We start from the raw sequence: 144179 nt of genomic DNA, 5'->3' as shown, positions 1-144179 counted from the left end.
GTCCTTTTCATTTTTCCAGCTAAAATTTCATTCAGCTTTCTAGGATATACAAGGTGAAAAAATAGTTAACACTTGGGTCTTCCCTGGTGGTCCAGTGGTTAAGACTCTGCATTCTCTATGCAGGGGGCACAGGCACCAAGATTCTGCATGCTTCATAGCACAGCCAAAAAATAAACAGTTAACACCTGATTTTCCCAAACATTACTTCCTACAGCCAGAAAACCACTTGCTGAGCAACATTATTTAAAAAAGGTAAACAATCTACTCAACATTAATTTCTATTTCACTGGTCTTATTTTCTTTCATTAGAAAATTTCCAGCAAAACATGGATCACAGCCATGAATTAGGTCTGTACATTCCAAACAAGTTCCCTGGTTTTTACCTCCTTAGGGATAAAGTAGAAGAGGATGATACTAAGATCCCAGAAAACTCATGCTAGGTCAGTGACAAAATGTTTTTTTTGAAATCATTAAATCCTATTGAATAAAGTATCAAAGGTAACTCAGTGGGGAAATGATGGTCTTTTAAACAAACAGTTCTAGAACCATTGAATGTCCATATATACAAAAAAGAGAACTTACACACACACTTTACAATTTCACAAAGATTTACTAAAACTAGATCATAGACCTAAATATGAAATGCAAAACTATAATACTTCTAATAGAAAACAAAAGAGTTTTAAAGATAAAATACCAACAGCACAATCAATGAAAGAAAAACTGATAGTTAGGCTTCATTAAAATTAAAAACAACTTTTGCTCTAATAAAAAATTAAGCCACAGACTAGAAGAAAATATTTATAAGACACATATTTAATAAAGGACTTGTATCCAAAATAGACATATTAAAAATAAGAAAACCCAGTTAAGAAAAGGAAAATGATGTAAACAGACACTTTACCAAAGAAAATATACAGATTGCAAATGAGCATATGAAAAGATGCCCAAGATCATATATTATTATGGAACTTCAAAGTAATCAACAATGATATTCCATTAAACATTTATTGGTATGTCTGAATTTTAAAAAACCTGACAGTAAGAATTTCTGATAAGGATGTGGAGTAACAGAATCTCTCATCCATTGCTGGTGGGAATACAAAACAGAACAACTACTAGGAAAACAGTTTTGCAGGTTCCCACAAAGCTTATCATAGTTGACCACATAATCTAGCAATTTTGTTCCTAGGTATTTACTAAACTGATTTGAAAACAGATACCTACACAATTATCTGCATGTGAATATTTAGAGCACTTTTATTCATAATTGCAAATATTGAAAGCAACCAAGAAGTCCTTTAATAAGTGAATAGATATACAAGCTGTGGTATATCCATGCAATGGAATATTACCCAACAATACAAAGAAATGACCCATCAGGCAAGGAAAACAGGTGAAATGAAGTGAAAATGTTAGTCACTAAGTTGTGTCTGATTCTTTGCGACCCTATAGACTGTTGCCCACCAGTCTTCTCTGTCCATGGAATCCCTCAGGCAATAATAGTGGAGTGGGTTGCCATGGCCTTCTCCAGGGGATCTTCCTGACCCAGGGATCAAACCAGCATCTTCTGTACTGGCAGGCAGATTCTTTACCACTGAGCATCCTGGGAAGCCCGAGGAAGACAAGGATGGATTTCAAAGGCATTTGCTAACTCAGAGATGATTGTCTGAAAAGCTACTTATTTTATTATTCCAATTATATGACATTTAAGAAAAGGCAAAAATATTGAGGCAGAAAAAGATCAGTGATTGACAGGGAGTTCAGAGAGGGTAGATATGTTGAGCCAGTGAAGCACAGGAGACATTATCATGGAAAATTAGGTAAAGAGGATATAGGATTTGTCTGTATTATTTCTTAGTGCTGCACATGAACCTAAAATTATCTCAAAATAAAAAGTTTAATTAAAAACAAACCAGATGCAACCAAGTCAATAATATATTTCACTTAAAATATTATTTCAACATGTAATGAATATAAAATAGTAATAAGATGTTTTGCATTTTTTGGTACAAGCCTTCAAAGTCTGGTGTATATTCACATGGATGCTGTTAGTCACTCAATCATGTCTGACTTTGTGATCCGCAAGGACTATAGCCCACCAGGCTCTTCTGCCCATGGGATTCTCCAGGCAAGAATACTGGAACAGGTTTTCATTTCCTTCTCCAGGGGATCTTCCTGCCCTAGGGATTGAACCCACATCTCCTGCCTTGCAGGCAGATTCTTTACCACTGTGCCACTTGAGAAGCCCTTTTATATGGCTGGGGCTTCCCTCATAGCTCAGTTGGTAAAGAAGCCACCTGCAATGCAGGAGACCCCAGTTCGATTCCTAGGATGGGAAGATCCACTGGAGAAGGGACAGGCTACCCACTCCAGCATTCTTGGGCTCCCCTTGTGGCTCAGCTGGTAAAGAATCTGCCTGCAATGTGGGAGACTTGGGTTCGATCCCTGGGTTGAGAAGATCCCCTGGAGAAGGGAAAGCCTACCCACTCCAGTATTCAAGCCTGGAGAATTCCATGGACTGTATAGTCCATGGGGTGGCAAAGAGTCGGACACAACTGAGCAGCTTTCACTCACTTCACTCTTTATATGGATAGCATATCTCAAATCAGCTGCTCATTTTCCTCAGAATACTTGATTTATGCTTGCTGTCTATTTACATTTCATAAAATCTAAGGTTGAAAAATTAGATTAATATGTTCAAGTAATCCCAAACACACTTAAATATTTGCAACAAATGAAACAGTTACCAAAAAGGCATTTTCTTTTGATATTTCTACCCACATGGCCAAATCTGGCTTATTTCTTTTAGAAAAATTGATTTTTACTTTGAAGCAAAAATGCATGAATTTCAAATTACATATGTCCAAGTAAGTTAAATTCACTAATTCTTGTACCAACTCAATATCATGAATATTGAATTCAAAATGAGTATGTCATAAATTGAAAGTACTTTCAACATATCAATAAATACAAAATGTTCTTCATATTTAAGTTTTTGCAGTCAATGTACAATACATAGTACTGTCAATTACAATTAATACTATCATGTTGATTCAGGATAGGAAAATGTGTAATGTCATTATTATTTATACATATTCTGAAAGTTCATACTTCTGTATAAAGTTGTGTATCTCTCTTAGTGTGTCAGAAGCTTTTACTTTTCTATCTCATTGAGATGCAATGTAGTATTGGTGAGAAAATGCAAATCATAGTATTAAATTTGGCTTTGATTATTGAATATTTGGCAAATATCTCCCCTCTTTTTTAAAGGAAATCTTGACTTGAAGTTAATGGTGGTGCAGATCTTTGCAAAACTCTTTCACAGTTCAACCAATGGGCATTGGCAAAGACCACAGGTCATTAAATTTGTTGTCTTTCATTACTTTTAAGAGTTCCATAAACTGATGATGATTCATAACACTGCAGGAATATAACAAACAACTTCACCACTGTACTTTATATAGAGTTTGCTTCAGAACATTGAGCAAAATAGCTTTAATATGTACCATGCTGGGAATGCAGTAATAAGAGAAACTTCATTCGATAAATTCAGAGGTTCTACCTGACATAGCTGGAATGCCATCTTGTGTGATAAAAATTGTTTTTTGTATCGAGCTGAAATACTTTTTTGAAAGATGTAAAAGATTCAGATATATCCCATGAGTTTGCTTTTGTAGGCTGCAAACTGATACTTCATCATAAATTTGGATTCGCTCTGACACACAATACATCTAAAGTAATAACTGGGCAATGTCTCTTGAGTTACATGGAGTTTACCTCTAAGTTGAGGCTGGTCCCATTAGGTCTTTCAGAGTAGTAGATGGGCTCCAAAACTAGAAGCACAGGGTGAAAAATAAGAGTCATGACACACTGTACTTATTCTGACTGTAAATTTAATCCAAGAGCTCTCTAGTAATTATAGCTCTCTGAAAACAGAGTGCTCTGCATGGATAGATTGTGATGTTTCCCATATCTGAAGTGTTTAATTGCAGTCAGAGTTTTTACTTGGTAGAGATTCTACTTGGTCTTTCTGATTGTTACAGAATTTTTAGCAGCCAACATGAAAGCAGTAACATAACAAAAATGGGTGTCCTCACCCTCGTTCACTTTATCTCAGCACTAGTTAGAAACTGTGGATCTGAGCATCAGGAAAGATTCCTCAAAGCATCCTTTCCCTTGAGGTTGCCAAAAAATATTTAATCCTAAACATCAACCATGATGATTGGGTCTAGACAGAGTACTGTTTCTCATATTGTGAAAAATACTTATCTCTAATTCTTTAACTGTATTCATAACAATTGGAAGTACATTTTAATGCATATTTGCTCAAGCTGCACATCTTTAGTCTTCTACATCCTTACAAAAATATTTGAGGAGAAAAAGAAAAAATATGTTTCATACCACGTTCTATCAACTCACATTACCTAAGATCAGTATACCAAATAGAGGCCACTCTAGGCAGTGAACAGAGTTTTTCTCCAGATACAGGACCATCACCCAAATGATTTTGCTTCTTCTCCAATCCTTGAGTAGTCTGGGACCTAACTACCGATCTCTAACAACAACAAAATCTGCTTTGCTGCAAAACCAGTGAAAACTCTGGAACCTACCTGTATGTGTTCTTACCATGCAGTAACCTCTGATGCTTAGCTATTCTACCAAACTCTTATCTGTGAGAGACAAGTATGTATGTGTGTGTGTGTATATATATATATATATATACACACACACACAAGAATATAGTACACTGCCTGGAAACCAAAAGACACTCACATAATGGAATATATGATCAGTAAAACTATACTTGACTATAGGCAACTCACATTTCAGAACAGGAAATACCTGTCCAGGGCACTGAGATGGAATATTTGTTTCCATGTTACTAATATTTTATCACCTGAAAAGTCAATCCCCTCCAGGCATATCCACAAGCTCGTCAATGTCAAAGATGAATGTAAGAGACAGGGATTCTCTGCATTGCCTTTATTAGTATGCATTAGTGATGTTTTGTGGATAGGTTCATATTTTCAGTGACTCACCAAATATTTGATAGGGATGCTGTTCAATACCTTCAAGTGAGAAAAAGGAATAAAAGACCACATATGACCTTAGTGTCTTTAGGGCATAATGATAGAGAATCTGGCAAATTCTGTGTCCCTTAAGTTCATTATAAAGCAACTATTATCCACAAGCTGTTATATTATGAGCAGTTTAGTAGAATTGATGTCCAAACCCATACCAGCTCTCCTGGTCCAACGACTGCTGTGTGTCTATATGCCATGCTTTTCCTTTTTGAGTTTGTATATTTGCTGAGCATTGGATCTCCCAGGCATACAGAGTCTTCTTCCTGGAGTCCTCTCCTAACCTCTCTCTATTTACCTCAATGTTTCCTCAGTTTAATTTTCACCTCTCTGGAGAGGCTTCCTTGATGGTTTAGGCTTTAAAGCTCAGAAAGTCTACAGCAAATTTTGTGTGTGCCACTTGGGTGGTATTTATCTTGTGCTGCTGCCCAAACCATCTATGTTTCGGCAGACCCAGGACCTAGCACAGAATACCACAAGTTGAAAGTGCAGAGCACAGCTCTGCTGTGTGCTCAGCCCCTCACCATTCCAGGGGGAAGCATTCCATTTATTGGATAAAAGAATTAGGGGGTGGGATATTGTAGCAAGAGAAAACGCTCAGATTTATAATTGTGAATATATGAAATGCTATCTATCCACAGCCTACACCATACCAATATACGTACTACCATCATTCACATTGCTAAAACAAATATAAAAACACAAACAAGAACCTGCACAACATGATACTGGTATTGTATTTTAGAACCTGACTGCAGGCTATTTTTATCTTTAGCCCAAACCAAATGTTGACTTTGCCTTGATTTCACTCCCTTGGCAAGGGCAGAAACAACAGGTAAGAAGTCCCTCTAACCTCCCACAACCCAGTGCTTAACCTACAGATTTACACACAACAATGCTTAGTGAATGTCTGCTAAACCAGTGAGGTATGTGGTATGAGGTATGAGGTATGTGTCCTTGGGGTACACAGATAATCTCCAAGTGGTCCACAGGCATGGCTACATCTAAGGACATCACTTTTCAGATCTTCTACCACCTTATGTACCCTTTCTAAAATTAACCTGCATGAACACACCTCTGATCTAGGTTTATGCTGGTTTCCTTTCACATGTCCACTTCAAAATCTCCCTCCCACTTACAAAATAAAGGCATCCAACTCATAAATCTGGAATCTTACTGTAGTGCTTTCAGTTTTACTGATAGCTCCCAGATGCCAAGCAAGAGAGAAATTTGCAATACTCTCACACTCCCTTTAAACAAAGAATGGAATTGAAATGTGGTATTTGGAGTTATCTTGGAAAGTTCTGAATCTAGATATATTGTAGAATGTGGTAATGAAGAAAAAAATTTCTTAATGAACTCTCTTCATCCATATCCCAAGTGTTTTCAAAGAATTGATTATCAGTAAAGTTTTGTGAGAACAAAAGAAAGAGAACACTTTTAAGAAATATGGAGAGCGATGGTACTTTATTTCAGATAGGTGACAAACTCAAGATAGTGTTTTGTGCCTCACCCATCTTAAAAAGTAAGTAAAGTGTTAGTTTCTCAGTCATGTTTGACTCTTTGTGACCCCATGGACTGTAGCCTGTCAGGGTTCTCTGTCCATGGAATTTTCCAGGCAAGAATACTGGAGTGCATTGCCATTTCTTTCTTCAGGGGGTCTTCCCAACCTAGGATTGAACCCAGGTCTCCTGCATTGTGGGCAGATTCTTTACCTCTGAGCCACCGGGGAAGCCGTACCCATCTCAGATTTAGAATTCAAAAGTAAGATGCAGTCATAGAGAGTATACTAATACTGTTATTTAAACCAGAAAAAAACAGTTAGTCTTTTTATGACAGAGACTGATTAGTTTGACAATGAAGACTACCTTTGATAATTAGTTTATTCGACAAGTTGGTTCCCAAATTTTTAATAGGCTAAATCTATAATCCCACTATTTTGAAAATAAATATATTCAAAGCTCATAACAAGATGAATCATTTTATATCAGACATCTTTTATTTTCAAAAATAAGTTGGAATTAACAATATTTTAATTCTTCAAAGCTTTCCAAATATATATGTAAAGGCACATATAAGTGAGGAATACATTTAACTAGGACCCACTTACAAATTTTCAGAATAGCTATGAGGACATATTGGAGAAGGAAATGGCAACCCACTCCAGTATTCTTGCCTGGAGAATCCCATGGACAGAGGAGCTTGGCAGCCTACAGTCCATAGGGTCGCAAGAGTCAGAAATGACTTAGCAACTAAACAACGACAATGACAAGGAGGACATATGTTCTGTAATGGCAGGGACCTTTATTTTCTTTGGGTGACTGCTTCATTTTAGCCTACAACAATACCTGACACAGAGTAGACACTCAATAAATATTTGCTGATAAATTAATAAAGTTTTTTGTATTCCTCTGTGATTGGTTCTCAGCATGTTGAAGAAAGAGCAGTACATCAAAATTTGGAATCTTTTTAAACTCCACAATTTTCCACTTACAAAGTTGACCCAGTTGAGCCTTTCACATAATTTAGTGCTGTTAGTTTTGTCTTTTTCTTCTGGAATTCACACATAATTTTTTCATTATTTTTTTGCTTTTAAGGGAAGGAAAGTTTGGTGATATACCTAAGCTTTCTTAGAAATCCAAACTTTGGAAAGCTGTCCCATACTTAATGGAAAAATGAAGACAAAGGGATATTCAATGACTTAAACTCACTACTATTTCTAGTCAGAGTATACTGCTCTTGACTGTTATAATAATAAAGTGAACCAATTGGCCTGATAACAATAACATCAAAAAGAATTTTAAAACAGGAATAAATTTAACCAAGATGGTGAAAGAACTGTACACTGAAAACTATATGACACTGATGAAAGAAATTGAAGGCAACACAGATGGAAAGATATAACTATGCTCATGCATTGGATGAATTAATATTGTTAAAATAACTACATTATCCAAGGCAATCTACAGATTCAATACAACCCCTATCAGAATTCCAATGGCATTTTTTCACAGAAATAGAACAATAGTAAAATTTCTATGGAATAACAAAAGACCATACATAGCTAAGGTTATCTTGAGAAAGAACAAAATTGAAGTAATTATTTTTTCTGATTTCCAACTATACTATAAAGCCACAGTAATCAAAACAGTATGGTATTGGCATGAAATCAGGTACATGGATCATGGAACAGAATTGAGATTCAAGAAATAAACTCTTGCATATATGGTCAACTAATGTACACCAAAGAAACCAAGAATATAAAATGAGGAAATGTAGTCTCTTCAATAAATAGTGGTGAGAAAACTAGATAGCCACATTCAAAACAAGAAAAAATAAAACTAGATTCCTATCTTGGAACACATGTACACCCATGGCGGATTCATGTCAATGTATGGCAAAACCAATACAATATTATAAAGTAAAAAAATAAATTAATTAATTTAAAAAAAAGATTTGAACATAGGGCCTGAAATCATAAAACTCCTAAAAGAAAGCTTAGGGGATAAGCCTCTTGACATTAGTCTTGGTGATGTTATTTAGATTTGACACCAAAAACAAAAGCAACAAAAGTAAAAATAAATTAATGGGACTACATCAAATTAAGAGGTTTTGCACAGCAAAGGAAACCATCAACAGAATGAAAAGGCAACCTACAGAATGGGAGAAAATATTTGCAAGTCATGTACGTGAGAAGGGGTTAATGTCTAAAAAAGTAATTTTTTAAAAATCATACCACTCAAAAGAAAAACAAACTATCTGATTGAAAAATGGGCAGAGGGACTGCATAGACATTTTTCCACAAAAAGGTGTACAATTGCCAACAGGTATATGAAAAGGTGCTCAACATCACTAATCATCAGGGAAATGCAAAACAAAACAACGAGACATTTTAACACCTGTTAAAATGGCTGTCATCAAAAAGACAGGAAATAACTAGTGTTGGTAAGGATGTGGAGAAATGGGAGGCCTTGTGTACTGTGTGTGGGAATGTAAATTGGTGCAGTCACTGAAAAACAATGTGGAAGTCCCTAAAAATTTTTAAATAGAGCTACTATATAATCCAACAATTGGACTGCTGGGTCTATATCTAAAGGAATTTAAAACAGGAGCTCAAAAGATACTTCACTCCCATGTTTCTTCAGCACTATTCACAATAGCCAAGATAATGGAAACAGCCTAAATGTCCATGGACAAATCAATGGGTAAATAATATGTGTGTGGGGTGTGTGTGTGTGTGTGTGTGTGTGTACGCACATGCATGTGTGGTTGTATGTTTGTGTATATATACACAACAAAATATTATTCAACCTTGAGAAAGAAGGAAATCTTGCTATTTGTGAGAGCATGGATGGAACTTTAGGGAATTATGCTAAGTGCAATAAGCCAGACAGAAACAGACAAATACCAATAGTATTACCTATACGTGGAACTAAAAAAAAGTCAAACTCTTAGCAACCAAGAGAAGAAAAGTGGTTGCCAGGGGCCAGGCCAAGTAGTGGGAAAAAATGGGAGGTTGATAAAATGTTTAAAACTTTCAACTAAAAGATTAACAGGATCTGAGGCTCTAATGTAAAACATGGTGACTATAATTTGATATAACATTATATTGTATAACTGATATTTACTAAGAGAGTAAGAACTTACAGATTCTCACTAAAAAAGCATAGATACATGAGGTGATGGATGTGTTAATTACTAGAAGGGACATTTGGCCAAAAAGAAACAAATTCAAGCTCCCTATTCTGATATGGGCTTACTTCATATACAGTATTCAAATGTCAAAAAGAATTATATTACATGTAAACTTTTGGTTTAAAGTGAAGTCGCTCAGTTGTGTCCAGCTCTTTGCAACCCCATAGACTGTAGCCTACCAGGGTCCTCCCTCCATGAGATTTTCCAAGCAAGAATACTGGAGTGGGGTTGCCATTTCCTTCTCCAGGAGATCTTCCTGACCCAGGGATTGAACCTGGGTCTCCCACATTGTAGGCAGATGCTTTGCTGTTTGAGCCACCAAGGAAGTCCAGCTGTTTGGTTTAAAAACCAACAGAAAATCTTAAATTACCTTCTCTGATAACCAGGGTGAAATTTATAGAATTTTATAAGTAATAAAGGTTATATGCTTTGTTCATTTTGAAACTAAAGGTTTCTACTCAGATATGAACCTGTTGCTTTATTTTCTTGTTTTGTGAAATTTGTTTTGATTGATTGCTTCTAGAATGAGAGCTACAATAGATGCACTCCATCAAGTTCAAGTCCATGTCTATTTCATGGTCTTTTCCCAAGTTTCAAGGATGGGTTCTGACACAGAGACGAATCTCAAAAACGTATGTGTGTTTGCATATTCTCTACACAGTACAGACCAGAACAGTATAATCATGCAATATGAAGAACAGTGGAAACTTAGTAATTATTATCCTGAAAAATAGAAAATTTGTAGCTGATTGACAGCTATCATCTTGTTATGTGAAAGATATTTGTTTGTATACTTCAACAGCATTCAAACAAATAAATAAAAATATAGGAATTGTAAACCAAAAGAAAGACATTCATAAGAACTCAGGCACATAACTAGAAACATTCAATTTTCTATAACTAGAAAAATTCAAATATCCTTATAAAGGATGCTGTAGGCTGTATTCATTTTTAAGAACAAAATTAGATACAGTTAATTCCTGCTACTGAACTAAAAATCCCATAATCTTATAAATCCAATGATGCTACCACTAACTTGTGTTAAACATTTATTACATGTGTTCACCACTGACAGATACTTTTACCTAGTTTTTTCTTTGGACCTATGTGATAAAACTTGTTATCATCACTGTCTTACATACTAAAAACTAAAGTATTTAAAGTAACTTATCCATGTTACCACAGGTCTCAGGTGGGTGAACTGGGTCTTGAAACATGTGAAGGCTGTCCGTAATTTTAGACTGAGTAAAATAACTCTCACCTCTATCATGTTCTTTTATTGTAACAACCAGCTACTTTCAGTGGCTGGGTCCAGTGAGTTATACTTATCACTTAAGAAGAGTGAATGATCAAATATTCAAAGTCTATGGGCAAGCTATCTAACAGTACAGTTAATTACTGGCATCAAAATGGGATCTTCAACTCAAAATCCCCAACAGCCAGCGGGGATTTTTATAGTTTTTTTTTTTTAAAATAGTTTAAGAAGTATGTGGAATCTAAAATATAACAGAAATGGACTTATCCAAGACAGAAACAGTGTCACAGACATAGAGAACAGACTTCCGATTGCCAAGGAGGAAGGGAGTGGAGGAGGGAAGGACTGGGAATTTGGGGTTAGCAGATGCAAACTAGTATATAGAGGATGGATAAAAAACAAGGTCTTACTGTATAGCACAGAGAACCATATTCAGTATCCTGTTATAAACCATAATGGGAAAGAATATATATATATATATATATATATATATATATATATGAAAGTGAAAGTTACTCAGTCGTGTTTGACTCTTTGCAACCCCATGGACTGTACAGTCCATGGAATTGTCCAGGCTAGAGTACTGGAGTATGGAGTGGGTAGCCTTTCCCTTCTCCAGGGGATCTTCCCAACCCAGGGGTCAAACCCAGGTCTCATATATATATGTATGTGTGTGTGTGTGTGTGTGTGTGTGTGTGTGGTGTATATAATTGAATCACTTTTCAGGAGTGCTGAATTTAACACAACATGTAAATCAACCTCAATAAAAATTTTTAAAAAGTATAAGAAGGGAAAAGAAACTTTCTGAACTTTTCTTTTGTAAATACAATGTATTCAGTAACCCAATGGCAGCTGATGTAGGAGAATTCTTTAGTATTAGCAATTACAATACCCTTGCAGGGTTTAAGCCTTAAAAATCCCTGCCTTCAGCCATGATACATGAACTGAGACAGGAAGAAGGAATAACTAAAAGGCTTTGGAGAGATTTACACTCCCAGCACCTGGTAAACTGTCCCACGGATTCTCAGGCTCAGTGAATTTTACATTATATGAAATTTTAAATCCCCATGCTGAAATTTACAGACATTGTTGTCTTTTGTTTTTGATGGAATTGGGAATAAGTCATCTAAAACTTGTACAATAAATCTTACCCTGCAAACCCTATACAACTTTAGTAAAGCAAATGAGCGAAGCAAAGTGCATTGGAAATTTCCTGTATTTACAGATAGAACAGTCTTTCATCATATTCCAAGAAAACAGTAAACAATCTGGTACCATTGCTTGGGGGCTTTCCTGGTGGCTCAGTGGTAAAGAACTGGCCTGCCAGTGCAGTTCAGTTCAGTTCAGTCGCTCAGTCATGTCCAACTCTTTGCAACCCCATGAACCGCAGCAGGCCAGACCTCCCTGTCCATCACCAACTCCCGGAGTTTACCCAAACTCATGTCCATTGAGTCGGTGATGCCATCCAATCATCTCATCCTCTGTCGTCCCCTTCTCCTGCCTTCAATCTTTCCCAGCATCAGGGTCTTTTCAAATGAGTCAACTCTTCACATCAGGTGGCCAAAGTATTGGGGTTTCAGCTTCAACATCAGTCCCTCCAATGAACACCCAGGACTGATCTCCTTTAGGTTGGATAGGTTGGATCTCCTTGCAGTCCAAGGGACTCTCAAGAGTCTTCTCCAACACCACAGTTCAAAAGCATCAATTCTTCAGCACTCAGCTTTCTTTATAGTCAAACTCTCACATCCACACATGACTACTGGAAAAACCATAGCCTTGACTAGATGGACCTTTGCTGACAAAGTAATGTCTCTGCTTTTTAATATGCTGTCTAGGTTGGTCATAACTTTCCTTCCAAGGAGTAAGCATCATTTAATTTTGTGGCTGCAATCACCATCTGCAGGAGATGTGGGTTCAATCCCTGGATTGGGAAGATCTCCTGCAAAAGGAAATGGCAACCCACTCCAGTATTCTTGCCTGGGAAATCCCATGGACAGAGGAGCCTGGCGGGTTACTATCCTTGGGGCTACAAAAGAGTTGAGCATGACTTCGTGATTAAACAACAACAACCATTTCTTAGGAAATCAAAAACTTCTTTTATCAACTATCTTTTATAATACAGTTATGTCTTGATTGAATAGTATCTTGATCTCGTTTTCTTGAAAATAAAGAGATGGATTACTTAGACAAAGCTGGATGGATTGCCTGGCAAGTTAGAAGTCATCTTAGTATAAAGAAATGCTGACTGAGTCAAAGCTTTGTCTTCCTATCTCTTGGCCATGCAGCTAAGAGAAGACATGTCTTACTTTTCAGGTAATTGTACATCACATCAGCCATCTCTGAGCTCTCCAGTCACATTCTCAAGATTAAGCTCTGTAACTGACAGTCTTTTAAACGTTTATACTCAGCAGCAAGATAATCCTCATGGAAAAGAATGCCCATGAATTTATCTTCCCCAAAACCCTGAAGTCACATTTTTCAACACTTTTTGAAGCCATTTCCCTCAGATGTTGATTGTATTTTTGAATTGTGTTTTGGTACCCAAATAAAAATTTATAAGTACCATAAATTAAATTCATTTAGAATATTTGTCATATTGGGAAAAGAAAGTAAGGCTGTCAGTTGAGATGTTACTTTTTAACCCTTAACATAGCCAAGATTAGATGAATGTGGACTCTGAAGTCATATAGATTAAATTTTCATCCTTGATTACATTAAAATCCATGGGACTATCTTGCATGTTGAGTAGGTCATTTGTGATTTCTAACATCCTACATGGGTCATTTGGAAAATGTTCATAAAGTTATATAGATCCTCGAAATATTGAAATATTTCACTATACAGTATCAAAAATCACATTTCTTAAGATTACTACCAGTCTGATCAGAGAAAAACTTCACGTATTGGGAAGCTGTCAAACTTATAGAAACACAAATTTTCCAAAATTCTGTACTTTAACAGTTTGAAGCTTGATTTTTACTGTTGGGAACAAATGTTGTCAGTTAATTTCCTTGAAGTTATAAGCTCATTAAATCATTTTGATAAAATGCTTGCCAAAGAAGAGAGATGAATGACCATATTTGTCTGTCAGTTACTCTTTCTAGAAACAGTAGGATTTTATAAAAGAAAGCAGCCAGTTTGGCTCTCAACTCAGTCATACAAGTCCTTTCTGTTAAAAGACAACCTTGATGCTTCAGTATGTGGATGAAGCAGTTTATCCAAAAGGTAGGACTTTCGATTCCCACCTTGAGAGACAAGCTAGTGGGGAGCAGTTGCTTCCAGTGAGAGCCCTTGAGGTCAGAAGGCCTCAAAATGGTGGCCAAGGTGGGGAAAAAAGAAAACTTAATGAGCCACCTGATAGAGCTCTATTTAGCACCATCTAATCTATAGCCTCTGCCTTGTGCCAGAGACTTGACCTTTCAAAAACACCAGAAATTGGAACCTGCAGAGAGGTGGACATGAGTAACTTTTTCAACTTCCTTTTTCCCACTATGAGGTTTTACCTTCTTTGTCTATATTACTACTAGGAGATCTTGACATCCTCTGGAAGCTTTGTAATTGGGGGCCAGGGGGCGAGGTGTTAATCGTAATATAAATCCTATATTTCAGTCTACACTCAATCTGTTCAGTCTTTGCGACAATGCCATGTGTCTCCCTCATCAGGCCTTGAAAAAATTCAACTGCAGACATATGTTATAGCATTTGAATGCTAGAATATTGTATTCTCCTTAATAAACCTTTATTACTTCAGACTGTTGCAATGACTATATTGCCCAATTTTTCTTCTCTAATATCAGCCACTGTGAGGGCCTGCTGCAGAGTCCTATTGCCTGTCTGTTTCAAATGTAGCTCTGAACACATCCCTTCCTTGCTCAAAAAGTTTTCTTAACTCAACTTGCTAGAAATCCCCTTGCTTGTCTTCTCTGTCCTATGAAATGAAAGCTCATTCCACAAGGCCAAATACTTGCATTGACTGACACAGCAGTACTTAATCAGTGATAACAATCTGAAAATACCTAAGGTAAAATAACATTTTCTTCCTGAAACCCTCAATGATGATCTAGTGTATAAGTCACATAATTAAAATATTGAAAAGATAATCTATGAAACACACTGTTCTGGCAACTCATAGAGCAATGACCAATGTATATAATGATCCTGCTCTCAGAAGATTTACAGTCTACTTCAGAGATGTTCAATCAAAAGATAAATACACAATATAAGCTTGAGTAGTGATAAGACCTATGAAGAAAAACAAGTGACTGAGGGTTAGAGTGGTGAGTTCATTTCACTGGAGGTGATGAGAAAGGCTTCTCTGAGGAGATAGTATGTGGGCAGGCAACCAAATAACCAAGAAGTGGCCAGCGTTGTAGAAATTCAGACATGTAATTATGGTGATTTAGACTAAGAGTAGAGATAGAGTACATAGATTTAAAATAGTTTATCATTTTCATCAGGACTTCTACAGCACTTTGATTTTATACCGATTTTCATATAATATTTGATATATACACAGCTGGATTGCAAGCTACCTGAAAGCACAGAACATATTTTTTCTCTCTTTGTATTCTCCGTACCAACAAAGGTGACTGGCACAAAGTAGGCATTTGGTACATGTTTACTTGTTGTTGTTGTTCAGTCTCTAAGTCATGTCCGACTCTTTGCGACACTATGGACTGTAGCACACCACACTTTCCTGTCCTTCACTATTTCCCAGAGTTTGCTCAAACTCATGTCCCTTGAGTTTGTGATGCCATCCAACCACCTCATTCTCTGTCGCCCTCTTCTCCTTCCCTCAATTTTTCCCAGCATCAGGGTCTTTTCCAATGAGTTGCCTCTTCGCATCAGGTGGCCAAAGTATTGAGCTTCACATTTACTGACTGAATCTAAATTTCTAAACCTTCTTGCCTGCCTGCATGAATCTGTGACAGCTGCATGACACCTCTTGTACAGACTGAATCTATTCTGAGCCTCTTGCGTTCTCCCCTCAGTGTTCTAGGCAGGCTTACAAGACACCTTTATAATGAATGAGCTGACACAGCCATTCTATTAATCACATACAATTGTCAGTTCCAGATTAACTGTGTGTGGAAAAATTAGATGATCAAATAATGGTTATGTGTAATCGGCTGCTTGAACTCACTAAATAAGGTTTAAGTGGTCAATTGTTCCAGAAACTAGCCCCAAAAGCCAACAGTTGGCTAATTTCATGTGTAATGAACTGTGTCTATTATTTTACCACCTGCAGCTAATTGTCTATAGATAATTATACCTTAAGAATGGAAAACTGCCCTTAGAAGTTGAGCCTAAGTTGGTCTCCAATATACTATATCTAACAGATCTCTTGTTATAAGCGAGATAAAAAAGAATCAGGTCAGAAACAATTTAGAGAAATGAAAACTGTCTCCTCTAGAGCTAGGGTCTTTTTAATGACCTCAGTATTTCTTCAAGTTAATTTGTATATAGGCATATTTGTGTTTATGTAAAGTCTCTGTCTGAAAAGCAGAAGCCACAGGTCATGCTTCAGCATTTCTACCATCACCCCTCACTCATATGATCTGAAGATGTATCCAGATGATTATGGAGAGGACTTCATATTCACAAAATATAGCCATCTTATGTACTGGGCTAGTTCTCATTAAATCACTATTCAAGCTAACCAGCTGAGATTAAATATTTTTATGTCAAAATAGTCTGTTTTTATTAATAGCAGATGTTTGAGGAACAAAGTAAAAAAGGTATGTGGGACTCAAACCTTTGACTTCAGATATTATCTGATAAACAACTTCTAATAAATTAGAGGACACAAACACACACACACAATAGACACATATAAATTCTAAAGTGAAAGTGAAGTCGCTCAGTTGTGTCCAACTCTTTGTGACCCGTGGATTGTGGCCCACCAGGCTCCTCCTTCCATGGGATTTTCCAGGCAAGAATACTAGAGTGGGTTGCCATTTCCTTCTCCAGGAGATCTTCCTGATCCAGGGATCGAACCTGGGTCTCCTGCATTGTAGCCAGACACTTTACTGTCTGAGCCACCAGGGAAGTCCTAAATTCTGAAGTGTTGGTCAAATAACAAACTAACTGATAAATATTCATGAAGAAGTCTATGTTAATTACACACTCCATCATTGACATGTTACTTTTAATGATGTCTCTCTGTCAACCTGAAGTTCAGTACCAAAAGAAGGTCATTTGAAAATGGTTTTCAACATGTTCATCTTGCAAAACAGATGCCTCAATTCACTGATTGTATAATGGAAGGGGAAAAAATCCATAATCCTAAAGTTGTTCAAATTAACATCTTAGAAGATCTTTATAAATAAACACTGCCAATGCAGTTATTGATACTCATTTTTAAACCAATAAAAAAGCTAATCAATTAATTCACACTGTGGTTAAGTGGGGGTAAAATCAACAGATGGTGTGAGAACTCTGATCAAGATGGAGCTCTATCAGTAACGCTACTCATTAACTTTGTTATTTGGGGCAAAGAATTTAACCTCTCTGAGCCACATCTGTGAAGTGAGAACTATATTGACAATTTACCAGAGCATTTGTGATAATTAAGTGAGATAATATTGTATTTTAAACGCTTTATGAAATGTGATACCCTGTGAAAAAAGTGAAAAGGTGAAATATAAAAAACACTAAATATAAATGGAATGAGAAGATGTGTTTGAGTCCTAACACTGTCACTAAATGGACTTGTTCTCTTGATAAATATGAAGACAAATGATTGAAAAACATGAATAAATGGACTGCATCAGACTTATTCATTGAGTCACATGGTACTAGGTATTTTAATAGTCACTACTGGTACAGAGGTGAATCTTTCCCACAGAGAGTTGACACTACGAAGGAAGACTAACAACAACAACAAAAAAACCCAAACAGATGGCTTGTTACGTAGCAATAGATAACTGGGACATTATGGAACCCATTCATGGACATCAAACATGGAATCCAGCTTCACTTGGCATTTTGAAGTTAAGCATATCACTTTATATTAATCAGTCAAGCACCAGGCAATTTTAAAATTACATAATTCTCACACAACAGGTAAGTAAGGGATTCTAAAAGAAAAGGATCTAGAAGTTATTATCAGGCTTCTCTGGGTTAAATTAACAAATATATATGGAATCTTGTAGAGCTGTAAAAAATATTAACACTGCACAACAAAAGGAAAAATAATTAACCAAATCATATCTTGCTGCAGATTTATAAGCCAGTTCAATATGGCTCCTCCACTTACATGTGAAAGTCCTTTCCAAAATAAACCTCAAACAGAGCTTGTTTTAATAATCATTGTATTTCTTTCCTTTTTGATTCATTAATATTCTTTAATATTAGCTCATTTAGGTTATTAAGTAATATACTATTACTTTGCCTACCCACTGACAATCTCCTCTGTTTTAACACTTACCCCTGTTTCTTCAGAATAAGAAAGGAATAATTTTGTGTAAAGTTTAACACATAGTCTTTGAAAATTATAGTTAATTTCAAAAAAAGAGAAGTCCACTTTGTTCTAAAACCCAGATGATTTTTTTCCCAGTTAATTAAAAGCCAAGAGAATAGAATTTGAGTGCATACAAATTGTGGCGGGGGGGAAGTATGGCTGTTATACCTATGAATGGCAAGCTCAGACATTTCATTTCCTCTGATTCTTATAGCATTATTATCAAAATGGAGAGATCAGAAATTCACCTGCTGCTTTAATGGTAATGCCTATATGATAAGGGAATTGATAAAAAGCAGTGAGGATTAATCTGGAAAAAAGATCAAAGACTCCCAAGAAGTATTCAGTATTAACTTGGATCCAACAAACATTAACTGAGAAGAATGGGGCTGGAGAGTCCCAAAGCACTGAAGAAAGAAGGTTTTCTAATTGCACTGGGCAAGGTTTGCAACCTCAGAAGTTAGTTTCTCTCAATTTGCTATCCAAACTTTGAGTTAAAAGTGAAGCAGTGCAATGCATGTGCTTGTTAAGAAACATAACATCAGTCAACTATGAGATGTTTTTCCAACTCCTATATGACCTGAAAACAAGAAAATTAGTCCATCTTTGAATATCATATGCCTCAGGTTTATCATCTCTAGTTTGGAGTAAAGTTGCTCCCACTTATCCTAATCCCAAATGGTAAATAACTGCCCTGTGTTGAAGGACTCTAAGAAAATGTTAGGAAATGTATCTACCTCCAGACTATGCTTGGCAGATAGTCTGCAAACTTGTCCTGATTCTTGATATCTTTTGTTTAAAATTTCTTTTATTGAAGTATAGTTGAAATGAAGCCAGTACAGAGGGAAGCAGAGATAAATAATGGAGAGATTGAGTCCTAATGACAATGCTTGTGCCCCTGGATCAAACCATGCCTGAAGCTAGTGTATCTCCTGGACTTTTCAGTTATGTGAATCAATAAATACCCTTCTTTGTTTAAGTTAAAAAAAAAAGTATAGTTGATTCACAATGTCATGTTAACTTCTACTGTACAGCAAAGTGATTCAGCTATATATGTGTATATAACATTCCTTTTCATATTCCTTTCCATTATGGTGTATCAAAGGATACTGAATATAGTTCACTGTGCTATACAGTAGGATGTTGTTATTTATCTATTCTATATATTGATATAATAATTTGATCAATGCTTGCTCTCTTTAGGGAGTGCTGCCTGCATAGATGACAGAAGCACAGACCAAGTTAGGGTTCCACATTCTTCTATTGCTCCCATCAAACCAGATGACTTTTCTCCTTGGTTTGACCCCAAGTCCCAGGGGCACCCAGAGTCACTGCCTTTTCTCTGCTTCACTGTCTATGAATTGATTTGTGCTTCTATCTTTGAATTTTCTTTTTTTAAATTAATTAATTTTAATTGAAAGATAAATACTTTACAATATTGTGGTGGTTTTTGCCATACATCAACATGAATCAGCCATGGGTATACATGTGTCCCCTGTCCCAAACGCCCCTCCCACCTTGTTCCCCATCCTATCCCTCTGGATTGTCCCAGAGCAACGGCTTTGAGTGCCCTGCTTTAAGCATTCAATGTGCACTGGTCATCTATTTTACATTTGGTAATATACATGTTTCAAAGCTATTCTCTCAAATCATCCCACCCTCCCCTTCTCCCAAGCAGTACAAAAGATTGTTCTTTAAATGTGTATCTCTTTTGCTGCCTTGCATATAGGATCATCATTACAATCTTTCTAAATTCCATATATATGCATTAATATACTGTATTGATGTTTCTCTTTCTGACTTACATCACTGTGTATAATAGGATCCAGTTTCATGCACCTCATTAGAACAGACTCAATTGTGTTCTTCTTTATAGCTGAGTAATATTCCATTGTGTATAAGTACCACAACTTCCTTATCCATTCATCTGCTGATGGACATCTAGGTTGCTTCCATGTCCTAGCTATTGTAAACAGTGCTGCAATGAACATTGTGGTACACGTGTCTCTTTAAAATATGGATTCCTCGGTGTGTATGCCCAGCAGTGGGATTGCTGGGTCATATGGCAGTTCTATTTCCAGTTTTTTAAGGAATCCCCACACTGTTCTCCAAAGTGGCTATACTGGTTTGCATTCCCACCAGCAGTGTAAGACGGTTCCCTTTTCTTCACAGCCTCTTCAGCATTTACTGTTTGTAGACCTTTTTATGGTGGCCATTCTGACCAGTGTGAGATAATACCTCATTGTGGTTTTGACTTGCATTTCTCTAAAATTCAGACTGAAATTGAAGAAAGTAGGGAAAACCACTGGACCATTGAGGAATGACCTAAATTAAATCCCTTATGATCATACAGTGGAAGCGAGAAATAGATTTAAGGGATTAGATCTGACAGACAGAGTGCCTGAAGAACTATGGACAGAGGTTCCTGATATTGTACAGGGGGCAGTGATCAAGATCATCCCCATGAAAAAGAAATGCAAAAAGGCAAAATGGTTGTCTGAGGAGGCCTTACAAATAGATGAGAAAAGAAGAGAAACTAAAGGCAAAGGAGAAAAAGAAAGATATACCCATCTGAATGCAGGGTTCCAAAGAATAGCAAGAAGAGATAAGAAAATCTTCCTCAGTAATCAGTGCAAAGAAATAAAGGAAAACAATAGAATGGGAAAGACCAGAGGTCTCTTCAAGAAAATTAAAGATACCAAGGGAATATTTCATGCAAAGATGGGCTCAATAAAGGACAGAAATGGTATGGACCTAATATAATCAGAAGATATTAAGAAGAGGTGGCAAGAATATACAGAAGAACTATACAAAAAAATCTTCATGACCCAGATAATCACAATGATGTGATCACTCACCTAAGAGCCAGACATCCTGGAATGTGAAGTCAAGTGGGCCGTAGGAAGCACACTACAAACAAAGCTAGTGGAGTTGATGGAATTTCAACTGAGCTATTTCAATTCCTAAATTATGATACTGAACAAGGGCTGCACTCAATACGAAAGCAAATTTGGAAAATTCCGCAGTGGCCACAGGACTGGAAAAGGTCAGTTTTCATTCCAATCTCAAAGAAAGGCAATGCCAAAGAATGCTCAAACCACCGCACAATTGCACTCATCTCACATGTTAGCAAAAAAATGCTAAAAATTCTCCAAGCCAGGCTTCAACAGTACATGAACCATGAACTTCCAGATGTTCAAGCTGGATTTAGAAAAGGCAGAGGAACCAGAGATCAAATTGCCGATATCCATTGTATCATAGAAAAAGCAAGAGAGCTCCAGAAAAACATCTACTTCTGCTTTATTAACTATGCCAAAGCCTTTGACTGTGTGGATCACAACAAACTGTGGAAAATTCTTCAAGAGATGGGAATACCAGGACACCTGACCTGCCTCCTGAGAAATCTGTTTGCAGGTCAGGAAGCAACATTTATAATCAGACATGGAACAATGAATTGGTTCCAAATTGGGAAAGGAGTACATCAAGTCTGTATATTGTCACCCTGTTTATTTAACTTATATGCAGAATACATCATGCGAAATGCTGGCCTGGATGAAGAACAAGCTGGAATCAAGATTGCTGGGAGAAATATCAATAACCTCAGATATGCAGATGACACCACCCTTATGGCAGAAAGTAAGGAGGAACTAAAAGCCTCTTAATGAAAGTGAAAGAGGGGAGTTAAAAATCTGGCTTAAAACTCAACATTCAAAAAACAAAGATTGTGGCATCTGGTCCCATCATTTCATGGAAAATAGATGGGAAACAATGGAAACAGTGACAGACTTTCTTTTTTTGGGCTCCAAAATCACTGCAGATGGTGATTGCAGCCATGAAATTAAAAGACGTTTGCTCCTTGGAAGAAAAGCTATGACCAACCTAGACAGCATATTAAAAAGCAGAGACATTACTTTGTCAACAAAGATCCGTCTAGTCAAATTTATGGTTTTTTCCAGTAGTCATGTATGGATGTGAGAGTTGGATCATAAAGAAATCTGAGCATTGAAGAATAGATGCTTTTGAACTGTGGTGTTGTAGAAGACTCATGAGATTCCCTTGGACTGCAAGGAGGTCAAACCAGTCCATCCTAAAGGAGATCAGTCTTGAATATTCATTGGAAGGACTGATGTTGAAGCTGAAGCTCCAATACTTTGGTCACCTGATTAGAACTGACTCATTGGAACAGACCCTGATGCTGGGAAAGATTGAAGGCAGGAGGAGAGGGGGACAACAGAGGATGACATGGTTGGATGGCATTACCGACTTGATGGACATGAGTTTGAGTAAGCTCCAGGAGTTGGTGATGGACAGGGAAGCCTGGTGTGGTGCAGTCAATGGGATGGCAAACAGTGGAACAGGACTGAGCGACTAACCGAACTGATCTGAATAATGAGTGATGTTGAGCATCTTTTCATGTGTTTATTAGCCATGTGTATGTCTTCTTTGGAGAAATGTCTCTTTATATCTTTGGCCCTTTTTTTTTTATTGGGTTGTTCATTTTTCTGGTATTGAGCTTCATGAGTCCCTTGTATATTTTGGAGATTAATTCTTTGTTAGTTCCTTCATTTGCTATTATTTTCACTCATTCTGAAGGCTGCCTTTTCACCTTGCTTATAGTTTGCTTGTTTTTTCAAAACTTTTAAGTTTAATTTGGTTCCATTGGTTTATTTTTGTTTTTATTTCCATTACTCTGGGGGGTGGGTCATAGAGGATCTTGCTGTGATTTATATCTTTGAATTTTCAATGTGGTGTGAAAACAGAATAGTATTCTCTAACTGTCCAAAAGATATAAACATTAGTCTTTTACTATTCATAAAGTGAGCAATATGCTTCCCCAAACATACTTGACTCTTGTTCACCCCTTTGTTTTGAAAACTGTCTTTGTTTCATATATCAAACATTTATATACACCTGTCATGGGCCAGGCACTATCATGTGTTTTATGAGTATTAACTTACTTAAATTCAATAACGATTCTGAAGAAGTTCTGTTACTACCCTATCCTTCAGCAAGGAAACCGAGGCACAAAGAAGTTAAACACCCTGCTCAAGTTCAATAGCTGATAAACTGGTTTCAGGTTCAATCAGCCTGGATACAGAAACTGTATTTTAACCAACTTGCATCCTAACAATCAAAGAGCCAAATATTCAGCTAGAAACACAGGAGAGGGATGCAAGGGGTGTTTATTGTGCTGGTCTCATGTGGAAGGGATTATGAAGTGATCTTAGATGAAGCATGACTTCCTGAGGTAAATAATAAATATTTTCCTCATCCCTGGAATTATAATTATTTTTTTAATAAATTTATTTATTTTAGTTGGGGGCTAATTACTTTACAATATTGTAATAGTTTTTGCCATACATTGACATGAATCAGCCATGGGTTTACATGTGTTCCCCATCCTGAACCCCCCTCCCACCTCCCTCCCCATCCCATCCCTCTGGGTCATCCCATTGCCCTGGCCCTGAGCATTTGCTTCATGCATTGAACCTGGAATGGTGTTCTGTTTCACATATGATAATATACATGTTTCAATGCTATTCTCCCAGAACGTCCCACCCTCACCTTCTCCCTCAGAGTCCATAAAATTGTTCTATGCATCTGTGTCTCTTATTCTGTCTCGCATATAGGGTTATCGTTACCATCTTTCAAATTCCATATAATATGCATTAGTATACTGTATTGGTGTTTTTATTTCTGGCTTACTTCACTCTGTATAATGGGCTCCAGTTTCATCCATCTCAGTAGAACTGATTCAAATGTATTTTTTTAATGGCTGAATAATATTCCATTGTGTATATGTACCATAGCTTCCTTATCCATTCGTCTGCTGATGGACATCTAGGTTGCTTCCATGTCCTGGCTATTGTAAACAGTGCTGGAATTATAATTATTTTAAGAAAATGTGACATATGTGGGGAGTACAATCTGATTCATAACTTCTAGCCATCTTTCCCCATGTATCAATCACTCATTGGAATTAGTTAAATATAGAGATTATTTCTGCAATTCTTTAATAAGTTCTTGATGTTGACAACAATTCATTTCAGAAAGATATTGCACATTCCATAAGAAAAGCAGTTAGAATTGTAAAACTCCAATTAAAATGGAATATCTTGATTTTTACATAGTCCTCTCTCTGTAAGACAAACGATCTAAGTTTTAGAAAAGCCCCGCAATATTGTCCTCCAACCTCCTCTTAATATTCTTTACGACAAGGAGCTGTCCCTCTAAATCCATTTGGCTGATTTTCACCAGGCTGAAATACCATTCCATATTAATTTTATCACGTGTTTATTTCATCAGATTACACAGCACCTTTTCCAAAATGCGAATGAAGACAAGCAGCTATGATTTGGAAGAACATTAAATACATAAGTATGATTGACTTTTCCTCCTCTTTTTTTGCTCCTGTCTTCATAACGAATGAAAATCCTAAAATCTTGTTTTGGAACAGACTAGCAGAATTTGGAAAGACAGAGTTCATTCTTAGACAACAGCTGGAGAGAAACAATATTGAGATGTGCTGGCTGAAGTATGCTTTGTAAAATGCTAATGAATTTTCTGCAAAAGCAAAACACAACTTTTTATGCCTCAAAATTTTGGTAAAAATACATATTCTCTGTCCTTTTCTGGATATTTACTCTGCATATTGGGCTTCCCAGATAGCTCAGTTGGTAAAGAGTCCACCTGCAATACAGGAGACCCCGGTTCAATTCCTGGATTGGGAAGATCCATTGGAGAAGGGATAGGCTACCCACTCCAGTATTCTTTGGCTTCCCTTGTGGCTCAGCTGGTAAAGAATCTGCCTGCAATGTGGGAGACCTGGGCTCGATCCCTGGGATGGGAAGATTCACTGGAGAAGGGAAAGGCTACCCCACTCCAATATTCTGGCCTGCATAGTCCATGGGTTGCAAAGAGTCGAACACGACTGAGTGACTTTCACTTTCACTCTGCATATTGGCATAGGAAAAATTCTGAGAAACCACATAATGAAGGCAAATCCAATTGTATTCATCCATTATGGGCTTCCGTGCTGGCTCAGATGGTAAAGAAGCTGCCTGCAATGTAGGGAACTGGGGTTGGACCCCTGGCTCAGGAAGTTCCACTGGAGAAGGGAATGGCTACCCACTCCAGTATTCTTGCCTGGAGAATCCCATGGACAGAGGAGCCCGGCGGGCTAGAGTCCATAGGGTCGCAAGGAGTTGGAACACAAGTGAGCCACAATTTTCACTTTCATTATTCCCTAAGAACCAATCTATTGATATTTCTGAACATATAGTATGTCCTAGAAATATCGTTGCATAAAGAGAGACAGGTTTCCTGGAGATGAGAATGGGTATACAAGGCAATGAATATTAAGTCTCATAGAAGCAATACGTGGACTCTGCTACCCAGAAGTACTGTTCTGCACAACCACTGTTCCCTAAGGATGTCTGATACATCTGTGCATTAGAAAGCTAGAGCAGGAGTCCTGGTAACATGTAACCTGGACTTTAGCAAGAATACTGATAGTAAGATTACAAAGGCAGGGCAAATGCAAGTGGCATTGAGTAGATTCTGTAGAAATAACAGATAATCAGCGTGAGACAGGACAGATTTCATCCAGGTTTGAATCTCAATGGAAATGTGCTTCTCAGGAAATATTTCTCTGGTCAAATCATTTTGGGAAGTTTCAAAGTTTGTTTGTTTCTTAGAGATTCATAGTATACATTAGCACTTGCATGAAAGCTCTCTTGTAAAAAAAGCCTGTTTATATTTATTTAAACTTTATTTTCCAACTATATGTGTTCACATCCCTTTTTACTATTTCAGCAAACAATCGAATGGGGGTTAAACCTCAATTGATCCTGTTGTTCAAATAGCATAGAATTATAGCAGCTTAAAACTAGAAGAGACATAATTATCAGCAAGGAAATGATATCTCTTAACTTTCAGGCATTATTGTTTTGGTGGTAGGGGATCAAGACAGCAGCACTTTTCTGCCATAAAGATAGGGCTTGATGAATTTCCACAAATAGCCTGATTCTAAAATAGAATGAGGAAAATAATAAATGAAAAACATGAATTTGATGCAACAATTTATTCTTTTTTTAATTAAATTTTTGTCTCACAGGGCTGAGGATGTGTTTTTCATTTTTACATTCCTATCCATGATGCTTGATAAATATTTATTAAGTGAATAAATGAGGGAGGCCACTTAATACTTGTTTATGTTTCTACTTATGAACGTGAAATCCAAAAGAGCTCAAAAATCTACCCCAGGTCAAGTAGGTAGACTACAATAGACTATAGGTAAAGCAAGATGGCTTCAACAATTAGAAACAGGTATATCCACAGTGTAGCATTTCAATGACTCCAGAATGAGTTGTTCTACCATCAAAAATTATGTGTACAGATACTACAGTTCAGTTCAGTTTGGTCACTCAGTCGTGTCCGACTCTTTGTAACCCCATGGACTGCAGCATGTCAGGCTTCCCTGTCCTTCAGCAACTCCTGGAATGTGCTCAGATTCATGACCATTGAGTCGCTGATGCCATCCAACTATCTCATCCTCTGTCGTACCCTTCTCCTCCTGCCTTCAATCTTTCCCAGCATCAGGGTGTTTTCTAACGAGTCAGTTCTTTGCATCAGGTGGCAAAAGTATTGGAGTTGCAGCTTCAGCATCAATCCGTCCAATGAATATTCAGGACTGATTTCCTTTAGGATTGACTGGTTTGACCTCCTTGCTGTCCAAGGGACTCTCAAGAGTCTTCTCCAACACCACAGTTCAAAAGCATCAATTCTTTGGTGCTCAGCTTTCTTTATAGTCCAACTCTTACATCCATACATGACTACTGGAAAAACCATAGCTTTGACTAGACAGACCTTTGTTAGCAAAGTAATGCCTCTGCTTTTAAATATGCTGTCTATGTTGGTTAGCTTTTCTTCCAAGGAGCAAGCGTATTTTAATTTCATGGCTGCAGTCACCATCTGCAGTGATTTTGGAGCCCCCCAAAATCAAGTCTGTCACTGTTTCCATTGTTTCCACATCTATTTGCCATGAAGTGATGGGACCAGATGCCATGATCTTAGTTTTCTGAATGTTGAGTGTTAAGGCAGCTTTTGCTTTTTCACTCTCCTCTTTCACCTTCATCAAGAGGCTCTTTAGTTCTTCTTCACTTTCTGCCATAAGGGTGGTGTCATCTGCATATCTGAGGCTATTGTTATTTCTCCCGGCAATCTTGATTCCAGCTTGTGCCTCATCCAGCCTGGCATTTTGCAAGATTTATTCTGTGTATAAATTAAATAAGCAAAGTGACAATAGACAGATATTACAAGATACTACTAAAATAAATCAAATACTTACAAACAGTCTATTCCTGATTCAATAAATTGTGGAGTATATCTTACACAGCACTACCAGATTTTGAAGCCAAACTGTCTCAGCAAGAGTTTTCCAACACGTTATAATGGGCAACAGAGCAGAGGGATTAGAATGCAGAGTGTGCGTAACCAACAGAATTACAAAATAAGTGGGTGTAATTTTCCCTAGATAATCACAGCATTGCTGGTGTCTGTATAGTAACCTCTGTTGTGTTTTATTTCCTCTCTGTATAAACTTGAAATATGCCTAAATGTGTGTCAACACTGAAGTGAAAAGTGAAAAAATACACAAAACTTGCATGATATTTCTGATAGAATGTATGGGATATTAGGGATTGAGCAGGTACAACTGAGAAAAAATATATTCTGTACAGTAAGTGATATATCTGATATAAAATTTCTAGGAAGTTATACCACTTCTAACAAGAGTTTTATGACTTACAGTTTTCATTGTATGGTAAACACTATTGTATGGAATCATATATCAGGGTTTTCATCCTGGGCATGTATTCCAGCTCTCTCAAAATCGTTTTGTGTATGCCATCATGGTCTTGCCAATAAATATTTTCTTCAATTACTTCCATACAAATTTGCATCCATTAGAATGGTCCTAGAAACTCATTTGATGAAAATGTAGAGCCTAACTTACTCCCAGAGTTTCTTTATATAAGAAGGTTTTGTTTTCCCCTTTTAATATAAATACAATACACATACCTAAAAGTACTCACATCATAAGTAAGCAGCTCAAATTATTTTCAAAACTGAACAAACGTATGCAATTAACCCCTAGATCAAGAAACAGAGGAGGGCATGGCAACCCAAGCCAGTATTCTTGCCTGGAGAATCCCAGGGAGAGAGGAGCCTGGCAGGCTACAGTCCATAGGGTCACAGAGTCAGACACAATGGAAGCAACTTAGCACACACACACACACACAAGAAAAAGAACATTACCAACATCCCAGAATAATCTATTGTGCTAATTCCCACATACTATTTTCCCCAAGAGTAACCACTCTTCTGATATCTAACGCCATAGAGAAGTTTTGCCAGTTTTCATGTTGATATAAGTGGAATCATAAAGCATATATTATTTTGTGTCTGGCATTCCACTCAACATTATGTCTGTAAGGCATCCATGATTTTGCATGTAGTTCTAGATTGCTAATTCTCATTGTTATATAATATTACAGAACACAGTGGCTTCCAAGGTGGTGCTAATGGTAAACAACCTACCTGCCAGTGCAGGAAACATAACAGGCACAGGTTCGATCCTTGGGTCAGGAAGAAACCATGAAGAAGGCCACAGCAATCCACTCCAGTATTATTGCCTGGAGAATTCCATGGACAGAGGAGCCTGGTGGGCTACAGTCCATAGGGTCGCAAAGAGTCATAACAGCTGAAGCAACTTAGTACACCAAGTATGTAGTATTCCATTATGTGACTACACCACAATTGAACTATCTATTCAGCATTTGATGAACTTTTATGAACAGGGATTTTGTGAAAATATTTCACATATGAAAATATTTCATATTGGGTATATACCTAGGAATGGGGTTCAAGGATAAGAGGTATGCATATGTTCAAATTTCTCATTATAATTCAGTGTTCCTTTAGTTACAAATCAGGCTTCCCTAGTAGCTCAGCTGGTAAAGAATTTGCCTGCAATGCAGGAGACCCTGGTTCAATTCCTGGGTCGGGAAGATTCCCTGGAGAAGGGATAGGCTACACACTCCAGTATTCTTAGGCTTCCCTGGTGGCTCAACTGGTAAAGAATCCACCTACAATGCAGGAGATCTGGTTTGGATCTCTGGGTTTGGAAGATCTCCTGCAGAAGGGAACAGCTACCAACTCCAGAATTCTGGCCTGGAGAATTCCAGGGACTGTATAGTCTGTGGGGTTGCAAAGAGTTGGACATGACTGAGAAACTTTCACTTATTCACATATCAAGTAAACATATATAGGTAGGTCTGCTTCTGAATTCTCTATTCTCTTCCATTTGTCAGTCTGTCTAACTTCCAGATGTTCCAACTGGATTTAGAAAAGGCAGAGGAACCAGAGAACAAATTGGCAACATCCGTTGGATCATCAAAAAAGCAAGAGAGTTGCAGAAAAACATCTACTTCTGCTTTATTGACTACACCAAAGCCTTTCGCCATATGGATCACAACAAACTGTGGAAAATTCTTCAAGATATGGGAAAACCAGACCACCTGATCTGCCTCCTGAGAAATCTATATGCAGGTCAGGAAGCAAAAGTTAGAACTGGACATGGAACAACAGACTGGTTCCAAATAGGAAAAGGAATACGTCAAGGCTGTATATTGTCACCCTGCTTATTTAACTTATATGCTGGACTGGATGAAGCACAAGCTGGAATCAAGATTGTCGAGAGAAATATCAATAACCTCAGATATGCAGATGACACCACCCTTACGGCAGAAAGTGAAGAACTAAAGAGCCTCTTGATGAAAGTGAAAGAGGAGAGAGAAAAATTGGCTTAAAGCTCAACATTCAGAAAACTAAGGTCATGGCATCCTGTCCCATCACTTCATGGCAAATAGATGGGGAAACAATGGAAACAGCGACAGACTTGATTTTGGGGGGCTCCAAAATCACTGCAGATGGTGAGTGCAGCCTTGAAATTAAAAGACACCTGCTCCTTGGAAGAAAAGCTATGACCATCCTAGACAGCACATTAAAAAGGAGAGACATTACTTTGCCAACAAAGTTCCATCTAATCAAAGCTATGGCTTTTCCAGTAGTCATATATGGATGTACATGTGAGAGTTGGATGATAAAGAAAGCTGAGCACTGAGGAATTGATGCTTTTGAACTGTGGTGTTGGAGAAGACTCTTGAGAGTGAGTCCCTTGGATCACAAGGATATCCAACTAGTCCATCCTAAAGGAAATCAGTCCTGAATATTCATTGAAGGACTGGTGCTGAAGCTGAAACTCCAATACTTTGGCCACCTGATGCGAAGAACTGACTCATTTGAAAGACCCTGATGCCAGGAAAGATGGAAGGCAGGAGGAGAAGGGGAAGACAGAGGATGAGATGGTTGGATGGCATCACCAACTCAGTGGACATGAGTTTGAGGAAGCTCTGGGAGTTGGTGATGGACAGGGAAGCCTGGCATTCTGCAGTCCATGGGGTCACAGTCGGACATGACAGAGTGACTGAACTGTACTGTAGCTGCTATGGGATAGCATTGGTGGTTCCTCAGAATTTAAATAGAATATTACTCAGCAACTCTATTTCTCTTTGTATATCTCAAATAATTGAAAACAGTTGTTCAAATAATATTCATACTAGCGCTATTCACAATTGCTTCAAAGTAGAAACAACCCAAATGTTTTTTGGTCCTCCATATCCACAGTTCCAAAATCACAGATTCGACCAACTATGGATAATATACTACTAGAGTATGCATTTATTGGAAAAAATGCATGTATAAATGGACCTGCACTGTTCAAACCTGTTTGTTCAAGGGTCAATTGATATATGTGCTGATACACGCTTCAATATAAATCAACCCTTGACAATACTACGCTAAGTGAAATAAGTCACTCACAAAATGTCACATGTTGCATGATTCTATTTACATGACATGTCCATATAGGTAATATCCATAATAGGTAAATCCCTAGGGACAGCAGATTAGTGGTTGTCTGGGGCTGAGACAGATCGAGGTAGAAGTGTGTATATGGGGGAAGAATAGTGGCTTGATTGCCAACCTAGTAGCTCACAATTTAAACACAGATTTGCAAGAAGAGCCTAAACCAGTGGAGAGTGGTAATATTTTCAAAAGTGTCCAAGAGGAATTTGATTCACTCTGTAGAAGTGGATGAGTGTAGGCTTGAATTAATATTAGAGAATCTTGATAGCATAATTAAAATGGATGTATTTCCATACAGGTGTAATAAAGATTGACTAACTTGAATATTTGGTAGGGAAAAGTACATTAACATGAGTATTCACTCTCTCTCCAAATAAATTTTGCTTTGGCTAGGTCAGCTCTTTCCCTTCCCAATACCATAAGTATGGGCCAGTATTTGCCAAACTGACACATGAGATTTTAGTGATGCAGTATCAAAGAGGGAAAAAAAAGAAAACCAGAAAAGAACCCAGATAATTTATTTAATCAACTTCATTAAGACCCAAAAAGGAGAAGCAAGTATGAACAGTAGTAACTAGCTGGTTATCAGAGAAAGCCTGTGGTTTGGTGAATGAGAAACTATGAAGTAGTTTCCAAGAATGAGAGAGTTGGGATAGAAAGGAAAGATAATTCTGAGAAGTGTTGTTATGGTGCATGGAGTGAATACTTTATAATGTTTTTCAAGGTGATGAAAATCAATGTGGAGTTCTTTAAAAATTTCTTTTAGCAACTATACTGATTCTATAATGCAAATCCCTGCAGAGACTTGGCCACATAGGCAGTAAATTATGCTAAGAATTCTACATTGATTTTCTCTAGTTGATGGAATTTATTTCAGGTGATTCTCTTTTCATATTTCTCACTTATTTAAAAAAATACTTTACAGGGATAATGAATTTTTTAATATTCAGAGCTTTAATTCTTTTAAAGACCAACATTAGTTTTCACTAGTTGAAATAGTAAACAAAATACATAAAAGTGTAAGGCAGGGGGTAGAAAAACTGAAAGTTTGTAAAGAGCAAGAAACTTTTCAAGTTTAATATTTATTTAATACATTGCAAAAATTTTCACACTCACTAAGTTCCTAAGAGTATCTGTTTCATTGCATAGTAGCCCACTGTATATATTATATTTTCAAGTAAATATTTAATACATATTTATTCTATTTTAAATTACTTACATGAAAGTATTTGTGTATATATTCAAAGTTATTTGTGTTACATGAAGAAAACATTAATTAAAAAAAACATATAGGGAATTTTTAAAACATCACAATTTCCTTTCCACCCAGTTCAGTCCGATTTATAATTCTACACTTAAAATGCTATTGTCAACGTTACCAATGACATCCGTATTGCTAAACCTACAAAAATGTCTCTTTTCCTTATACAGTAATCCTTAATAGCATTCTACAAAGTTAAATTATCTTTCTTGGAGTGATTTTCCTCTTCTGGAATTCCCTTAAAAAAATTAATCCACAAGTAGAGTCTTTTTAACCAAATCGCAAATGACTTACACGTGCCCTCATATAGGTGAACAATACATGTATAGATCTTATTTTCATTTCTGTGAATCAGGTCAATTTTTTCTGACTGGCTTTTCTTATTGCTCCTTTTCTATTGTGGTAAAATACACATAAAATAAAATGTACTCTTTTTACACCTAAAGTGTTACAATTCAGTGGCCTTTATAATGGTCTGCAGTCCATCACTAGGTTTATTCTACAGAGCTGGCTTCAGACAAATATGGAGGAAATATGTAGGCAAATAACTGCCCTGGTGCTCTGGTTCTACATGTGACACTATCACACTGGAAAGACAGTAATAGTCACAGGTTCAAACTTGAGCATCAGATTGGCTCTTCAGAGAGTGTAGCTCATAAGAAATATATAAAATTTGTTTATACATGGCTAATAAGCTCCTTTTTGTGGGAAACTGTAACCTCAAGATGCTGAACTATCCCTGCACCTCACCAGAAAAACCTGTGAAAGACTCTGAACTGGACCAAAAGAAGCTTATTCAGGAAAACTAGTCATTATCTAACTCTGATTTTAGGAAGTTTGCCTCTCTCATTGTCTTTTGAGGTACTTACAACTCTGTATATTGTAGGTAACTGATAGAAATGCAAATACAGTCCAAATGAAGTTCAGTTTGCATTACATGAGCACGTGGATAAGTAGGGCCAACTGTACTCCCCCCTTTTATATAAAGGACTTGAGCATCTACACATTTTGGTATCCAGTGGGGTCCTAGAACAAATCCCCAGTGAATATGGAGGGACAACTTTAACTTCTATCTGAAGACTTCTTTCCTTCTGGTGGAAAAACAAATCACTTCTCTCTCTATCCAGTGGATAAAATCAATTTCGCATCTGCTGTACTTGTAAATTCTCTAAGTGTGGTACTCAGATTTCTCCTTTGAATCAGCTGTAACATCTTACTAGATCCTTTGCTAATTAAAGAATTAAATGCAATCTTTGAAAAATTTTATATGTGTGTGAGTCATGGTTTTATCTTTTACTTTTTCAGTATCTTCTACAGTTTTGAAGGTCATTTTTCAGTACTCCCAGTGGATTGTCACTGGAGAAGTATACCTAACTAATAGCTTAAACCCTATCATCTTTTTTCTTGGCTCCCAAATGTGAATCCCAAGTGTCCTTGCTGATTCTTTTTAGTCTTTTTTCCCACCTCTCTGAAGATTTAACATTTTTTTCCTTTTATGAATGATTCTGTTGATGGCAGGAATGACTGGGAATTTGGTTTTATGGTCTATTTTGTGATCTCTGTAAATGAACTGGGCTTCCCTGGTAGCTCAGCTGGTAAAGAATTTGTCTGCAATGCAGAAGATCCCAGTTTGATTCCTGGGTCGGGAAGGTTCCCTGGAGAAGGGATAGGCTACCCACTCCAGTATTCATGGGTTTCCCTGGTGGCTTAGACGGTAAAGAATCTGCCTGCAATGTGGGAGACCTGGGTTCGATCCCTGAGTTGGGAAGATTCCCTGGAGGAGGGCATGGCAACCCACTCCAGTATTCTTACCTGGGGAATCCCCATGGACAGAGGAACCTGGTGGGCTACAGGACACAGGACATGGGGTCGCAGAGTCGGACACAGCTGAGCGACTAAGCACAGCAAAGTAGATGAATTAATGCATTACAAAGTTCTTATCTCTGGTGGGTGAAAGAAACCAAAGAATCTAGCTTGCTGACCTTTGTCTGTATCTATTGAGATAAAATAAATTAAGAATTTCGTACCTACTAGGAAGGAATTGGATTTTTTGGTATCCGGACTGTGAGTTTATTGTGTTTCTAAATCTCTTGTGCTTCTTGATTTCAAGATAAAATTAGAGAATTTAGTAGCAAGTTCCTTCTGTCTTTGTATGATAATTCAGAAAGGCTATTATGTCTCATTTTGTTGAGTGTGCAATGTTTTCTTATCTTCCAGAGAGAACTAAAAAATTAGATTATAAGGACACTTAAATTAAGAGAGATCTGTCCTTGTTGGGTTTATACAGATAAATAAGCACATACAAAATCAAATATACAGTAAATTCCCAGAAAATAGAGAAATTGAACTTCTAATTCATTAAATATGCTAGACTTAAAAATAATTATTCTTATAGAAACTAACTCAGAAACCTTTTACGAAATTCAACTTTACATAATGAAAGTAAATCTTTGGTAAACAAGAGTAGTTTAATAACTTTAAATAAAATATCTATGTCTTTTCTAACTTATCAGCATTAAGTATACTGCAGGCATATATTTTATCCTGCTCTACTCAGATTTGTCTTTGATCAATAAAGTAACATCACTTCTCAATAATTAAGATTATGAAAACTGCAACCTGTGCTCAAAAATATTGAATCATTATTCTGCCAGACTTTATTTCAACAGTAATTATATTTTGTAGAATGTCACTGTGTCAGCTTAAGGATAATTGCCAGGGTGGTTAGGTAACTTAAAAATCTTGGACTATCATTAAATTAAGTAAAAATATGAATAACTGTTGAATACATGTTTCTAAGCAACAAGAATATTAAAATATTATTAAGCATAATTTTAGCTTATATGCTTCTGCCTCATTTTTACATGTTATAGAGTTTTAAAATATGGACCATGTTAACGTGTTGATTTCTGCAACTTAAAAGTCTGTGTAAAAGATGTGTGTGGCTATTCAAAAGAGTGCTGTATGTGCTCATGAACTTTGGTAACTGACTAAAATATTTCCATAATGTAGTTCTCAAGTGTTATCCCCAATTTTCCCTATGAAATAGTATTTTGGTACATGAGTGTTTTTATTTGTGGGTGTCTTCCGTCATGTCTGACTCTTTGTGACCCCATGGACTATAGCCCACCAGGCTCCTCAGTCCGTGGAATTTCCCAGGCAAAAATACTGGAAGGGGTTTCCATCTCCTGCTCTAGGGAGTATCCCGACCCAGGAATCAAACACCCGTCTCTTGAGTCTCCTGCATTGGCAGGCAGATTCTTTACCCTCTGAGCCATCTGGAGTACATGAGTAAAAGAGTACAATTAATATGAATAATTGACACTATATTTTGGAGTAAAGGTTATAGAAGAATACAAATATGTACTTGTATGTATGGGAAATAATCTGAACTTGCCTGAAAAGAAGGTCTGGCCTTTATTCTTGGTATCTGGGAAGTCACCTCTAGGGTCTTGGAAAACATCTTCTTTTGTTTGCCTAGGAGCCTTGTGTCATACTGGATGGTCTAACAGTGTAATTTGACTGGGAGCTAGCCACATCCATATAGTCTTAAGGTGAATGCTGGTCACACCAAAAAGATCAACAATGTGACTTAAAGTGGGGGTCACATGGTATCAGTCTACCTGGATGCTGAGATTAACCACATGGGCAATCAGTTAATCAGTCATGCCTACCTGATGATGCTCCAATAAAATCTCTGCACACCAAAGCTCATGTGAATTCCCCTGGTTGGCAATACTCCATGCATATTATCACAAGTCAACTCCAAGACAGTAATGTGTCCTGACTTCATAGGGAAAGGAAAATGGAAGCTCTGCCCTTGGTAGTTCTCCTGGACTCTGGTCTATGTATTTTCTCCCATGCCTAATTTTATTCTGTACTTTCTCCTTGCAATAAACCATAATGGTAAGTATAACAGTTGTGGTGAGTCCTGTGATTTACATCCAGTGAAATATAAAACTTCAGGCTGATTTGGGGAAGCCTCAAATTTGCAGATGATGTTCAGAAGTGAGGGTAGTTTTCTCTAATTTTGCAGTTGGTCCTAGACATCATTGCGCTTTTCAAAAAAAAGGACATTTTGTCCTATAGCAGATATCCTCGGCCTTTTTTGGGTCTCTGGATCCATCATACTCCTGGAACTTACTGTATATTCCAAAGAGCTTCTTTTCCCATAGATTATAAAAGTACATATTTATTGAATTAGACATCCCAAACTGAGAGTTTTTAAACATGTATTTATTGATTTATGTGAAAATAGGAATGATGAATTTTTCAAATGTTAACATAAATAACATCTGAGAATTACTGCAAAATTAATTTTGACATCATGGACCCCAGAGATAAGTCTTAAATTATCACTTTGTTCCAGGTTATGGAAGAGCATAATGAATGTCAAATCCTGGAAAGAATATTAACCATGGTTTGTATTAACTGTTACTGAAAAGAAGCTATTACAATCTCAGCAAAGTTTACTCAATTTTGATGTCTCTGCTTCTTTGGTTTACTAATTAGTTTTACCTACTGCTTCTATATTTATTTTTAAATGTTTTGTCACTTTGATTAAATAGGCAACTGGGTATTATAATAGGCCCAAAATGGAATCACTTGTGCTAAGGCCCCATGACAGCAAATCAAGACTTAATACCTAACCTAATTGCAGTTACAACCACCCCAAGGAATGTAACCTTTAACCAATCAACCTGGAATTATCTGGTCAGCACTAATGAAATATCCTGTCCTATAGGTTCCTTAGGAGGGTGACCTTGCCTGAAACAATGCATCCTTGCTAATAATTTACTTTTTCTACTTCTTTTACACCTAGCCTTTACTTTTCGACAACTCCATGGAGCAAATTTCTATTTCATGATGGGATGTTGCCTGATTCATGAACCATTTAGTAAAGCCAAATTTACTCAGTTGAATTTTTGCTTAAACACAAGTAATTTCTAAGACACTCATGGTCCTAATCTAGTGTTCAAATCTCCTTTCAACAACTTAATTTTTTTTCTTTCCATTCCTTAGATCCTAAATAGAAAAACAAACAATGTAAGCTTTCAGGGTATCTTTATACAAAAAACTATATTTGAAATTTCACGGAGGGAAAGATTTCTTTTGCCTTATAATCAGAGAGGCTTAGAAATAAGTAGTTTGCTTCATATTGTCACTCTTTCAAGTGTTACATGAGAAGGGCTGTCAAATCACAAGATAAATTCAACCTTCCTTATGTTAAATTTGTATAGGTAAAATAAGATTTATATAAATATTCCAGAAAGTATATGCTTTATAGGAAGTCCCTGGAGATCTGTTAATGCCTTTGCCTTCTATAGTATGTTGCAATTTCATGAGAAACACTGATCAAAAATCTTAGGAAATATTTCTGTCAAGTTTTCCTGTACTATACATCAGAGTGCTGGTATTTTCTCTGATGATATTATATAAGAAATCAGTATTAGGTTACCCCTCATAATTTCAGTGATTATCTAAAATGTTGATTAGTCACAATTTTGCCCCTTTAATTTGAATCTAGCATTTTCAAGGGCAGTAGTTTCCAACTGTAGATACACATCAGACTTAACCATGGAGTTTCATAAAAATGCATACACATAAGCCTTACTTTAGTATTACTGAATTGATTCATATTGATGATTGCCGGAGTCCAGCTCCAGCAGGTCCAGGGGTTCCCTCAGGATGGACAGCGTCGGCGAAACAAATGAGAAGACACAGCGAGTCTCGGTGTTTCCAAGTGTCTCCCCAGTGTCTTCCAACTTTATTATTTTTAAGACAGCTTTTATATTTTTTGTGGTACATAGAAACAAATGTAAAGCATACCAATTCAGCTTAGTGGGCATACCAATTTAGCTTAATGGGCATATGAATTCAGCTAAATGGGCCTATCAATTCAGCTTAATAGGCCAGCAGTTTTGACTCTCATCGAAACCGTTTGCATGTTTTTAGTTACCAAAAGCCTCATTTTGTTTACATCATCTTCTGGCCTGGGGGCCTGCTAACACCTTGTGACTCTCCATTGATAAGGGTTGATCAGTCAGAACACTTTCGTATCAGGCACAGCAGGACAGAATTCATCAACAGGAAGTTTTAAGGTAAAACCTGTTTTTGGTAATTTACTCTATGCCTTGAGCTTAACAGAAAAGAATGTAGTCCCATAAAGTCATAGAAGAGCAAGCTGAAGGTCAGCTCTAAGTAAGAATCATCAGTTAAATATACAATTGTCTTATTATTTGTATTAAAGCCAAACTTTTATAAATTTTTTAACTATTATGCTTTCATTATATAGGCTAAATACGTTAAGAGTAAAAACATAGTGAGTAAATATAGACTAAGTAACAGTTTCATAAAGCAATATTTTTTATATTTCCTAACAAGCCATTTTCCTGCGAAGGGTTTTGTGCCCATAGGGGCTTTCTGTGCGGAGGCTCTCAATGCTGTTTTATTATTAAGGAGCAGTCATGTATACTAGCTCTAAAGGCACAGGCTTATTTATTAAACAAACTAATATGTTAGCAAAAGGAATTTAGATCAGCATACTCTCTATCCCAGATAATTTTATTTAGGGTGCTACCGTTCAGGGACCTTGTTGATTTGAGGTTTCAGAATGATCTATTTTAGAAGGGAATCAGGAAAGGCCTTTTGCCTAAGTCATAGAAAATAAGAAGAGGTTTTTTATAGTAAACATCAGAAAGACAGGTATCTTTACTTTAAGGTGAGCGCTGAGGCAGCCTTCCAAGAATCCCTGAGGCCTGAGAAGCCGTGCTCAATCATTCCTCTTTCCCATGACTCTGTCATGGGTGGGATCTCGTGGGCTGGCTCCCGGCAGATGATATTGGTATAAAACTTATTTGATGTTACATCTTAAGATTTTTTCCCTCTAAATATTAGGCCTGTCCATTTTTATAAAGTATTACTGTTGTAACATTCATATCTGCTTTGAAATTAGGCTTAATCATTTTACTTGGATACAACTTATATCTAATTTTTTTAATGATTTTATTCCATTTGTCTAATATGCCACCAGACAAACAAATTTCCTTGTCAGTTGCATTATTCTTATTGTGAACTTCATAAGAAATATCACACTTGAAAAACTGTCAGTAATACATTAACCACAGCAATTTTAAGTGTGTGCTTTCTACAGATAATTTTTGCTTTGTTTTGATGCTTGTATGAAGGCTCTTCAATAAGCTAGAGGCCAGAGTTTTCATCTTCAACAAAGGACAGTCTCAGTCTTATGAAGAAGGACTGTACCAAATACTTCAAACTATTGACACTTGAAAAAGAAAAAGTCTCAATTTTCAAACTGACATCAGTTAGACAACTGTCATGTTGTACCAGTAGACTGAGTTAGGACACCCTGGACTTTTTTAGCAGAGAATCAGACAGCTTCACAGCAACCCAAGATTCAGAAGAATTAGAATTAATTATGTAGACTGAAGGAAATTTTATTGCAGTTATTTGCTTGAAATATTGTTGATATTATTTTAATGCTTTATATTCTAAATATATAATGCAGCATCTTCTTTATTCTTTTTTTAAATTTATTTATTTTAGTTGGGGGCTAATTACTTTACAATATTGTAGTGGTTTTTGCCATACATTGACATGAATCAGCCATGGGTTTACATGTGTTCCCCATCCTGAACCCCCCTCCCACCTCTCTCCCCATCCCACCCCTCTGGGTCATCCCATTGCCCCAGCCCTGAGCATTTGTCTCATGCATCAAAACTGGAATGGTATTCTTTATTCTTAAAGCTATCTCTAATTAAACAATAATTTCATAAATTTTGCTTTTGTAACCTGAAATTAAATATTTTTAAATGACATCGATTTTCACTTACTTATGGCTCAGATGGTAAAGAATTTGCCTGCAATGCAGGAGACCTGGGTTCGATCCCTAGGTCAGGAAGATCCCCTGGAGAAGGAAATAGCTACCCACTCCAGTGTTCTTGCCTGGAGAATCCCCATGGACAGAGGAGCCTGGCAAGCTACAGTCCATGGGGTGGCAAAGAGTAGGACACAACTGAGTGACATTCACTTTCTTTTTCCAGAATTCAAAAGTTTACCAAATCACCTAACTTTTCATTGCAATATTGATATTTACATTGGCTCAGTAAGAATCTACCTTCCTTGTTATCAGGACATTATTAACAAGTTGATTATACAACCAAGGCACTACCTGAAGGGCCATATAGGAGAGCAATGCTCTTTAATTTACATATGACAAATCACTTTTATTGAAATAGGTTGGCTTTAACTTTGATGTCAATGCTTATAAAACCTTCCTAGGAAAAATGTCTTGCTACCTGAATTTCAGGGTGCCAGACTTAAAGGTTTTAATAAAAGGCTTTCTGTTAGGCCAAGAAGCTTGAGACATGTTGAGGACCCTGAAAAAACAGAAATTCACTCAAATCCATAGGAAGTATACATACAATCTCGTGAAGAGGGTTTTTGAGACTTATCCCCTAGACTTAGAATAGCAAAAGAGAGACTAAGGAACCCCAGAGCCTTTTAAAAATTCAATCTGAGATTAATTATGTAAATATCAAGACAGAAATTAATTTTGTGGCCTTCGTAATTTTTTCAACAAGGTATGGCTCTAGATTTGCAAAGCAAACTCATGGAAGACTGTATGAAATTAACACCATTGCTGCATCTATGTAAATAGGACAAATCTACTGAAACCAGTCTTATTTTGTGACTAAGAACCATTTTCCTATGAGATTATTAAGATTACAGGTGGCACGGTTAAGAAAGATTGTGAAAAACTTTGAAATGGACCAAAAAAATCTGTATATACAATGGAAATCTAAATACTGCCTAAATAGATTATTGGATTCTATGGGTTTTGCCTTTAAGTTTTTTTTTTACGATTCTGTACTTTGAAGACAACTGATAGCCATGTAAATGGCTCCTGTCCATAGACATGCAAATAAATTCTGTCCAGTAGAAGAACAATTGATTTGCCTTTGTGGGGACAAAAATAGACTTAGGTCTGACTATTTCCCAAAAATATACAGCCACTGGACCCTTTTCTCTGTGGACCATGGAAAACATTTTGTAACTGTTAGGTTTAGTTCAACAGGGCAAGCCTCTGCCAGAATCTAACTATTCCAATAGTCTTTTCAGTGGGCCCTCTGTGTGCCTCTTTCATAGCTAATTATAAGGTAAGTTCTGAGGTATGTGAAACAAGAAATTCAAAAAGCTCCCAGATTTTGAGTGTAGTTTAGGCTGCTGTGATTTTTATTGGACTGACTCTTGGAGAGTCATGATTTTTGTCACTGTGTTCCAATACCACCTACATGTGGATACCCAGGGAGCTTGATAAAACATAGAAATTCTCTGAATCTGCATTTACCAAACTATTCAAGGCATTCATACATACATGAAATAGGGATAGAATAATTAATTACTATGGCTTTGATTACAGTTCAGAAAGCTTCAGAGAACTTAGATTTGGGTCAAACATTTAATCATGGGTCATCATGTAATATGATGACCACATTACATCATCAGAGGAGTCGTCTATCTGTAGCTATTTTTTGTCTTTAAAAATATACAGTACAATTAACCATCTAAGTCTTAATTGCAGCTCTATCTTCATTACTTTTCATACTGTAATTTTCTTTTCATACTTGAAGCAATTTTCTTCAAGAAAATTAGAGATACCAAGGGAACATTTCATGCAAAGATGGGCACAATAAAGCATAGAAATGGTATGGACCTAACAGAAGCAGAAGATATTAAGAAGAGGTGGTAAGAATACACAGAAGAACTATACAAAAAAGACCTTCATGCATCGAACCCGGACAGCTCGGGGCTGGTGCACTGGGAAAACCCCGAAGGATGGGATAGGGAGGGAGGTGGGAGGGGGGTTCTGAAAGGGGAAAACATGCACACCCATGGTGGATTCATGTCGATGTATGGCAAAACAAATACAATATTGTAATGTTAAAAAATAGATAAATAAGCTAATTAAAAAAAAAAGACCTTCATGACCCAGATAATCACAATGGTGTAATCACTCACCTAAGCCAGACACACATCCTGGAATGTGAAGTCAAGTGGGCCTTAGGAAGCATCACTATGAACAAAGCTAGTGGAGGTGATGGAATTCCAGTTGAGCTATTTCAAATCCTAAAAGATGATGCTGTGAAAGTGCTGCACTCAATATGCCAGCAAATTTGGAAAACTCAGCAGTGGCCACAGGACTGGAAAAGGTCAGTTTTCATTCCAATCCCAAAGAAAGGCAATGCCAAAGAAAGCTCAAACTACCACACCTTTGCACTCATCTCACACACTAGCAAAGTAATGCCCCAAATTCTCCAAGCCAGGCTTCAACAGTACATGAACCGTACACTTCCAGATGTTCAAACTGGATTTAGAAAAGGTAGAGGAACCAGAGATCAAATTGCCAGCATCCTTTGGATCATCAAAAAAGCAAGAGAATTCCAGAAAAACATCTATTTCTGCTCTAGGACTATGCCAAAGCCTTTGACTATGTGAATCACAACAAACCGTAGAAAATTCTTCAAGAGATGAGAATACCAGATCACCCAACCCGCCTCTTGAGAAACCTGTATGCAGGTCAGGAAGCAACAGTTAGAAATGGACATGGAACAACAGGCTAGTTCCAAATAGGGAAAGGAGTACGTCAAGGCTGTATACTGTCACCCTGCTTATTTAACTTATACGCAGAGTACATCATGAGAAATAACAGGGTGGATGAAGAACAACAAGCTGGAATCAAGATTGCTGGGAGAAATATCAATAACCTCAGATATGCAGATGACACCACCCTTATGGCAGAAAGCAAAGAGGAACTAAAGAGCCTCTTGATGAAGGTTAAAGAGGGGATTGAAAAAGCTGGCTTAAAACTTAACATTCATAAAACTAAGTTCATGGCATCTGGTCCCATCACTTCATGGCAAATAGATGGGGAAACAGTGGAAACAGTGACAGACTTTATTTGGGGGGGCTCCAAAATCACTGCAGATGGGACTGCAGCCATGAAATTAAAAGATGCTTGCTCCTTGGAAGAAAAGTTATGACAAACCTAGAAAGCATATTAAAAAGCAGAGACATTACTTTGCCAACCACAGTCAAACCTATGGTTTTTCCAGTAGTCACGTGTGGATGTGAGAGCTGGACTATAAAGAAAGCTGAGCGCCGAGGAATTGATACTTTTGAACTGTGGTGTTGGAGAAGACTCTTGAGAATCCCTTGGACTTCTAGGAGATCCAACAAGTCCATCCATCCTAAAAGAAATCAGTTCTGAATATTCATTGGAAGGACTGATGCTGAAGCTGAAACTCCAATACTTTGGCCACCAGATGCAAAGAACTGACTCATTAGAAAAGACCCTGATGCTGGAAAAGATTGAAGGTGGGAGGAGAAGGGGACGGACGACAGAGGATGAGATGGTTGGATAGCACCACTGACTCAATGGACATGAGTTTGAATAGGCTCCAGGAGTTGGTGATGGTCAGGGAGGCCTGGCATTCTGCAGTCCATGGGGTGACAAAGAGTCAGACACGACTGAGCGACTGAACTTAACTGAACTTCATTACTTTCATACTGACCATTCTACTCACTTTGCAGATATAGGCATAATTTCTATAGGGGAAAGAGAGCATTGGACTAGAATGTCCAAAAGTGTCTGTGTCACCATCTGGCAATCTTTCCAGTGAAGATATTATTTTGGTAAGGTTTCTCAATGCAACAACACATTCAAATACCCAGACGATGGGAACTGTAACTGAGAATGGTTTTCAGAATGTTAGTATCTTTTTTTGCGGTAGAGTTGTTTACTAAAGACAGTTTATGTTTTTTTGTGGTCAACGTGTGGTCTCATTATAATGAGAGGGTCAAATGTAAATAGGCATGAAAAACAGGTGGGGAGGGGGGACTGTTTCATGTAGGTCCTCTAGAATATATCAATCATGAGGGAAGAAATTCTGTTATTCATATTAATACCAGTCTTTCTGTTTTAAAAGATTAACAATCTAGTTATCTTATGGGGACTGTTACAGTGTTATGTTGGGGTATTCATATTTTAATGAATAGATTATTATCCTATGGGCCAAGTGATGTGTACTATGCTTAGTCTTTCAGTCATGTCTGACTCTTTGCAACCCCCTATACTGTAGCCCACCAGGCTCCTCTGTCCATGGGATTCCCCAGGCAAGAATACTAGAGTGGGTTGCCATTTCCTATTCCAGGGGATCTTCCCGAACCATGGATTGAACCTGTGTCTCTTGTGTCTCCCGCATTGGCAGGTGGATTCTTTACCACTGAACCACCTAGGAAGTGAGGCCAAGTGATACGGCATAATTTATCTGTTAATGTTCACTCGTGCTTCGGATAATTTTTACAAGTATTGAATCACTTCTTTAACTCCTTACCAAGTAAAAATTTAGAGATTCTTTGAATCTCTAGTTAAGGCAGGACATGGTCCATTTTTCCACATTAGTAGCTTGTAGAGAAGCCTACTTCTCTACGTCTCTGGTTATGTAAGCCAAACTGAGCCTAGAACTAGAAATTCTGAATCACTACAGAAAACTGATGCAAATATCCCTTGAAAAGAAGCATCTTACATTTTGCAGAAAACTGTTTTGAAAGGTAGGCACATGGAAGATACTTATTTCACAATTACACACAAATGGAAAGATACTGACCTTCAACCACACATTTGCACAGTGGGAAACACATTTCAGTGACTCTGAAATAAAGGGTCACTTGTCTCCTATAATCTTGTAATAAAAATGCTGTAATCCACAAAAAAAGACAATTCAAACAATTCCAATGGTTAAGCTGTGAGCTAGTCTTGCTTGTCACATTATATGATGTGACAAGATTTTATAAAGCTTAATGGGATGTAAACACTGATATGTCCCCATTTGCAGAAGAGAGACAACTCCATTTATGTTATATCTATTTTCTAACAACAAGGTATAATTGAAATAGAGCAAACACAATTATCTCCTTCCAGCTAGCCAATCAAATGTTTCTCCCACATACAGAACATGAAGAAAGATACTACAAAGAGCAAAGAAGATATAAGAAGTAGATTTCTCTTTCTGATCCTGACAGCATATACAGATCTTTCAACAAATATCTACTAAGTACCTACCATGTGTCAAGCCAGTGAGAAAGTGAAATAGTAAAGGCATAAATTAAAAAAATACAAATTGGGCAAACATCCTACTTTCAATGAGCTCATTATCTGGTATTGGAGACAGAAAAATAGAGAAAAGGAGTAAGACTAGGGGAGCAGAGGATAATAATTAGGCCAGGTAAGGCAACCCAAGGGAGTGAAGTGAAAGTCGCTCAGTCGTGTCCAACTCTCTGCAACCGCATGGACTATACAGTAATACTGGAGTGGGTAGCCTTTCCCTTCTCCAGGGGATCTTCCCAATCAGCCTAGGGATCAAACCCAGGTCTCCCACATTGCAGGCAGATTCTTTAGTGCTGAGAAACAAGGGAAGTCCAAACCAAGGAAGGCTCTGTCAATAAAAGGATCTCAAAATTGTGTATTTAAATGAATAAGAATTCATTACAAAAAGTGAACATAATCAACTTTCCTACACTTTACATTCAAACTGTGCTTTTATATATAAGGTGTTTCTTGTCACGTAGTTTCCCTTATCTAGTCTCAAAATCTCTGCCTGTTACATAGCTTAGTTGTTTTACATTTTCTATAACTATTGACACATTACTTCTTTAGGTGGTTCAGACATTAAAGTGTCTGCCTGCAGTGCGGGAGACCTGGGTGTGATCCCTGGGTCGGGAAGATCCCCTGGAGAAGGAAATGGCAACCCACTCCAGTGCTCTTGCCAGGGAAATTCCATGGACTGAGTAGCCTGATAGGCTACAGTCCATGGGGTCGCAAAGAGTCGGACACAACTGAGCAACTTCACTCCACTTCACTTCATTGACACATTGCTCTTGTCTGACATGTTTTATCCTATTTGTTGCATAGTGCTTTTTTCTTATTTTCATCCCTTATTCATTTGGAATTTATGCTTGTGTCCAATGAGAGAAATAGAAGGAATTATATTATTTTTTCCAAATGACTATCCATTTTCCCAGCATCATTTATTTAAAATCCATTTCTGATTAAATTAAGATACTATCTTCACTATATACTAAATTTCTGTGTGTACTTGCATCTATTTCTGGACTTGCCATTCTATTCCTTTGACCTGTTTGTCCACTCAATTGCTAGTAACACAGTTTTAACTATACAGGCTTCATACTATGTTTTAGTATCTGGTAGTGCTATAACCCCTCATATCCTTTCATTCAGTGTTTTATAGTTGAGTGTGCACATTTATTTTTCACATAAACTTCAATATCAAATTCTGTAGCTTCCTAAAGAAATTTCATAATATTTTCATTAGGATTGTGTTATATTTATTAAGTAATTTAGATAGAACTGACATTATGATGATATTGAGACAGCCTGGTGGCTCATATGGTAAAGAATCTGCCTGCAGTGCGAGAGACCCAGGTTCAGTCCCTGGGTTGGGAAGATCCCCTAGAGAAGGAAATGGCTACCCACTCCAGTATTCTGGCCTGGAGAATTCCATGGACTGTATAGTCCATGGGGTTGCAAAGAGTCAGACATGACTGAGCAACTGTCGCATCACTTCACCTCAACTAAGAATAAGTGATGTGTTTATATTTGTTCAACCTTATTTTTTGTTTCCTTCAAGAATGGCTAATATTATAGCTTTCATTATATATAGTTACAAAATTTCTTATTAAATTTATTTTTAGATATTTTATCTTATTGTTGCTCTCATAAATGGGATTTTCTCTTCCATTATATCTTCTGAAAGGAGAGTGTTAGTCACTCAGTTGTGTCTGACTCTTTGCCACCCCATAGACAGTAGCCCACCAGACTCCTCTGCCCATGGGATTTCCCAGGCAAGAATACTGGAGTGGGTACCTATTCCTTCTCCAGGGGATCTTCTCGACCCAGGGATCAAACCCAGGTCTCCTTCATTGCACGCAGATTCTTTACCAATTCTAGTTGGTTATAATTTGTGAACATAATGGTTATTGCTTTTGCATGTTAATTTTGTATACTACTACCATGCAAAAGTATTTTATACTCTTAATATAGATTTACTAGGATTTTCCAGAAGTACTATTTGCCATCTCATAATAAATATAACTATATTTCTTCTTTTTTTTCCCCTAAGTCTTAGGCTTCTAATTTCTCTTGACTAATTGCACTGGTTAACACTTCCAGAACACGTTAATTACATTATAGTAGATATGGTGGGCATCATTGCCTTATGGGAATCTCTCTAATAGTTCCTTATTAAATATGCATGTGTGTATACAGTTGACACTTGAATAACACAGGTTTGAACTGCTCAGGTCCACTTATTTAGGTACTGTTTTTCAAGAGTAAATACTGTTTATCAAGAGTAAACACAATGCACGGTTGGTTGAATCCACAGATGCTGAACCATGGATATGGAGGAACTGGGGATACAGTGGGCCAACTATAAATTATACCCAGACTTTTGACTGTGCAAAAGGTCGGCACCCTTAGCCCATGTATTATTCAAGGGGCAACTGAGTATATATACTTACAATTTAAGGAAATAAGAACAATACATCCACTTCTAATTTCTCAAAAGCTTCTGAAGAATGGAGACTAATTTTTGTCAAAGATATTTCAGTCCATTATTAGCATGAATATAGACAAATAGATCAATGGAACAGAATAGGGACTCCATATATAGACCCAGACTAAAGCAGGTTTTTGATTGTTGAGATAAGTTCCAATGAAATTAAATGCAAAATAGAAAGCCTTTCAACAGATGGTACTGGAACAATTGGTATCTGAATCATAAAATGAACCACAACCCTTAATTCATAGAATGGCCCTAATTCTTTTTATATGAATCATGTACATAAATATAAAATCTAGAATCTATACAGATTTTGAAGAAAAGAAAAAACAATAAATTTTTAACCTGAGGGAAGTACATTTTGCCTTAAAAAGATATAAAAAGTGACTAGCTGTAAAAGAAAATTGATCAATTGGGTTTCATCAAAATTTAAGAATTCTTCTCCTCAAAAGATATGGTTAAAGTAATAAAGAGTTGAGCCATAGACTGAGAGAAATATTTATCATAGAGTCAATTTTCGTTATGTGTAGTAGTTATGTTCTATAAAGTCATCGTGAGCACTGAATTAGCAAATATTGAGCTATTGCTCCTAGGGGGAATACAAGGTTAGTTTCCTGTGAGCCTCAGCTCAAAACATTTTTGTCAACAGATCAATACATAACAATGTTTTATGTGTGTTTCTCTATAAAGACATCTTATTTAATTTATAGTGTTGATTAATTAACATTGAACTCACAGCCAACAGGACTATAACTCATCCCTGAATGAAGTTTATTTAACACACATATTTTCTCCTTAAGATACATCTCAGAATTATTTCACTTAAGAACACAAAACAGCACCTCAGCACTCCACTTGGGGGCTATTATAAAACAGTGGAATCACCAAGAAAAAGCATGAGAAGGTGAAAACTGTGCCACTAAATAGACTGCAAAAAAAGATGCTTGCTTACAGTATTAGAGCTGAAACAAAAGCAGAGAATCCCCTTCTTTTCCCTCAACTAGGAACGTGGGTGTCAGGCAACTCAAATTTTCTGTCACTTCGTACATCACCGTGAATGACTGAGAAAGTACAACAAGTGTTGATTTTGGAGTTAACAAATAAATTTTAGTGAGGAGAAGAACTCACAAATATGAATCTGTCAATAGTATGGATTGATTGTATGTATCCCTGAATATCTAATGGATGGTTAGACTTTTTAGTAAAATCAAGAGGCATAAGTAATCCATGACTCCAAAAATCAGAGCACTGTTTTCCTTTTTGAGGGATACAGACAAAGCAAGTTTCTGGGATGATGGAAGTGTTTCATATCTTCATTTGGGTGATCTGAGCTTGTGCAGTTTTCAAAATTTATCAAACCACATGTTACATATTAGTGAATAATGTCTCAGCAAAAATAAAGCATTGAAGACAGTTGTTTTCTATCATATCTCTTTCAATCTACATGTATCACTGTACATAAAGTGTCTTGTATTCAATATACAGTTGACTTATTTTTATTAGTCTAAAATTTTCTTTCAAGTGGAGTATTCTTATTTACTTTAATGTGATTCTAGGATAATTATTTTTAAGCCTATCAAGTTATTTTTTTTTAATTTGTCTCACCCGATATTTGTCAGTTGCTTCCTTATATCCTGTCTGCTTTTGGACTAATCTGTTATTTTTTCCATTATTCCATTTTTTTCTCTATTTGCTTTATATTTCCATGATCTTTGTTATTCTTTTATGATTTCCTTAGTGACTAAAATATGTAACAGTGACTTACTACAGTCTGAAAGTGAAAGTCGCTCAGTTGCTCCGACTCTTTGTGACCCCATGGACTCGTCCATGGAATTCTCCAGGCCAGAATAGTGGAGTGGGTAGTCTTTCCCTTCTCCAGGGCATCTTCCCTACCCAGTGATTGAACCCAGGTCTCTCGAATTGCAGGCAGATTCTTTACCAGCTGAGCCACAAGGGAAGCTGCTAACTTAAGCTAATACTCTCTCCACAACAGGAAAGTGCCTACAAACAGTTTATCTTCATTTATTACTTCTTGTTTTTTCTTCCATTTTTGTCCTGTACTTTACTTCTAGATATAACAAGAATCTTTTAAGACACTACTGCCTTAGTTGTTTCGAATGACCAATTTTAATTTATAATTACCTACATGTCTTTCTTTTGCATTCCTCTCAAAAGAAAAATAAAAAGAAAGAGGCATTTCTGGATCCACCCATTCTCAGCCAGTCCCTCATTTCATCTTAACTAGTTCTACTTTTGCACAATATTAAGGATCCTAACAAATATTCCTGTTCTTCCTTTCCTGGCACATTTTCTCACTACCCCTAAGAGCAGCAAAGCATCCCTGAGAGTGAATTTGTGTGTACACCCAGCACTTAGCAAAGACCCTGCCCTGGAGAAATAGGTGTTCAACCCACATTCGTTAAATGACCCTGGCGCCCCAGCTTTGCCTTGTTAAGCCTTTCAATTTCTCACCCCCAAACCCAAAGTTTCATCAGGGCTCTGTCTTTGTGAAGCCCTCTCCAAGGAAGGCTAAAGAGCCTGAGGTTGGAGACAGAGGGAGGATGTGTCATAAGATGGTACAGAAAAACCTGAACACATTTTTTGGTCAACCCAATAGTATATATTAGGGGTAATTAAGATTAAGTGTTTCAGAAAACCCTCAAAGTACAGAAAGAAGGAATGTAGACACTGTGAGGAAGAGAGACACGTTGTCCTCCAGCAAACATGTCTGGAAAGAATAACAAATTATTTCTACCCTCATCATTAAAAACTTAAATTCCTTTCATGGTGTGGCATGAAGCTGTTTTGAGATTAGTAGCAAAACTGTACAAACATATTACTCATGAAAAACCCTGACATGATTAAAGGGAGATCACATCACACATGAATGGGCATAAAGACCTTCCCCTATTTTTCAACACAGGGATGCAACATTGACAATCTACTTCCCAAATACACATATTGCTCAGATGCAGCAGATGGTCTACAATAGTCTGGTACTTGCTGTCTCTGTCTGTCTGTCTGTCTGTCTCTCTCCTTTTCCTCTTTCTCTTTCCCATTGGCATTAGGTTAAGAAGAGTTAAGAGTTAAGAAGTGTCACCATAACATGGGGATAACAGCCTAGGCAATATCTCCTAAATATGGGTTCTATTGTGCCCTCCTATTCTTCAAATATAACTTTAAAATATTTTAAAGAATATTAAAAAAGCAAAAGCTTCCTGGGAGACTAAGCTTAACCCCTAATAAACTGGTGACAAATGTTTAAAGGGTATTTTCAAAATCAATTAATAAGAACATAACAAAGGAATCTTATAAACTTGGAAGCAACTGAGGGAGCTATCCAAAGAGTGGAATAAGTGAGACAGAGAAAGAAAAATACTCTATGATTTCATTATATGTACAATTGCCAAATTCATAGAACCAGAGAATAGAATGATGATTGCCAGGTGCTGGAGGGTGGGGGAAATGAGATGTCAGCCAAAGAGAACAAAGTTTCAGTCATAAGATGAGTAAGTCCTGGGGATCTTCTATATTAATACAATCATGGTGGCTGTAGTCAATAACACAGTATCATATACTTGAAATTTGCCAAGAGAGTAGATCTTAAGTGTTCTCAACACACACACACATGCACATACACACACACAGTCACAAGGTAACTACATGAGGCAATGGATACATTAATTAACTTGATTTTGGTAGTCATTTCACAATTTATATATATTTCAAACCATCATATGGTATAGCTTAAAAAAATCATATTGTCCAACCTAAATATATACAAACTTCATTTGCCAATCATACTTCAGTAAAATTGGGAAAAAATAAGAACAGGTTTCAGTCTCTGAGAGGAAAATCGATGCTGGGCTTCAGCAGTAGAGAAATCTGAGACGGGAGAGTATTTGAGGAGCTCTAAAAGAGAAGCCTGGCCAATGAGAAGTTGATAGGTGGAAAAAGGTTAGGGAATTTTGCAATTTAGGGGTAAATGCCCAGCTGACAAAGGAGGACTGTGTTCTAAAAACAATGTTTTTCCAGTTTTATTCAAGCCTCAACTTGCAAAAGTATAAATTCTTGAAGGACCTAAGTGGAAGTGCCTTCCTAGGAGCCCATAGTTTCCATGTATATTCTCTTAGATTAAAAATAGAATAAAAACTTAGAATAAAAAGTTCCTCGAGGTAGCCCAACCCTGAAGAGTGGGTGCCTCCGATCCAAAAGTGGCATGTGTGCTCACAGCTAGAGCCCCACCCCCAGGCTACCACCATGCCCTGCATGTTGTACATTGCTCTTCACAAAAAAGCACCATTCAAATTGTAGACCACATGAATGACACCTTCTTGTGAAAGGCACTGCACACTGAATGGCTCAATGTGGCAGCCCAATCCAAATATGATCTATCTATTTAATATCCAGTGGAAAAAGTAGGCATCTAGTATGAAAAGATGGGGAATTTTAGCACAGTGATAGAAACTGTAAAAAAGTTAAATGGAAAGGCTTTTATTTAAGTCTTCACAGGTTTCTGCCTTTACATGGCATTGAGATAATAATTATGGGCACATCAAAATTACCCTTTATCTGAAAAAAGTCTGTTGTTTTTCTGTATTTGTAGTATTTCCTTTTAACTCTTTCTTATGGTCTTTGTTTCTATGCTAAAATTATCCATCTGCTCACACAAGATGTCTACTTGTTCTATTATATACTTACATACATCATAGTTATGGTAAAGTCCTGGTCTGATAGTTGGAATGGGGCTTCCCTAGTGGCTCAGGCAGTAAAGAATCCACCTGCAATGCGGGAGACCTGGGTTTGATCCCTGGGTTGGGAAAATCCCCTGGAGAAGGGAATGGCTCCAGACTTCTTCCCCGGAGAATTCCATGGACAGAGGAACCTGGTGGGTTAGTGTTCAGGGGATCACGAAGAATCTGGATGATCTTGGAATCTGGTTTTATTCTTTTCTTTGTCTCTTGATAGGAGCTTTTTTTGGTCTTTCTTATGAGTGTGCCTTTTAAAACTTCCGTCTGATGCTGAACATCATGTGTACAACAGTGGAAAATGAGATAAACCTTTGCACCTGGAAATGAACATACCACTTCTGCTGTCAGGCTTTGCTTCTCTGATGGGGCAGGTGAGTCAGTCTTGTCAGTTATTAACTTGCGACTGGTGTCAATATCTAAGCGATATTGACTTTATCGCTGTGGTAGTTAGCTTACATGCAACACCGGGTTTGAATTCTTCAAGCACTGTTTTGTGTTTAAGGTAATGTCAGGGTTCCAGAGGTTTTTCTCAGTGCTTCTGCTTTAGTCCTTGATCTCAGACACCCATCACACCTAAACCACATAGTGATCTCTCTCCAGGCCTCTACCCCTTTCCCAGGGGTGCTCTTGTTTGCATCATGGATGCTTTCTAGGCCAGTACAATTCCTTCACTTTTGCTTGCACTGGTAAGCCAGTCCCTGTATCCCATTTCTCATGGGAGGGGCTATCTGTCCTTAAAATCAAGCTACTTAGCAGATCTAAGACCTTAGATCCCAAAGGGGTTCAAGAAAAATTGTGAGTTTGGTGTTTATCTGACTCTCTCATGTTGAAATCCACACCATTCACTGTTCTATATACCATGCAGAAGCAGAATTGGATGTATGCTTCTAGTTGTTATTTCTTAGTTTCTCTTTCATTTACTTTGGAGTAATTTTAGATTTATAGAAAAGTTGTATATAACTAAGGTATGGACAGTTCTCATGCACCCATCTCCCAGCTTCCCATAAGCTTTGCATCTTATATAACCATGCTGCTAAGTCGCTTCAGTCATGTCCGACTCTGTGCGACCCCATAGACGGCAGCCCACCAGGCTCTGCTGTCCCTGGGATTCTCTAGGCAAGAACACTGGAGTGGGTTGCCATTTCCTACTCCAATATAACCATGGGACATTAGTAAAAACTCAGAGATAAACAGTAGCACAATAATATCAACAAAACTATAGACATTGCTTGGCATTTTTCCCACTAACTTCCTTTTAAAAAAATAATTTATTTTAATTGGAGGCTAATTACTTTACAATATTGTAGTGGTTTTTACCAAACACTGACATGTATCAGCCATGGGTGTACATGCGTCCCTCATCCTCAACCCCCCTCCCACCTCCCTCCCCATCCCATCCCTCTGGGTCATCCCAGTGCACCGGCCCTGAGCACCCTGTCTCATGCATCGAACCTGGACTGGTGATCTATTTCACATATGTTAATATACATGATTCAACGCTATTCTCTCAAATCATCCCACCCTTGCCTTCTCACACAGAGTCCAAAAGTCTGTTCTTTACATCTGTGTCTCTTTTGCTGTCTCACATATAGGGTTATCATTACCATCTTTCTAAATTCCATATGTATGCTTTAATATACTGTATTGGTGTTTTTCTTTCTGACTTAACTTCACTCTGTATAATAGGCTCCAGTTTCATCCACCTCATTAGAACTGATTCAGATGCATTCGTTTTTAATAGGTGAGTAATATTCCATTGTGTATATGTACCACTGCTTTCTTATCCATTCATCTGCCGATGGACATCTAGGTTGCTTCCATGTCCTGGCTATTGTAAACAGTGCTGCAATGAACATTGGGGTACACGTGTCTCTTTCATTTCTGGTTTCCTCAGTGTGTATGCCCAGCAGTGGGATTGCTGGGTCCTATGGCAGTTCTACTTCCAGTTTTTTAAGGAATCTCCACACTGTTCTCCACAGTGGCTGTACCAGTTTGCATTCCCACCAACAGTGTAAGAGGGTTCCCTTTTCTCCACACCCTCTTCAGCATTTACTGTTTGTAGACTTTTGGATAGCAGCCATTCTGACTGGCGTGAGACGGTACCTCATTGTGGTTTTGATTTGCATTTCTCTAATAATGAGTAACTTCCTTTTCTATTCCTCTGACAAGTAAAATTTCCCAGTCCTTTTTTGTTTTTCATGCCATGTATAGTGTTTAGTAGTACTGGTCAAGCATTTTTTACAGTGTCCCTCAAGCTAAGTTCATCTGATGTTTTCTTTTGAATAGACTGGGATTCTGAGTTTGAGGGAATACCACAGAGATGAAGTACTCTTCACATTGCATCTTATCAGAATGTGTATCCACATATTTAATTACTGGTAGCATTAACTTTAAATTCTTGTTTAAGATAGTATCTGTGTGCCAGATTTCCATAATGTAAAGTCACTACTTTTCACCTTGCCTACACTATTCATTCTGGAAGTGAGTCACTAAGCCCAGCCAACATCAAGTGCAGAGGCATTAAAGTACACCTCTTGGAGAAGGAAGTATCTATATATATTATTTAGAATTCTTTTGTACCTTTTCCCATATGTATTCACTCATTAAATAATTTCATTATATCACTATGGATTCATGAGTATTAATTTTATAATTTATTATTGAAGGTGGGAGGAGTAGGGGATGACAGAGGATGAGATGGTTGGATGGCATCACCGACACAATGGACAAGAGTTTGAGAAGGCTTGACTGAGTGACTCAACTGAACTGACTGATCCAAACTATATAACCAGTTCAGTCGCTCAGTCTTGTCTGACTGTTTGCAACCTCATGGACTGCAGCTCGCCAGGCTTCCCGTCCATCACCAACTCCCAGAGCTTGCTCAAACTCATGTCTATCGATTCAGTAATGACATCCAACCATCTCATCCTCTGTCATCCCCTTCTCCTCCTGCCTTCAATATTGCCCAGCATCAGGTTCTTTTCTAATGAGTCAGCTCTGTGCATCAGGTGGCCAAAGTATTGGTGCTACAGCTTCAGCACCAGTCCTTCCAATGAATGTTCAGGACTGAACACAAAGGAAATCCCAAGACAAGATAGCTTCACTGCTGAATTCTACCAAGTGTTAATACAAGAATAAATACCAGTCCTTCATAAACTTGTCCAAAATATAGAAAAAATGGAATAGTTTCCACTTTGTTCTATGTGAACAGTATTATCCTACTACCAAAGCCAGAAAAATACATTACGGAAATTAAAACTATAGGCCAATATCAACTAGGTGATATTACAGAATATAAAAAACTTCAACAAAAACAATAGCAAACTGAATATAACAATATAGAAAAAGGATTATATACCATACAATTGGGATTTATCCCAAGAAAGCAAAGTTGGTTCAACATACATGAATATATGTAAAACACCATTTTAATAGAAGAAAAAAACTAGTGATCATCCCAATAGGCAGAGAAAAAAAAGTTTAAGAAAATCTAACATAATTTCACAATAAAAGCAATCAACAAACTAAAAACAAAATAGACCTGAGTTTGTAAAAAATACACAGACAATATCACACACAAGATGAAAATTGAAAGCTCTTTCCATATGATCAGGAATAAGACATAACTGTTCCACTTTTATCACTTCTATTCAATATTGTAATGGAAGTTGTAGCCAGTGTAATTAGACAAGAAAAAAGGCATCCAGAGCTAATGGCAAAGCTTAAATGTATAATGCCATATGATGTAGCATTTCCAGTCCTTAGTTTGTAATATAGAGAATTGAAAACATATGTCCACAAAATTGAACCCAAATGTTTATGGCAAAATTATACATAATAGAAAAATTCTGGAAACTACTCTAGTGTCCAACTATTTTATTTATATGGATAAATATAATACAGTACATAAACATAACGGAAGATCATTTTTCCATAAAAAGGAATGATGTACTGACACATATTACAACATAAATCTTGAGTTCATTTTTCAAAGTGAAAGAAGCCAGTCAAAAAAGACCACATATTATATGATTATATTTATATGATATGTATAGAATAAGAAATCTATAGAGACAGAGAATAGATTAGTGCTTTCCAAGGGATAGAGGATTCAGGGAATAAGGAGAGTAGCTGTTAAAATGTATATGGTTTGTTTTGGGCATGATGAAAATGGTATAACTGATCATGATAATAGTTGCAGAGTTCTGTGAATATAATAAAAAAGCAATGGGGTCAAATGAATGAAATCAGAAAGTTTCAGTCCTCCACTTTGGGTCTTCTCTTTCAAGATTGTTTTGGCCATTATAACTCTTTCATTAGCAAATGAATTGTCAGGTTAGCTAGGCAAAATCTGGGGGGAAAAGCAATTCGAATTTTGATAGAGGTGTAGTGAATCTGTACATCAATTTCGGAAGAATGGCTTTTTTACCAGTTGTATTGAGGTATAACTGATATACAAAGAAGAGCACGTTTTTAATGTGTACAATCTGATGAGTTTGGACATTTACAAACAACCATGATATTGTCAACAGTACTTCAACAGTACAAGAACGAAGAACTTCCAGATGTACAGGTGGAATTTGGAAAAGGCAAAGGAACCAGAGATCATATGGCCAATATCCCTAGGATCATAGAAAAAGCCAAGGGAATTAAAAAAAAAAGAATTATTTCTGCTTCATTGACTATGCTAAAGACTTTGACTGTGTGGATCATGAAAAAATGTGGAAAATTCTTAAAGAGATGGGAATACCATACCACCTTAACTGCCTCCTGACAAAACTATATGTAGGTCAAGAAGCAACAATTAGAACTAGACACGGAACAATAGACTGGTTCAAAATTGGGACATGAATAGGTCAAGGCTGTATAGTGTCACCTTGCTTATTTAACATATATGCAGAGTACATCATGAGAAATGCTGGGCTGAATGAAGCACAAGCTAGAATCAAGATTGCCAGGAGAAATATCAATAACCTCAGATATGCAGATGACACCACCCTTATGGCAGAAAGTGAAAAGGAACTAAAGAGCCTCTTGATGAAAGTGAAAGAGGAGAGTGAAAAAGTTGGCTTAAAACTCAACATTCAAAAACCAAAAATCGTTGCATCTGGTCCCATCACTTCATGACAAATAGCTAAGGAAAAAATGGAAACAGTGGCAGATTTGGGGAGGGGGGGCTCTAAAATCACTGTGGACAGTAACTACAGCCAAGAAATTAGAATTAGAAGAAAACCTAGACAAACTTAGACTGTGTATTAAAAAGCAGAGACATCACTTTGCCGGCAAAGGTCCATCTAGTCAAAGCTATGATTTTTCCAGTAGTCATGTATGGACATGAGAGTTGGAGCATAAAAAAGGCTGAGTGCTGAAGAATTGATGCTTTTGAACTGTGGTGTTGGAGAAGACTCTTGAGAGTCCCTTGGACTGCAAGGAGATCAAACCAGTCAATCCTAAAGGAAATCAACCCTGAACATTCATTGGAAGGACTGATGCTGAAGCTCCAGTACTTTGGCCACCTGACCCAAACAGCCAACCTGCTGGAAAAGACCCTGATGCTGGGAAAGATAGAGGACAGGAGGAGAAGGGGAAAACAGAGGATGAGATGATTGGATGGCATCACTGACTCAATGGATGTGAATTTGAGCAAACTCTGGGAGACAGCTTGGGTGAAGGACAGAGAAGCCTGGCATGCCTCACTCAGTCCATGGGGTTGCAAAGTGTCAGACCCGACTTAGCTACTGAAGTGAACTGAATGTATCATTTGGTAAATATGACTATACTGATATCTCCTCTATACACCTGAGTTCCTTTAGATGAAGGACTATATTATATTCTTTTTGATATCCCAACTGTCTAGCAAATACTTACTTGCTAGACAAGTCTAGCATATCAAACATATCAAACATTATGTGTTTGTATCATATACAAACATATAACATATCATGTAACATATCATATATATATATCATATAACATGTTGTATCATATGTTTTATCATATAACATATCAAACATGATATGTTTGTAGAATGAATGTTACTATCAGAGTAATATAATTTGCAATGTAGTTTTTACAGAAGAATTGAAAAAATATGCTAAATTCACCTGAAACCAATAGCATTACTTAAGCAGACAGAATTTTAGTATTTAAAGTGAGCATGGAAAGTTACCTAAATGTAAAGATAGTCTCAAACCATTTCTTAAATACCATTTCAAGAACATTAACTAAAATACCTTTTAACAACCCCTTTGCAACCTTATTAGAAAGGAATATTTCTTCTTGATTCTAGTGAGATATTATCTAGTATCATGATGCATAAAATCAATAATCTTCATAATTTTATTCTTATAATAAAATACTTATTCATAATTATAATTGCTGATATTACTTTTCACTTCAGTTTCTGATCTACTTTGGAATCTTAATTTGTCTCCAAGGAATTCTACTATAGTGACTCGTAAACTTTTTGGAATCAATGTAAGCTTTATGTTGATTATAAATCCCCACCTTTCTGAAATGTATTTTTAAACAAAAAGGTATGCGTATTCTCCAACTCAATTCCAAATTACAGAAATTCAAAGACATAGCTTTGCCAACACAATTTGCTGGTTGCTCTATACTGTGGTTTCTTTAAAATTAAGATGCTTAATCTGTCATTCATTGAATAGAAGCTATTGAGTGCCTAATAGGTGGCCAGCGCAATATTGAAGTTCCCTCCTATTATTATATTATAATATAATTGTCTATTTCTCTCTTCAGTTCTGTCAATATTTACATACAGGTTCTCTCATATTGAGTGTCTATATATTTATAATTGTTATATCAACCTGGGAAATCTTCAATTTAGCCATATTAAGTCTTCCAACCCATGAACACAGTCTATACTTAAATAAGCTTTCTTTAATTTCTTTTAATAATTTTCTATACAGTTTTCAGTATACAAATCTTGCACTGTTTTGTTAAATTCTTCCCAAGTATTTTATTGTTTGTAAAGTTTTGTAATTAGGATTGTTCTCATTTCATTTCAGATTGTTCATTGTCAGCATATAGATACACAATGATTTGTAAATACTGACCTTGATGAATTTGTTAATTACATTGGTTTGTGAATTTTGTAGGATTTTCCACATATAAGTTCATGTTGTTTGTGAATAAGGATGATTCCATTACTTCCTTCTCAGGATGGATGGCTTTTATTTATTTTTCTTCCTGATTACCCTGGTTAGAATGTCCAGTACAATGTTGAAAAGAAATGGTGAGAGCAGACTTTTTAAAAATTCCCAATCCTAAAGGGAAAGCTTTTAACTTTTTACCATTAAGAACGATGGTTTTTCATAGAAGAGTTTTATTGGAGTGAGGATGTTTTCTTCTATTCCTAATTTGTTGATGGCTTTTATCAAGCAGTGTGGTTGGATTTTATCAAACGCCTTTCATACATCTATTGAGATGATCATATGGATTTTTGCTCATTATTGTTAAATTACCTATTTCTCCCTTGAATCCTGTCCTTTTTTGTATTCCGGGCCTCGTTTGTTAGATGCATATGCTTATAAACACTACTCCTGATTAATTTATCATTTACCATTATAGATTATTTCCATTTTCTCTAGAAAATTTTTTCTTTTTATCTCTACTTCATTTGATATCAGTATAGGCTCTCTTAGGTTTGCTATTTGTATTGCATGGATTTTGCCATCTTTCTTTTTTCACCCATACATGCAGAATCTGAGCATAGCACAACCATCTTTGGCTGCTTCTTCTACTGGATCTCCCTGTAAAATTTATGGCCATTCTGTCATTAATTTAGGCCTGTTTCCCATGTAGTATCACTGAGATATTAGCTTTCCCTGACTGTTTAACAGTAAGATCTCTGTTGTTTCAGATAATACCCCCGGGAATAAATGTTCCCATGATCTGCTCACAAATGGTGGGCTCAGTGTCTTTGCCTAGAACTTCTGTGCCACCGAGCTGGATTTATGGGGTGGCAACAGTGTGATGCCAGTACTTACACCCCATCTTACCATCTGGGGTAGAATTTCTGCACCACAGACCTGAGGGTGTGATGGGAATAGCCCCTGGCTAAAATACCACAAACCCCAACTGTCCTTACTATAATTCAGCAGATTTTCTTGAATAAATGTTTCTCATTTTTTTTTGCATCCAGTGTGGTCAATTTCCAGACACTTCAACAGTCATCTTTGATAATCTTGCCCAGTTGTATTTTTACCTTTCGGGGAAGATGAATTGCTAAGGACCTCAAACACAAAAAGTTATCTTGAACTCCTAACCCTCAGTACTTCAGAATGGGACCTTATTTGGAAATGGAGTCATTGCAGACACAATTAGTTAAGATGTGGTCAAGCTGAAATAGGTTGGGTCCCTAATCCAATCCAATGTGACTGATGTCCTTATAACAGTTGAAGAGGCATGGACAGAGATACAGACAAGAAAATGCTGGAGGACTGAAGTTATGCATCTGCCAAGTCAAACAATTCCAAAGATTGCTGGCAAGCCACCAGAAGCTAGGAAGAGGCAAGGAAGGATTTTCCTACAGGTTTCAGAGAGAGCATGCCTCTGCCAACACCTTGATTTCAAACTCTAGAACTATGAAATAATAAATTTCTATTGCTTAAAGCCATGGAGTCTGTGGTAACTTCTGCCTTAGAAAACTAATACATCCTCAATGTGTTCAGGCTGTGAGTGGCCACCAGTGTTTGCCCAAAGGGACTCTATAGCAACCACCCTACATGTGATTACTGTCCTCTCACGGGTTGAAGTTTTTACATATTTATAGGAACTGAGAACCTTTAAGCCTTCTTAAAGTGCTCTTGCTCCTGGAATAAGTATCTTCACATGCCTTACTTTCTTTGCTATTTTTGTTGTTGTCAGTCACTAAGTTGTGTCTGACTCTGTGACCCCAAGGACTGTAGCCCACCAGGCTCCTCAGTTCATGAGATTTCCTAGGCAAGAATACTGGAGTGAGTTGCCATTTCCTTCTCCAGGGGATCTTACTGACCCAGGGATCGAACACGAGTCTCCTCCATTGGCAGGTGGATTCTTTACTGTCTGAGCCACCAGGGAAGCTCACTGTTATATTCGTTTATTAATAAGTGATTTGCATTTCCCAGATCTACTATGTAAGCAGAAAATAAATTCAATTACAGGAACTCTTCCTTTTTCACCCAAAGATCAAGGCCCTCTACCTGAGTTACTTAACTCCTGAGACACAAAATAAGCAGGTAAGACACACAGGATCGCAGAAGCAAAGAACAGAAGAATAATCAGTAGCTTGTGGGATGGAGAGAGTGAAATCTCTTTTCCCTTCTCAGAACCTGGAGTGAAAAAAAGCTGCTTGTTAGGAGTCATCAACAAGACAGAGAATTTTTTGGTGTCTAGAAATGATCTCAGCTCCAGGGTTTTCTAAAGCTTTATTTAGATACATGATTGTTAGTAGAATATTTCTTCATGTTTGCACTCTGTAACAAACATGCTACAAGGTGCCTGTATTTCCTTGACAAAGACAGGAGGGATTTAAAAATATAGAAAATGGGTTCTAGAAGTTCTTGTGATGAGAGAGACAAGAGGATGTGTGTAAATACATACCAGTTACATTTAATACAACATAAAGTAGGATGAGGTTGAGGAAAATGTAATCTGAATGCCCCCTTGTCTTCCAATCTGCATGCATTCATTGTCATCAATTATCCATAAAATTAGCTATCTTCTCCCTCAAATTCAAGAAACACCACATAGTCCCTAATATTTCTGTGTAATATTTCTGACAACCTATAATACATTCATGCTCTCAAGCAAAATTCCCAAGACAAACAGGACTCTGTTTTGTTTCTTCCTAGCCCCAACTCAACATATCTGACTTTCTAATTTCGCAAAGCAATTCTAACAGAAATAATAGAATACAGTAGAGAGATGCCCCATCTAAAGTATATACTATGATGGTGATTGTGGTGGTTTAGTCACTAAGTCATGTCCGACTCTTGCGATCCCATGGACTGTAGCCTGCCAGGCTCTTCTGTCCATGGGGTTCTCCAGACAAGAATACTGGAGTGGGTTGCCATTCCCTTCTCCAGGGGATCTTCCCGACCCAGGAATTAAACCCTGTCTCCTGCATTGAAGGCAGATGATTTACCAACTGAGCTATGAGGGAAGCCCAAAGTATATACTATAGATATGATGAAACTGTGTTTGTGGAGAGCTAGATAGAATTCTCTCCTTCCATGCATATACTACTGGGCTGGATAATTCTGCATTCGGTTTAGTAAGGCTAAATTATTTTGAAGTGTCTGACACAGTAGCCATGTACTCATTTTAAGTTGATACGGAGAAATAATGAACATTCTTTGTCTCAGATGTTCATGTGTACCATTCCCATCACCCTACTAAACATCTACGACTCCCAAAAGACAGGAAAGCACAAAGCTCAGTCTTGGAGCTTAGTCATGGTGAAGGAAATGATAGCTTATGGTGAACGATGTCAGATTAGTAACTTGTGAAAAAGAAGATTTAACTTCAGGCTTGATCACTCAGAGCTTTTGTGTGGCAGAAGTTTTATTATAGTGAAAAGGGACAGAGAAAGCTTCTGACATAGACATCAGAAGGGGATGGAGAGTGCCCCCTCACTAGTCTTAGCAAGGGAGCTATAAACTTTTTCAGTTGGTTATTCAGTTCAGTTCAGTTCAGTCGCTCAGTCGTGTCTGACTCTTTGCAACCCCACGGACTGCAGCACAACAGGCTTCCCTGTCCATTACCAACTCCGGGAGTTTACTCAAACTCATGTCCATTGAGTCCGTGATGCCATCCAACCATCTCATCCTCTGTCATCCCCTTCTCCTGCCTTCAATCTTTCCCAGCATCAGGGTCTTTTCCAATGAGTCAGTTCTTCATATCAGGTGGCCAAAGTATTGGAGTTTCAGCTTCAGCATCAGTCCTCCTAATGAATATTCAGGGCTGATTTCCTTTAGGATGGACTGGTTGGATCTCCTTGCTATCCAAGGGACTCTCAAAAGTCTTCTCCAACACCACAGTTCAAGAGCATCAGTTGGTTATTAGCATCACAGTTCAAGAGCATCAGTTGGTTATTAAAATAAAAGAATGTTTGAAGGTTGTAAAGGTCTTACTAGACCCACTCCCACAATTTACATTTTAAGATAATAGGATTAGAACTAACAATAAAAAGATCTTACCAGATCCACTCCCATAATATACATTTTAAGATGGCAGGATTTGTCAGAAGGTTCTTCAGGAGAAAACTGTCCCCAGGATACATTGCTGTTATATAATCATTGGTACAGAGTTTAAGGAAAAACATACCCTTGAGCAAGATGCATTGTTTTATTCTGTAATTATCAGCCCTGGACTTAGAGAAAAAACTGCTTTATGTGACTAAATCTAAGGAATGTAGAAAAAACAGTTTGTCCTTTCTCCTCCTTGAGAGCCCCAGACCCCCTTCTCCTCCTCAGGGACCTCAGACTTCTTATCAACCTACCTAAGAATTAACTCTCTCAGAATCATGTTTCAGAAAATAAACTACTCTAAATATCTTGATCTTTTCTCTGAATTTCTTGACATTCATGAAAAGTAACCAAAGTTAGATTCTACAGAAATATTTATATATACCAATTTCTCTTTTGTCCACTTCTCTCTTCCTTGAAGTATTTGGGCCCTTGACATGTCTCTCCAAGCTTCTCAAGGGAAAAGAATAACAACTCAGAACTCTTTCCTTCAACTGCCAGCCATAAGTACAATTTCTCCTCCTGTATATTCCCTGTGCCTCGGGAGCTTCAAAGAAGTCTTCTTTGTAGGAACCTAGCAAACAGCAAGAGATTTTAAGACCCCCTACCCTACAAAACCACATGTAGACACATCCAATCACACAATAATCTAAAACAAATGAGCAAAATCTCACAAGCAAAACACAAAGAACCAACCATAAGCCAAACATATAAGTCATAAAAAAACCTCCAGCAACACACAATTCAAAGTCCAGACAAACATTGCTGCTGTTGCTGTTTAGTCGCTAAGCTGTGACTGACTCTTGCAATCTCATGAACTGGAACCTGCCAGGCTTTTCTGTCCATGGGGTTTCCTAGGCAAGAATATGGGAGTGGGCTGTCATATCCCTTTCCGGGGGATCTTCCTGACCCAGGGAACAAGCCTGGGTCTCCCGTAATGGCAGGCAGATTCTTTACCACTGAGCCACTTGGGAAGTCTTCCAAACAAATGGCATAGACACATATCATTATGCAAATTAAAGTTCAACAGAAAACACAGTGAAATACAAAAAAAAAACAAAAAAGGAAATACAAAAAACCATTCAACACAGACCAACAAATACCAACCAGAATAACAATAGGAAAGAGCTTACGAAGTCTAAAAATAAATTAAAATTCGTAAAATCTAAAAGGAGCAAAAGTCAAACAAAGCAAAATCTTACACATGCAACAAATCCAGCTTTCTAGTTCACCCCGAAGATATTGGAAAGTAACATACTAGGACTTAACAGCCTCTCTAATAATGTGAGCCAGTTCTTTATAATAAGTCAATCTCTCTCTCATGGTTGGCAGATATCAGTGTGCATATGTGTGTATATGTGTGTGTGTGTTACTGATATAATGACATCATCAAAGAGAAATAAAAATATTCAAAGGAATTTTGAAGTATCTAAGCCTTGAAGAGAGAGGCAGCATCACTCCACGAGAGGGTTAAAGGAGTTTGGAGGTCAGTAGGGAAGGGCAGGAAGCTATCAAAGCTGTCAAGCTATCAGAAACAAAAAAACCCAAAAACCTTGAATATTGTGGGAAAAACACATAGGTGAAAACTTTTCAGGAGTATCACAGGTAGGAAGCATATTTGAGTTGTACATTGAGGGAAAAAACTAAAACATATGGGAGAAGAAGGATCATGTTTGTACCCCAAATATTGTTCCATGTGTGGTCAGTTATTTGTGGACAAAGAACTAAAATACAGGAAGAACCCACATGGGAGGCTTTTCTCAGAGCCTTTCAAATTCCAAGTCAGGTCTTTGAAGAGGTGATCCATCCCAGTAGAGCTCTATAATTAAATATCCACCCATCATTACTAAGGCCACCTCAAATGTTGTCCATACTACACATTGCTACACTCAGAGAGGCACCATTCAAAACTCAATATAAGTGAATAATGCCTTCCTGAGTAGGGCATTGAGCAAAACGCAGGTGAAGGTGGCAGCCCTGACCTTTATAGCAAAGTGATACAAAACCCTGAAGAACATTTAGGTGACGTTTTTCCTAGGGCCTTCCTTCCCTAGGTTATAGAAGGCTCTGTAAAGGGTCTCAGCAGTTGAACCTGCACTAGGTCAGTGGTTCCAAGATTCCAGAAATGACCAACTTCCCCCTCTCAGGGTCAGCACTGATGTATTTGCTATGCATTACTTCACTCTAAGAAGTACCAATCATATTTCTATTCACATGGATGGTACTTCCTGAAGTGCAGCACTGCACGCACATAGTGAAATGTGGTGACCCTGCCCAAGCTACAAAAACCTTCCCTCACTATGGTACTTTGTCAACATTACAACAATCTCAGCCAGTGAGGAATTGACAGAATACACCCAAAAGACCTGGGGAACAATCACTATGCTTCTCTCTTTTCCCATTCCTTGAGTGTTTCTCTCCTCACCTGCTGTGCATTTAATGGGACAGAATCTACGCCTGAGAGAAAATAAGGCTTCTTCCTTTCCTTTTCCCTCTTTCTCTTGGATATAGAATACTTGCCTACATTAGTCTTCTTACGTTTTCAAACTTTTTTAAGTTTTTTGGTTTTGAAGGGGTTTTTGCTTGTTTTGGTCAGGCCAGAGGGCATGTGGGATCTTAGTTATGCACCCAGAGATTGAACCCACACCCTCTGCATTGGGAGCATGGAGTATTAACCACTGTACCTCCAGGAAGGTACTGAGTCCTGCTTATTTTTAATTTAATGTGGTTGGATCATGCAAAAGTACTTTGTATTTCCCACATATCAGTTGTTCAGTAAAAAGAATCACATAACTCACTCATCATATTTAAATACTACAGACTACATAAATCTCAGTTGGAACAGTGTTGGATAGAATTATCTTCTTCACACCTTGAGTCTTCCTTATATCACCATGTGGGCTTCAGCTTGGCACCCTCTGGTCATGGATGGACGACTATATTAGCAACATTACAAATATGAAAGTCTGAAAATCAATGTGCAGATAGACCAATATGTGCAAATAAAGATGCAGATAATGAAACAAACCAAAAGATAATCCACACAAAACAGTGCAGTGCAAACAACATGAAATTAAAAATACCATGGAAAATTCTAAATAACACATTTAAATAACAGAATGGTAAAAAGAATGCAAAAAATACAACAAATTCAAATACACAAAACACAAGAAACAAACCGAAGTAAGCAAACACACAAATAAAATAGCAACAAAAAATAATGCACAAACTAAATTTTAATGAACGAAATACCATAAACAACAATAAGAATTAATTCATAAATAAAAAAGAAAGAAGAAAAACCCAGCCATAGAGTATATCCTCACACACACAAGTACAAAACTCCCAAAACTTATGCACTAAAAATGACTTTTCTCCTCAGTAAACACAAAGCCTGAGAGCAAACTTCTCAATGGAGTCCCTATGCAACCGAGCACATATTAAGAATGGGGGCCATTCACCTCTAGGAAAATGCTGAGAATACAGGAAAAGGAGGTGTGGACACTGTCAGAAGTAAACAGATGTGGTTATGGGACACTGGTAACAGACAGAGCAGAACAATTTCCCTCCTTTTCACTACAGCTCAAATGTCTTCGTGCCTCTGGGTGAAGCTTTTGGATCTATGGGGATTTACGAACAGGTGACAAAATCCACAAATATTAGTTGCCAAAGCAACACCCTGATTTGACTTAAAGGAGCTTACTTAGGAGGTGATGTGGCATCAGGTTATGAGGATATATCCCATTCCTGGAGAGATAGCGTATAACACTTCCACCTTGGTTCTCAGGTTGTGCTTCAGTCCTATAATAGCCTCAAGAGGGTGGTGCTCACTCACTGTCTTCTGCCCTCTCCTGTGACAGCCCTAGGTTAAGAATGACACCTCAAAATGAGCAAAATAACTGGCATAAAAACAAGTACATACACCTAAGGAACAGAATAGAGAGACATGAAGTAAAACCACATATGTGTGGTCAACTAATCTTTGACGAGGGCACGAAGAACACACAATGTGGAGAGAACAGTCACTTCAATAAATGGCATGGGAAAACTGATAGTCACGTGCAAGAGAATGAATTCAGACCCATATCATAGAGCATTCACAAAAATTAACTTGAAATGGATTAAAAATGTAATTGTAAGACCTGCAAGGCTAAAACTCCTAGGGAAAAAAATAGGGAAAATCTTGATATGGGTCTCAGTCATGATATTTTTGGTTGAAACACCAAAAGCACAGGCAACACAAGTTAAAGTAAACAAGTGGGTCTATATCAAACTAAACGGTTTCTACACAGAAAAGGAAACAGAAAATTGAAAAAGCAACCTATGAAATGGAAGAAAACATTTGCAAACCTCATATCTGATTAGGGGTTAATATTCTATAAGGAACTCATACAATTCCATAGCAAATCTTCCAAATAATCCAATTTAATAACAAGCAAAGGACGTGAATAGACATTTTTCCAAAGAAGACATACAGGTGGCCAATAGGCACATGAAAAGATGCTTGATATCACTAATCCTCATGGAAATGCAAATCTAAATCACAATGAGATATCACTTCACCTATTAAAATGGTTACTATCAAAAGATAAGAAATATATTAGCAAGTATGTGGAGAAAAGGAAACCCTTGTACACTTTTGGTGAGAATGTAAATTGGCAGAGCCATTATGGAAAACAATATGGAGTTTCTTTTAAAAAATTAAAAATAGAACTACCATATGATCCAGGAATTCCACTCCTGGGTATATATCCAAAGAAAATGAAAACACTAATTCAAAAAGATATCTGCACCCTCACAATCATTGTAGCACTATTCTCAATAGCCAGGATAGGGAAACAACCTATGTTATCCCTCTCTTGCTCTTGCTCCTATACACACACACACACACACACACACACACACACACACACACACACACACACACGTCAGACAACCTGCCTGCCAATGCAGGAGATGTAAGAGATCTGGATTCGATCCCTGGGTCAGGAAGATCCCCTGAAGGAGGGAATGGCAACTCACTCCAGTATTCTTGCCTGGAGAATTCCATGGACGGAAGAGCCTGATAGGCTAAGGTCCATGGGGTCGCAAAGAGTCAGACACAACTAAGCGACTTATTCAGTCATAAAAAGGAGCAGATCTTGCCATTTTTGAGAGCATGGATGAACCTGGAGGGCATGATGTCAAGTGAAATAAGGCAGACCAAAAAAGACAAATATTGTATGGTATCACAAAATAATTAAAATGCAAACAGATCTAGTACATGAAAATTTCTGTGTGCCACCTTAACCCCCTACTGATATGGTGACCAGACAACATACAAAGCAATATTTACAGGAAGAGAGAGCATGTAGACTGAAGAAACAGATAGATTCAGCCCCTGAAAGTCTAAAGGGCTTCTGAGTTCAGCAAAGGAAGATTCGAAGGTAAGATAGCATTTGGGTGAAGGAGAGGAACAAGGCTTCTGTGAGGAAATTTGAAAGCTGATCATAGAGTAGTATATTTAGGTTCACTGGAGGTGTATTTAGGTTCTTCAGAAAGAAGGAACTCTTGAGATTATAGAGAGGGCCACATCTCCAGCAGAATTCTTTCCAATTTGGTCAGGTGTTTTTAGAACAATGGGCTACAAATCTCTGAAGAATATGTATGAGGAACTTTTCCTGGGGAACTTCATATTCTGGGTCTGGCTTTTTTTTTTTGGCCACAGTACACATCTTACAGGATCTTAGTTCCCTGACCAGGGATTGAACTGGGTCCACAACAGTGAAAACACTGAATCCTAACCACTGGACCACCAGGGAACTCCCAGGGTCTGCAGTATTTGGGATGTGCTTCTGAGGGTCCTGAGTAACAGCAGCTCAGTGTGAAGGGTGGTACCTTACTCAAGGGAAGGCAGCTCTATGGCTGAAGCTTCAGCCCCCCTTCCAGGACTACCACATGTTTATGTGGTACACTGTATACCATCTCACTGCATATAATGTGGCAGCCCTGCTCAAGGACATCTCATGCAGCTTTCATCCCATCTCTCAGATCTTTACGCCTTTTAACAGACACCAGTATTTGTCCAAAGTGCCTCTGTAACCTCCATATCACTATTCTTCCTCTTCTGTCCTTCTCTGAATGTCCCCTCCACTACGGCATCCTTAATGAGCCTGGTTTCAGGAGCAAGGCAGAATAAATCTGTCTCTCACTTCTTACTTAGGAATAACAATCTGTATCTGCATTATTGTCTTGATTTTCAAATTATTAATGATACTAGTGTTTAGTTCATTAAAAACCACTTTGCCACCTCTCCCAAAGTAACCCTTTAAGAAGAAAGTCAAACACCTCATTCCCCAGACTCCTGCACTGCAAAATTCCTGATGTTTTTTAAGTGTTCTTTACTTAAATTCCAACCCACACATAAGTGAGAGAATAGCAGCAAGAACCTCTTTGGAGAGAAGAGTGGGGATTCAGGTGCCAGGATGGTGAGATCAGAAAGCCCACTTCTTCCTCAAGAGGATATTGGAGGGGAAAAAAAAGCCCCTATAAACAAACAAAAGTGATTGACAAAACAGAATTTCTGAGGCTTTCATGTGAGACCTGTTTGCTGAGAGCATTTTTTTCCACCTTTCTTTTCCACCTTTCCACATGTCTCTCAGGTGTTTTTAACTCTCATGACAACACGCCACTGCATAAACTCAGAACGAAGTTCAGGGTAAAGAATTTCCAAAAATAAACAAGACTTTGACAGATTAACAACTAGAATCTGAAGTTCTTCTCAGTGGCAAAGAATCTGCCTGCAAAACAGGAGACCTGGGTTCAAACCCTGGGTCAGGAAGATCCCCTGGAGAAGGGAATGGCACCCCACTCCAGTATTTCTGCCTGGAGAATTCCATGGACAGAGGAGCCTGGTGGGCTACAGGGGTTGCAAGAGTCGGACAAAATGACTAAACCATCAGCACCATACCTAGATGTAATACTTTTCATTGAAAGAAAAAGGAAAACTGGGGTGAAGTAAATAGATTCAAATGACTCCAACTCCTTGGACTCTTCTACTCAATATCCATCATTGATAATAGAAACCTTAGAATAACTGAGACAAATCACATGAGGATATTGTGGTTCTTATGCTTTCATTTAAATGATCAAAGGAGAGGAATAAGGAGCCTACCTGGCTCACTTTCTGTTGCTAGATGGCAATTGAAAAACACTATGCCTACACTGACTTTTTGTGTTGGGTGAGAGATTGTAAGATAATCTCCAGTCTTGAAGATTTTAACCAGTTCACCTCTTTCTTTTCAACTTTAAGTTTTCCTTTACTTTCTTTTGTGTTATTTCCAGCACTGCAGGTGTGCAACAGAGGATGAGATGGTTGGATGGCATCACTGACTCAATGGATGTGAGTTTGAGCAAACTCTGGGAAATAGTGAAGGACAGGGAAGGCTGGCATGCTGCAGTTCATGGGGTCACAAAGAGTCGGACACAACTTAGAGATTGAACTACAATAATAGTTGTATTTAGCTGAGCTGTGCAGGGTTTGGGCTATGCCACATTGTCTGAACGTGAAGTCTCTCATTCTACTGGCGAGATTTGGATTTGCAATGATTTTCAGTGCAATATATTTTTTTTGTTTGTTTGTTTGTTTGTTTTGTTTTGTGAATCCTGGTTTTAAGCCCATGGCAACTACTGACTGATAGTTCTGATGATGAGGAGCTAATATCATCTCCCTGCCACAAGCATTCCTGGGCAATGTTTTAGAAGAGAGAAAAGTAAGTAGTAATGATAGGATATTTATGACTATTTAGTCAAAAGCAGCTATTGTAAACACTGAAATGGGAAACAGGAGAATGCAGGAAATCAGATATACCCATATCTGGCTTTTTCCACCACCACCACCTTACAAAACTCTTACCCTCATCCCAGCCCTAACACTCTCACTGGACATCTGAAGACAGAAGTGGCAGAGTTCTCACTCATCCCTTTTGTCTTAGTGTAGTCACGCTGCTATAAAAGTAACATAGACTGGATAGCTTGTAAACAAGAGAAATGTATTGCAACAGAAATGTATTGCTCTATAGGTCGGAGGTCTGAGATCAGGGTGCCAACATATTTTAGCTTTGATGAAGGTCCTCTTCAAATCTCCCAATTTGGGTTAGGGAAATAATTCTTAGACCAAAAACATGATCCATAAAAGAAGAAATTGAAAAACTGGACCTCATCCAAATTAAATTCTTCTGGTCTTTGAAGGATACTGTTGGAGAGAATGAAAAGACCACATAGTAGAGAATGGGAGGGAATATTTGCAAATCACATATTTGATAAGGAACTTGTACTCAGAATTTATAAAGAACTCTCAAAGCTCTTAACAAGTCAAACACAATTAAAAATGGACAAAAGATTTAATTAGGCACTTGACCAAAAGAGATAGAGGGATGAGGATTAATCATATGAAGAGATGCTCTACATCATTAGCAAACAGGAAAATACAAATTAATACCACATGGAAACACCAGAATACATCTATATGGATTACTAAAATTAAAATAACAGGCAAGAAAAAGTACTGGCAAAGATGCAGAGTAACTGGAACTCTTATAAACTGGTAGTAGGACTATAAATCAGTACACACAACCACTTTGGAAAACAGCTTGTTAGTTTCTTTAAAAGGTAAATATATGACTACTGTGTGATCCAGCCTTTCAAAGAGAATTGAAGCATATTTCCATATAGATATTTGCACACCAAAGCTCATAGCTATTCTATTTCCAATAGCCAAAGCTCAAGTCACTTCAAACTGGAGCCAAATGCTAACCAACAGGTGAATACATACAAAAAAAAAAAAAAAACCAAAAAACTATAGTATATCCACACAGAGAAATACTATTCAGCTATAAAAATAAGTGAATTTTGATTCACATAACAATATGGAAGCATTTCAAAATAATTATGCTGTGGAAAATTAAGTAGACAAAAAGGCTACATACTTTATGGTTTTATTTTGATAAAAATATGGAAAATAAAACATAATCTGTAATGACTAAATACAGATCAGTGGTTGCCTCAGCATATACTGGTAACAGGAGGGGAAGGAAAAAGGGATCACCAAGGAGCAGGAGGAATCTTTAGCAGACAATGGACAAAGTTCCTTATTTTGATTGTGGTAATGGTTTCACGGTTATGAACATGCCAGAATGTATCAAACTGTAGTCTTTAAATTGTGCCAAATATTCCTTAATAATGCTTTTTAAATGGAAATGAAAAGGAGTCATCTCCCCAAATAAAGTCATTTCCCCAAATAAAGTCATTTCTTAATATGAAAAGCCCTTAATACCAAATATATACACACAATTCAAAATACAAATACACAAAATAAGCTTTAAAAAATTCAACAAACAAGAATACAAATAATCTATCCCTAAGAAAACTATTTATACCCCTGTACAACAAAACCTTTATAAACAATGAAAAAAATCAGTCAGGAAAACAAGGCACAAATAAGTCAATAATAAAACAAAACCAATAAGATTTTTTTAAAAATCCCTACCAACAATCCTCCATATAAGCCAAGCTCAATAGATAGGATTAAAAAAATGAATAAAGCAACTACACAAAGTCCAAACAAAAGTAATACTGCAAATACCAAGCCATTCAAGCATACGTAGAAACTGAGGCAAAACATAAAACCCCAAATGAAGTCCTACAACTTGCATAAACCAAACACAAATACAATACACATACACAAACATCCACAAAACAAAACTTAGAGTCCCACACAAATATTAAAGGGAAAAACAGCAAAATAAATAACAGCAAACAAAATTCATACCAAATTTTAAATCCCAAAACACAAGGAAAATGCACACAGAAACACACCTATACACACACAAAAAACCACACCTAAAACCACAAAGCACATCTCTAAACAAATTAGAACACATGAACAAATCAAAACCAGATCAACTTAGACTTAAACCAAAAACAAATAGTTCAAAAATAACACCCCCACAAACCCCTAAATCAAAAATTCACCGAAGAAGCCAAAATTCTAGCCAAAAAAACCCCTCAAGCATACAAGCAAACAATACCAACAAAAGTGCCATGAATACTAAAATAGAAAGAAAAAACTAATTAAAAAGCAAAAGCCAATTTAGAAAGACGGTAATGACGATCTTATATGCAAGGCAGCGCAAGAGACACAGATTTAAAGAACAGACTTTTGGACTCTGTGGGAGAAGGCAAGGGTGGGATGACTTGAGAGAATAGCATTGAATCATGTATATTATCATATGTGAAATAGATCGCCAGTCCAGGTTCTATGCATGAGACAGGGTGCTCAGGGCCGGTGCACTGGGATGACCCTGAGGGATGGGATGGGGAGGGAGGTGGCAGGGGGGTTTCAGGATGGGGAACACATGTACACCCATGGCTGATTCATGTCAATGTATGGCAAAAACCACTACAATACTGCAAAGTAATTAGCCTCCAATTAAAATAAATAAATTTAAAAAAAATAAATAAAACTTTAAAAAGAAAAAAAAAATATTAAAAAAAGAACTATCAAAATATAGGAAACAACATATTATGACACCAGAAATCAGGCAGTAAAGGATAATGATTCATCCCTGAGACATGGGTTGTTGTTCAGTCATTCAGTCGTGTCTGACTCTTTGCATGGACTGCAGTAAGTCAGGCCTCCCTACCCCTCACTCTCTCCTGGAGTTCACCCAAGTTCACGTCCATTGAATCAGTGATGCTATCCAACCATGGGTAGCAAACTATAAATAATATTTCTGTATACTGGGAATGAACAATTAAGATTTAAACATTTTATATGGCACCATTTAAGCCAATAGAACTATATTATGCATGTGAAGTGAAGTGAACATAGTCCAATCATGTCTGACTCTTTGTGATCCAATGAACTATACAGTCCATGGAATTCTCCAGGCCAGAATACTGGAGTGGGTAGCTATTCCCTTCTCCAGATCTTCCCAACCCAGAGCTCGAATCCAGGTCTCCCACATTGCAGGTGGATTCTTTACCAGCTGAGCCACAGGGGAAGCCCAAGAATACTAGAGTGGGTATCCTATCCCTTCTACAGGGGTCTTCCCAACCCAGGAATCAAACTGGGTTCTCCTGCATCGCAGGCAGATTCTTTACCAACTGAGCTATCAGGGAAGCCAAAAAAAAAAAAAAAAGGGAGACATATATTGTGCTCATGATTAGAGGAGTCAGTATGGTAAGATATCAAATCTTTCCACATGCCTCCATAAATTTAATTTCATCCTAATCAAAAACTTCATCAGGAACTTGTGCAAATATAAACAATTTTATTCTAAAATTTATAAGGAAATACAAAAGAACCACAATTGTCAAAGCAATTTTCAAAATAGGTACAAAGTTGTAAGACTAACACTGATTTCAACACTTAACAGCAATCAAGAGAATGTGGTATTGATGAGGAAATAAATTGATCAATGGAACAGAATAGAGCCCAGAAATGATCCTTATAAATAGTTAAAAAGTAGGATGTGAATTAACAGGAGATATCACATATTTCTGGCAGAAGTGATAAGCTGTATTAGTTCATCCACTTTTAATGTTTGTACATGCTCAGCTGCTCAGTTATATTGGACTCTTTTGCGACCCCATGGACTGTAGCCCACCAGGTCTTCTGCCCATAGAATTCTCCAGGCAAGAATACTGGAGTGGGTTGCCATTTCCTTCTCCAGGGGATATTCCTCACCCAGGAATCCAACCCACGTCTCCTGCATTGCAGGCAGATTCTATACCACTGAGGCACCGGGGAAGCCCCTTTGAATATTTGGCAGCTTTTTATAAGTTAAATATTCACCAATGGCTCAGTAATTCCACTCTTAGATATTTAGAGAAATGAAAATTTATGTTCACACAAAACGATTGTACTTGAATGTTTATAGTATTGTCCCAAATTAGAGACCCCACAAATATCCTTCATTAGCTGAATGGATAAAAACACTGTGCTATGTCCACACCGTGGAATATTACTTAGCAGTTAAAAAGGAGCACACACAACTCCATGAATATCAAATGCATTATGCTACGTGAAAGTAGCCTACATAAAGACTATATTTAGATGACTTCACTTACCTAAAAATATGAAAAAAAAAACAAATCTACAATGATAAAATGACAATTAGTTGTTTCCAGAGTCCAAGGAGGAGGAAAAGAGATTGACTGTAAATGGACATGAAGGAATCTAGGGACTGACAGAAATATTTGGGTGTCAGCTGCACTACTGAACATATTTGTAAAAGGTTATTAATACATATGATATGGGGTGAAGTGAGATGAGTGGATGTTTGGAAATACACAGCAGTATTGACAAACATCACTTGCCAACTCAATGCTCTGTTGGGAGTCAAAGGCTGGGGAAATCAGGATATACTAATTTTTCAACATAGGCATATATAATATATAAAGTGCTTCCCATGAATTGCTGCAGTGCTGAAATGGTCTCTAGGACTGTGATGTTTGCTATCTTTTACCTTTCTCTGTCTCTCTCTTCTGATCTTTCATTGAAGGAGCTGAATTAAAATAGGGCTCTTTAAGGACAGAGAGAAAAGTCTGTGCAATGTGTCTTTAGTTCTAAAGGTCTGAGAAGTAAAACCTCTCATTACTTCAACAAATGATACATTTCACATAAGACACAAAAAATACTTAAAATGTGCAGAGAGATGAACTGAATAAAAAGTTCTGGTCACCATCTGAACTGTTGCTGATATAGTTATCTGGTAGAGGATATTAAAAAAGAAGGAGGTTCTATGTTCCTTAGAAGAAAAGTGGCATTAGTGCACAAGAGGGAAATGGGGGAAAGAGAGGGAGAACAATGGACCCACCCCATATCTTGTTCCGAGGTCTCGGGTTCTTTTTGGACAAAGGTATGTGAATCTTTGAAGAACCTGGATGGAAAGTTTTCCCAAGAGCCCTCAGATCTCAGGTCTAGTCTTTCCAGAACCACTCAAAGTGAGTGCAGCTGTGAAGAAACAACCATACCACCTCCCAGCAGGGCCACCACATGTGACTATACATGTTGTGATTTACCACACTCAAAAAAGTGACAATCATATTTTAGTATTCCTGAATGACACTCTTTGGGGTGGGGTACTGCACAAAATATGATTAAATGTGGTGACTCTGCCCAAGTGATTCTACAGCTGTGTTACTTTCATAGTCACTGGAGGCTTCCATGTTTGGCCACCAGGACTTATACAAAATGTATATGAAAAACACCTACTCCATGCCCTGTCTCCTCTACCTCCCCCTGCATGAGTATCCCCTCACATGCTGCATGCTTGGTTTGCAGGTTTTCAGCTGAGACAGAATAATCCTTTCTTTCTTTCTTTCCTCTTCCTCCTCCTCCTCACTGCCCCTCCCCAAGTTCCAGAGCAGTGAATTAGATATTTTTGCCAAGTATAAGAGGCTGGTCAAAAAAACATAGGCTATTAAAGCTCTCATTAAAAATATGAATTCATTTGTAACAGAGTGGGGGGAAAGTAAAGCCTAATGGCACTCAAGAAAACAATGCAGATTGAGATATAAATAAATAAGATGTAATATGATGCTGGTAGCTGTATGAGAGCCACAAGCTACACCAAATCACAGTTTGTATAACCAGAGAGCACCAGGTAAAGAGAAAGCAAGTAATAACCCTCCTAATATCAGAACAAATCTGAAAGACTTAATCAAAAACCTACTTGCTCAAAGTGATCCAAATTATTTAACTCTGAGCGATTTTTTTTTTCCCATGGAATTTCTGAAAAGTATAAAAAGCAAGCCTTCAATTAGGAAAGCAGGCACCTGGGTATGATACACACAGAGACAGACAGCTTGACAGAGAGATGAGGAAAAGAAACAAAGAAAACTCACAAAAATCACTGTCATGTTAGAGTGACTATGTACCTGCACAAGGCTGTCCCCTCTGAGGAACAACGTAAGAAAGCTTATGGCACACAAAAGAGACTTCACTAACATACCCCAGCCCATTCAAAAATAACAAATAAAAAAGCAGACAAGAACAACAATACAATCCCTGGCAGTAGGGTATAAATATTCATAGTACCAAAAGTGCTGATCTAGAGGAAATTATGAAACGTGAAAAGAAAAGATAGCATAACCCTTACACAGGACAAAAACAGGTGACAGAAACTGTCCAAGAGAGTGCCCAGAAGTTATGCTAATATACAAAGTCTTTAAAGCAATCATTACAAAATTTTCCAATCAAAGACATGTTTGAAAAGTAAAAGAACATTATGATGACACTAAAGTGTATATTGTTGATGAGAATGTAAATTGGTGCAGACACTATGAAGAACAGTGTGGAGGTTTCTTTACAAACTAAAAATAGTGTACCATGAGTGTGGGCTAAGTCACTTTAACCATGTCCACCTCTGTGCAGCCCTATGGACTGTAGCTTGCCCAGGCTACTCTGTTCATGGGATTCTCCAGGCCAGAATACTGGAGGGGGTTTCCATGCCCTCTTCCAGAGGATCTTCCTGACCCAGGGATCAAACCCACTCTCTCTTAAAGTCTCATGCATTGACAGGCAGATTCTTTACCACTAGAGCCACCTGGGAAGCAGTGTTACCATATGATCCAGCAATTCCACTACTGGGCATGTATTCTATTTGAGAAAACTAATTCAAAAAGATACATGCACCCTCAGTGTTCATTGCAGCACTATTTACAATAGCTAGGACATGGAAGCAACCTAAATGTCCATCAACAGATGAATGGATAAAGAAGATGTGGTACACATATACAATGGAATACTACTCAGCCATAAAAAAGAATGAAATACTGCCATTGCAGTAATGAGGAATGACCTAGAGATTAGCATACTAAGTGAATTAAGTCAGACTGAGATAGACAAATACCATATGATATCACCTATATGTGGAATCTAAAATATGATACAAATCAACATACTTACAAAACAGAAATAGACTCACAGACAGAGAAAACAAACTTATGGTTACCAATGAGGGAAGTGTGGGGAGGGATAAATTAGTAGGAGTTTGGGATTAACAGATCCCAAATTTTTACAGATTTACAGTAGATACATTACCATATATAAAGCAGATAAACAAGAAAGACCTACTGTATAGCAGAGGGAACAATATTCAACATCTTGAATACCAGAAAAAGAATCTGAAAAACAATATATCTGATTCACTTTGCTGTATACTTGAACCTAACATAATATTGTAAATAAACTATATTTCAACATAAAATAAAAATTAAAAAAAAACAAAGAGCAGAGTGCTCTGGTGTATTTCAAAATGGATCCTTCCCCCTTCCCTGTGTCAGGAGACCAAGGAAATATTTCTCAGACAATTCTTGTGGGAATCTTATCAATCTTCTGGAGGTAAATCTTACAAAATTGTGGGGTCCCCTATGACTGAGTCCCCTGGGAGTTTTTAACTTTCAAGAGTTGTCTGCACTGAGCTTGTAGCAACTAATCAATTACAGTTGTTTTCCTACCTTGGCACAGAAGTCCACTCTTGAATCTCTGACTCTGTAAGATGACACCCTTGTATTTGCTTCTTTGTCTCTCCAATTTTGGGGGTGGTTGTTTGCTCTGTGTCTTTCCTGCAAAATCAAGAAGAGTTTATTTTTTGGTCTCTTCAGATTCCTTGCTATAAGCATGAAGTGGCAACTTCTATGCTTCTTACCTGCAGAATCAGAAACTGATAATAAATGAATCTTATATTCACACGCTTATTTGTATGCAAATAAACAGTAGCCTTATTCAAAATTGCTAAACACTAGAAAAAACCTAGATATCCTTCACCTGTGACAAGTACCCTGCACAATAACAAAACAAAATGGAGTACTGATCTAATGATTCTTTATCTCGTCTCTCTCTTTCCTCCCTTCTCTTTTTACTCTTTCTTCATTGCATTAGGAAGGGACACCAAAGGAAAGGAAGAGAAAAACCAAGGATATGTGAATTTTTTTAAGTGACAACAACAAAAAAATACTATCAAAGGGTACAATTTTCCCAGTATGATGTACAAACTCTAGTAAGTTGGTGACTTACATATGATTCAAACATTCTCTCAAAAGAATGATCATGTTTTAGACACATGTAGAAAGAAATAGAGAGAGGTAGAGAGGGAGGAGGGAGAGAGTTAGAAAAGAAGAGAGATATCTCTATGGTTGGGCTTCCCAGGTGGTGCTAGTGGTAAAGAACCTGCTTGCCAGTGCAGGAGAGGTCGGTTCAATCCCTGAGTCAGGAAGATCCCCTGGAAAAGGGAATGACAACCCACTCCAGTATTCTTGCCTGGGAAATCCCATGAACAGAGGAGCCTGGTGGGCTACAATCCATGGGGTCTCAAAGAATTGGACATTACTGAGCAACTGAGCATGCATGCATGCATACCCAAGATAGAAAAGATTTTGAGCTTCAGAAGGTTAAGGAAAAGCCTTAAAAGGGGAAGGAAGCTAACAGATGAGAATAGTTCAACATATCTGTTGGTTGGAGTAGGGAATAGGTTCTGCAAAAGGAACAATACTTTCCAGGCATAATGGAACAACATAATAGCACAGAAAGCCTTGTTCCTATTTCAATTAAGCAACTTTAGAAAAATGGATGTGAATCTCAGTAGAACTCAATGGGATGCTTTTAAGGCACCTTATGTTCTTTGTCCCTGCCACTGAGAAGACACCTAAAAGAGTGCTCTGAAGTAGTCCAGTACAGGTATGGAAGGTGTGTAAAAGTGGTATTCTTGCAGTCTAGGGAAATCATCCCCCACAAGTTACTTACCACTCCCAGTGCACCCACAGCGTCATCACGTATGTCGCACATGTCATGTGTTACTTCACTAGCAGAGGTGTCAATCATTTTTAATTGTATACGATTGCCACTCTCTGCAGTAGGGTACCACACACAGCATGTCTAGAGATGACAGCCCTGCCTAAACACCCACTAATGAATGCACCTTTGAAGCAAACCCTTTGTGTTTTCAGGCTGTGAGTGATCAGTGGGATTTGTACTTAGGACCTCTATAGCACCAACTCTACTGTTCTTCCCATATTTTCCTACTGGGTGGAATCTACCCACATCCTAGAACTTTCGTAGTTTTTCAGAACAGCTAAATATTAATTCTTACTGTTAGGTTCTGTTTCTTATAGAAGAAATACACTTGCATGCCTTATCCTATTTCTTTCCCCACTGTCTTGTTCCCATTACAAAGAAATTTGCATTCCCCAGGTTCATTAATTAAGCAGCAAATATACTTCAAGTCACCAACCCATGTTTGACTCACTGGATATGAGTCCCTCTATCTGAGTTTTCTACCCCAAATCCAATGAAAGATAATAACCAGGAAAAGTATACCTGATCCTAGATGTAAATAAAAACAGAATAAACAGTAGGTGGTGGGATGGAGAAAGAAGAAATCCCTTTTCGTCCTCAGACCCCAGGGGACAAAAGGCCCATTTCGCTAAATTGGAGTGATCTACAAGATGTAAAATATACGTGACACCTGAAAATGTCCTTATATTCCTTCAGCTCTTCCATTTTCTGGGTGATTATCTGAAACAAGATTGTTTAGAATATGTTATTGCATTATTTCCATTATGAGATAAATTATGTGGTGCTTGCATTTCCCTGTCTTGTTCCTAAGACACAATACAGGTACACAGATAAGGTAAATGGATGCCAGAGGCTGGGGTTTTAGTATTTAAAGTGACTGTGGCCTACCAAATGGGTTCTCTATACATCTAGCTCCCACTCAAGAGCTACAGTGTACTTGTGGAAGTTGCAACCCTCCAGCATTTCTCATCCATTCCACAAAACCAGCTTAATGTTTCAGAGGCTAAATACGAGGTACATGCAGTGAGAGTTCAGGGACACTTCCACCACTCAGCCTCCTATGCTAGAGCCTACTATGATATCCACTGCAGGTGCAGGACTTAAAAATACTGGATCTCAAGTATACTTTCCCCTGGATTGATCATTGGTTTTAGGTTCCACATCACATGAGGCAACCAGAGAAAAACAAAATCTACTGACACTGATAAGCACCCTACTTGTAAAGCAGAATGAGAGAAGTAGATCTGCCTTTAGTGCCAGCTCCAGATTAGTGATTCTATTATTTTTGCCCAGTGTGAGAGGCTGCCCTGAATAACAGAATATTAACACTCTCCCTAAGAAACAAGACTATTTGTAACAGAGTGAAGGGAATGTCAAACCTAACCACATTCTCAAAAACAGTATAGATTTTAGTCGTCAGTAAATAAAATGAGCTTGTAGTAATCTGAGAGTAATAAATTGAAAAATAGTCCAGCTTGTTTACCGGAGAGAAACAAGGGTACAGATAGCTAATAAGAGTCCTCACAGTATCTAAACAAACCTTAAAGACTTGCCTCAGAACTACCTGTGCCAAAGTGTCTAAACTATTTAAACTCTGGACCAATTTTTGCCTATAGCATTTTGAAAATTACACAATAATCTGTCTGCAGTTAGGAAGCCTAAGGGCTGGGTGTGATATACATGAAGGCAGACAATTTGACAAAGAGATTAGGAAGAGAGTCAAAGAAAGTTCCACTAAAATCACTGTCTTCTCAGAATGACTGTGGATAACAAAACTTGGGCCCTAATAGGATAAACACAAACTGTTTCATGTTATAGGCAAAACTTCACTGATATCCTATTGCCAAGTCAACAAATATAGAAGCAGAAAACAACAGCAAAACAATCCCAGGGAGGGGAAGATCATCATCCAGAGCTGCTCCAATTAATCATCCTTTAACTGAAATTATGAAAAGAAAGGAAAAAATACTCCACACACAGGAGAAAATCAGGCAAAAGAAAATTCCTGGGACAGATTCCAAATATCATACTAACAAAGACTTTGAAGTAAACATTATATTTTCAAAGAAATAAGCCATAATTTGAGAAGCAGAGGAAGTTATGATGACATGTATGCCAAGATGTACCTCTCATCAAACCTGCAAATCAAAACATAATTTTAAAGTAAAACATTTCCTGGAGTTTCAAGGCACAGTATCAGACATGAAAAAACTAAAAAAAATGAATACAGGGGCTCAACAAGAGACTTGAATTGGCAGCAGAAAAGATCAGAAACTTGAAATCAGGTTGAGAGTGATAATACTTTTAAAGTACAAAGAGTAAATGAAAAGCAGAAATATGTGTATAGCCTCAGAGAAAGTTGGAATATCTGAAGGAATCAAAAAATATGCATATTAGGAACACCAAAATGAGAGGGAGAAAGGGAATAAATCAGAAAAAAATCTTCAAAGAAATATGGCTAAAACTTACCCAAAATTATGAAAATATTAATCTATTCATATCAAAAATATGTGACAAATCCAAAGCAACATAAACATAAAAATCCCAAATTGGCAGACATTACATTCAATCTCTTGGTGTTGGGATAAAATAAAGAAGTTGGGGAGAAAGAGATTGAGAAAAGGGGAGCTTTGAATTTCTTTCTTTTTTCTTAATTTAGGGAATTTTCAAAGCTGCAAATGAAAAGCAACTCATTGCATACAAGGGAACCTCAATAAAATTAACAGCTGACTTTTCGTCAGAAACCATGGAGATCAGAAGACAAAGGGATAATGTATTCAAAATGCCAAAAGAAAGTCTCTATCCCCAAATTCATAAGTCTAAGACTAAAGGCTCTTGTGGAAGAATAAGAAGACATGGAGCTTATCCTCTCTCCCATGAACATATCAAAAATATACCTACATGTGGAATAATTCTCACTGAAAACTAACTAGAAGCTGGAAGAAAGATACCATACAATAAAGGCCGTAAGTCAGTTCAGTTGCTCAGTCGTGTCCGAAGAAAGAGCCACAAATAATCAGGTAAGAAGGAAAATCGATCAGGTTGGCATCCAAGCCCCTGAGAAGGGACTCGGGGAAAAGGGAGAATACACAGGCAAACACCTGCCCTGGGGAGTGAGTGGTTAGAGGCACAAATTGGGTGCCACAATCTTGGGGTCATATTTTGGGGAGATCAGCCCCCTTGGCTAGTTGGAAGGTTGCTGGGACTAACAAAAGGACTGTGGGAAACCTGGATTCCACCCATGAGGACTGCGTGCATGCTGGCTTCTCTAAAGCAGAGCTGGGGGTAGAGGGATGACTGCTCTAGCAGCGGCTGGGTTTCCCACAACCAGCTCACCACACACCCCAGGGCTAGGGGAGTGCATGTACCGGCCCCGCTCACTCCATGTCACGGCTGAGTACTGGATCTGTGTAGAACAAGACCATGACCAGGAAGAAGACTCAGAGCTCCCGGGGTAAGCCTGGGTGGGGTGACAGCAGCCATTGTTAGTGCTGACTCAAGCAGTCTATTAGAAGCAACCCAAAACTCTGACAGCAGTCACAACACTACAGGCCATGCTCCAATAACATTAAGCATAACAACATTTGCAGTCCCAGAAGGAGAAAAGAGAGAGAAGGGGATCAAAAATATATCGGATGAAATTACAGCTAAAAATTTCCCGATTCTGAAGAAGGAAACATATTCATATTCATTGGAAGGACTGATGCTGAAGCTGAAACTCCAATACTTTGGCCACCTGATGAGAAGAATTGACTCATTGGAAAAGACCCTGATGCTGGGAAAGATTGAAGGCAGGAGGAGAAGGGGACGACAGAGGATGAGATGGTTGAATGGCATCACTGACTCAATGGACATGAGTTTGAGCAAACTCCAGTAATTGGTGATGGACAGAGAAGCCTGGTATCCTGCAGTCCCTGGGGTTGCAAAGAGTCGGACATGACTGAGTGACTGAACTGATCCCTTCCCTCTATCCTCACTCTTCTCACTCTGCTCCCTCTGCTGCCCTTACATGCTATTGTTATTCAGATATTGAATCATGAAGTTATTTACAGACCTAAGTCTCTAAAATATTCCTTTGAATATTTGAAATGGGTTTCTTTGTGCGATGGGTCCTTTGAAACAGGTTATTTCCTTCAGGATTTACTTTCAATCAAACTGAGACAATTTCTAAGGCATCATGATCCATGACAAAATCCAAAGGTCATGCCCAGCTGTAATATTTTCATATTCCATGGAACATATTACTTCTATTTAGAAGCTGTTCTGTAGCCATGTTTGAAGTGGTTGTACCATTTGTATCAGCTTTCTCCACCTACATTGTTCCCGAAAACCATCCAGGGCCACTTCAGTGTCAAGTAAGAATCCTTACACATTTCAGGACAATTATACACAAACACACTTACACATAAACTCTCACACATTTCCAAAATAAACCCACAATTAAATCTGAGAACAATCTTCAATGGTGTCATAGTCACTGCCTATACACATCTGGAGTAGTGAGACTGTGCAGAGAAAGCCTTTGCTCATGTGATGCAGGAAAGAAAATATCATAAGTAGTAGACACAGGTTGTGCATGCATGCGTGCTCAGTCATGTAGGTGTTTGTGACCCCATGGACTGTAGCCTGCTAATCTCCTCTGTCCATCAGATTCTGCAGGCAAGAATACCGGTGAAAGTGAAAGTCACTCAGTCATGATACTGGAGTGGGTAGCCTATCCCTTCTGCAGGGGATCTTCCCGACCCAGGAATCGAACCAGGGTCCCCTGCATTGCAGGCAGACTCTTTACCAACTGAGCTATCAGGGAAGCCCTAGGTGGAGCTACAAATCCTTCACATTCTATAGCAGGAAAGACATATCCTTGGGTGGGCTCAAACCACCAACCTTTCAGTTAATGGCCAAAGATGCTAACCGACTGCACCACAGAGAATACCAAAGTGGGTTGCAATTACCTTCTCCAGGGGATCTTCCTGACCCAGGGAGCAAAACAGCATCTCTGTGTCTCCTCCATTGACAGGCAGGTTCTTTACTGCTGAGCCACCTGGGAAGCCCTTGTACATGGGTAATAATGTTAAGAAACAGATAAAGAAATTTCCATCCTTTGATCACAACCTAAATTTTTGCCAAGAATTGAAGTGAGAGTGAAACCTGTGGCCCCCTGAGATGCAGGGATACCAAAACCTAGTTTTCCATAACCACTGATTTGGTTGAAGAAGACTTACCTTTACAGAGCTTCAAGACTCTATATTTTCATAGAAGAATGTAAAATTTGTAAATTGCTTCCCATGCACTGCTCCAGTTCTACAGATGGTCTCCAACTACCCAACTACTATCTTCTTTGTCTCCCTCTGTGTGCAGGGTCAAGAATAGAAATCCAAAGGTGTATAAAAGAGAGAAATAGAAGCATTTTATCATTATCAAGAGTTCTACCATGGCTGATTCATGTCAATGTAGAGCAAAAACCACTACAATATTGTAAAGTAATTAGCCTCTGATTAAAATAAATTAATTTTTCAAAGAGTTCTAAAGTATAGTTCCCCATTGCCCATCCATTTTTCACATAACTAAAAAATAAGTGAACAAGCATACACATAATAAATCAATAAATAAGTGTTGAATACTATATATCAGACTGACAGAGCTTCATCTAACTTAACTATGATTACTCCTACTTCTTTGGTGTCTTCAATTATGATTGAAGGTGAATCCAAGAAAGGGGAAATCTTGTTCTGCAGAGAGAAATATCAACGGTAAGACAGAGGAGCATCATAACTTCCCCCATGCTGTGGTCCATATGCACAGGTCCCTTTTTTAATCAAACTTTTAAACCCTCAAGAACATACATATGAAGGTTTTCCTAGGGTGCCCTAATTCCCTGCATCTTATTCCTTAGAAGGCATGCACAATGGTCCCCTGATACAGCCCAGCACTGAAAACATGGTGCTATGGTTCAAGGAAAGACTCAGGCAGCCATACCTCCTCCTCCAGGACCACCATCTTTGTTGTAGTTGTTGTACGTTACTTCATTCCAAGACGTGCCAATCACAAGTTTAGCCAGATGAATGGCACCCCTTAGAATGGGGTACAGCACACAGACATGCTGAAGGTGGCACCTGCATCCCTATTCAAACAGCCCTCCCCATGTCATTTCAGTCAATACCCTGACACTCTCGGTCCTCACTGGGCCCTGTTGCTCTAAGGAGAGAAGGAAAGCAGAGTGCCAATTAGTGCTGTCTCCTTCCACTTCATTCTGCCCCTTTGAGGTGAAGAGGAAGGTCAGTGATCACCTCCCCCATTGGACTTGAAATTCTCCAAGAAAAGGGACCAGGGCTCCTGGATAAATGACCAAATTTAGGGATGGGACAGGGAAATTAGGAGACGAGACTAGAGCATCTTATAGTACAGAAAGTTAAGAAGAGCACAAGAAATCAAAAGGACAGCGACAATCTAGGGGACACAGAGGAGCCAACCTGAAAGAGTTCCCAATGGCCAAATCTGGAATAACAGTAGCAATAGAATGTATACTGTACCACTGGATTATCACCCCAAAGATAAAGTAAACATACATGAGTCCATATTGATATAAATAATTTAAAAGAGAAGATACAAATTTTTTAGACAATGATTTCAAAAAATACCTATATATAGTACTCCTCCCAGAAGTGGCACTTAATCTTCCTTTTTGCCTCGCTCCCACAGTCCTGGAGTATAGGCTTTACTTAGTAATGAACTTTCAAATAATAAAGCATGGAAGGGGAAAAGGTATTAATTTTCAGTGGAGATATGTGACAAACACTAATATAACCAAGTGATACAGGCTGATTACATCAGTGATGTGACATATATCTGAGATATATGCCATGGATCCCCTGAGGTGATACAATGGGAAGGGTACTGCACCTCTGGTATATTTTCTGAAACTCAGTATCTTGAGTCTAATCTTGAAAGAAAAGAATTAAGTGTATTATTTTGGACTAAGATTGGAAGACTCACTACTGTTTAGATACCAATTTTCCCCAATTTTGTCTATAAATTCAAAGAAATAAGAATTTCTGACTTAAGAAATGTAAGTCAAATTTGCCAGCTGTATTTTTTTTTTTGGTAATAATTCAGCAGTTGAGTCTTAAATTCCTATGAAAATCAATCCAATTCACATGAAAAAAATATAATCAAAACAATCTTGAAAAAAATATAACATATTTGTTGGTATCATACTACTCAGTTCCAAGATTTACAATCAAGCTCAAGTATTCAAGAAGGAAATAGTGATTCATCAATGGAACATCATAGAAGAGTTTATTTCTCTATATATTTAACTGTATGGCCAATTGGTTTTGACAAAGTTAGCAAGGCAACCTAAAGGTAAAAGTAAGCCTTTTTCAATAAATATTAATATAAATCTGGATATTCTCAGGTATAATATAAACCTTGTCTTCCAGGAAGATCAATCATACACCTAACAATTAAGGTAAAACAACAAAGCTTTGAAATGGAAACAAAGCAAACATCATTGTGACCTTGGAGTAAGCAAATGTTTCTTACAGAGTACATAAAAGCACTAAATTTGAGCTAAAATATTGATTAAAAAGGTTCACCAAGTTAAATTCTGTGCTCATTAAAAATATCATTAGAAAAAAGTGGTTAGACCACAGATTAGGAAGAAACATTTATAGTATATCCAGAATACACAGATCATTCTTACAACTCAAAAAAGAGAAGATAAATGCCTCAATAAAAATTAGGAATATATTTTCACTGTTGTTTCACAAACATAAATAAATTGCCAGCAATCACATGAAAAGATGGTCAAAACCATCAATTATCACAGAAATGCAGAATTCCCAGGTGGCTCAGTGGTATAGAATCCACCTGCCAAGCAGGAAACTCAGGTTCAGTCCCTGGTTTGGGAAGATCCTCTGGAGGAAGAAATGGCAACTAACCCCATTATTCTTGCCTGGAGAATCCCATGGACAGAGGAGCCTAGCGGGCTACAATCCATGGGTTGCAAATGGTCGAACACGACTGAGCACATACACGTTCTTACAGTCAGGCTTTTTTGGGGAAAAAAAAAAAGTACCATTTAATTGCAAAGTCATATCACAAATGTTTGAACAGGATGATTGGTGTACAATAATATTCTCTAAGGTTATACATTTTTCTTATAAGCAAAATGTCTTAAGAGTTCCACAGCTAGGTCTCTTGGAAGTTGTAGGGCTCACCCACCAAGTTAAAAAATTTGTTTATCATTGAATTCACTGTAATATCTTTAGTTAAAAAGGCTTTGAAAGGCATACGTAAAGTGAGTGAAACGGAAAGACAATAGAAATGGACATGAATGCTGACATGTTTTGACCAGAAAACCCAATTTCACGTAAGAATGTCAATCATCACCTGCATTTTTCTATTTGAATGTTTAACGTTCTAAACAGATGTCTCAACTACTTAAGCCTAATAAAGTGAATGTTACTTTGTCTTTTATGCTTTTTGTGTGATTATGACTTTGTGTGATTATGTATCGTCTAATTGTGCACATTCCACTCTATCATGGGCCAAATACCTTTTCTTCTAATTCTTTCATTCAACAGCCATCTAGTGAGCCACTCAGTGGCCACAGAACATTACAACCACAGTAAAAGCTAAGGGGAATTCTCAAGCCCTGACCAACCTACGACCAACTGATTTCGTAAGATTCTCATTCCCTAGCCTCTACAACCCTATCTGGTTCTTATTCTAAATCCCACAGCTTTGAACTTATTTTCGTTTACCCTCCAATTAACACTATTTTCATTTAGTGTGAAAGTATATGATGATACACAAAAATTTATCTTTTTAAGTCTACCGTATGTCAGTGGTAATTTCATAAGTATATTACTAGACCAGCACCGCCACTGAACATTTTTTCATATTTAGAGATCAAGCCTTGGTTTGTCTCTGAAGGTTAACGTTTCTCACACAGATAACATCATTAATAACTCCATAGGAAAGTAAAAAATTACAAACTTCAGTTCAGAAATGACAAAAACAGAAATTTATTCTCCAAATCTGTCAATAACTTTTTATGAAAACTCATTCCATGGGAAGATTTCTGGAATAGAAAGACCCTGACTCTAGGTAATTCAAGGATCTCATGAATTTTCATTTTATTTACAAATTAACACCTACTAGTAAAAAGTACTAATTCTTTAGCAAATTGAAAATTAGTCATTGTAATTGCAATAGGAATGCTAATTCTCATTTGCTAAATGCTGTTTTTTAGAAAAGCTTACTGTAAATCAAGTCGTTTACATTAATACCATCATGGTTTCACTGTTTTTAAATTGAAGCTTGTTATGTTAATTCTGAATTTCTACATAAAACCCAAATACAAAAAGGAAAACAAAATTATCAAGGAAAGGTCTGTTTCATGAATATGTATATGTAGTTGTATGTCTTTGTATGTATATATAAGTGTGTGCATACATGTATGAGAAGGGGTATATATGGGCATATGGCCTGAGGTATGTGTGCGCGAAGGGAATATATTTAGATTTGACAATGGTTTCATAACCTGTTTTTTCAAAGTGGTAATTAATTGATCATTGGGTATGTGTGAGATGATTTTGATTGGCATGTTGACACACAGTGTAGGCTAATGATTATGCTGTATTTGAATGGATATTAGAAAAAACTAATCAATACATAAAACCTTTGTCTTCAGGGATATTATTTCTCAGGAAGAAACTAAGTACAAAAATAATTTGATATAAAAAGATAAGAAGTAAATAATAGTAGAGGTAAAATATGAATATGGCAAAATTGCAAATATATCACATAGGCCCTGAAACTTAGGATACAATGATTTAAACCATGTTGTAAAAAATATAAATGGAACACAAAAATAAGCAGCTTTATATTTGTGTTTGGCCAAAGAAAGAGTTGAGGTAGTAGTGAATGGATTATGACAATAATCTTTTACAATGTAATTGGCATTATGTTTATACCTATGCTATTAGCTAGTGATTACAATGCTATATTGTGAGCATGACAATAAAGAATCACATGAGCAAGCTTTGTTGCTTACACAGTAAAATATGAAAAACAGTCACTTCACATAAGTGGGGAAAAGAAATGGCTGTGATGTCATAGCTTCTTAAATCACTGAAATGTGTCATTTGGTATCTCATCAGGAATGAAGATGCACATAACAAATTTTATTACATTAAATCACATGTCACTTTCCCTGATCATGTATTACTACAGCAAACCTGAAGTTAGGAGGTTTCATAGAATCTGGATCACTAAACTGGATTTTTAATTGTTTTTTTACATTGAGGTATGGTTAATTAACAATGTGCTAGTTTCAAGTGTACAGCAAAGTGACTCAGTTATATATATACACACACATATATATGTATATATATTTCAGATTTTTTTTCATCATAGGTTATCATAAGATACTGAGTTCCCTGTGGTATACTATAGGTCCTTATTGTTCACCTATTTTATATATAGTAGTGTGTATATGCTAATCCCAAACGCCTAATTTCTCTCTCCCCCCTCCCTTCTAGCCCCTTTGGTAACCATAAGTTTGTTTTCTATGTCTGTGAGTCTATTTATGGTTTGTAAATAAGTTCATTTGTGTCAATTTTTTTAGATTTCACATATAAGTGATATCATATGATATTTGTCTTTCTCCGTCTTACTGGATGCCATAATCTCTAGGTACATTCATGTTGCTGCAAATGGCATTATTTCATTCATTTTATAGCTGAGTAATATTCCATTGTATACATGTATCACATCTTCTTTATCCATTCCTCTGTCATTGGACATTTATGGTCCTTCCATGTCTTGGCTACTATAAATAGCTGCTATAAACATCAGGCTGCATGTATCGTTCTGAATTAGATTCTTCTACAGATATATGCCCAGTAGTGGGACTGTTGGGTCACATGGTAGCTTTATTCCTAGTTTTTTGAGGAATATCCATACTGTTCTCCATAGTGGCTCTACCAATTTACATCCCCACTAACAGTGTAGGAAGGTTCCCTTTTCTCCACACCCTCTCCAGCATCTATTATTTGTAGACTTTTTGCTGATGGCAACTCTGACTGGTATGAGGTGATACCTCATCATAGTTTTAATTTGCATTTCTCTAATAATTAGTGATATTGAGCAATTTTTCATGTGCCTCTTGGCCATGGAATTTTAATTATTGTATAGTGAGCCAGAAATTGTGTTGGAAATTGGTAAGGATAAAATTTATATATAAACAAGGACAAAACCTGGCCTAGCATTTTTGGAAATATCCAATTATATTATCCACAGATAACACATAATGTAGACAGAGGATTTTGATAATTTAATTTGAAAATGGTCACCGTATTAGTTAAATTGTATTTCATGATTTACAAAACTATTTATGGTAATCTGTTCCGTAATCATTCATACAACATTGACCATAAACTCTTAGATCCATACAAGACTAATACCACCAGGATTCTCTGGCTCCTAAGGCCTGGGATTTGTTTGGTAACAGAATTAAAATATCCTTCGGTCATTGTTGACCTTAGTGAGAACTTTTTTAGGGTAAGGGGTATAAGTTTCTTGCAGTAATAATGAAGAGAAAAGAGGAAGGGAAGATATAGGCCACTGAGTGCACAAACTTACCAGAAGGGAAGAACAAGAGGTTTTGGTAGTAGGTGAAGGTAATACAGAGAAGAACATGTTTGATCCACTTGTACTTACCACCTGTCACTGAAGAGAGCTCAGGACATATTCCACAATATCAAACAGCACGAGCTAAGGAATTATTAGGGAGAAGAAAAACTTGCAAGAATCGAATCAACAAGAAATAATAAGCTACAAGCCCTCCATTATTCCATTATCACACAATAACATAGGTCAGGGTCTGATCCTGTTGGACACAGCATGAGTGAAGTTGCTATCCCTTCTTCGAGGCACAGGTGATAATGTGACCTTGTCAAATGGGTTACAAACAAACCCCTAGGTACAAGGCAGTCTGTTTCCAGGTGCCAGCTTTATATAGGCACTATATGGGAACTTCAGCTCTCCAGACTTTAAACGACTTGGGTTTCTTGGGGTGATACAGTTTCTTTTCCTCATTAAGCACTGAACTTGGATGCAACCAGTCTGGCTCAGAGAAGGAGAAACCCAGAGTCACAGATAGTTTATTGTTCAGGCAACTCAAAATAAGCCACAAGGATTATTTTAAATTTATTAAATATTCCTTCCTTCCTTCCTTTCCTCCTTCATTCCTTCCTTCTTTTCACATGTGTGTGTATGTATTCCTGTTTGATTTCACTGTCAATTGCTTCATTGTTTGATTTTATGGTGATATATACATAAAACATCATTTATATATTTGCCATTTATTATATAATTATATTTACTCATATTCATTAATACATAATTATAATCTCCTACTAATACTCTTTGCTACAAATCTCTTAATACATATCTAATTAAACAGAATCCACATGGGTCCATTGGCACATTCTACATTTTTTAGGCCACCATATCTTGGTTCTAAAACCAGACATGTGCCTCAGAAGAAAAAATAAACTACAAACAATATTTCTCATAAACATCAGCACAACTATCTTTAGAAACAATTTTTTTGGCAAACCAACCTAGCAATATAAAACCATAATACATTATAGCCCAGTGGAGTGTGTTCCATGAATGCACAGCTGGTGTAACATTCAAATATTGATATAATTTACTTCATAAAAAATAAATAAGAAAAACTGGATAATTATTTCAATTAATGGAGAAAAGTATTTGAAAAAATCAGCCCCAATTCAAGATTAATTCCTTAGCAAACTATGAATAGAAGGGAATATCTTCCTGATAAATGATGACTACAAAGAGCAAACAAAATAAACAGGCTTTTCAAAATAATTACCGTTAAAATAATCATCAAATCAAAGAATTTCATCAAATTCTTTGCCACTAACACTTGAGTGGAAGGGATTCCTTGAATGGAAATATTTAATAGTTGTAGAATACAAACCTCATGAGGACAGAGACTTGATTTAGTTCACTGCTGTATTCCTAGAGCCTACCACCAAAATGCCTGCCAGAGAGTAACAGTCAATAAATATCCATTAATGAAACTGGAACCTATTATACAGAGTGAAGTAAGTCAGAAAGAAAAACACCAATATAGTATATTAACGCATACATATGGAATTTAGAAAGATGGTAATGATGACCCTATATGCGAGACAGAAAGAATGAAAACTGCCCTTTTCCTGTCCTGTGGCCACTGCTGAGTTTTCCAAATTTGCCAACATATTGAGTGCAGCATTTTCACAACATTATCTTTGAGGATTTGAAATAGCTCAACTGAAATTCCATCAACTCCACTAGCTTTGCTCATTGTAATGCTTCCTAAGGACCACTTGATTTCACACTCCAGGATGTCTGGCTCTAGGTGAGGGATCATACCATTGCGGTTATCTGGGACATTATGCCTTTTTTGTATAATTCTTTGGTATATTCTTGCTTCCTCTTATTATTCTCTTCTGCTTCTTTTAGGACCTTGCCGTTTCTGTCATTTATTGTGCCCATCTTTGCATGAAATACTCCCTTGGTATCTCCAATTTTCTTGAAGAGATCTCTAGTCTTTCCCATTCTATTTTTTTCCTCTATTTCTTTGCATTTTTCACTTAAGAAGGCTTTCTTATCTCCACTTGCTATTCTCTGTAACTCTGCGTTCAGTTGGGTATATCTCTCCCTATCTCCTTTGCCTTTGTTTCTCTTCTTTTCTCAGCTATTTGTAAGGCCTCCTCAGACAACCATTTTGCTTTCTGGAATTTTGTTTTCTTTGGATGGTTTTGGTCACCATCTCATGTACAATGTTGTGAACTTCTGTTCATAGTTCTCCAGGCACTCTGTCTATCAGATCTAATCCCTTGAATCTATTTGTCACTTCCACTGCATAATCATAAGGGATTTGATTTAGGTCATACCTGAATGGTCTAGTGGTTTTCCATACTTTCTTCCATTTAAGCCTAAATTTTCCATAAGGAGCTCATGATCTGAGCCAATCAACACCCAGCATTTTTTTTTTCCTGACTTGTTTTTACTTCTCCATCTTCGGCTGCAGAGAATATAATCAGTCTGATTTCAGTGTTGACCATCTGGTGATGTCCATGTGTAAGGCCGTCTCTTGTATTGTTGGAAGAGGGTTTTTGCTATGACCAGTGTGTTCTCTTGACAAAATTCTGTTTCCCTGCTTCATTTTGTACTCCAAGGCCAAACCTGCCTCTTACTCCAGGTATCTTTGACTTCCTACTTTTGCATTCCAGTCCCCTATAATGAAAAGGACATCTTTTATGGGTGTTAATTCTAGAAGGTCTTGTAGGACTTCACAGAACTGTTCAACTTCAGCTTCTTCAGCATTTTTTGTTGGGGCGTAGACTTGGATTACTGTGATGTTGAATGGTTTGCCTTGGAAATGAACCAGATCATTCTGTTGTTTCTGACATTGCACCCAAGTACCACTTTTTGGATTCTCTTGTTGACTATGAGGGCTACTCCATTTCTTCTAAGGGATTCTTGCCCATAGTAGTAGATATAATGGTCATCTGAATTAAATTTGCCCATTCCCTTCCATTTTAGTTCACTGATTCCTAAAATGTCGACGTTTACTCTTGCCATCTCCCTGTTTGACCAATTTACCTTGATTCATGGACCTAACATTCCAGGTTCCTATGCAATATTTTTCTTTACAGCATCAAACTTTACTTTCACCACCAGACATGCCCACAATTGAGCATCATTTCCGCTTTGGCCCACCGTCTTCATTCTTTCCAGAGCTATTTCTCCACTCTTCCCCAGTTGCATACTGGACACTTTTGAACTTAGGGAGTTCATCTTTCAGTGTCATATCATTTTGTCTTTTCATACTGTTCATGGGGTTCTTGAGGCAAGAATACTGCAGTGATTTGCCATTCCCTTCTCTGGTGGCCCACGTTTTGTCAGAACTCTCCACCATGACCCATCCATCGTAGGTAGCCCTGAATGACATGGCACTATAGCCTCACTGAATTACACAAGGCTGTGATCCACATGATCATTTTGGTTAGCTTGTGTTTCTCATTCTGGAGGCTGTGGCACTGTGTTCTTCCTTCTTCTGTCTGCCCTCTGAGGAGAAGAGACTTGTGCAAGCTTCCTGATAGGAGGGGCTGGCTGTGAGGAAAACTGGGTCTTGCTCTGGTAGGCAAGGCCGTGCTCAATATATCTTTAATCCAATTTTCTGCTGATGAGTGGGGCTGTGCTCCCTCCCTTTTAGTTGTTTGTCCTGGAGTCTACAGGATCTATGGCAGGGCTAAAAGGTAACCTCCGAAAGGGCTTAGGCCAACACCTGCTTCCCAGGACTGCTGCTGCCAGTGCCCAAGGGAGAGATATTATCTTTCCCTTTTCTGTGATAGTCTTAAGTACTATATTACTTGTAAAGTGCCTATAGCAGTGCTTGATGCATAGTATAAACAGTATAAATTATAGTCACTAAGGACACACAGATAGCTTAAGAAAAGCAGAGATGCAAAGTCAAAAGAAATAAAGGATGAGAAAATTCTTCAACAGCTAGCCTCCATAAGACTATCAGCATTCTTCATACCATCCTGAACCCTTCTTCTCTGTCCCATGTGCCAGTCTTACAGCTGGCATCTCAATTCAAGATCATCTCCCCAACCACCTACCACTGACTACCTTGAAACTCTACTGGTACAGCTAATCTGATCATTCCTTAAACTCACATGTTCCAACACCCAAGGCCCAGGACATCCCATTGATTTTCTTTCCTCCTATATCAGGATCATCTAGAAAGATGATGATCTTTGTAACACCTGTCTCCTAAATAACTGGAGACTCTGATTAGGCAAGGATTTATTGCAAAATGCATCACCATATTCCTGAGTGTCTACCTACGAATCAACAGTCAAATATTCAATATCATATTACATGCTATTATTGATGTGACTTTCAAGTGAGGAAACTGAAGCTCATTAAGTAACTTATTCACCAATACATATCAGGTAATGAAAAGATTTAATACCTGGTCTGTCTGGTCAAAATCACACTGATTTGTACCAGACTGCCTATTTTCCCAAATGTGATTATTTGGACTACTACTAGTTAAAGTCAGAAATCTCAAAGTTTTTCTTTATAAACAGAAAACAACTGTTGAGACTGAATAAAGAAACAAGAGAAACATGCATATGTTGTAAATCTACTTGCACACATTTTCATGAATTTTCCTGCATAATTTGCATTAGGAAGTCACATATACATTTTCCTGAACTTTTAGCACAATGTAAATCAGAGTCCTCTTATTACAATGTTATATTTAGAACTTTAATTGATAACATATATTATATGATACCCATTCAGCATTAAGCACTTGAATTGTAAATAGATAAGAAGAATTCCTAATAAATCTCTGTGAACAAACAATTTCCATATCATCCTCTCACCAAACTTGGGACTAGATGCTTGTTTGCAATTCAGACCTCCTAATTCTCTCCTCACCTCACAGGTACCTCAGGCAATATGCTGATATTGATCCTCTTCATGAAACAGTCTCTTTTGTTTGCAAGATATCCACTTCTTATGCCCTTTAGTCCTTAAATATATTTTCTGTGAATTCACTTCTACATTCAGTTGTATAGACAACGATTTTTGGTCATCTTTGAAATCTAATATTCCTCTTATTGTTATCCTTGACCTTTACAAGATCATCCACTTCTCTCAAACTCCTCTGATTTATTTTTTTTTTAGCAAATATTTCTTGAATGCCAACATGCAAAGTATAGGTGATAATACAAAGCTCTACATACAACTGGTGTGTGCTCAGTCATGTCCGAATCTTTGCATCCCTATGGACTGTAGCCTGTCAGGCTCCTCTGTCCATGGGATTCTCCAGGCAAGAACACTGGAGTGAGTTGCCATGCCCTCCTCCAGGGGATCTTGCCAATCCATGGATCGTATCTGCATCTCTTGCATCTCCTGCATTGCAGGTGAATTCTTTACCACTAGCGCCACTGGGGGGTTCTTGAAAATGTTATGTATTTGGATTGCTTGATTATGTATCTCCCCTGTCAGACTGTAATCCTGTCTCTCCTACTCCACCACCCTCTATCTAAACTAGATCTAGATTATACCATCATGGTCTGGACCTTCTCACCCACCTGCCTTGGCACTAGGATTGTATACAAAAGATTGTATACAGTCTTTTTCTTTCTTTCACTTCTCTCTACCGGCTGGTGAGTAAGGGCCAATTTTGTTAGCAGCTTTGTCAATTTCCAGATTTTGCAAGTCTGTGCCTAGCAAAATTATTTTAAGATGATGCTGATACTCAGTACCTGCCTGAAGTGGGTTCTCAAATTTGATCATGAAACTTTATTCATTACAAATTATTCATTGATTCATCAAATATTACTTAGTGCCTATCATATACCAAGCACTGTCCTAGAAACTGACATAACTCAGATTTCAAGTTTATCATATCTCTTCCTTCAACATGGAACAGTAGATGGCCATAAAGGAGATTGTAAACAATGGTGCAAATGAGACTCTTTCTTTGTTAATAGCACAATACCATAAATTACCTCATGATATCCTCCTTCTTTTATTATTGGAAAGGAAATCGAAATCATTTCATATTCAAAACTCAGCAGATTATGTGCTGCAAAGCCCAGATGTTTATGATTTTATTATCTGAAATTCATTTCTATTATAATTCATTGACAAAAATAGACACATAGCCAGTGTCAGTGCATATATGCAGGAAAAAAAAAATATACCGACAATGTAAATGGATGCACTGTTCTCTGTAACAGTGAAAGTGAAAATCACTCAGTCATGTCTGACTCTTTGCAATCCCATGGACATATATAGTCAATGGAATTCTCCAGGCCAGAATACTGGAGTGGGTAGCCGTTCCCTTCTCCAGGGGATCTTCCCAACCCAGGGATCAAACCCAGTTCTCCAGCATTGCAGGGAGATTCTTTACCAGCTGAGCTACCAGGGAGACCAAAACTGCTCTAAATAGTATTATTTGAATTTAGGTTATTTTCATCTGCATCTTTCTTATTTGGTTATATATGTTATGTAGCTATTTAGTAGTAATATAAATTATCTCTATATACCTAGCTTATGGCATATATCATGTGGTAAACTTTATTTCTTCTTATTTTTAAAAAGAGTTTGTAAATTCTTTTTGAGGCATACCATGGGAACACTGTTGTAAATACATGCACATCAGTTCAAAGTTTTATATAAAGGCTTATTTATCCTGCTAAGTTTCCCCCAAATCAAACTTAAACACCCTTCAGAATAGAGGAGAGTATTAGAAAATTGAGGAAAATTTACTCAAAGCTGTTATGGTGCATTGCACATGATAGAGTCTCATTAAATATTTGTTGATTTGATAAAATGAGAGGCAACTCAACCAATGATATGGATTATGTGCCGTTATGTGGTAACATGTAAGTCAGTAAGAGAAGGCACAAGAATCTTAATTATAGTTGATTTCTTCCTTCAGTTGAAGAGACTAAGTTAGAAATTTAGGGAGTTTTTTGTTTGGTTGTTTTCGACAGAAAGTCTAAATAGAGTAATAAATTTACTTAGCAAAGGGCTTCAGATGAATACCAATCAAATCTCAGTACATTCAAAGAAACTGGATTATAGCTGAGAATATATCTGTACTTGGAAATAGGAAATGTTCATCTTATTCTTTGTAATTACATAGGAAATTACAATGCATTACCTCTAATGGATGAGAAATTCCTAATAGCCCCATGCATTTACAATTTTTACGTTCAGATATTTCCAGCTGGGTATGTACTTGATGTTCTCCTTTAATAGATTTTATCCATTGATTAGCTGGTTGTCAGAAGAAATAATTTTCTGTGAAGATAACAATCTTTGTTTTGAATAATATTTTCATCCCTTTTAATGCAATATGCCATCAACTTTGGGCTTCCCATGTGACCCAGTGGAAAAGAATCTGGCTGTCAATGCAGGAGATGCAGGAGACATGAGTTTGATCCCTGGGTCAGGGAGATTCCCTGGAGGAGGAAATAGCAACCCACTCCAGTATTTTTGCCTGGGAAATGTCATGGACAGAGGAGCCTGTCGGGCTACATCTCATAGAGTTGCAAAGAGCTGGACGTGACTGAGGGACTGAGCATGTACGCATGCCATTCTCAAGTGCTTTTACTGATGAATACCAGTTCTGTTTCTTGCCTCAACTCCAGACTTCTGTAATTTCAGTGATTTGTTTACTCATTGATTCATTTTCATGCACTTCTGAATCAACTATTTAAAGAAAATCTACTGGGTACAAAGCCTTGCCCTAGGCATTTATACATGTAATCTTCCATGTACCATGCTATCCCACAAAATATTTTATTGACTTTGATCCCCCAGTGGCACACAAAGAGGTTGTTAGTGTGACATTTCCAGCTATCCATTTACTGTTTATCACTCCTTTATTTTTTCACCACTGTCTCAATTTTGGGGCCACCCTCATCTATCAGATAAAACTCTCCTGATTTTCCTCTTAACTGACTGCGACTGTGAAAGTCAGGGATGACCCCTAGTTGTCACTGCCCTTAGTAGTCAGGCTTTTTTATGATGTCTTCTTTTTAAGCGTAGCTGAGCCCTATGACTTGGTTCTGACCAAAGGAATAGAGCGAAAGCTAGTCCACTTCTGGGATTATGCTAAATAGAAAGGTGGCATCTGTGTAGTTAGAAGATTCTCTCACTTGCTAGCTTTGATGGAACAAGTGGCTATGTTCAGGAGTCCCATGACTGAAGGAATTGAATTTGACCTCCAGCTAACAGCTGTCAAGAAAAATGATGCCCTCAGTCCAACAGTATGTATAGAAAACTGAATCTCACCAACAATCATAAGAGCTTGGAGGTAAATCCTTTTCCAGTTGAGCCTCAGATAAGACCACAGCCCCAGCTGAAATCCTGATATCAGTCTTGTGAAACCCTGAAGCAGAGGACCCAGCTAAGCGATGCCCAGATTCCTGACTCACAAAAACAGTGAGAGAAAAACTGTGTGTTATTTAAGGGATTGTTTGTGGTAATACTGTTAGATAATAGATAAATAATACCAGTGCTTCCATCTTAGTGGTCTTCATTGGTTTTACTTTTCTCCATCCTCTTTTGAAATATCCATGTCCCAAAGTTATACACCTCACAGATCTAGTTTTCTCTTCCTAATTTCTATGAGTGTTGTTTATGTAAAGCCACCATCTCTTGCTTTCACCTAATACATTCCAATTAGATTCCATAACACCATATCCTATTTTTGTCCAACCTCCATTCCATTTTCAGAACTATTATTTCAAAAATCAGATTATGTCATTTTCCATCATTAAAAAAGCATTTTCATCCCCAACTCATTTTATGAGAGCAGTATTACCCAATAACAAAACCAGATAAAGATAGTACCAAAAAAAAAGAAACAAAGGAAAACTACATACCAATAGAGCTCATTATTTCATGATCTTACATTCAACAACTCTCAACAAAATATTAGCATATAAAGTCCAGCATAAAATATAAAAATATTTGTATAAAAATATGCATATATGAAAATAATTATATACCATAACTGTGACAAAATGCATTTATTCCAGAGTTGCAAGTTTGGTTCAGCATTTAAAATTAATTATTATAATCTACCACATTAATAAGCAAAAGAAGAAAAATTTTATAATCATATCAGTAGATAGAGAAAAAAATGGAAAAAACCTAGAGCACACATTCATGAAAAAGAATCATCAAGGTAGGAGTAGAGGGGAATTACCTCAACTTGATAAAGACCATCTACAAAATATTTATAGTAACTTAATGGTAAGACACTGGATAATTTTCCCTTAAAATTGGGAATGCAACAAACATGTCAGCTCTCACCACTTTTACTCAACATAACAGTAAGTTTTAGCCAGTGAAATTATGCAAGAAAAATAAATAAAAGGCAAACAGATTAGAAAGGGAAAAATGAAATAATCTGTTTGCAAATGACAATTGTCAACATAGAAAATCCCAAGTAATCTAAAAAACAACCCAAAAACTCCAAGAAGTAAAAAAGGATTTTAGCAGAGGTGCAGGATACAAGATGAAGACATAAAAATTAATCATATTTGTATATACCAACAATGGGCATATGGAAAGTGAAATTTTTTAAATGACACTTATAAGAATACTTAATAAAACATGTACAAAATCCATATGCTAAAAATCACAAATGTTAATGAAATAAATAAAAGAAAACCTGAATAAATGGAGAGGCAGACCATGTTTATGGACTGAAAGAAAACATAGTAAAGATATCATATTTCCTCAAAGTTATTTATAGGCTTAATATAATCCTTATCAAAATCAAAGAAAGATTCTTTATAGATACACAGAATATTATTTGAAAACTTATGCATAAATGTAAAGGCCCTCCAACAGCTAAAAAATATTGCTAAAAAAGAATAAATTAAGAAGAATCAGTCCATCATATTTTAAAACTTACCACATAGCTACAGCAATCAAAACAGTATGATATTTATAGAGGTACAGACATGTGTCTCAATGGAACAGGACAGAGAACCCAGAAATACACCCCGCAAAAAATTGCTCAACTAATTTTAGGCAAAGTTGCAAAAGCAATGCAGTTCATTTCAACAAATGGTGCTGGAGCAATTGGACATGCGTTAACCGTCACACCCAAAATGACCTATGCCTCACACAGTTAACTCACAATGGTTAAATGTATAATACAAAACTATAAAAGTTTGAGGGAAAATAGTATAGGAGAAATTTTGGGGATTTAGGGCACAGCAAAGAGTTCATAGGCTCAGCATCAAGATCAACCAATAAAAGGGAAAAAACTCAAAATTTTATCTCATAAAATGTTTTTCATCAAGTTTCTTAAAAAATTAAATTTTTCTCTGAAATTTCGTTTGAAGAATATTAAAATATAAGCTATAAAGCAGGAGAATATATTTGCAAACTACATATTCAAAATACTCATATACAGAATACATAAAGAACTCAGAACTAAAGAAAAAAAATTTTTGAAAAATACATAAACAGACATTTTACCAAAAAGGATCCATAGCCATCAAATAAGCACATGAAAAGATAATAAAAATTACTAGCTGTAAATGAATTGCAAATTAAAATAATAATACAATATCATGACATGCCACAATGGCTTGAAAAAAACAGTGACATCAAATGCTAGCAAGGATATGGAGAAATCATATCATACATTGCCTGTGGGAATATAAAATTGTATAGCCACCCTGGAAAGCAGTTTGGCAGTTTTTTTTTAAAGTAAACATTAATTGCATTTCTAGGCATTGATATCAGAGAAATGAAAACATGTTCACACAAAAACATGATTCCACAAAACCTGGAATCATCCTAGATGTCCTTCAACAAATGATTGGTCAAACAAACTGTAATACATCCATGCCATGGAGTACTACTCAGCAGTAGAAAGGCCTAAGCTACTGATAACACATGGAAACCTGGATGAATGTTCAGGGGAATTAATGCTGAGTGAATAAAAACCAATTCCCAAAGGTGACACGCTAGATGAGAGAAGACAGGTTAGTGGATAAGATTGTGAATTAGGGGTTAGGGATTAGGTTTTGGCATGGCATGAGAGAGGGTGGTATTTAAGGTTATGAAAGGGCAAAATAAGGGATCCTGTGATGTTGGAATTATTCAGTTTTGATTATAGTAGTGGATATACGTGAACCTATCAGATAAAGATAAAATTGTAGAGAACTTCACACACTTGCATACACACAAAGTACACCCAAAACAGAAAGTCTAAATAAGGTCTGTATCAATATAGATTTCCTGGCTGTTTTATCGTACTATAATTTTGCAAAATATTACCACTCGGGTAAACCCAGCAAAGTATACAGGAATCTCTCTGTTGTATGTCTTACAACCAACATGGATCTATAATTATCTCAATAAAAAGTTCATTTAAAAAAAAACACTTCAGTAGTGTTCTGACTGCAGACATATGCGCATGAATGATACAAAATTTCACAAGATATCCTGTGTTGAGGATTCATTAACATCATGGACACAGTAAGTGCTGTGGCGTTGCAGAGGCAGATAAATCATACCAAACGGAAGAGGGAAAGACATAGTATACCGAACTCTAAATGGTGGTTGAGCTCAGTAACCTACGGTAAGCATTTTTGTATTTCTTTTTAACTTGATTTTTATAAAATGATTTTGATTTATATTACGTAGAATTTAATTCCTTTTAGTTTACTGATGTTTTCAAAAATAAAATTCTTCATGAACTAGAAAGAACTTGTTAATGAACAGCAGCAAAATGAAAGAGAAGTACAGGAGAGTTTTGGCAAGCCCTTCATTGTTATAGTGTTTGCATTTGCAGCCTTTGGTCTCAAATTCCTTGTTCACAGCTGGAAAGTTTCTTTGCACTCTTCTGGAGGTGAGCAGGGTTTGTCTGATCAGGTTTTGCTATACAATCCCAAGACAGTTTCATAGGCTATGGAACAAATCTACAAAGAGGCAAAACACTCTAGGTTTACTGTACATGACAGTGAAATCATCTGATGTATTTTATATGACTGGCCTTTAAGACAATTTAATCAAAGTCAAAGCAAAGTTTGAAGATAATCATTCTTGGGCTTGTGTAGGGATCCATATCCACATATAGGCACTCTCAAAGGAGTGATGGCAATTATTCTGATCACTACTCTTTTTAACCATTATACCATAAGCCTTTGCAGATCAGAAAACGAATCTTTTCCCTTTGAAGATAATGACAGTCTGGCCTGACTGCTTCTAATCTACCTATTACATGCTTTAATATACACCCTTAGAGATAGAACTAATTAGTGACAATCTATATGCCTGGAATAAGGCTGTGGTTAAAAAGTTTTCCCTGCCTCCACATGCCTATGGGCCCCATTTTCCATATTTTTCTCTTCCAAAATCAAGAACTATGAATAGCTAACAACTCTTCCCTTCCTATGACCTTCAAACAAAATAACTCAAAATATGATGATGATGATAACTATAATTTCTCTACTACTTCTCAAGCTGTAGGCTCATTAAATAATTATATCAATAATGTATATCAATTGTGAAGATAATATTGAGAATGAAACTTGAGGTTTTATGGGAGTGCAAAATAGAGGGAGTTAATCTAGTCTGAGAGGTCAAAGAAGGCTTTCTGTTAAAAGTGATATTTAATCGAGAACTAAAGGGTGAGTAGTTGAGCAAACATGGGTGGAATAAGAGAGAACAAAACCATTCTAAGCAGAACAGAAATAATCTATAAAGGTGAAGAAGTCACAAAGAAGCATGGAACATTAATGAAATAAATGAGTTTAGAGACAAAGGAAGAATCTGAAGACAAGAGAAGACCCTAAAGACACAGGAATGGTCTAAGTGATGCAGAGAACTTGTGAATTTATTACAAAATGCAATGAAATAAATTGCATGTGTGCTATGAGACTAGATTGCAAAGAAGGGGTAAGTATGGGTAAGCAAATACCAGGTAGAAGGCTACTGAAAACATCAGAAATGATGGTGCCTTGAATCCCGTTGGTAGCAGATTCTACAGACTGGTAAGATTCTAGCTCTTATAAAGGTAGAATAGACAAGGCATTATGATGGATAATATGTGGGGATTGGGGGAGATGTATGGATCAAGGATTATCTTTAGGCTTTTAACCGATGTTTTTAGTTTAGGTTTTTGACTTGTGTAACTAGATTTTCCAGCAGTCAGGTATGGATGTGAGAGCTGGCAATAAAAAAGGATGAGCACCGAAGAAGTGACACCTTCCAACTGTGGTGCTAGAGAAGACTCTTGAGTCCCTTGGACTGCAAGGAGGACAAACCAGTACAACCTAAAGGAAATCAACCCTTAATATTCATTGGAAGGACTGATGCTGAAGTTCCAATACTTTGGCCAACAGATGTGAAGAGCCGACTCATTGGAAAACACCCGGATACTGGGAAAAACTGAAGGCAGGAGGAGAAGGGGAAGGCAGAGGATGAGATGGTTGGATGGCATCACCGACTCAATGGACATGAGTTTGAGCAAACCTGGGAGATGGCGAAGGAGAGGGAAGCGTGGCATGCTGCAGTCCATGGGGTAGCAAAGAGTTGGATAGGAATGAGTGACTGAACAACAACTAGAAGGATCATGGTTACATTTGTAGAAATTGATGTGTTTGGTGGAAATATGGGTTCACTTTTTGACATGTTTAGGTTGAGGTGTCTGGGAGATATCCAAGTGAAAATGAGTAATAAGCATTGTAGTGTGTGAAAGTTGCTCAGATATGTCCTACTCTTTGCAAACTTGTGGACTGTCCATGGAATTTTCCAGGCCAGAATACTGGAGTGGGTAGCCTTTCCCTTCTCCAGGGGATCTTCCCAACCCAGGGATCAAACCCAGGTCTCCCATATTACAGGTGGATTCTTTACCAGCTGAGCCACAAGGGAAGCATTGTAAAATATTAACAAATGGAAACTTTAATTAAGTAGACTTGGGAGACCAGAAAGGGGAGCTCTCACATTTTGCAATGATAGCAGAGCCCAACAAAAAATAAAAGATTCCTCTTTTTTCCCATCAAGGACTCAGCCCATGACAAGTCACAGACTCTTTGCTTACTACAGCTCTCCCAACTTCCTCTCCTGTCCCTGTCTTTCTCCCCATTTTTTAAAGTGTTCTCATCCTCCCCTTGCCCTGTGAGGATTTGTGTGTGGCTTGTAAATTTTATTCGTTTAATTTTTTGTCAGTAATATTTTTGTGGCTTTCTATTGCTGCAGACATTCAATGGTAATTATCTGCTGATCCTGAATACACTCATTTCTGCTAGAGAAATAACCAGCAGGCTATGTGTTTCAGGTCGATAGCATCTAAATATTTTGAACTCAGAAAAGGGGTTTGGTCTAGAACTATTTATTTGAAGGCTGGATCATCAAAAAAGCAAGAGAGTTCCAGAAAAAACATTAACTTCTGTTTTATTGACTATGCCAAAGCCTTTGACTGTGTGGATCACAATAAACTGTGGAAAATTCTGAAAGAGATGGGAATACCAGACCACCTGACCTGCCTCTTGAGAAATCTGTATGCAGGTCAGGAAGCAACAGTTAGAACTGGACATGGAACACTGGTTCCAAATAGGGAAAGGAGTATGTCAAGGCTGTATATTGTCACCCTGCTTATTTAACTTATACGCAGAGTACATCATGAGAAACGCTGGGCTGCAAGAAACACAAGCTGGAATCAAGAGTGCCAGGAGAAATATCAATAACCTCAGATATGCAGATGACATCACCTTTATGGCAGAAAGAGAAGAACTAAAGAGCCTCTTGATGAAAGTGAAAGAGGAGAGTGAAAAAGTTGGCTTAAAATTCAACATTCAGAAAACTAAGATCATGGCATCTGGTCCCATCACTCCATGGCAAATAGGTGGGGAAACAATGGAAACAGTGACAGACTTTATTTTCTTGGGCTCCAAAATCACTGCAGATGATGACTGCAGCCATGAAATTAAAAGATTCTTGCTCCTAGAAAGAAAAGTTATGACCAATCTAGACAGTATATAAAAAATCAGAGACATTATTTTGTCTACAAAGGTCCGTCTAGTCCAAGCTATGGTTTTTCCAGTAGTCATGTATGGATGTGAGAGTTGGACTATAAAGAAAGCTGAGTGCCAAAGCACTGATGCTTTTGAACTGTGGTGTTGGAGAAGACTCTTGAGAGTCTGTTGGACAGCAAGGAGATCCAACCAGTCGATCCTAAAGGAAATCAGTCCTGAATATTCATTGGAAGGACTGATGCTGAAGCTGAAACTCCAATACTTTGGCCACTTGATGCGAAGAAGTGACTCATTGGAAAAGACTCTGAAGCTGGGAAAGATTGAAGGTGGGAGGAGAAGGGGTCGACAGAGGATGAGATGGTTGGATGGCAACACTGCCTCAATGGACATGAGTTTGAGTAAACTCTGGGAGTTGGTGATGGACAGGGAGGCCTGGCATGATGCATTCCATGGGGTCGCAAAGAGTCGGACACAACTGAGCAACTGCACTGAACTGAAGGCATTTTTTCAAGAATGAGATTCCTAGTGATCTCCCCTAGGAAGAGAGTGGAGTAAGAAGAGAGCTGAGAACAGAGCTCCAAGGAATGCTAACATTTAAATACCAGGGAGTGAAGGATGACCCTATAAAGGAGAATAGGAAGAAGGGGGAAAAAGCACCCAGAAAAGCAAAAGAAAATAAAAAATGTGTGTGGGGCACAGATGCCAAGAGTTATGTAAAAGTTTACCATAATTTACTGAATGTTCAATTAAGATATGAAAGGTGTTAACTGGATTTACACATAGAAACACACCCATAAAGTTAACGCTACCACTACTACTTCAGCTGATAACAAAAGCTAACAGATATTGAGTACTTTGCGTATCTTCTCTCATTTATGCCTCACAATAACTCTATCATTATCCTCATTTTACAGAAAAACAAACTGGGTGACAGAGAGCTTAGGTAATTTGCCAAGCTGCTAAGTATATGGTAAAGTTGGAAGAGGAATGCACAGACATCTTAATTTAGCAGGTATAAACTTAAACTTCACACTATAAAACTTCTTCCCAAGGAAAGAAAACAGCATAATAAGGGCCATGGTAAAAAGAGATGGAGCTGAAAGGGATGGATTAGAGATTGAAAAAAAAACAAAAGATGCAGATGTAGGATAGAATGGAAAGAAGGGGAATCTTTCTATGTATAACAATCTATAATGCAGGTTTCTTTCAGTGTTGGGGAGTCTTAGCCAGGCTAAAGATCAGAATGGCTCCTTGAGACATAAATCTTTAAGGTGGAAAATTCAGTACTAGGATCCTGTTATGTTTTCTAGTAATGGGGCCTAGCAACACATAGGAGATCTCTTCTCATGTGATGCTTGACATGGTATCTCAGATTCCTCTTCTGCCCTTTGGGCGTCAACTCAGATCCAAGGAACAGTTGCTGTGGAAATTTCTTGAGGACTTTGACTCACTTCATCTTGATACTTTATTAAGCAGACAAAAATCTTTTGTTTTCTGCATTGGGCCTTCTCTGAGGCCATGAGTTGATACAGTGGTTAGAGCCTACTGGTCATGTATGAATGTACACCCCAGAAATTCAGAATAATTATTTTCACCACAAAGGCAACTCTCAAATAATGCATGATGGGAACCCACGTCCAAGTGTTTATCTTTGTCAATTCCAGGGCAGACAATTCTGAGGAGCAGCTTCATATTCTTCTCTGGACGCTCCGATAATCTCTTGACTTGTTTGTTCTTGATTTCTGACAATTTTTTCCTTGGTCCTCAACTTTTTTCAAGGTAAGTTTGGCTTGAAAAGTCTGAATGAGAATCTGATTTTCCTTCTCTCTTAAGGGACTAGATATTTTTGCCAAGATGCCCAAGAGGTTATTTCTATTTTTCTCCTTCAAAATTGCACAATTTTATTGCATATACTTCTTTGTTTCTTGTTCTGGTTTACTTTTCCCAGGTCTGTTTTGTACCCTTCATAATACAGTATTAAGATATTTTTATTTCAGAAAAGTTTTATTGCATTATATTTTTTAGAATTTATTTTTAAATTGCTTTAATTTTTCCTTGGGGAATCCTATTATATGAATATTGTCAACAGCAGTACTTTAAACCACAAGACAATGGCAAAACTAATTTTAAAAACTCAAAAAAAGAAATATGAGGCAATAATTTTACATCAAGCTAAGAAGAAACAGAAGAAAGTGAGGGGCTCCCTTGCTAAGAATAGCTAAGATTATCTAAGAACAGGCAAATCCTAAAATTTCGTGGAAAATATGCAGGGTACATTTGAGAATAGCAGCTGACACTGGAAGGGATTTTTTTTTGCACAATCCATTTTGTGAGTGGATACAAAGAGCCTGTTGTAAGGTCTAAAAAAATAGAACAGTCTGTGTCCTATTGACTCTCAAAACAAACCAGCTAAACTTTATCTCAAATTCTTTTCATCTTTTTCTTCATTTATTTTTTAAATTTATACTTCTCAAATTTTATTTCACTTAAAAGCATGATTTGATGCTTACTTGTGCTTCTAATTCTTCTAATTTAATCTTTATTTCTGAAATGACTTTTACTTATAATTATTTCTTGGCATAATCACATCATCCTGAGTTTAATTCAAATTATATTGTTCTTTCATATTTTATGTTATTTTGTCAATCCCTTTTAACCTGTTTTGAAATATTAGATAACACATTTTTCCTTGCCTGTAGTGATATTCAGTTCAGTTCAGTCACTCAGTCGTGTCTGACTCTTTTCGACCCCAGGAACGGCAGCACACCAGGCCTCCCTGTCCATCCCCAACTCCCGGAGTCCACCCAAACCCATGTCCATTGAGTCGGTGATGCCATCCAACCACCTCATCCTCTGTCGTACCCTTCTCCTCCTACCCTCAATCTTTCCCAGAATCAGGGTCTTTTCCAATGAGTCAGCTCTTCACATCAGGTGGCCAAAGTATTGGAGTTTCAGCTTCAACAGCAGTCCTTCCAATGAACACCCAGGACTGATCTCCTTTAGGATGGACTGGCTGGATCTCCTTGCAGTCCAAGGGACTCTCAAGAGTCTTCTCCAACACCACAGTTCAAAAGCATCAATTCTTCTGTGCTCAGCTTTCTTTATAGTCCAACTCTCACGTCCATACATGACCACTGGAAAAACAATAGCCTTGGCTAGATGGACCATTGTTGATAAAGTAATGTCTCTGCTTTTTAATATGCTGTCTAGGTTGGTCATAACTTTCCTTTCAAGGAGTAAGCATCTTTTAATTTCATGGCTGCAATCAACATCTGCAGTGATTTTGGAGCCCAGAAAAATAAAGTCAGCCACTGTTTCCCCATCTATTTGCCATGAAGTGATGGAACTGGATGCCATGATCTTAGTTTTCTGAATGTTGAGCTTTAAGCCAACTTTTTCACTCTCCTCTTTCACATTCATCAAGAGGCTCCTTAGTTCTTCTTCACTTTCTGCCATAAGGGTGGTATCATCTGCGTATCTGTGATTATTGATATTTCTCCCAGCAATTTTGATTCCAGCTTGTGCTTCCTCCAGCCCAGCATTTCTCATGATGTACTCTGCATATAAGTTAAATAAGCAGGGTGACAATATACAGCCTTGATGTACTCCTTTCCCTATTTGGAACCAGTCTGTTGTTCCATGTCCAGTTCTAACTGCTGCCTCCTATCCTTGGCATTGCCTTTCTTTGGGATTAGATTATTCTGCTTTAAAAAGAGAATAAGTCTATTTTTAAATAAACTATTCATTGGTATAGTACCCTTTCCTGATAACTTTTGATTACATTGTTGTGAAATTCATTTTCCTAAACTTTTAGGGGGCTGAGGTGGGTTAGAATATTAGATTTTCCTGCTTCATGGTTATAAAGTTCCCTTTCTTTGAAATTTGCAGTGTTCAAACTAAATGACCATATTTTTCCAGTAATCTCTTGGCTCTCTTTCCCCACTGTTTATATCAACTATCTCTTTCCTTTGACCCTGATGTCCCTGTTTTTGCAGTTTGGATTCTGTTCCCTCAATGGCTCTTCAGTGTAAGGTTTCTAACTGCTTGATACATTATGGACTTATTTTTAAGTTGGGGCCAACAAGATTTGCATTAGGTATGGGGTATTAGAGAAAGAGAGGATCAATGATGACACCAAGGTATTTATTTGACTTGAGCAGTAGAAGAACGGTGTTTTCTTTAATGAGTATGGAGGAGGCAGATTGAAGAGTAAAGTACAGGAGGAATGGGAAATGAGAGTTCAGATTTAGTCGTGTTGATTTTAAGCAATATATTAGACATAAAGTAGACACATCAAGTAGGCAATTAGATCTGGAATTCAGGGAGGCTGTCAAGGCTGAAGATATATACTTGGGCATTGTCAATAAATATATGGCTTTAAAACCATGACATTGGACAACACTCACAAGGGGGTGAGTAGAATTTATGCTATGTAAACAGATAAGAGATCCAAGGACTAGTCTTAGGTGACTCCCAACAAAGGAGACTAAGAAGAAAGTGCTAGTGAAACCTAGGAAAACAGAGTGTGGTACCATAGAAGTTAAAGGGAAGAAAAGTATTTGCAGGATAAGGAAGCGATCAGCTGTGACAGAAGCTGCTCCTGTCTACATCAAATAAATCATACTCACGAACTAAACTGTGCTCTTAGTGCCAACTTCTGATCTCTTATTAGCCCATCCTTGTCAATATTCAGATAGAGAAACTGACTGATTCCCTAGGTTGGGGAAGTACCTGATTCCAATCCCCAGAAATAGTTAGAGGCTGGCCTACTGTCAACACTCAAGTCACCTTACACCCAATCTAGAGTGTCTGTTGCTTTTCACTAACACTCAGCATTCAATCATTTAGGTTTCCTCTCTGAGAAGTCTTGAATTGGATCTTAACGAGTTGAGAAATTCCAACACCGCAAAAATGCTTAGTAAATATTAAGCATTATGTTTCATGCAGTTCATTTAAATGTAGGGGAAATGAAAGTGTTAGTCGCTCAGTCATGTCCGACCATTTGCGACCCCCTGGACTGTAGCCCTCCAGGCTCCTCTGTCCGTGGAATTCTCCAGGTGAGAATACTGGAGTGGGTTACCATTCCCTTCTCTAGGGGATCTTCCCAACCCAGGGATCAAACCAGTGTCTCCTGCGTTTTAGGTGGTTTCTTTACCACCTGAACCATCAGGGAAGCCGTTAAATTTCCGGAGGGCTCTCATAAAAAGCCCTCTTTAAGAACTCAAGCAGTATGACCCTAGATCTTCTGAAATCTTACTCCACCAGATACCCAGAAAACCAGCGTGCCATGAATTACTATAACCATCAATGCTAAAAGTAAGGTGGAAAAAAAACACTAATGAACCACATCTTCCTTTGAGCAGGGGTTATCATCTTGTAATACTGTGAAGACAGCAAAATCATGTCTTAGTGTCTGCTAAAAGTTAGTTATCAACCTACAGGTGCAAAGAGAATAGTGCTCCAGCATGGATTTTGAAATTCAGAGAAGGCAGTAAGAGTTAGTGAAAACAATCGCTTCTAATGAAACCCTTCCGAATACTGCAAAGGATTAATCAATAATGTTTCACAAAGAAAAAGACTTGAAAATCTCCTCAGGCCCATTTAGAATACTTTGCTCTTCTGTCAATGTAATTAGCCTTTTCAACTGCATGTGAATTTACCTTTGCAGAGTTATATATTTCTTTACCTTGCTTGTCTTACACAATTCACAAACCCCTCTGAGCTTCAATATTTTTTTTTCAATAGGGAAAAAAAAAAGAAAATATTAACAATGCAAAAAGTACAGGGACTACTATGTTCGTTGCTGTTCAGTCACTAAGTCTTGTCTTACTCTTTGTGACCCCATGGACCGCAGCATGCCACGCTCCTCTATCCTCCATTATCTCCCAGAGTTTGCTGAAATTCATGTCCATTAAGTCAGTGATGCTATCTAACCATCTCATGCTATGCCGCCCCCTTCTCCTTTTGCCATTTCAATCTTTCCCAGCATCAAGTTCTTTTCCAATGAGTCGGCTCTTTGCGTCAGGTGGCCAAAGGGTTGGAGCTTCAGCATCATACCCTCCAATGAATATTCAGGGTTGCCTTTAGGATTGACTGGTTTGATCTCCTTTCTGTCCAAGGAACTCTCAAGAGTCTTCTCCAGCACAACAATTCTCAATCATTAATTCTTCGGCACTCAGCCAAAGAATTATGGTCCAACTCTCACATCCATACATGGCTACTGGAAAAACCATAGCTTTGACTAGACACACCTTTGTCAGTCAAGCTTGACTACTATAGCAAACAGCTATGTATCTATGACCTAGAATGTGACAGGTATTATTTTGCTATACTCAAGTCATATTTTTAAAATATAAGCAACTAAACTTTTCTGATCATTTTTGTTCCTAGAAATTCCTTCTCAGTTCTCTTCTCCTACCTGAGCCCATCCCCAGAGGAAACCATGAATTTTGTGTTTATCCTACCAATCCACATTTTATAAGTACATATTTTTTCCATAAATACCACATATTGCTGCTATATGTTTTTAAATTACATAAATGGTATCCATACTACATATATCTCTCTATAAATTGTTTCACTCCATATTATATTTTGGAAATCCTTCATTCCACATTTTGAAAATCTACTATGGTCATTATTTTTAAACGTTACATAATATCATACTTCATGAATGTACTAAACTTTGATATTTTTCTACTCATGGGCATTTATTTCCAATCTTTATCTATCACAAACTGTGCTGCATTGACTTGATATATGTCTCTCTGTACTTAAATAGGAGAGTTTCCCTAGGAATTATATCTAGAAGTAGAATTGCTGGTGTTTAGTATAGGCATATATTCAGATTTTCTAGCTATTGCTGAATTGCATTTTGCAAAATGGTTGGTCTAATTTACTTACTCATCAAAAGTGTATACTTGTTATTGCCAGATTTTATAGTTTTTGCCAGTCTGAAGAGCTTAAAATGGTATTTCATTCATGTTTTTACTTACATTCCTCTGATTACTATAGAGGTACAGCATTTTTTCATACATTTGTCATTCAATTTTTCTACTGTGAATTGCCTACTGGTATTTATCACCTATTTTTCTCCTGGATTATTCATACTCTTTTTATTCATTTGTAGAATGTCTTCATATATTCTGGGTTCTGGTCCTTTCTCTATTGTTTATATTGGAAATATCCTCTCCTAATATGTCCTTTGTCTTTTAAATTTTTCATGATACCTTTTTTTTGTCCCATGAATGCTTTAAATCTTGATGTCATTTTCATTTTAAATAAATCTTTTAAAATAAATCTTTCCCACAAGATCATGCAAATGTTTTATGACACAGTTTAAACATGTTTAAAGTTTTTGATTCGCAATTAGGTCTTTAATTCATTTGGAATTTATTATTGTGTATGGTGTGAAGTAAGGATTAGATTTTAGGGTTTTTTTCAATTACCTTGAAACTAATTGTTCAAACACCACATGTTAAATAGTCCATCCTTTGACTACTGATCTCTAATATCATCTCTGATACTTACAAAGTTTCCTTACATGACTCATTGATGCATTTATGTTAGTAAACTGTAAAATTGAATATTAATATATTTATTTGCTTTACAATAGGGGATTCCTAGAAAGTCTGTCTCTCTGGGCATGAATGAGAAAATAAAATGCTTCAGTACAATCCTTTGTTTTTTTTTTTTTTTTTTCTATATTCACCCTCTGGTTTCAAGACAACTGCCAAGTTCATTTTAAAAAATGCATTGTAGAATGATGAGAAATAATTCAGGGTATGTGGCAATATGAAATAGTTATTATACTGTGGGGAGGCCAGGGCCACTCATACAGGGGATAAGCTATAGCTAGATTATAAACCAAACAGGTCACTGACCAGCAATGTGACTTTGAGTAAGATACTTAGTATTTCAGAACACAGTTTTGTCACATATCAAATGATCATTATAATACTTCCAAGGCACAATGTTTATAAAAAATAAATGAGACATATATGAAAAATGCTGAGCACATAAAAAGAGTTTACTAATTGTAAGTTTCTCCATTCAAAAAAGATGAACACATACAGTTGCATTTAACAATTAAATCTGTTCACTCAATTTTATAATTTTCTTTCCATTATTTTGGCAGTGTTCATTACCCGACTTGCTGACCAAGTTGTAATACTCTACTACCCAAGGAATCTGAAGATTCAATTCAATCCCTATCAAATTACCAATAGCATTTTTCACAGAATTAGAACAAAAAAATTATAATTTGTATAGAAACACAAAAGATCCCAAGTAGCCTAAACAATCTTGAAAATGAAAAAAAAAACTGGAGGAATCATGCTCCCTGACTTTAGACTATAATACAAAGCCACAGTAATCAAAGGGCTTCCCTGGTCTCTCAGTTGGTAAAGAATTGGTCTGCAGTGCAGGAGACCTGGGTTCGATCCCTGGGTTGGGAAGATCCCCTGGAGTGGGGCATGGCAACCCATTCCAGTATTCTTTCCTGGAGAATCCCCATTGACAGAGGAGACTGGTGGGCTGCAGTCCATGGGATCACAAAGAGTCCGGTATAACTGAGTGACTAAGCACACACATAGTAATCAAAACAGTATGGTACAGGAACAAAAACAGACACACAAATCAATGGAACAGAATAGAAAGCCCAGATAAAAACTCTCACACTTATGGTTAGTTAATTTATGGCAAAGGGGGCAAGAACATGCAATGGAGAAAAGACAGTCTCTTCAGTAAATAGTTCTGGGAAAACAGAACAGCTACATGTAAAAGAATGAGGTTATAACATTTCCTCACACCATATACAAATTAAAAATGTATTAAACATCTAAATGCAAAGCCAGAAACCATAAAATTCCTAGAAGAAAACAGAGGTGGGACACTTGTCATAAAGCATAATAATATTTTGTCAGATCTTTCTCCCTAAGGCAAAGATAACGAAAGCAAAAATAAATAAATGGGACCTAATTAAATGTAAAAGCTTTTGCACAGCAAATTAAAACACTGACAAAAATGAAAAGACAAGCTACCGAATGGGAGAAAATATTTGCAAATAATATGACTGATATGAGCTTAAGATTTAAAAAAAAAACAGCTCACACAACTCATAAAAAAAAAAACAAACAAGCAATCCAATTAAAAAATGGGCAGAAGGTCTTAATAGACATTTTTCCAAAGAAGACATATAGCCTTCTTTGGAAAAGATGGCTAACAGTCATACAGAAAGATGCTTAACATTGTTAATCATCAGAGAAATACAGATCAAAACCACAATGAGATATCACCTCACAGCTGTCAGGATGGCTATCATCAAAATGACCATAAATTTTATAACATATGTTGGCAAAGATGTGCAGAAAAGGGAAGCCTTGTATACTCTTGATGATAATGCAAATTAGTGCAGCCAAACAGTATGGAAATTCCTTAATAAACTAAAAATAGGACAATAATATGACCCAGCAATTCCACTTCTCGGTACATATCCAAAATGAAAACATTAATTCAAAAAGATATATGCATCCCAATGTTCTTAACAGCATTATTTATAATTCTTACAGTAGTCAAGATATGGAAGCAACTTAAGTGTTCCCTTCAACAGATGGATGCATAAAGAAGATGTGATACATATATACAACATACTACATAGTCATAAAAAATAGTGAAATGTTGCCATTTGCAACAACATAGATGGTCTTCAAGATTATTATGCTGAGTGAAATAAGAGAAAGACAAATGCTATAACAGTATCACTTATATGTGGAATCTAAAAATAAAACAAACAAGTGAATATAACAAAATAGAAATAGACCCACAGATATAGAGAACAAACTCCTGGTTACCAGTAGAGAGAGGGAAAGAATAAGGAGCAAGATAGGGGTAGGGGATTCAGAGGTTCAAAATACTATGTATAAATAAATAAGTTATAAGGATATACTGTATCACACAGAGAATATAACCAAAATTTTATAGTAACTATAGATTCAGTATAACCCTTAAAATTTTTCAATCACTATGTTGTATATCTATAACTTATATAAATCAACTAAACCTTAATAAAATCATCAATCTTTAAAAATAAACCTAAAGTGCTGAGACCTAATCAGTGCAAGAGACAGCTGGGGCCATGTTGAAATAACACTGCATGTGGAATCTGATGGTGACTAATTACCTAATATTCCACTAATTAGACATAAAAACTTGGACAAACACTCTAATCACTCTGATTTTCAGTTTCCTAATATGTAAAGTGGGGATGAAAATGCCTAACTATGAAACTCCTTGTACAGATCATGCAAGATATATAAATCCAATAATATTAATATTATCAGTCAACACACCATGAGGCAGTTAGCAAGGAACCAATATCTGAAACAATCTCCTCCACAATGACTGAGAAAAGAAGCAAAGCTGACAACCCCAAGACCCTCAAGATTAGGGTTGCTAGATTTAGCAAATAAAAATACAGGATACACAAAATTGAATGTCAGATAAAGAAGCGATTTTTAGTAGACTTAGTACATTTCCCTAACAATGTTTGACTTAAATATGCTAAAACTTTTATTTTTTTAATCAAATTTAAATTAACTGTGTATCTGTTAGAGGTCACTGAGAGGATCCTAGAGCTGGATAAAGGCAATGGAGGGCTATTTATCCCTCTCCCTGTCCTTGGAATGTACATTCCACCCACTGTTCCCACACTAGGCGTTACTTCAAGGACACAGCCTTCAGATAGTAAAGAGTACTGAGGCCACCTGACTGTATACATGAGTGAACCCCATGAAGGCCTCTATATAATCTTTTAAGACTCTGGTTGGCAGGTGCACAGATGTACTTGTCTTTCAGGCACCATGCAAGTTCTCTAGCTTATTAACACTGCCAGGTACAAACATGGAATGGTCTGCCTCTCTCTTCGGTCTCTCTTTGCCCTGTCTGTACAGAGTCCAATTTTGAACTTCACCCAGGGAACTCACGAGGCTGTGAACCAACAATATCCTATATACTCTCAGGTAACCTCACTCAAAAAGCTTACATTCCTAGAGATCAGGGAAAGATGATCCAACGTTTCTATTCTTCTCAAACTTCTAGTTACTTCTGCAACCTCTGGCCCCTAACTTCTGCAGTGAACGACTTCTTTCACTTGCCTGAAAAAATGCACCTTACCCTAGGTCATTTCCCACAGAATTTACACTATCTCAACTGGCACGTCTAAGTCCACAAATTCTGCATTGGCTCTTCCTGCTGCTGTTAGTATTTTATTGTCAGCTATCTCACAAAAAACAACATACCAAACTAATTTGACTCACACAGCAACTCTATGAGCCTGAAGCCAGGTATTATACTCACTGGAACAATAAAGAAGCTGAGGCTCGGAAAATGAAGTGATATATGTAATACTGGATAGAGCAAGAACTAAATGCCTTTTCTTGAATCCTGATCTAGGGCTCTTTCCATTGCACTCACATTCCCACCCCAATCCCTTATACCCTACTCACTGTCACTACCTGAAGGAAGTGAAAAAAGAAAGTTATTATCTGGTCATATAGGTAGAAATGAATTAAGAAATTAATAGGCATTGATATGTATAAATGAGAGCTACTTGAATTACAAAATTGATGGTACTTGATATAATGGCTCAAGGTAAAATAAACCAACCCATTTAAACTGATGCAACCATAAAGATTCAGAAGTGCTACTTGTGGGCTTCCACAATTTTCTATGGTTCATGAAGCACACCTGACTAGCTCACAGTGCTGGTTCAGCCATGCCTGCATGACAGAAAACAACTAACAGCAGGGTTTTCAGTACTCGGCGTTCAGTTTGGAAATTTTAGTTATCCTGGTGCAGGAAAATTCATACACCAAAATGCAAACCAGAAGTCAAATGGATTTCCAGCTATGGCAGAGAGTTCCATAGGCAAGTCTCAAGTACATGCTTGATGTTTTGTCATTGTCTTCCCCATTTTTTTTTCCTCTTATGATGCTCACATAGCAGACAGCTCTTCACTCTTTGAAAGAACCAATATCACCATTACGTCTTATAGCTCTGTCTTTAATTTCTGTTAAGTTTTAATAAGGCAAATACTCAAAGCCCTGTTCTTAGAGAGATGTGTAGTGAGTGAGTGATAGTTGCTCAGTCATGTCCAAGTCTTTACAACCGCATGGCCTATAGCCCTGTAGCCTGCCAGGCTCCTTTGTCCAGTGGAATTCTCCAGGCAAGAATACTGGAGGGGGTTGCCATTTCATTCTCCAAGAGAGATGTGTAACGTGCACACAAATCCTGTAAAGCAGTGGTTTTTATAACTTGACTCTATACTAGAATAAATGTGAGGAGCTTTAAAATACTGAAGCCTGATTCTTAACCTTCCTCCCTTTTTTATTTAATTGGTCTATGGTGTGGTCTGATCATTCAAGTATTTACCTAAAGATTCCCTAGGTCATTAAACATGCAAACAAGTTTGAGAACCACTAATTTGAGAAAGTGTGGGTACATATTTAGAAGCATTTGGAGGAGCTTTCAAAAATTCCCAATGCTCAGGATAGACCTCCAATCAATTAAATAAGAATATCTGAGGGTGGGACCCACACATGTAATTGAAAGCTCTCCTGGTGATTCCAACGTGAAGCCAGAGTTTCGGATCACTGCTTTAGCATCAGTGCCTTTTCCTGCCCTTTTCTTGGCATATAATTCACTGGAAGCAGACAGAAGACAATTATTTGTTATTCTATTTAAACTCACATTTGACTGAACACAGTGAATTCTGACTCATCATGACTGCTTGAAAAGTACTTGTTTAATGCATGATCATGTTTGAAGATCTTAACACACTGAAGACACAGTGACTTCAATATGTAGTTAAACATGCATCCTGACAACATGACCGATAAAAAAATGTACAATATGTGAGATATATATATATATATATACTTTGATAAAGTTAAGATATGAGTATGTGAAATGCACTTATTATTTCTGGATTTTCTTTTTTATATAACTGCTAAGGTAAAATGGAGGTGCTTATGCATATTCCCTATGGTTTCACCCCAGTTATCAAAACAAAAAGACATGTAGGCGATGCTTTACCTTTCTGACCAGTCTAGAGTTGCCAGATTTACCAGGGAAAAATAAGAAAAGAAAAGCACTTGCAATCAAATTTGAATTTCAAATGAAAAACAAATAATTATTTTTAATAGAGGCATGTTCCATACAATATTTGGGTTACTTATACCAAAAGAATACATATCCCTTGTTTCTCATTCAACTAAGTCCCCTATATTTTATTTGGCCACCTGAGACCAGTCCAGACTGTTGAGCATGCAAATGTCTTTAAAAAAAAGTAATGTAATAAAACATTTCTAATGATTATAAAACTTCTTAGATGCTATCTTTTACATACATCTTGCAGCTGCTAATAAAAATAAGACTTTTACTTATCAACTCCTATTTTAAATTCAATGTCTAATGATTTCATAAACTTATGAAGCACAAGGCTTCTGATTTAGGACATAGTTAAGGTTTCCAGGTGGTAATTATTCACCCAATGAAGCACTGTAGTTTTCAGAAGCAACTTACTTTGAATTTTCTTTCTATTTAGTGTGCAGTGTATTTGGGAGCAGATTCAGAAAATAACAGTATCAATCTTACTTAAGGGGCTTCCCTCATAGCTCAGTTGGTAAAGAATCTGCCTGCAATGCAGAAGACCTGGGTTTGATCCCTGGGTGGGGAAGATCACCTGGGGAACCCACTCCAGTATTCTTGCCTGGAGAATTCCATGGACAGAGGAGCCTGGCAGGCTACAGTCCAAAGAGGGTTGCAAAGAGTTGGGCATGACTGAGCGACTGAGCATGCATGCACACCATAGTGGGAACCAACCTTACTGGGTTCAAAGACTGGTTCTGCCATTGACTCACTGTGCGACTTTAGGCAAGAATCTGCCCCTCTACACATGTTGATCAATTTGACAAGATCATCTCTGTGAGCTCTTTAAGCTCTAAACACTATGCTGGCTATATTTTATCATTTTGTGTGAAAGTCGCTCAGTCGTGTCTGACTCTTTGTGACCCCATGGAATAGTCCATGGGATTCCCCAGGCCAGAATACTGGAGTGGGTAGCCATGCCCTCCTCTAGGGGATTTCCCAACCCAGGGATCGAACCCAAGTCTCCTGCATTGCAGGCAGATTCTTTAACAGCTGAGCCACCAGGGAAACCCTGGCTATATATGCTGGCTATATTTTATCATCTTAATGCACCTAGACAGTATATTAAAAAGGAGAGACATGACTTTGTCAACTAAGGTCCATCCAGTCAAAGCTATGGTTTTTCCAGTAGTCATGTATGGATGTGAGAGTTGGACCATAAAGAAAGCTGAGTGACAAAGAACTGATGCTTTTGAACTGTGGTGTTGGAGAAGGCCCTTGAGAGTTGCTTGGATTGCAAGATCAAACCTGTCAATCATAAAGGAAATCAGTTCTTAACATTCATTGGAAGGACTGATCCTGAAGCTGAAACTCCAATACTTTGGCCACCTGATGTGAAGAACTGACTCACTGGGAAAGACCCTGATGCTGGGAAGGATTGAAGGTGGGAGGAGGAGGGGATGACAGAGGATGATACGGTTGCGTGGCATCACCGACTCAATGGACATGAGTTTAAGTAAGCTCCAGGAGTTGGTAATGGACAGGGAAGCCTGGCATATTGCAGTTCATGGGATCGCAAAGTGTCAGACACGACTGATAGACTGAACTGAACTGAATCTACCTTATGTTCTTCCATTGCCAGCCTGCACTTGAGAAAGAATTATTCTGATCTTATTCATATTATTTTAAACTTTCAAGGATTCCAAGATGATATGTCTTTCTTAAAGACTCCAGGGAATTGTTAAAGAGAAATGAATCTCTAAATGCATTTATACATCTTTTAAATTTTCAGTATACTCAGACCAAACATTTTTTCTGACCCAGTTCATAAGACAAAAACTTAACAAGCTCTGAGCTCAGTCCACTGCAGCTGTGTCATTGCTTCCTAAAACCAAATCACTATGCCATGGAGGCAGAAGAATCCAGAGTGAGTGTATTAAATTGCTACTTACGGTAAAAACTCTAAATAAAATATGCTTTAGTTCTTAGAGCTCTGGATGACTGTTTTAACCAAGAAAATCTCAAGGTCAGGAGGAAAACTTTTATAAGATATACATAATCAAAAATCAGTATTTTAAGAAAAATATATTAGTTTTGAACATGCAAAGCAAAAAGAATTCAAAAATATTCATTAGTGGATAGGCATCTCTCCAGAATATTCATGACTAGTAGAGGAGTATCCATTTACTGCTCTAATAACTTCAGGGAGTTCTCAGCTTTTAGAAAATGCAGAAGGATGTTGAGATCTTTATTTCAACCCCTGTAAAGTACCATTTTAAGGAGGTGTACATAGTAAATCTTCTCATTAGAGAACCACTGTTTTGACTATGCACTATACAGTTCACTTTAAACTCAAATATGAACTGTTATTAGCCTGTATCTACAGAATACCATTCACCTACGTCAGAAAAGAATACATAAGCATTATCCATGTAGATTTTTGTTATGAAGTTATTCACTTTTATTATTTATGTCCACATCTTCTAAAAGGAATCTTAAGCAGATAGGCAGAAAACACATGTTTCTTGAGTGTCAACTCTGTCCTTGGTCCTAGGCCAACTGTTATAAATGCAATGGCTAATAAAACATATATGATCCTAGAACTTTTGCAACAGTGCGAGAACTTCTTTGATATAATCGCTCTCCAGTTTGTGGGTCTTCTGCTCAGTGGCTCTATGATGGGGCTGGTCTCTGGGTCCTGGTGTACACAAGGTTTTGTTTGACCCTCCAAGTGTCTCTGGAGGGTATGGGGTTTGATTCTAAACGCGATTTCGCCCCTCCTACCTTCTTGTTGGGGCTTCTTTGCCCTTGGATGCAGGGTATCTTTTTCTGGTGGGATACAACATTCTCCTGTCGATGGTTTTTCAGCAGCAGTGATCTCTCTTGTCACTGAGCTTACTGAGAGAGTCAATAAAACACAAAAATTAATACTCTCACTATAAATTAATATCATTTCTCTTTAATTATAAAAGTCCATTTAAATATAGAAACTATTACTAGCATTAGCTGTGTTTGTTAAAAATCAGAACATTCTCTTAGAATCTCTAGGTTATGAAAAAGTAATTTGGAGCATTTCCAAAGATGATTCTTCTCCATAAATGCAGGTACCATGATGACCCTGTCAATTTTTGTGTTTTTGAGACTTTGTGTCTGTTTTAATGGTTTTTTTTTAATGTAGTAAAGTATATGTAACATAAAATTTACCATTTAAACTACTTGAAGTGTACAATTTAGTGGCATTAAGTACATCCACAATGTTATGAAACCATCACTACTATTTACTTTCAAAACTTTTTCATCACCCCTAGATAAAAACCCCCCGTCACTACTGAGCGACTTCACTTTCACTTTTCACTTCCATGCATTGGAGAAGGAAATGGCAACCCACTCCAGTGTTCTTGCCTGGAGAATCCCAGGGATGGGGGAGCCTGGTGGGCTGCCATCTATGGGGTCTCACAGAGTCGAACACGACTGAAGCGACTTAGCAGTAGCAGTAGCAGATAGAAACTTCATAATTATTAAGCAGCAACTCCCCATTTCCCCCTCCACCCAGCCCCTGGAAACCTCTAATCTACTTTCTATTTCTATAAATTTATCTATTCTAAATGTAAAATGTTTCTGTAATTGTGGGTAGCTGATAATATTTTAAAAATAACAAGACTGGAACAGTCTTTATTGATACATCTTTCAAATGTAACTGCACATTGTTGCTATTTGATCAACTTCCTCAAAAGTATGAGTAGTTAAAAAATTCATACTCATTATAATATAAGAAACAAAAAAAATAATAATATAAGAAACAAAGGACATTAAACATATAAAGTGCAAAACAATAAAGAAAAACATGGGTTAAGTATTCCAGTGGAACCAGATTTTAACATGTCTCTGCAGTTTACTAAATAACTATATTTACTTGAGCAATTTACTTAACCTTTCTCTTTCATCATATGTATAATGAATGAAGTTGCTGATGTCTATAAAAGAGAAAAATACCAAACTGATTTTCTTGGATCAATCTTAGGCTTAATAACAAAAGCAGAGACAACAGTGGTTAAGTTTGGTCATCGAACCTTTCTCAGTTAGGTTCAATAATGCATAATGTTACTTGCCAATGAATCGGTTTCAAAATGCCCAGGAATTTTAGATCCATAAGAGGGTCAACTATAGTTTCTGAGAAACTCCATCTATCATTCTCTACATTAAAATGTCTTTGACACAAACTACTCTCATGACTGGAATGCAGAAAAACTGGAGTTATGGTTTCTCATTTGTTTTGTCTCCATTTGCTTTATGACCTTGTCCAAGTCAGCCATTTTGGAGGGTAAAATACTCACACTGTCCTCTAAGAGTATTTAAATGATTATACCAAGTAGTAAAGTTTAAAACGCATTAGAAAAAAAGAAAAACATTCTCTATTTGGAAGACAAAATATTATATATTATTTACTTAAAGCAAAAATCTAGACGTATGACAACTTTCAATTATAAAATAAAATGTTAATATATAATTAGTATAGGTCAAATGGATAAGGAGAGATAAAGAGTTTTCCAAGGTTCAATTCTGTCTTAATACTCCATCTTATTTCATTTAACCAAGATACAGACTAGCAAAAGAAGCACATCCAAAAAGCCCCCAAATATCTTGAAACTCAGTAAGAGAGCTTGTGTTTACACAATAGCAACAGCAATAAATACATTCTCAGCAGTGGTGTGCTGCAGGCAACTTGTAAAGGCATGAGGGAATAGATTATTCACCTCTCCGCAATTCCACATTCAGTGACACCACATTTTTAGCTTGAAATTAGCCACGGTGGGAATATTCATGCCAAGGAAACTGGTCAACTATAGGAATCTGGATTTTCCTTTCTTCAGGAAGCCACCCCCACACCACAGTTCCTTACATATGGCAATAGAAGGAAGAAATGTGGAGACACACACATCTACCAGGCCTGAAATCATGTACAAAACTTTTTCTAAGATCTGGGAACACTTTTGTTAATATCAGTGCTTCTCGCACTTTAACATGCATAAGAATCACCTCAGGATTTTGCTAAAATGCAAATCCTGATTCAGAAGGTCTGACATTATCTATAAAGTACTCTGTCTCCAGGGAAGTCTATGCTTCTGGTCTAAGGATCACATGAGTAGTAAGGGATTATGGGACATCTAATTATTTACTTTCGGCTAAACAAGACCCCAGAGAGGGAAGGGAGGGAAATTTTGCCAGCAAAAGTCTTTAGTTATTGGTTTTGAAACCAAGCTCTTAAGAATCTGCTACATAGATTTGGGGTTATTGTTTTAGTGGTAGACTAGTACAAAAATATACTGTATTTTTTCCTATAAAATAGATAATAATGAATCCTCCTTAAATAATAAGCTGTTTATTCTACTAGAAATCCTGTTAAAATTAATACAATTTCTCCATTTAAAATGTGAAAAGCAATGTTGCCTTACTGTTCTACTTGTGTGTATGCATTCTCAGTCACTAAGTTATGTCCAACTCTTTGCGATCCCATGGACTGTAGCCCTCCAGGCTCCTCTGTCCGTGGGATTTCAGGCAAGAATACTGAAGAGGGTTGCCATCCCCTCCACGAGGGGACCTTCCAGTCCCAGGGATCAAATCCACATCTCCTGCGTCTCCTGCATTGGCAGGCAAATTCTTTACCACTGAGCCACCTGAGAAACCCACTGTTCTACTTCTGTGTCTTAAAACCCTTCAATAGCATAAGAACAAAGTAGAGTGTGAGTTTATGTGCTGGGTAGGGGATGGATCTATCTTCAAAACCATGAGGAAATGACCACAACCTCAACATACAAATTTGAAATATGTCTACAAAACACTATGAAATATGAAGCAAAACAAGAGAAGATTCAGACACAAAGTACATACCTTTTTACACCTTGAAAAGGATTCAGAGTTTGCCCAAAGTAATTAATGCTACTTAGCATTATATTCAATAATGCTTTTGAGTAACTGGACTGAGAAAGATGGACAAACAACTGAAGAAACAGAGAATACTTCTGCAAATATGCAGAATGGTATGAAATATGGACTTGAAGAAGAAATCATATTGATATAACATGTTTATCTATGCTCTAACCTTATAACCAGCTGGGACTGCCAGAGGGGAAATGGAATAAATACAGAAGGAAAACAATAATCTTTTAAGCCTACAACAGAGAGCCCATGGCTTAAGTGATTTTCTATGAAGGAACATTCACTTGAATGCCAGTAACTGAGAGAAGTCATGCCACTAGGGAAAAAGACAGATATTCATGGTAAGAAGTTGGCCTAGGAAATAAACCCTTATCAAAGATATTGGTATTCCTACATCACTATCTTTACCATCACCACTAAAATATGGTTGACCTCATAAAATACAAATAATAATATTGAACAAAGAAATAAATATTAAACTATGCAAAGAAATTTAAAAACTTACTTTTTAATTAAAAGAAGGAATTAAACATGAGCAAAAGGTCAGTGAACAACACATCACAGGAAAAATTATCCAAGGACTCAGAATCCAGGTTCAGACAATTATTTCTTCACTTTCTCAAGAAAAAAAAAATTTAAATAGCATGAATTATATAAAACAAAAAGATCACCAATAAGAATTAAAGTTCAAAATTTAGATTATATAATGATGAAGATGAAAAATTAGTAGAACCTAGAAAATAAATGGGAAAGATCTAAACAGTATAGGTATAAGATCATATTAGAAACAACATAATTATACATAAACTTTATAGAAAATACAGTTAGGCCTAAAGATAAAGCATGAATAAATTACGCTAAATAAAAGCAAAAGACAAAATGGATTTTATAATATTAAAAGCAATACCTGAAAACCAGAGAAAAGATTTCCACCTCACACAGAACTCACACGCCTGAGGAATGAAGCAAGATGAATGAAGCAAGACACATCAAGGAGAACAAAGGCCTGAATATGCAGGGAAAAATGATATACTGTATCTCAGGGTGGGAGGCAAGAATGGTACAGAACATTCAGTATGAGAACCTATCTGAAGAAATTACTGAGTTTCAAGGCTAAAGAAAGATACATGTGAACTTTCCAGAAGAGATACATCAATTACAAAGAGGGTTCTATTCTCTACTTGCCATGACAGATTAGCTGATGCTAGACTTCTTCTGCTGTGAAGCTAGAAAACTGGACAAAATATATGACACAATTGTTTTAAGATTGTGAACAACTATCAGTTTAAGACTGTGACCTCAAAAATAAGGAGAACAGATGAACTGAGCACAAAGACCACCACAGCTGTACACCTGGAGGCAGTTCTGGACCACAGAACAGGGGATAGAGAAATAAAGTTTAAAGTAGCGGTATTGCCGATTTAAGGAAGCAAAGATCAGAGTTTGGGGAGCATCAACATCTAGAAATAACAGAGCAGACAACTACAGAGGCAAGACATATGCAGAAAGAACTGCAGATTTCTGCAAACTGATGCTCTTAAGTTTATGACTGATTATTAATCTGTGCATGTATAGCATGAAACTCCAAGAGATCAAATAACATATCCCAGGTATCGGTAAGCTTAATAATTCCTAGAGTTTATGTAGGACAGGGGGACTTCTGAGTTCCAACCAGGCAGAATGAAGAGACTGTGTTGAATACTCATAGCACTAAGTAGAGACCACTTCCGGGGTCTTATGATATAAGAAAGCCCAAACACCAGCTTCTGAAGGGTCAAGAAAGTCTGCAAGTAACCCAAAAAGCTGCCAAAAAATAAATATTAACACTCTTTTATGAAGATGTGAAAATTGAGACACTCAACAATGTAAAATGGCAATGTCTAACACACAACAAAAAGTTCCTAGACATATTAAGAAGCAGAAAAACATACTCATTACAGGGAGAAAAGTAAGTCATTAGAAACAAACTCAGATATGAAAGAGATGATAAAAACAACAGGAAGACTAAAGCAGCTATTATAACAATGTACAAGAAGTTAAAGTGTAAATATTAATATCAATATTAACTGATATTAATATATTGATATTAAAATAAAGAAAGAAAATTTAATTCCAAGAGTCTCAAAATGCAATATTGAAAGGAAAAATTTATTGTCTGGATTTAATGATAGATGAGACAGAAAAGAAGCAATTAAACCTAAAGACATGACAAAACAAACTATTAGGCCTAAACCAGAGACAGAAAGAATACTGTAAAAATATGAACAATGCCTCAGAGATGTATAGGGGAATATGTAAGAGTCTAAAATTAGTGTAATTGTAGATGGAGATAGATAAGGGGCAGAAAAAATAAGAAGTAAAGGCTAGGTTACTAGCAAAAATAATAGAATAAGAACCTTCAAAGATCCCATTCTCCATAAAATCAATGAAAAAAACTGGCAAACAGTGCAGAATCAACAATTTTCAAACTCTAGAAATGAATGGAAGGCTCACAGATATCCAGGTTGCAGTTATTCAAGAAAAATGGCTGAAACTCTGTAAGGCCACTCATCCATAATAGAAGAATATTGATAAAAAAGAAATTGATAGATACATGTATACATAAGTATGAATCACTTTGCTTTACATGTGAAACTATCACAACATTGTTAATCAACTATACTCCAATATAAAGTAAAAAGTTTAAAAATATAGTACAGTCATGTAAAAAAATAAAAGAGAAAAAGAGAAACTGAAAGTCAATTTTAAGTAACTCTAGAAATTACCCAATGGCTTGCAATGATATGAGGAGCATTAAAAAAAAAAAAAAAAAAAAAAAAAAAAAAAAACAGTGGAAATAGATAAGAAGAGCAAGTTTTACACTTTTATTTGCTCTATTTCCATACAAATTCATGTATGCAAATATTTACAACAGTTATCAATAGTCACCAGAAATTGGAAGAAAAAGGCAAATATTTATCAACTGATGAGCAGATAAACACATTGGGATAGAATTTCATCTTCCCAAATACATGAAAACATATTCCAGTCTCTAATGTGTTAATAATAAAAAATAAAAAATAAACCTCCCCTCATTGATTTAATTTCTTTAGCTAAAATACCTTATCTCTCTCCTCATTCACTGACATCTTTTCAAAATCTGTTTACAATTGCTGCCTCCTCTTCTTCTTCACTTTCCATTTATTCCTCAACCCATTCAGTGCACTTTCTGCCCACTCTACTACAATGGCTCTGGATAAGTTAACTGATGGTCTTCATATTGCTAAAGTCAACAGAAACTCTTGAAATGTGGTGGAGTTTCAAACTCTCAGTGACATTTTTTTCCTCTTTTCTTACAAGTGAAATCATTAGGATTTTTTCAGTATTTGATATAAAATATAGAATTTTATAAATATCATATACACTCATAAAAATGCAATTTCCTCATGTTTTGCCAATTACTACTGCTAACATTCATTCCAGGTAATATGGATTATGTTTTTGAAAACTGAAAGCTAATAGGGTTGATAAGTTAAATCCTGCACCATAGCAGCTTTCCAGATTTAATCCCATTGTGCTGTAATTGGATGCATATTGTATTTATTGTATTCAGTGACTGAAATAGCAGGGAAAAAAATCAATTAAATGTGTTTACATTCCTCTAAAAAAGGCACCTATGTCTCTTCTTGACCTACTTTTGGAATTTCTATAACCTGAAGATTTATTAAAGTAAAAAATTGCAATATTCAGATTGAAACTGTTCTGTATAAATTGTTATCATTGTTCATGTTATATACTAGATAAAAACCTTTAAGAATAAGCCATCTTTATAAAATGACATATGAATGTGATAATACTTGAAAAATGCTTTAGTTTTATTACATAAGTTATAGTTATGATGATGATTATATATTTTGTAAAGCCAAAGACATTACAAGACATTTTGCACTAAGCTGCTAGGAAGAATTCTTATTATGTTACCAGTCTGGAGTAGTTCAGCTTTCTTGACCTATCTATGCATCTACCAAAACAGTATTTCTAATTGCTTGCTATACCTGCCCAGTTCAAATTTTCTCTTAGACAAGTATTTGAAGTTTATTGTTGTTGTTGTTCGTTTTCCCTTTCAGAGATTATAAAGACAACAGCAAAGATTAGCTGAAAAGAACTGAATCCACTCCTGATCAAGACATTAAGTGTGACCAGGATCAAGGCAAGGTATAATTTATGCTCTTCAATACCAAGCTCTCCACTCCTAACTATGGGCAAAATCTTTACTGAAAATGGGCATAAACTTCTTTCCATGCTAGTCCTGACTTTATTCCTCTGTACTTTACATTTTTAAATCAGTATCTTTCAATATGTCACTATCATTGATTAAATCCAAAAGGACATTTTTCATCTTGCTATTACATGAAACTTACCTAGTTTAACTCAAGGAAAATTTATTTCAAAGTTTTGAGAAATTCCTGACTACCATCCCAATGTACAAATTAGTTTTCCTTCAATTCTACAAATATTTCATGGAGCTACCTCTAGCTGTCTAGATATGCCTTACTATAAATCACCTTCTGGTGTTACAGTGGGAGAAGTTTCATAGACCTTCATTTCCTCTATCATGGAAGATAACATCTTCCAATTTGAAAGCTAAATGGAAGAGTCCCTATTCTGAAATAATTTACACAATGATTACCCTCTCTGTCATGATATCAGTAATCCATTCACCCTATATCCCCCACCAAATAACATTAACTCTAACTCAAAACTTTCTATGTATGTTACTAGTCATTCTTGTTTTATTTCTTAAAAAAAAAAAAACCTTTCAGCCTTTTATGTTCAATTATATATATATTACACAGAGAAATCAACCATGTGCCCAGAGCCTACCTATTCAGATCCTATGCACAAACAAGTCTCTCATTGTTTCCCCATCTATTTGCCATGAGGTGATGGGACCAGATGCCATGCTCTTCATTTTTTTGAATGTTGAGTTTTAAGCCAGCTTTTTCACTCTCCTCTTTCACTTTCATCAGGAGGTTCTTTAGTTCCTCTTCGCTTTCTGCCATAAGGGTGGTGTCATCTGCATACCTGAGGTTATTGATATTTCTCTTTATTTTCTTGGGCTCCTAAGTCACTGCAGATGGTGACTGCAGCCATGAAATTAAAAGACCCTTGCTCCTTGGACTCATTTGAAAAGACCCTGATGCTGGGAAAGATTGAAGGCAGGAGGAGAAGGGGATGGCATCACCAACTCTATGGAGATGAGTTTGAGTAAGCTCTGGGAGTTGGTGATGGACAGGGAAGCTTGGTGTGCTGTAGTCCATGGGGTCACAAAGAGTCAGACATGACTGAGCAACTGAACTGATGCATAACAAAATTGAATTATTTAACCTAAAATCAATTTTTTCACATTTTTCTGAATCTTTGCCTATGATCAGCAGTGCCATTCACCCCTACTCTTGCTGTATAATATATTAGAGCCAGACATATTTTGGTTTGAGCCCCAGGCTCATCACTTAAATGGATGTATGACCTTGGATGAGTGATCTAATTCCTATGAAACCAATTTTTTCACATGCAAAGCAAAAATGATTATTAGTAGCCTATATAGAATTGTTATTAAGGCTGAGCAAAAGTACACATTAATCACTGCATAGTTTCAGGCATAGAGTAGACATAGTAATAATTTGTGCTTTAGGGAGCCAGTGTATAGCATTCCTACTTTCCACATGCAATACCTCAACCAACAATTGAAAGAGACCAAGGAGTAAATAGATGAATAACAAAGAAGTAATACTAATGTTATCAAGTCCAAGCTTGCTGTGCTTGCTGCAAGACAGGCCAATAAATCTGTGAGATGAAGTGTTGAGGTGAGGAATACAACTTCATTCTGAAAGCCAGCTGACCCAGAAGACAGCAGACTAACATCTCAAAATAACCATCTTGTCATGGCCTAGATGCCAGTTTCTTTCATGGATCAGAGATGGGAGGATGTGAGGAAACAAAGTGAAAAAACCATTGAATTGTTGCAAATATCCCCTAGAATGGCAAGCCTCAGGCAGGGGGATGTGCTAGTTTTGATTTCTTACAGCCATTTCACAGGTGATGTGAAACAGAATATCTCCTGCCATACGAATAAACAAGGATGCCACAGCTAGCTATCTGTGATTCCAGCCCCAACCAAATGTGAATTTCTGAGCCAAGCCAGCAAGCAGCCGACAAGCAGTGCCCATTTCTCTCACAAAGAACTCAAGAATGTCACTGTCCTTCACAAGTGGGCAGGGTTAGGCTATCTCCCTGTGAGCCAAGGGCACCTTAGCCCAAGGGTCAGGCAGGGCTCCTTTAGGCAGGCCATTATTTATACCCATAATAACAAAAGCAGCAAGATAACCATTAAAGTCACAGAAGCAGATCCAGTATGGAGTCAAAATTAACTCTTACCAGTTACACTAACATGGAAGAATCAGGCTTAGATATTTAACAACAATGGGCTTCCTAATACTCCACTCTAGAATTAGGCAGACTTACCCAGTCAGTCCTAGGCAGCAATGGATAAATGTAGACTTATTACAAAAAGCATCATGTAAAACTTTTGGCATGGAAAAACATGATACAATTTCCCCTCTCTAAATCTAGCCTTACTACTGAAAGGGAGCAGAATATGTCACCCCAAAATATACCTCTTTGGCATTAGCGTTATCTTCAACTGGTTATTTTTAAGAAACAGCAGCCACAAGAAAAGTTTTGAAAACTGAATTCAAGTACCCTTTCGTAACGGACATTTTGCATGAATAGGGGAAATATCTATTTGTAAGCATGTCTCCTTCTCTGTACTAGAAAGAGGGGTTGACTACATCTCTAGAAACTTATCAAAGGGAAGACAGAGGCTTCAATGTGCATAACAAACTTACCCTTGTTTACTGTGCATTATTTGATAGCCTATCATAGCTGGCTCCCACGCCAACAACTTTTGTTTCTAGCTGAAGTTCATGTTTAAGCTGGCAGCTTGGGTCATGTGGGGCATTACTCAGTTTTCCTGGGTCTCTCTCATGTGTACTGGAATTATACTTGTTATTAAACTTCTGTTTGTTTTGCTTCTGTTTCCTGTTATTGTTTTATTACAGTGGAATCTCAGCCAAGAACCTAGAAAAGGAGAGAGAAAATTATTTTTTCTTCCTTACACTAACAACAACAGTAAAGGGAGAGGAGAAAAAAATCTACATTAATGAAAAACATGTTGCCTGCCCTGCCAGTAAACAAAGGATGTTACAGCCACCAAGCCATCACATTATAGCTGCCTCCCACAGTGAGCCTTGAGAGAACTCAAACTCCCAATAGAAACAGGATGTGCCACTATCAGGCAGTCAGTCACTGCAGCCCAACAATGTTCCAGAGGACCCTCAGGATGAAGAAACACAGGAACTGGCCCCAGATAGCAGAGATGCATATCAAAGAAATGATTTCAATGAGCCTCAGGCTTTTGAATCTTCCCATAGCTAGAAAAGCACTAAATTCATTCACTTAAGAGGTTCATTCTTCTTTAACATTAATCTTTTGATGTTCCAACTACCTGGTCTTTGTTGCAAAAACTTCTATATGTCCTGGCTCCTCCCTAACCTCTTCAAAGCACTGTCACAGAGCTATCTGAAAGGCTCTGTCCCAGGCTTAAGTCCTCCGTTTTGAGCCAAAAAATAAAACATAATTCTCAGCTTTTAGGTTGTGCATTTGTTTAGTCAACATCTATATATATGTTGCAGGAAGGGGAGCCCCTTCCAGGGCCAGAAACTGGGCTCTTGTCTAACACTCAGAAATGAATTGTCTGAGGAGACACAAGTGCTGACAAAGCAAGAGATTTTATTGGGAAAGGGCACACGGGTGGAGAGCAGCAGGGTAAGGAAACCCAGGAGAACAGCTCTGCCACGTGGCTTGCAGTCTTGGGTTTTATGGTGATGGGATTAGTTTCCAGGTTGTCTTTAGTGAATCATTCTGACTCAGAGTCCTTCCTGGTGGTGCACGCCTTGTTCAGCCAAGATGGATGCCAGAGGGAAGGATTCTGGGAGGTGATCAGACATGTGGTATCTCCTTTTGACCTTTCCCAAACTCTTCTGGTTGGTGGAGGCTTAGTAGTTCCATGTTCCTTACCAGGACCTCCTGTCCTAAAACAACTCATGCAAATGGTTACTATGGTGCCTGGCCAGGGTGGGCAGTTTCAATCAGTTTGCTTCCCCTAACAACTTCCCCCTAAGAGACTTCATACTCAAGATACGTCTTGGGAATTGGGGTGGAGGTCTCTTTCTTCTGTAACTTCTTCCTGTTGTGCTTGGATGTAGGCCTGGCTAGCAGAACAGAAGTCTGTCACTACCTGATCTAAGTCAAGGTATTTTTTGCCTGAAACCAGCATTCACCCTTGTAAAAACAGCAATTTAGTTTGAAACTGTTGGCTCCTCTCAGAGATGAAATAGACAAGGGCCAAATAGGAGACCTAACAGGATGGTCATCAGTTCAGTTCAGTTCAGTCGTGTCCAACTCCTTGTGACTCCATGAACCACAGCACGCCAGGCCTCCCTGTCCATCACCAACTCCCGGCATTTACGCAAACTCATGTCCATTGAGTCGGTGATGCCATTCAGCCATCTTATCCTCTGCCGTACCCTTCTCCTCCTGCCCCTAATCCTTCCCAGCATCAGGGTCTTTTCCAATGAGTCAGCTCTTCACATCAGGTGGCCAAAGTATTGGAGTTTCAGCTTCAACAGCAGTCCTTCCAATGAACACCCAAGACGGATCTCCTTTAGGATGGACTGGTTGGATCTCTTTGCAGTCCAAGGGACTCTCAGGAGTCTTCTCCAACACCACAGTTCAAAAGCATCAATTCCTCGGTGCTCAGCTTTCTTTATAGTCCAACTCTCACATCCATACATGACCACTGGAAAAACCATAGCCTTGACTAGACGGACTTTTGTTGGCAAAGAAATGTCTCTGCTTTTTAATATGCTGTCTAGGCTGGTCATAACTTTCCTTCCAAGGAGTAAGCATCTTTTAATTTCATGGCTGCAATCACCATCTGCAGTGATTTTGGAGCCCCTCAAAAAAAAAAAGTCTGACACTGTTTCCACTGTTTCCCCATCCATTTCCCATGAAGTGATGGGACCAGATGCCATGATCTTAGTTTTCTGAATGTTGAGCTTTAAGCCAACTTTTTCCACTCTCTTCTCTCAGTTTCATCAAGAGGCTTTTTAGTTCTTCACTTTCTGCCATAAGGGTGGTGTCATCTGCATATCTGAGGTTATTGATATTTCTCCCGGCAATCTTGATTTCAGCTTGTGCTTCTTCCAGCCCAGAGTTTCTCATGATGTACTCTGCATATAAGTTAAATAAACAGGGTGACAATATACAGCCTTGACATACTTCGTTTCCTATTTGGAACCAGTCTGTTGTTCCATGTCCAGTTCTAACTGTTGCTTCCTGACCTGCATACAGTTTTCTCAAGAGGCAGGTCAGGTGGTCTGGTATTCCCATCTCTTTCAGAATTCTCCACAGTTTATTGTGATCCACACAGTCAAAGGCTTTGGCATAGTCAATAAAGCAGAAATAGATGTTTTTCTGGAACTCTCTTCCTTTTGCGATGATCCAGCGGATGTTGGCAATTTGATCTCTGGTTCCTCTGCCTTTTCTAAAACCAGCTTGAACATCTGGAAGTCCACGGTTCACATATTGCTGAAGCCTGGCTTGGAGGATTTTAAGCATTACTTTACTAGTGTGTGAGATGAGTGCAATTGTGCATTAGTTTGAGCATTCTTTGGCATTGCCTTTCTTTGGGATTGGAATGAAAACTGACCTTTTCCAGTCCTGTGGCCACTGCTGAGTTTTCCAAATTTGCTGACATATTGAGTGCAGCACTTTCACAGCATCATCTTTCAGGATTTAAAATAGCTCAACTGGAATTCCATCACCTCCACTAGCTTTGTTCAGAGTGACGCTTTCTAAGGCCCACTTGACTTCACATTCCATGATGTCTGGCACCGTCGTGATTATCTGGGTTGTGAAGATCTTTCTCTGTACCAAATCTTTCCTGGCCCTTCTACTCTGAAATAATTTTTATCCTTCTTGAATCTTCTTTGGGTAGTATATGTGTCTCTCCTAAAGCACAGACCACATTATTCAAGCAGTGGTCACTATCATTTATACCTACATTATTTTCACTACTGTTCATCCTTTTATTCAACAGTTATATCTTGATCACCCTCAATGTTTCAGGCAATATGCCAAGTGCTGATGAACATTACATAGTTTCTATTTTCCTTGAGCTTAAAAGCTGGTTGGGGAGATGATCAATAATTTCCTTGAGAGAGTAATCTACATCTATTCTTTTCTTTGTACCTCTAATATTCGCTCAGTAAAAGTTCATATAATGAATTATAAAATATTAATAAATAGAAATCTCAATTAAATAGACTTGGTAGATGGGAAAGGGGAGCTCTCTGATCCTGTGATGACAGCAGAGCCCAACAGAAAGATCCTTCTTTGCAGGCAAGGACTCATCCCATGAAAAGCCATGGATTCTGTGTTTACTCTAACCCTCCCATCTTCCTCTTCCCCCTTCAAAAAGGCTTCTCCTTCCCTTGTTATGCAGGAACTTGCACATGGCTCACCATGGTTGCAGACTTTGAGTTACAATTCTCTGCTGACCTTAAATAAACCCATCTTTTCTGGAGAAATACCTGGTATACTATGTGCTTCAGGGCAACAGAATGAATAGTTCAAGAAAAAAGTCACTATTTGCCTCAATACTAGGAGTCAAAATAAAAGCAAACATATTAACTTTATTAGAAGTGTCAAATTTTAAATTAATAAGTACTCAAGTTATACTTGAAGCCTTTGAAATACTAGTAATTCTGCAGAACATGTTCACATACAAAATATGAAGTGCTAATAAACACAACTAAATATCATTAATATGATGACATTGAGACACAAACAAATCATTTCATGTAATAATTCCTAGTCAGAACCAGCTGGCACAATATTTTAACAGATAAAAAGACATCAGCATTCAAACAGATGAGCAAATCATTAAATAAACCACTGCATTATTAGCTTGCAGACAAGTCCAACAGTTTGAGCAGGCTCACAATTTACAACTTGCTACAAAGCAAATCTATAATGTAATTGTTAAAGATCTCATCCAGCATTGTAAAAATGTAGGGTAGATCTCATGTAATATAAAAATACAATTCAAGCTCATTTATTTTCACAACAAAGCACAACTTTGACCACTCAGATTTTAGTGTATGTATGATTTACCTAGTACAACTTTTAAAAATTTCTTTTTCTGAACTCTACCCCCAAAGATTTTGGTCACTTTGGTTTGAGATAAAACCCCAGTATTTGGATTTTATAGGCATGGAAAATTCTTATGCGGGTGGTCACTGGACCACACAGTATTTGCGAAATAATGTTCAAGATTGAGAATCATTTTTCAGCAATTGCTTGCCTTGGCAACACATGTACTAAAAACTGGAACAATACAAAGAAAATTAGCATGGTCCCTGCACAAGGATGACAAGCTAATTCATGAAGCATTCTGTATTTTTAGAAACAGACTCATGGACATAGAGAACCGACTCCTGGTTGCCAAGGAGGAGAGCAAGGATAGGGGAGGGATGTATTGGGAATTTGGGATTAGCAGATGCAAACTATTATATACAATGGATAAGCAATGAGGCCCATGGAACTATATTCAATATTCTATGATAAAACATAATGGAAAAGTTATGAAAAAGAATATATATATATACACACACACACATATGTATAATCGGATCACTTTGCTGTACAGCAGAAATTAACATAAATCAATTATACTTCAATAAAATAATTTTTTTAAATAATCACTTTCCAGCCATTTAGACAAATTAACTTTCCAATAACTGCTTCTGAATTTAAAGATAGAACTCTGTCATATATGGGAAAGGAAAGATAATTTTCACTCTACCTTTCTAGGTTCTTGGCTGAGACCTCCCTATAATAGACAGATTAACAGGAGAAAAACAAACAGAATTTTAATAACATTTTTCACTCCTGTATACATGGGAAAGACCCATGAAAACTAATAATCCCTGAAACAATCCAAGTCATCATCTTAAATACCATCTCCAGCTAGAGACAAAACAAGATATTGGGGGTGGTGGGAAGGGGGCCCAGTTATAGGAGGTGACCAGAAAGAGCACAGTAAACAAGAGTAAAGGTTGTTATGCAGATTTAAATCGACCTCTGCATTAACAAGAGTTTCTAGAAATGTAAAGTCCACTTTCTCTTCCTAGTACAGCAAGGGAGACACACTTACAAATGGAGATTTTCCTTATAAATGTAAATATCTCTTACAAAAGGATAGCTTCTACTAAGTTTTCAGAGTTTTTTCTATGCCTGCTGTTTCTTAAAAATAATCAGCTTAAAATAATCCTTATGCCAATGAGGCATATTTTGGGGTGATATTTTGGTCCCCTTCACATAAATCTTCTGAGGCAACAGATATGTTAAGATACTGTAAAGGAGTGCCCCTCAAATTTGACTATATAATGGAACCAAATGGGAATATTTAAAATATACCAGTAATTGGATCCCTTAATTCAAAAGTTTGATTTAATTGGTCTGGGGTGCATGCTGAGAATTAGAATTTCTAAAAATCTCCTCAGATGATTTTTACGTGAAACTAAGATTAAGAATTTTTAATATACTTGAAATGCTTCTCAGACATTAATACATATAAAAGACTTTGCTAAACAGACTCTAGTTTTGATATGACGATTTAACCTGTGTCAAAACTAACCTTCCCACTGATGACATATTAACTACAAAATACCAAAAAAAGAAAAAAAACCACACACATCTTGATCCTGCCTCCCCTTCACTTAATTTCTTGATTTTAAAATGTATTATATTAAAATTTTAGAGATTTAAAAGAAATCTGTGGGGTTTTCTTGTGAAATGACTGGTATTATTTTTCAAAGTAAAGACATAAAGTAATGAATAAATCATGAAAACAGCTTAAATTAAGCTAGGTATGAGATGCTCCTTGGTTCATTGAAATTAATTCCTCTTTCTCAGGCTCTCTAACTTTGAAATGAGCCTTTGTTATCCTTATTTAGCAAAAATTCCATGGCCACTTGCTCTTTACAGAGTAAGGATGGTTATCATATCATTCCAGCCCCAGAATGGTATCCAGGAGACTAAATTGCACACACACACACATATTGATGCAGCAATTGTTGTTCAGTCACTAAGTCATGTGTGACTCTGTGACCCCATGGACTGTAGCACGCCAGGCTTCCCTGTCCTTCAACATCTCCCAGAGATTACTCACACATGTCCATTAATGCCATCCAACCGTCCCATCCTCTGTTGAGCCCTTCTCTTGCCCTCAATCTTTTGCAGCCTAATGGCCTTTTCCAATGAGTCGGCTCTTCACATCAGGTGGCCAAAGTATTGGAGCTTCAGCATCAGTCCTTCCAATAAACATTCAGGGTTGATTTCCTTTAGGATTGACTGGTTTGATCTCCTTGCAGTCCAAGGGACTCTCAAGAGTCTTCTCCAGCACCACAATTCAAAAGCATCAATTCTTCAGCACTCAGCCTTCTTTATGGTCCACTTCTCACATCCATACATGACTACTGGAAAAAAAACATAGCTTTGACTATATGGAACTTAGTTGGCAAAATGATGTCTCTGCTTTTTAATATGCAGTCTAGGTTTGTCATAGCTTTTCTTCCAAGGAGCAAGCATCTTTTAATTTTGTGGCTGCAGTCACCATCCACAGTAGCAATTGTACTGCTGCTGCTACTGTTGCTGCTGCTAAGTCACTTCAGTCGCGTCTGACTCTGTGAGACCCCATAGACGGCAGACCACCAGGCTCCACCGTCCCTGGGATTCTCCAGGCAAGAACACTGGAGTGGGTTGCCATTTCCTTCTCCAATGCATGAAAATGTAAAGTGAAAGTGAAGTCGCTCATTTGTGTCCGACTCTTAGTGACCCCATGGACTGCAGCCTACCAGGCTCCTCCGTCCATGGGATTTTCCAGGCAAGAGTATTGGAGTGGGTGCCATTGCCTTCTCCAAGCAATTGTACTATAAACATTTAAATACACTGCCCACTTGATGTGAAGAACTGACTCAGTGGAAAAAAACCCTAATGATGGGAAAGACGAAGGCAGGAGGAGAAGGGGACGACAGAGGATGAGATGGTTGGATGGCATCACAGACTCAATGGACATGAGTTTGAGTAAGCTCCGGGAGTTGGTGATGGACATGGCATGCTGCAGTCCATGGGATCGCAAAGAGTTGGACACGACTGTGCAACTGAACTGACCTAACCGACATTTATCAGTTATTATAACACTTACTGATGAAATCAGACATGGCTAGTCTTATCTATTTAAAATTATTTTATCTCAAGAAAATATTAGCTCAATAGCAGAAAACTCTATATAGCAGTTTCAGGTAAATTGAAGCATTTAAAGGATTTCTCAGTCAGTTTAGGTTTAAAAACAATAAGTTGTCATTTTATCCATTCCTCCTTTTCTTCTCCCTAGAATGACATCTCAGTTCCATAATGCTTACCTATTATCATGACATATGGGAGAGTGGGCTGGCCATTTACTGGGCCTCTACAAATACTGAGATACATCTCCTCTTGTTTCCAGTCATATAAACTCTATTGTATCATTTTATCATAACCAAGAGAGCACTGTCTATTTCAACCAGCTGTCAGTGTCATATTTCAGGCTTCTCTGGAAATTCATAAGACTTATACCATTCCGAGATAACAGGATGTGGATTAACACTCAAGTCCCCTCACTTTTAAGAGTCCCCAAAACTTTAGGGGGATTTCTATTAGTATTTATATTAGAACTAAACCCAATGGACTGGGATATGTCTTGGAGTTCCTTCCCAGAGATCCCATCTCTCTTTCTTTGCCATAAAAATTGTCCTTCTCCCCAGTTGGGAGGATCCTTGTCCAGTCTTCTAAGGCAGGAACAATTAGTTGTGATTCATCAGTGTTATTGTAATCTGAAAGACATTCTTCTATACCAACTTCTAAATCTAGGACCTCAATTCTTGTGTCGGAAGTCTCAGGCTATGGTAATTCAAAAGTGCTTCCTTTCAAAGTCATACCTTCAAAAGTTTATTTGGGAGTCTCGGGATGAACAGTGTCCATTTCTTTTTCTTACTGTTTCTTAGGATGCAATAATGGTCTCATGATGGGGGCAGTAAGCCCAGATATCTGAGTTCAGACAAGTAATAGGTAAAGAAAGTGTATGTGAAGGGAACTGATGGTTAATATTTCAAAATATTACTCTACCATTACTATCTCACATTTATAGTATTTAAAATAGAACACTTTATCTGCCCTTTCCCCAATTAGAATTCCTCCAGTGTTTCCTTTATTCCAATAAAATGCAACAATAAGATATAAAAAAAAAGGCATTCAACATTTGATATTATTTCCTAAATATCTTTTACATCTCTGAATTACTCTCCAACTTCACTACCACAACTCTAGTCCAGGCCAATGCCATCTCTCAGTTCTGTCACTAAAAAGACTATCATATACAGAGCACAAAGATCAACTAGGTGGATCATGCTGCTGCTGCCGCTGCTGCTAAGTCACTTCAGTCGTGTCCAACTCTATGCGACCGCATAGACGGCAGCCCACCAGGCTCCCCCGTCCCTGGGATTCTCCAGGCAAGAACACTGGAGTGGGTTTCCATTTCCTTCTCCAATGCATGAAAGTGTAAAGTGAAAGTGAAGTCGCTCAGTTGTGTCCAACTCTTCACGACCCCATGGACTGGAGCCTACCAGGCTCCTCCATCCATGGGATTTTCCAGGCAAGAGTACTGGAGTGGGGTGCCATTGCCTTCTCCGAGGTGGATCATGAAGACAGGTCAAAACTTGAAGTGGTAATCTCTGTGGAGATCTCTCTCTCCTCTCTTTCTTCCCTCACCTTTCCTCCTCCCCTCTTCTCCTTCAACTTTGCTCTAAAGACAGACCTTATTCAAGAACTGGGCTGGCAACCAAAACTCCGATAGAAATCATACCAACTTTCCAGATGAACCAAGTAAAGGAAACTCAGCAAAGTAGAGAGCAAGGAAGAAATAAAGGCGATAGATCCAGAAAAAAACAGAAATCCTTCAGTGTACATGGAGCCATACAAGTCTCAGCACTAACCCTAAAGTATCTGTGCTTGGTACAAGTCCAATGCAATATAGCAAAAGCTAAGAAAATTGAAATTATACTTGAACCACCTGTTAAATCTGAGCCTAAACCTTGAAGCAAACATTTAAAATAGGATTTCTACAACTCAGTAATAAGAAAACAAATATTCCAATAAAAACAGCAAAATATTTAAATAAGCACTTCATGAAAGACATATAAATGGCCAATAAACACATGAAAAGACATTAAACATCATTAATTATCATGGAAGTACAAAGCAAATCACAACAATATACCACTACACAACTTTACAATGGGTAAAACCAAAAAGACTGACAGTGTCAGTGAGGGTGGAGCAGTGGAAAATACTAGTGATCAAATGTCTTTGCAAAACATTTTTAGCTTGTTTGTTTATAGAGTTAAATGCACATCTACCATGCAAACTTGCCATTTCACCTCTAAGTGTTTAATTAAAAAAAAAACCTGAAAACATATAGCCATACAAAGATTGTGCATAGGTATTCACACCAGCTTTAGTATTCACACCAGCTTTATTTTATGACTAAAAACTAGGGGGGAGAATGTTCATCAACAAGTGAAGAGATAAACTACAATATATGCAGAGAGTGGAATACCACTCAGCAATAAAAAGAAATTATATATGAATACACACATATATATAGATGGCTTATTCCTTTATATATATTATTATTATTCCATCTATAAAATGTTCTAAAAAGTATAAACTAATCTACAGTAATAAAAACTGATCTTGTGATTACCCAGAGATGGGTATAGAGTGTGGGTGATCAAACTCTTCATTACCTAGACTGTTATGACTGTTTCATGGCAGAACACATAGAATTTTCTGTTTGCAAATTATGCCTCAATAAATATGTAAAAATAAAAATAGTAGCAAATAAACATGCATACACACACAAATATACTATTCATAACAGATAAAATATTTGCCAATCCACACTCATTATTATGCACTACAGTGTTATAGTTAAGATTGAGATCTCTAGAATTATTTGAC

General features: G+C 37.3%; 1 long non-coding RNA gene and 1 other non-coding gene across 3 annotated transcripts; one reads left to right on the top strand and one right to left on the bottom strand.

The window, feature by feature from the left end:
- Positions 1 to 26564: 26564 nt before the first annotated feature.
- Positions 26565 to 127939, bottom strand: LOC145535272 (uncharacterized). 2 transcript variants are annotated; one of them, XR_014075346.1, is made up of 5 exons: positions 127864 to 127939; positions 127462 to 127570; positions 123804 to 123917; positions 79911 to 80018; positions 26565 to 27769 (listed from the first exon to the last, which is right to left on the bottom strand). It is a non-coding gene; the product is annotated as an uncharacterized LOC145535272 (long non-coding RNA). The 2 variants fall into 2 exon arrangements; XR_014075347.1 differs by lacking the exons at positions 26565 to 27769; positions 79911 to 80018; positions 127462 to 127570 and adding an exon at positions 120860 to 121563 and having other exon boundaries at positions 122071 to 123917; positions 127864 to 127932.
- A 10478-nt stretch (positions 127940 to 138417) lies between these two features.
- Positions 138418 to 138523, top strand: LOC145537254 (U6 spliceosomal RNA). The gene has a single exon (XR_014076284.1). It is a non-coding gene; the product is annotated as a U6 spliceosomal RNA (small nuclear RNA).
- The last annotated feature ends 5656 nt before the right edge of the window (positions 138524 to 144179 follow it).

Source organism: Giraffa tippelskirchi, chromosome X, assembly GCF_054371585.1.
Source record: "Giraffa tippelskirchi isolate mGirTip1 chromosome X, T2T-mGirTip1v1.2.pri, whole genome shotgun sequence".
Taxonomy (NCBI): domain Eukaryota; kingdom Metazoa; phylum Chordata; class Mammalia; order Artiodactyla; family Giraffidae; genus Giraffa; species Giraffa tippelskirchi.
Note: the sequence above shows the minus strand (reverse complement) of the source record. Positions and strands in the feature narration are given on the sequence as shown.